Here is a 144,179-nt window from a genome sequence, read left to right on the forward strand (position 1 = left end):
GAGATGAGGATTTTCATGGTCGGTTTGGCATCATTTATTATTTCCAATGACAAACTGGTATTGTAAATGCTAAGAGTAACTTACATAGAAAAAAAGTACCGCACTTTTTTTTTTAAACATTTGCTTAAAGTGATAGTAAGATAATGCATACATCATTTTGGACATCACTGGTGAATTTCGACTTACAAACAGCTCAAAATGCCCCCCCCCCTCCCTCCACAATCCACCCAACTTTGAACATTAATATATTCACACAATGGTTACAAATGTCAGTCGTAAACTCTACACATGCCTTTGAAATTGCATTATATATACGAACGGAATGTGTAGAGAGATAAATAAATGACGAAAATAAATAAATAAATGAATGAAAAATAACCGATACATTCAAATAAACTCTATTAATTGTTGATATTCACATGAGCTAAGTTTTGGTTACAGCTTTGCCACTATGTGGAAATGTCAATTTTATTTTATGATTCATTTCCCTAATTACATATGAAATCCTTTATTTCGAAGATATCAAAAGTACTTTGATCGGAAAACAATATAAATATTTAGTATGAATAAACAGCAGCCCGTCTAAATGACTCATCGATACACGTACATTGATGACATGTTTACCTGTTCAATGATGGGATTTAAAACATTTCCGTGAGCTGAAATTATGTGCCATTTTCATCTAAGAAATGACACCACTATTTTTTTTTCAAAGTTTGTCAAAGTTATATCAATGTCTTGGAAAGTTACTATATTTGATAGCAAGAGGCAGACATTTGGAGATTTTTTCGTAATATTTTTTATTTCACATTAAATTTGTCAAAATAATAGTTTTGGTAAAAAATTGGTAAGACTGTGAAGGAGACTTCATGTGTAAGTTTCAACTAAAAATGACACAACTTATTTTCATCGATATATGAAAAATATATATATATGCAACGAAGGATGACCTATTTTGTGTGGATGAAAGGTTGTTTTTTCTGTTAGATACACATGTACACAAATAAAAAACCGAAAATAAATTCTGTTACGATAAGTTTAGGGTAAAAACATGCCACTTAACTACAACAATGTGTAGATGGCGACTCCTAGGCGAGATGGCAGATATCTTCTATTCGCAAAGACATAATAGAACAAATAGTCAGCTCGGTACCTCAATTATGGACAATGGTGTCAATATGATGAACGACTCTGCCCATGTCTACCACTATGAGTTTGATTCACTTAAGCACGAGTCAAAATTTGTCTTCCTTCGACTGTTGTGTTACCATATTAAAATATTAACAAAACGAATCATATACACAAAGTATGCTGATCTGAAGGTTTCAGATCTGAATTGCCTGTCGTCATTGTACCTGAGTATGATATATGTTCCTTGTATACACATGGCGATCTAGTTTCTATAAAGGATTTGAAGAGGAAAATATAACAAAGTGTAATATCTCATTAAGTGATTTCTTCGATCATTTTTCTGAATTAGGACAGTGGATACTTATGTCGATTTGAAATGAAAACGTTGCAGAATGTTTACGTGATTATGTTGTACGGGATGTTGTGTATGATGAACTTGATTTAGATATAAGTAATGAAGAAAAATTTCCGCTATTGATAGTCTCAATGGCAATAAGGTGTGTGACATGGATGGCGTATTAAATAAAAACAAAACTTAATTAATTGTAGGAGGTTTTAGCTCCGTGTCTACACACAGTTTTAAACAATGTCTTTAATTCTGGTCAGTTTTCATGAATCTGGTCAATTTTAAAATGTTTTGTCAGTCTATTAAAAGAGCAAAATAGATGAAATCATTAACAAGAGCGTCATTGGAACTGATGAATGCTCCCCGAATACGATATAAAATTTTACCAAAGGGCAATAATTCTGTAATCAAGGGTTTGCATGCCCTGAATTTGGTATACGAGTCATTCACTTCTTAGTATGACCAATGTACACACCAAGTTTCATACGTCCGTGAAGTTGATTCCTTATTCCTTATTCAATTACCTATTCGAAATTTTCATTCCTAATTCAATACCTATTATTTATTCATTTAAAAATTATGAAATAACACAATAAATGTTTCTAAATAATTAATAAACGTGCTCATTCTATTATTCCTCTTTTCTATTACAGTGTACATATTCAGTACACTTTTCTTAATCCATTCCCTCATTTGTTATTCGATATTCCTATTACTTATAAACGATAAAAAATAGTTTTAAATGAATGAATAAACGTTTTAATTGCACTTTCCACCTATACAACATATGTAAAGTGCTCATTACTTATTCCAATCCTTCATTACTTATTCGATTTTCTCATTACTTATTCGATTTATTATCATTTATAAACAATATACATAGCTTTAAATGAATGAATGAACGTTTTAATTCAATTTTCGACCAATAAGACACATGTAAAGTGCTCATTACTTATTCCAATCCTTCATTACTTATTCGATTTTCTCATTACTTAATCGATTTATTATCATTTATAAATAATGTAGATAGTATTAAATGAAGAATTAGACGATTTCATTCTATTTTCGACCTGTTTATTGGAGATACTGTACTCATTATGTATTAGAATCTGACATTTCTTTAGAATCTATTGTCAAAATGAACGGTGAAATACGTATCAATTATTATATCCATAACTTATTCATACTTTCATTTCTTATTAGTTTAAACAATATTTTATTCAATGTTTAACATTTAGATATACATATAATTCAAATCTTAACTAAGAGGATTTGGTAACAAGCTTAAAGCTTATGTAAAACCATCTCCTAAAATGTTATACCATTCACATATCGACAGAGTGGTCCAACTAGAAAGGAATGCTGGTGGCAGCTATAAAATTACAATCCGAGTACTGATCATGTGTTTGAAATGTAGTCGCGTGCAAATTAGATATGAATTGTTTTTAATTCCCTATATTACCTCTGAACTGAAGAGTGCAGAGAGTATAGAATATTATAACATATAACATAACATTTGGTATAATTAAGCATAGATACATAGTAAGTACAATAATAAAGTATATAGGTACATAATAAGATAGTTGTACATGCACATGGAGAAACCGACCTTATAATGTGGGAAGCATAATGATAAATTGGTATTAATACATTTGAGTAAGTAAAATATTGTGCAAGATATGCACTGTAATGATAATTTTGTAGGCCCACAGCACACAGGGGTTGGGGATACCCCTACCAGCAAGGTGTTGCAGGCTCTCAATTTTTTCACAAAAAATATAAATACATTATGCCATGCACATATATCATCATTTTAAAGCCCAATTGATGCATGCATTGGGTATAGTCATATTTGCAATTTGTAAGAATATAAGTGTAGTACACTATACAACATCATTATGCAATATAATGATAAGTTTGTAGGCTCACAGCACACAGGGGTTGGGGATAGCCCTACCAGCAAGGTGTTGCAGGCCCACAATTTTCACAAAAGATGTAAATACATTATGCCATGCACATATATCATAATTTAAAGCCTAGTTGACGCATACATTGGTTATAGTAATATTTGCCATTTGTAAGAATGTAAATATAGTACAATATGGCGACATAGCAATCATAAAAAATAATAGGTACAGTATTTGTAGTGAAGGTAAATCATTATAAGTATATAATATGTCCATACTAAGGGCAAGTATATTATATTAACTAGGGACTAAATTTCATATTACTGATACATGTAAGTACTTTGCGGATACCGTTAAAGTACGTATGTGTTACGTTGGTAAATAATGCGTGAATGGATATCTACATTCAACTAAAGACAAATATAGTATTTCTACGCAGTTTAGAGCGAGTATGGGTAAGTAATTTATGATTACATTGGTAAGAGGTACAAGATTTGCAATGAAAGTACATCGTGACCAAGTGATTGAGAACGAGATTGTTGTTAGAGTAAGCACAGTCAAGTTATTTTTACAAATGGAAATGGATACGATCATGCAAATCGTTCACTTTTCATTATATATTCTTGAACAGCTGATACGATTTCCTCGTTTTGCTGTATAGTTAAATCGGGATTTCCCCAGAGTAGACATTCAGTATTTAAATCATAATTGAGTGCCCAAATGTATTGTTCTCTTATGTTTGTGTATTTTTCACAAGCAAATAAATATTGAAAGTTGTCTTCAATATAACCGCATGTACAAAAAGGATCGTCGCTAATGTTTTTCTCAAAGAGGTGTGCTTTTAAGCTGCTACATAGTAGTCTAAGTCTCGAATGGTATATTTGGGCTGTTCTGTTTCCATAGGATCGGTAACTAGGCGCTTTACCTTTGTCTCTATAAAGATAATGTTTAAGGACAGACACAGAGGGGTTTTCTCGTATAGTGGTAGGTAGATTGTTCCACAAATGGACAGTAGAAGGAAGGAAGGAGTTTTTGTAGAAACTGGTATTAGTTTTAATGGTAGATAAATGATTCGATTGTCTAGTTCTCATATTATGTATTTCGGAATTTCTCCGTGGAAGTATATTAGAAAGAGAAGACGGAGTATGGTTATAGACCATGTTGTGGAGCTTGATAATCTTATGTTTTTTCCTGCGTTCTGCTAATGTGTCCCAACATGTATCTTTATATAACAATTCTATACTTACCAATTTTGTTGCTCCAGTAACAATCCGTGCTGATTCCTTGTGAATAGATTCTAGTTTATTAATAAAGACAATTGGCAAAGAATCCCAAACAACATCAGCATATTCAAGGATCGGCAAAATATATGAGAAATATATACGTTCTAACGTGCTACGGTCAAGAACAAATTTGAGCTTCCTTAGGGCAGATAACCTTTTGGACGCCTTCAAGATAATACCGTCAACATGATTAGTCCAACTTAAATCTTCATTGATATATACACCTAGATGTTTGTGTGTTATTACTTGATTGATATTTGTGTTATCCATACTAAGTTGTGGAAGCATAGATTTTGAAGATTTCCTACTGATTAGTAACGACTCTGTTTTATTTGCATTAAACGTAACTAGCCATTGATTAGCCCAAGCATGAATATTGCATAAGTCATTATTTAATACGTTGGCTGAGTTAATAGCGTTGTCTACTACGAGATAGAGGGTAGTGTCATCTGCAAATAATTTTATAATACTAGCAATGTCAGAAACTATATCATTGATAAAAATCAGAAACAATAAGGGTCCTAAAATAGAGCCCTGTGGAACTCCAGCTTTAATTGTACCATAGTTTGAAAATTCACCGTTTACCAAAACTCGCTGTTTCCTATCAGAAAGATAACTTTTGAACCACCCTAATAGCGTTCCCCTTATGCCTGCTTTGTTTAATTTATAAAGGAGACCCTTATGCCACACCCTATCAAAAGCTTTACTTATATCTAGGAAAATAACCTGCACCTCCTTCCCACAATCTAAAGCTTTACCAATATCATTTGTAATAGTCAATAGTTGATTTATAGCAGAATCACCTCTTCTAAAACCCGACTGGTGTTCGGTGAAAAAAGAAGAGTCTCGTAGAAAATTATACACATGTTTAAAAACACACCTTTCCATAACCTTTCCTATTATACTAATAAGGGAAATCGGTCTATAATTTGAAACTACACTAGGGTCGTCTTTTTGAATATAGGAATAACATTAGCCATTTTCCACATTTCGGGATATGATTGATTCGACAGTGATTTGTTAAAAAGACTACAAAGAGGCCCAATTAACTGACGTTTACCTTCTTTTAAAAATTTCCCACTTATTAAGTCAGGCCCAGGTGCTTTAGACGCGTCAAGTATACTAATAGCATCAGAGACGTCCTGCTGTGTAATAGTAATATTTTCTAGTATGATAGTAATATTGTCATGATCAACTGGAAGGGGTCGATGTAAGTCGTTAAGTTCGGTCTGTTGAATAAAGTAGTCATTAAGAATAGTGGCTTTTTCTTTATCATCAATGTACTCTTGACCATTATAAATGATCATAGGTACGTCAGTAGTTTTACATGAAAAGTTAGTTAATGAGTTCAAGACTTTCCACCAATTTTTAGAACAGCTAGGAGTGGTTTGAAGGTAAGATGATATTTTTTTGTAATAATTACTTTTCGCCTGCCGAATAGCATCAACACATGTATTTCTTACTTTTCTGAATGTTTCCCAATGAAGTGGGTTCTGTGTAGTCTTGGCTTTTGCCTGAATTCTTTTTCTAGTTCTGATCAATTTACGTATATTATTGTGCATCCAAGGCGGGTCAGCTTTTCTTATTGTGATACATTTGTTTGGTATTGTCTCTGAAGCTATTTGAGTAATTGTTTTTGTAACATAATCTGCATCGAGATCTGTAGATAATGCTTCTGTATCATTCCAGGTAATGTTATTTAATTTCTCACGATAATTGTTAAAATTGCAATCTTTGTATAACCATATACGACGTTTGGTGCATTTACAGTTCGGTGGGCGTTTGAATTTCAGATACGCATATATAGGACAGTGATACCTTATATTACTTTTCAGAAAAGGATCACCTACATGGGATTGTTCAATAATACCATCATTGCTAACGAGAAACACATCTAGTAAGGATCTTGAGGTTTCTGTGAAATGTGTTGGCTCATTTATTAACTGCTTTAAAGCGAATTGGTTCATAATATCTTTAATTACACTGTTATTCGTGGATAGAATATTGTCATTCAAATCACCAATAATAAGAATGTTTGTAATACCTGTACTAAATGCAAGTTCTATAGAGTAATGGATTAAATTCCAAGTTTGGTCGTTGATGTTTGGGGGGCGGTAAAAAGTGCCAAGTAGCAGTTTATGAGATTTCAAATGTAATTCTAGCCATACACTTTTAACATTCCTGACCTCGAGATCTTTACGCCGTTTGACAATGATGTTTTTCCGAACATAGACCGCGACACCGCCACCAATTCGCGTTTGTCTGCTTTGACAAAAAGGTGGATAAAAATGGCCGTGAATGAGATCATCAGACGACTCGTTTGAGGGGTTTAGCCATGTTTCGGTAAACGAAAGCACGTCAAAAGTATTCAGTTCAGTAAACAATACATCGATTTTATGAAGGATACTTTGTACGTTATAGTGAACAACACTTATGTGTTCGTCCGCTGTAGTTGGACCTGGATTGCTTTCTACATCTCCACATGGAACAAGAAGATCATATAAGACTACAAGAATGTCTAGTAGTAAAATGAAAGTAAGTAAGACATACCAATTCTGACTTACTTTATGTGGATGTACCTTTTTAGGACCTCTAGTGATTACACCTATACCGTATAGGAAGATACAAGTGATAATGGGTAAGGCTTTCCATCCAAAGTTAAGTACCAGGTTTACTGCCAGTACAGTAATTGGATCCAAGCGTTTGTGTAAGGGTAATGTTAGGGATTTGTCATAGAAGGCGCCGGTAAGAGTTCGGTGGCTTATTACGTCACTCGGCATCAGGTAATACCAGATACGTAGGAGATGTAAGTACTTTTAAACACAGCGCCTTCTACGCTTGAGAGTTCAAATATAATTTTCAGATGAATAATGAAAAGTTTCACAAAAATTGTATACATGATCAGTACTCGGATGTAATGCATTCCAATAACAAAAGCAATGAAAACAACAAAGTGTATATACATATAAAGAAACATATGGAGACATTTTGCACCATGGAGTTGAGATAAGGTAAGTATTCAATATGTACATGTGCAGCAAAGTTGGCTAGCAAACGTTCAGAGTAATAAGATTGGTTTCGGTATGTAATATCAATATTTAATTATTAGTTAAAGTTAGTTATAGATATAATGGTTCCTATATCCTACGTCTGGGTATAATAAGTACAACAACGCTGCCAGTATTCAGCGTTCAGTAGAAACTAGGTTGCAACTCTCTAAAAAAAGTCCACAGAGAGCTGGAACCGCGGGGCTTACATGAAACCCGGATACGTAGGGGTAGAGACACTTACGATCGGAATCAGATCGTGTACAAATACATATGGTTAATCTGAAATAGAGTCCGTCGATCCACCACCTGATTTGGGAGCCGAGTCACGATTCCTATCGACGACATGGCCGTAAGGTACGAGATCGCTCTCGCGTCGAATAGAGACTCTTTCACCCGCGAGGTTTTTAATGAAAATCTTGCCATCAATTGACCAGGTTTGCAATATTTTCTTGGTTTTCACTAAATTCCTTGCGTGGTAAGAGATGGAGTTTCTAATCTTGGTTAGATCCTCGTTAACCATTATGTGCTTATAACTTGGGATTTCTTTAAAGTGTTTCCTTGCCATCATGAGATTGCGTTTCGCTTCTCGACTAGATAACCTAGCAATGATCTGTCGTGGTTTATTACTCCTTCTGGGGCCAACACGGTGAGACCTTACAATGTCCTCTGGTCTGAGAACTACCCCTGGGAGTTTGGTAACCGCATCGAGGACCATTTCCGTTGTATTCTCGACACCATTGGACTCCTTGAATCCAGAGAATCTGACACATTCCCGGCGGCTGTATTGCTCGAGATCATCTAATTTATATTTAAGATCGTCATTTTCAGATTTGAGTGCATTTATTTCAGCTTTAAGAGGCACAATTTCATTATTCACGATAGCCTGTATATCAGGTATTATCATATTTCGGACGCTGAGGGCAATGCGCTGAATGTCAAGGTCAGACAGACTGCATGAGGAAGGCTGAGTGCCGGGGGTTGAAGTCAGATGAGGTTGGGCAAGACCTTGAGAGAGGGGCAACATTGGCGATCCTTGGAAGCTGAGTTGCTGAGGAATATAGTTCATAGCCATGATTGGATTATGGTGTTTACAGTCCGTAGATAGATAGCTTCCGTTCAGTATAGTGTCACAATGAGATAAAGAATTATCGAGCTTATTTTTTTTTTGGTGATCTCGACTTTAACGACGACGTGGATTGGTGTGAGCGTTCTCTTTTACCAGTGTTAATTATAATGCTCATATTACATAGATAGTACACAAATAGTTACGTACACATTCACTAGATTGCACAGTACGCGCACTTGGTGAACCAGGGCACAGGTGAGTTGTTTATCGATCTATTAATAGGCTTCCGAAATCGAACGTACAGGTATTGTGGACATAACTGAAAGTCAATGAACTGTGACCAGAGAGCCGGTATACAAAATCTTGTAGTGACTTATATTATTAAATACATTTTTACCAACTTTCCTCCGTCAGGAAGCTCCCTCTGTGACTCATAGTTCCCCAGACACTGAAACTGGTGCAGAAATGTTGGAGAATTTTACATTTTCATCGGAGCTCTGTTGAGAGTGACCACTCTCCTTACTGGTCACGTGACACCTTTCCTATTCTGAAACTGGTATTACTGAATTGAATTCTCACTTTTCTTACTCTTTACCCTTTGTCCACTTTCCTGTCCATACTTGGTTAAAACAAATCATTTGGTATTTCTATTACTTATTTGAGTTTTATATGTCGAAATCGATGTTCACTTCCTGCTATTATTTTAATATATCAGTTTGCTGTATCTTGTACGTTTATTTTAACTGTAATCCAAAGTTTATTTACCGACTGGCATTACTGACAATATAGATGAAAACGTTAATCAATTATTAGTAATCCTAACAATCCTATTAGTCTATGTTTCTATCATTTCGCAGCCATTTAGCTAAAAAAACATGATGGAAGATTAAATGGAAACTTTAGAAAATCTCGTCAGGTCATGTGAATGCGGTCCATACAAAATGACTGCAAGATGATTGGCAAATATATAATTGAATTATGAAATGTTTTAATGAGTAATGTCCTTCCGTATTGTCCGGTATGTAGAAAAAATATTGTTGTTTTCCCCCTCCACACGGGTGTACCAATTTAAAGAAGATTTCAAGTCGTTCTCACGACATTTGTAGGTGGAAAGAACGAAAGTTCTAGGTCGCTAATTTGTCGATTTTAATTTCGTTTTTTTTTCACTCTACTTTTGTCGTTTTTTCGTGGCAAAATAAAGAAATGGCACAAATCATAGAGGCATAAAAAGAAAGACCAATCAAATCCTAAGTAACGAGGAAATCGAATAAGTAATCAGCATTCTACATGTGTTGTATAGATCGAAGAAAATCTAATAAGTAATGAGAAAGTCGAATAAGTAATGAAGGTTTCAAATAAGTAATCAACACTCTACATGTGTTGTATATGTCGAATACAGGAATTAAAACGTTTATTCATTCGTTTAAACTACTATTATTGTGTGTAGGTAATGTAAAAATCGAATAATTAATGAGGAAATCGAATAAGTAATGAGGAAATCGAATAAGTAATAAAGGTTTCGATTAAGTAATCAGCATTCTATATGTGTTGTATAGGTCGAATAAAGGAATTAAAACGTTTATTCATTCATTTAAAAATACTTTTATTGTGTGTAGGTAATGTAAAAATCGAATAAGTAATGAAGAAATCGAAAAAGTGATGAATACTTTATATGTGTTTCACAAGTCGAAATGGGAATAAAAACGGTTTATTCTTTCATTTAAAACTATCTCATTGTTGATAAGTGATAATAATTCGAAAACGTAATGAGAAAATCGAATAAGTAATGAGAAAGTCGAATAAGTAATGAAGGTTTCGAATAAGTAATCAGCATTCTACATGTGTTGTATATGTCGAAGAAAGGAATTAAAACATTTATGCATTCATTTAAAATGATCTTTATTGTCTATAAGTAATGAGGGGAGGAATAACGAAAAGGAACTGAATACATAATAGAAAGGAGGAACAATAGAATGGGCACGTTTGATAATTATTCAGAAGCATTTATAGTGTTATTACATAATGATTACATGAATAAATAATAGGTACTGAATTAGGAATGAAAGTGTTGAATTGGTAATTGAACAAGGAATAAGGAATAAGTAATCAACTGCACCGTCGAATAAGTAATGGAATAAAGAATAGGGAATAGGGAATCAACTTCACGGAGGTAAGTTTCATGATGCTAATTCCAATGCAACCAAAGCTAAGCTCATGACATCTGTACTGAGGAGTCATGGACCCTGACTTTACTTCACTTCACATTGCTTTTCAAAACGGTATGACTCATGTGTACTTCTTGCTGCAAGATCCTAGTTTAAATGCAGGCAAAATAAGGCTCCAGATAAAAATATTAACAAAGGACAGTAACTCTGTAATTAAGGGGTTGCGGGTCCTAACATTGGTACACTGCACATTGTCTTCGTATGATTAATGTATACACCAAATTTCATTACCCTAAGTGTAAAGAAAACATATGCTCTGGACAAGATATTTCAAAAAAGGAGATCGAGGGTCCTGTATTTGGTACACTGCACATCCCCTTATTACAACCAATGTATATAGTAAGTTTCATGAGAAGAGGGGAAAAGTTTAATGTGATAGATATAATTCTGAAAAAGAAGATACACTTGGAAAATATGTTATCCTAAAAAACAAGTACGATTGCATTTTTTGGGATGTCAGAAAATTAGTTACCTCGTATAAACACTGCTAATATAGAGCAAGCGTATAGAGAAGATCATTCCGCGGCACTTGTATCTTTAAAATTTAATGAATTGAATAAAAATAATGCTTATTACATTATTTAGAGTGTCTTACAGTAATGAAAAACTCATCACAGACATAAAAAAACAATATGCTGTCTCCATATAAAGCTTAGATAATATCGATAATATTTCAGATGATTTTATACAGTTTACAATAGATGGTCATTCTTTTGGAAACCTTACTAATGGAAATTTCACATTCTTCTTACAGGAAAAAAGAGCAAAATAAGAAAGAAACTTGTCTGAGAGAACAGATACAGTTATTAGAAGACCAGGAAAATGTAGACTTTGGAAAAATTAGCAGAAAAAAACATGAATTAGAAAAGATAACACAAAATAAACGTAAAGAAAGTGTTATTAGATAAGTGCAAAATAGGTGTATGAGGGAGAAAAGCCAACAACTTAATTTCTAAATCTTGAAAATAGTAATTTTACTTCCAAAATGATTCCAAAAATATAAAAAAGAAAATGGATAGATTATTATAAAACAAGAGGAAATTCTGGAAGAAGTCAAAATTTTAAACAAATATATATTATTGATAGAAATATAGTCAAATTAAACAATACAAAATCTCAACAATTAGAAGTTTATATAAGATAACTTGAGGCATCAATAACTTATAAAAAAAGTGATGAGAGCCCTGGATCGGATGGTTTGACCGTAGAATTTTAAACATGTCTCTGGCAGCAATTAGGAATCTATACAGTAAGATACGTTAATTTTGGATGTAATAAAGAACAATTGTCAGTTTCATAGAGACAGGGAATATAAACATATGTAAAGGTGATAAACTAAAGCATTATCTAAAAAAAAATGGAGAACTATTTCCCTTTTGAATGTTAAGCATAAAAGTACTTTGGGCTAATAAACCAATAGAATTTGAACTATTTTAGACAAATTTACATCTACAGATAAGGCTTGATTTATTTCGGGGAAATACAATGGGTAAAACACCAGTTTCCTTTACGATACCATGCACTTTGCAGTAGAAAATGATGTGGTAATATTTCTTCATTTTTCTTAATATTGAAAGAGGATCTAGACAATGACATCCTATTGCACAGTACATCTTTATCCTATGTGCAGAAATACTATCAGTCAGAATGAAAAATAAAGTTTAAACGGAATAAGTATTGATAACTACTATTGTCACAATATGCAGACAATACTTCAATAATTCTTGATGCTCATAAAACTCACTGAAGGAAACAATTAATGAACTTACAGCATTTGCAAAAATCTCTGGACTTGAAAATAATGTAGGAAAAACACAATAATATAAACTGTCAGATTATAATGTACAGTGTCATATTGTGGAATAGATTATAATGTACAGTGTCAAAAAGAAATTAACAGTCCATTTTGGGCAGACGTCTTTAAAGCGAGGATCAAGCTAGGGAGAAAAAACAATTTGTACAGAACTTATGTTTAAAATGCCAACCTGGCATAACACGTATCTTTTATCAAGCATGGTACAATAAAAGAATTTTCATATAAACTATCTATTTCACTGTATTATGTAATTCATGCCATACTTTCATTTTCATTAAGGATGTATTATCTTGATTTTCTTGATTCTGGGAAATTTCCATCCAAACTTAGCTGTCCTTCTGTGTAAAGAATCTGATGACTGGCGTTTACGTATAAACAGTTCGTTAGAATTTCATAGATTCAAAATTCTTCATCCTGAGATGGTTCATACAGTAATTTGGTCATTTTCAAAATGCCATTCAAATTTTTCGATGTAAAGGCACTTTTGAAGACGCAGTCGCCCATTGTTTACTTGACTGCAAAGAGCCAATATTAAAGTCTCTGCGAGATAATTTCTTTACTAGTTTTGTGTACAAATATCCAGTTGATGTGTATGTATCAGGTGGACAGAGATGTCCAGATAGCGGCTCTGTTGGGTGCTCCCAGTGTGGACATTTATGAATCATTTTCAGACGATTCATCTTTGTTTACATTTTTTAGGGAAGATCGTCTCATGTTTTCTGAAAAGGCCTACAACATGACTTTTCAGTAAAGGCTATCTCGTATCTAATGTTTGATGTGTTCTGTTAGAAATCTTCATTACTGATGGATTGGTTATTCACATTCATTGTTCAATATTTATATACATATATTCTTGCACTTTTTTTCTTTAATTTACACTTAAATTTATCATATTTATCATTGTAATTACTCTTCAATTTTTGGAGGAAATAAAGAAATGATGACGATGAAAGGAATGAAGAATTAGAATTTGAGGTATACACATCACATAATAGACAATTAGCCACTATGATCATGTGGAGAATTTCCAACTGTCTTGTGATATTCTTTTGTGATAACTTCAAAACATCCTTTGTTAGGGATGTGGTGTGGTGGTGTAATGGTTAAGCAGTTGTAGAATTACTTGGCTAGGCGATTAGATGCTGTAGTAAGTCAAAAGTTATCTTCCTTCGTAAGTTGTGTTACACGCACGCACGCACGCACGCACGCACGCACGCACGCACGCACGCACGCACACACACACACACACGCACACACACACACACACACACACACACACACATTTTAACACAAATATTGAACTAAGTCATTTAGCTCTTCATGTTACGACTGACATAATGGAGGCACATTACTATTGTGTGCCCTATCAGCCAGTAGGTATCCTAGCGCTATATCTAAGATCATTATTCTATCATCACAGTTTCAAGGTGCACAAAACTTAGTCATCAGTTTATATCAGTATTTAATTTCATGTGTAATACTACATTGTAGCTAGGCTGCTGTTACTGTTTTTCCTTTCTCAGGGTTAAAGGTTTAAGCTGTTTCAAATTTCATTCTATGTCTAACATCATATAATTGTTTTATCGATATTTTAGAAATCCGAATATTATCAAAGTGGGGCAAGCAAGTTCTTCCTAGTTTCAAACAGACATGACAGATGTAGGTTGGTTTTCAGGACACTAAAGCAAATGTTTTATCACGATGGCTGAAAATCTTCCGATATAAATCTTTTTTTTTGTTGAACATGTCATTCCAGATGGATTTCATTGTAATTCCCTGCTCAATAAGGAAATCATTTGAAATTTCTAACTTCCTCTCGGAACTAAGATCTGTGTAATAAAATCCAGGATATCCTTCAAGCAACATCCAAACTACTTCACAATATTCCTTGGTTGTATCAGCATAAACACCAGGACTGCCAGATGCACCATGATCAAATCTACAATGAAATAGAATTTTTTTCTTGTCTTGGACCCCATTGTATCCATTTACACCATAATGTAATTCGCTCCACTGCTTTGCTTGATGAAACATTTCATCAGTAAGTTCATATAGTTTTATATTTGGGTCTAACACTTGTGGATTTCCACCTGGATGGCCAATCATGTGACCTTTCATAGATGGCTGCACGTCACTAAAGTGCTCAAAAGGATCGGGAAGGAAAGAACTCTTTCTTTCAATGTCTTCTTCACTACTTATCTTCAAGATGATAAAATCCATATCCAGATTTTCATATTCAATTTCAGGTGCTAGTTTGAACAAAGTGTCACGGTTTGCAATATCTGCTTGCTGCTGATAACTAAACTGTATAGATAGATCTTTAACCTTGGTAGGATTCCCATATTCTGAAACATAAAAGAGAAAAAAATACCATGTGGATTACGAATGTTTGGCACAAATATGTAATTTGCCAAAGAATAAATGTATATTTGCATATTTTTTCTATGACAACATTTATATTAGAACAATATAAAGAAAATTTAGCAAATGGATGTCTCAAGGTTTATTGGGTGTTTTACAACATAGGAATCGTATCCGAAGAGTGGAGAAAAAGCTATGCCATTTTCGTATATAATTTTACTGTTAACATCTTGTTAGGTATGTTGTGGTGGTGTAATGTTTAAGCAGTTGTAGATGTAGTCAAAAGTTATCTTCCTTCGTCAATTGTATTACAATTCCATACACACAGATAAATATATATACACGTACCCTAATTCAAGGTGGCCTAATGAAATTCTCATTTGTCAAAAATCTAAAAAATTTGAAGATGAAAGGTCCAATATTCAAAGTTGCGTTTCACTTTTAAGTTATTCCTCACAAGAGATATTCTATTGAACCGTAAAGTTGAGGTTGCGTTTCTTTTTCCTTTTAGTATAGAAATGCTTATGTGGCATTAATGAATTATCACAAATCTCTACCCTACCCGGTTGACTTTAGGAAATTCTATTTAAGAGTGTGGAATAGGTTATACTGTGTTGCTAAGAAATATCACTTATTTGTTTGTTAATCACTTTCCTAACTTGTTATAAATGATCAATATACATTGCATTTTATAAAGCATCAGCCCTACATCCAAAACCTATTATGTCTACTTGTCGCAGTTAATTCGATATTCAAGGGCTAATTCCAAGTGTCATGCTTTTCGAGCAAGACGTCGGCTAATGAAAGGGTTTCGAGAGATGCACGCTAATGAAAACTATAGGGAAGTTGAATGGTCATAATAATTCCTTGTGTAATATAAAGACACATGTGTTAGATGCTATTTAGTATGCCTGGTCAACCAGATGTTGTTTACCCTGTTCCTATTTTGGAACGTGGCATTACTTGGATTAAGCAGGATTTACACTCTTACTCCTCGAACTAGTGTGTGCTGACATGCTTTTGTTCTTGGGCAAAAGACTCTATGGTTTAAAATGGGCCCTTGTATATTGTCTGATGTTATACCAAGCAAGCAAACAAACAAACCTATTTCATTCAGAATTAAACTTTAAGGCAATCTTTACCTCACACAAGGTACACAGGATTGTATACTAGTTTCATGTTTAGTTATGAATACAAATAATAAACTGAAGTTGGAAAGCGAAGGCGTAACATAAATGCTGTTCATGAAACTGACGATTCGATTCCCTCATTGACATTTGAGCACAATGCGTTCTGAATACAACTGTGTGCCCAAATATCCTTGCCAAGAGAGATGACAATAGTAATTTCAAGAGATGAAGACAATGAAAGCAATAAAAAAAAAATTGTGAAAAGCTCACCGAACTTTTATTCATTTTTGTCAAATAGTGTCTAAAACTGGACTACGTTAATGTACTTTGAAAACATCTCAAACTGCATTAAATATTGGAGCAAATCAATGCACCTTGAAAACGTTTTTCAGAGTGACTCATTTTGTGCATTTTCATGTTTCCGATTCATGTCACGTTGAAAAATACGCATAGTCGACATATGTTACAACATTCTTTCAAAAAAGTTAGCACTTTGATTTACTTTTTTGAATTGCGTTAAATTCGGGACAAGCTCAACGCACTCTTAAAAAGAAGTCAAGATCGCCCCGAGTCAACATATTTTCAACGAGAAGTCAAAATTGAGTTAAAAAGGAAAAAAACACCCTACTTTGAAATAATGTTAAATGACAACTCTTTTATATTTCTTCTGACTTCTATTTGGTTTCCCAAAACGGATCCGACATTTGATGTTTCTTATAATTATTGAATACCTCTATTTGTTGCCGTAGATTCACTGAAATGCAAATATTGATCAATTCTGATGAAATTTGGTATGTATGTGCATTATTAGAAAACGGAGACTTACTTCATTTCCATTTCAACAAAATAACCATCTTATCATTCAAAGACCTTGTATTGGTTAACATCTAAATATTCTACGATTTCAATGAAAATGTTGGAATGTGTATCCTGATGCAATACAATAGACGTCACTTTCGGGCCGCTTATTAATCTCTTACTGGAAATAATGATGGTTACATTTGACTGGCTTTTCCTACAACGAAATCAACATGGACAGCTTTCCACCAAGTTGTATGATAAATGTGATTTCAATTTCCCTATTGAGAATTTTCCATTTCTGAATTGCAATATCCCTGCATCTCCAACCTTTGGTGTTTACATGTCACGGTTGATTCGATATTCAAGGGCCTGTTCCCATTATAACGATTTTCGTGCAAGAAGTCGTCAACTGACTGACAAACTCGTAACATAAGGGTTCAAAAGATGCAGGTTGATATAATTATGGTATAATTAAGTTTTATGGTCGCCATAGTGAACTCATTTAGAACTATTCTATTTCTTTGTGTGACATGAAGCTTTCGGAACACCTGGTCTTATTCTCTATCTATTTTGTTTAGTAGTATCCGTGTAAAACTTTCTTTTTTTTCATATCCTGCCCTAATTTTATGAAATTTGAGTTTAGATTATGATTCTGTTGCCATGTTGATATTTTCGTGATGTTTTTTTCTTTACCCCCTTGGCAGAAACTAAACATTACCAATAATACTGTTGAGGCCAGCCCAAAATCAAGAGGATCAACGGGTCTGCATCACTCACCTAGTACACTTCTCACATCAATAACCTTGTAAATAGGCTAAAATAACGCTAAAAACAAAATTTTCTCGGACTCGTATACGTACGTCTCTATCCGTCAATGACCAAATACAACCATCCTGCATATTTCTTTTGATATTCAGAAGTTGTTTTAGAATTGTCAGACATAGTTGATCTTTGCGTCCTTGGATATAGAAGAAAGTTATTCATTTGAACAAACTTTGTTTCCCTTTATCCCAGCATGCTATTAGTCAAATATGATCACCATAGGTCTTTTGGTTATTCAGACGAATTTGTTTAAAGATTGTAATATATTTATCATGTGTGACCTTAAAAATGGACGGAGGTCATTCTTTTGAACAAAGTTGTTAGTTCTTGTTCCAGAAGGAGAAATATAGTTAATTGTAAGAACAAAATGCATAGTTTCTTAAGTAACTTTATATCATTCAAGTTTACAAAATGTTTATGTTTTTGGGATAAAACCATTTAAAAAAAATAACTTCATATATAAGCTTATACACAGTGAAATACAGACATGGAACTACATATACATAGAGCACTACTGGCTTCGAATTTGTAATGTTGCCTTAAACATAAATTATTTTCTCATATTGCACAAGCAAAGGACGAAGGTTTGGTTAAAATACTAGAGATATAGATGTATGAAACAAGCATTTAACACTGACAAGTTATTAAACAAATGAGTCACAAAAACAAGAGATCTTAAAACCATATTTATAATATCAAATGTAAGAATCCCCTTCTTTAAAACAAGAGGTCCTATATAGCTTTTACTACTCACCTGGTTTTGTTTAATTCAAACTAAGGGTCAGAAAATTTGCTATATATCCCCTAAATGGTCCCATCCTTTCCGACAGAGGAGGCTAACACCAAACATTTCTTTAAACCCTATTCCTTTTTACCAAAGGATGCCTCATATCACATTGTTATAATAAATCTTTCCTGCAAACGTATAAGAATTTTCATGTAAGAATAATTTCCCTCTTTTGGGTCAAGCTCCCTTAAACAAATATTTCAACATGATGTTCCAATCAGCATCATCTTAAATATACACGAAAACAATAGCAGTTTACATACCAGTAAACGATAAAATGAAAAATTATCTTTAATTGTATGACATTGTTATAACTGTGTTGAGTTTGTTCAATTTTTAAGGCAATTTGAAATAATTTTTTAAAGTGCGTTGACAAGGTCAATATTTTGACGCAATTAGAAATAGAAATCTTAAGTGCTTTGAGCTTATTCGAAAGTTAACGCGTTAGTGCGTAATGATTTCAAAGAGCTTTGTAACAATGTATTGGTCACCTGAGATGATTGATATTTATATGATATAGATTGTGGCGGTAGTATAAAAGCATACAGAGAAAGAGCTGTGTGAAATAAGTATCCTATGCATCTTTATTTAGGAAATGGAACGTGAGGATATGTTAGTGTCCATTTCTTATATGAAGTGTGCTACATACTCCTACACACCCCTGGTATATACCTTTACACAAATGTTTATGTACACCAACATTCTCATTTGCAAAGCTATCATCACCCAATAATATCATCCATGCAAGAAATCAGCATTCTAAATCCAATATCAACTAAATGACAACGCACTATACAGAAATGCAAAAAATAAACGCTGAATAAAACGAAAAAAATTGTTTGGGGTAAACAAGTAAAAAAAAAGCAAAAACTATAAGTGAAATGGTACTGTCCAACGAAGGTGTTGACCAAACTGCATGTCTTCTAGATGCTCGGAAAATGGCAGTTTCTCCAAATATGAAAGTTATACCCCCTCCAACTTCATGGATGGGGTAAAAATATAAGCCACGAGTCATATCTGCTGGAGGTATGTACACGGTACTTACTGGCATCTTTGACCACGTGAGCTGCTGTCATCACTAGGTTTTCCTTTAGAAGGAAACCAGTACCCTGTAAATTTCCTGGCCCACGGATGATACCAACTGACTTTTGAGCTTTGGCCAACATATCAACAGCACGGGTTGGTAGATTGTCATCATCTGCTTTCCTGAATTTATCTCCACCTCCCAACTTCTGTACTCCTGTAATAATTCAGATTTCATTCACAAATCTTTAAATCAGGACCAATCATCTGTGTAGCAGTGCAACTGAATGGCACAGTACATACAACGCACATAAAAGGGAGAGAGCAGTTCATTATATTTACCAACATAAATAATTTCCAGTATTATTGAAACCCATATTGAAATAATGATCAAAATTGAAATATTATTTCAATAGTGAAAAACATTATTGCAATAGTGGTCGCAGATTCAATTGAAATACGGCTACATTTGAAATAATGTCAACTCTATTGAAGTATTTTTTTTCAATAGTCAACGTGGCATGCGACATCGCCGTTTTTGGTTCGACAACTGTAGAAGTAATTTCGTTCAAATACACCCGAGATTGTTGAAATAGCCTACAATTGTTCAGTTTCATTGCAAAATCCTGAGTATATTCTTGCCATTTAAAAAAAATAGGTATAACCAGGCCTGGAATCGAACCGGCACAAATCTGAGAACGTGAAACTGGGTTTTCTAATTGCTTGTTGTTGTAATGTTGCTTAACGTCACACTAGCAATTTTTCATCTATTCGCGATGAGAACTATTTTGTTATCCTGCTTGATCTCAGTTGTTTGTATTTAGTTGCAATGACATAAGAATGCAGAAAGCATTTTGATTCACACAACGGCGCGTTTTTTGTTCGTGTGTAGAAGCCCAACTGATTTTTATCAGTCAATTCCCTGCGCTCTTCAAAATAATTTGTCGCAAACTGTTCAAAACATATATGGTGACTAACACTTCTCAAGTAGGGATTCCCGCCCTTTGGGTGCGAAACTTGTCAGATACTATAGGAGAGCGGTTTACCCCTATTTCCTCCTTGAAAAAACGGCATGTCCATAGATAACTTTGTGTGTCGACATTAAATACCTATGCTCGGATTCAAAGGAGGTGTGTTCAGTATCACTATAATGGGGTAGTAGTGTCTAACTGCAGCACATTGCTCCAGTGAACTGGGACTCAAGAAGTCTGCAGGATTTTCGCTCCAGTACAAGCGGTCCATAAGCACCCATTACACACAGCATATATTATGCATTCCGTCCGCAAATGACAATAATTGTAACGTGTACATTAAGCCCGTTACCGCCACCTCGATCAGGTCACAATGGTACACTCCATTACAACCTGGGGTGTATTTGAATGAAAATTATTTCAACAGTGGTTGAACCAATACAGCGATATCGCATGCTGCGTTCACTATTTAAATAACATTTCAATACAGCTGACATTATTACAATAGTATCCATGATTGAATTGAATCTGCAACCACCAATGAAGTATTTTTTTTCAATAGTGAACATTATTTCAATAGAGGCATCAACACAGCATACAAATGTATATTTTGTTACATTAAGCAACTTCAATAACATACTTTGACATGCTTTTCGCAAATATGAATTATTTAAGTACATGTAAGCATCACCAATAATGCATACCTGACTTATCTTTGCGTTTAGGAGATGGTGGCTTCTTTGGCACTGGTACAGTGATGTTGTTGTATGTAGTCTTCCTATGATTATGTATGATGTTAATCGACTCTACATATTCTATCACTTGAACACCTATTAATATCAAAGTATACATAATTGCAGAATTATGTGTTATGTCTAATGAAATTCTGTGTTCAACAGAAGGGGGGTTAGAGTTGGAGGGTTGGTTAGTTGGAGGGGGGGGGGGGTGGTGCAGGAGGAGGAGGAGGACATCGTTAATGACGGTCATCTGGTGGCCTTAACCCTTATCAAACTTCAGAAAATTGTGTTCTCTTGGAGACATTTTCAATAACAAAATCACCAATGATCAACATAAAGATATACAAGAATAATGCCTACCTTTTGCGGAGATTTCTTGGTCACTAATAGCATCCTCCTGAAAAACGATGTTTTTATAAGCCATGAATTATGTATAACGGTAGTATAAAATAAATCATATACTAGTATTCAAAATGTCTTGTAAACTGATGTGGTAGATAATATGTACAAGGGGTAAAGACAGTTATTAGCAGCATTCAAGAACTATGTTTGTCCTGTAGTTAATTTCCATGTAACAAATGAATGTCCTGAGAATGAATTTTAAGTTGTTTTTTCACATAGTGAGAGTTCTGTACAAATGACATTCATATATTGTTTCTAAATATTGTTGACATTCACAAAATGCTTATAAACATAACTGACTTTCACAAATTGCTTCTAAACATAGTTGACATTCACATATTGATTCTAAACATAGTTGACATTCACATATTGTTTCTAAACATAGCTGAAATTCAAATACTGTTTGTAAACAATGCTGACATTCATACATTGCTTCTAAACGAAGTTGACATTCACATATAATTTAACCGAAGTTGACATGCACATATTGTTTCTAAACATAGTTGACATTCACAAATTGTTTTTCACCGAAGTTGACATTCATACATTGTTTCTAATCGAAGCTGACATTCACATATTGTTTCTTAACATAGCTGACATTCACATATTGCTTCTAAACGTAGTTGACATTCACATATTGTTTCTTAACTTAGCTGACATTCACATATTGCTTCTAAACGTAGTTGACATTCACATATCATTTCTAAACGAAGTTGACATTCATATATTGTTTTAACCGAAGTTGACATTCACATACCATTTCTAAACGAAGTTGACATTCACATTGTTTCTTAACGAAGTTGACATTCACATATTGTTTCTAAACATAGCTGACATTCACATATTGTTTCTAAACGAAATTGACATTCACATATTGCTTCTAAACATAGTTGACATTCATATATTGTTTCAAATTGTAGATGACATTCACATATTGTTTCTAAACGTAGTTGACATTCACATATTGTTTCTAAGCATAATTGACATTAACATTTGGTTCTTAACAATGCTGACATTCATACATTGTTTCTAAATGAAGTTGACATTCACATATCAATTCTAAACGAAGATGACATTCACATATTGCCTTTAAACGAAAATGGCATTCACATATTGCCTCTAAACGAAGTTGACATTCACATTGTTTCTTAACGAAGTTGACATTCACATATTGTTTCGAAACATAGCTGACATTCACATATTGTTTCTAAAGGAAGTTGACATTCACGTATTGTTTGTAAACGAAACTGACATTCATACATTGTTTCAAATTGTAGATGACATTCACATATTGTTTCTTAACATAGCTGACATTCACATATTGTTTCTAAACGAAGTTGACATTCACATACCATTTCTAAACGAAGTTGACATTCATATATTGTTTCTAAACAATGCTGACATTCATCCATTGATTCTAAACGAAGTTGACATTCACATATTTTTTTTAACCGAAGTTGACATGCACATATTGTTTCTAAACATAGTTGACATTCACATATTGTTTCTAAACGAAGTTGACATTCACATATTGTTTCTAAACGAAACTGACATTCATATATTGTTTCAAATTGTAGATGACATTCACATATTGTTTCTAAACGTAGTTGACATTCACATATTGTTTCTAAGCATAGTTGACATTCACATTTGGTTCTTAACAATGCTGACATTCATACATTGTTTCTAAATGAAGTTGACATTCACATATCAATTCTAAACGAAGATGACATTCACATATTGCCTTTAAACGAAAATGGCATTCACATATTGCCTCTAAACGAAGTTGACATTCATATTGTTTATTAACGAAGTTGACATTCACATATTGTTTCTAAACATAGCTGACATTCACATATTGTTTCTAAACGAAATTGACATTCACATATTGTTTCTAAACATAGTTGACATTTACATATTTTTATAAACGTAAATGACATTCACACATTGTTTCAAATTGTAGATGACATTCACATATTGTTTCTAAACATAGTTGACATTCACATATTGTTTCTAAGCATAGTTGACATTCACATATTGTTTCTAAACGAAGTTGACATTCATATATTGACATTCACATATTGTTTCTAAACATAGCTGACATTCACATATTGTCTTTAACCGAAGATGACATTCACATATCATTTCTAAACATAGTTGATATTCTCATATCGTTTGTAAACGAAACTGACATTCATACATTGTTTCAAATTGTAGATGACATTCACATATTGTTTCTAAACATAGTTGACATTCACATATTGTTTCTAAGCATAGTTGACATTCACATTTGGTTCTAAACAATGCTGACATTCATACATTGCCTCTAAACGAAGTTGACATTCATATATTGTTTCTTAACGAAGCTGACATTCACATATTGTTTCTAAACATAGCTGACATTCACATCTTGTTTCTTAACAAAGATGACATTCATACATTGTTTCTAAACGAAATTGACATTCACATATTGTTTCTAAACATAGTTGACATTTACATATTGTTTATAAACGAAACTGACATTAATACATTGTTTCAAATTGTAGATGACTTTCACATCTTGTTTCTTAACGAAGATGACATTCATACATTGTTTCTAAACGAAATTGACATTCACATATTGTTTCTAAACATTGCTGACATTCATATGTTTCTTCTAAAATAGTTAACATTCACATATTGCTTGGAAACGTAGCTGACATTCATATTTTGCCTCTAAACGTAGCTGACATTCATATTATGTCGTTTTAATGTAGCTTCTTGACATCCGGTATCTAGCACTTTGATATCAGTTATTTAGTTATTTTAAAATAAGTCTGTAGTTTTCCACATGTCTACTTTTAATTAACTAATTCCTCCTCTTACCTGTCTGTGCTTTTCTCTGGGATTTGTTACATCAGGACCTTATAAAAAATGTCAGAAGAAAATTGTTTACTAATCACCAAAGGGCTGCATAGGCATGAGGTATTGTTCTAGTATCTACACAGACAAAATGTGATATCACTACTTTTGTTGTTAATATATAGAGCTCACACTGTCAGTGTCTTAAAATATAAGCTGTATTAATTTAAATGTGATGGAAGAAAGAGATGGCGAATCTTTGACGAGTGGCTGGTCAGTTTTGTTTTTCTGTACCGAGCCATAATGAACATTATACTTAAAACAATGGCCTTGTAATTTATCAACAAACGAGCATTATGTATATGAATATTTTTTTTGTATTTTTATGTACCTTTTTACAAAATAAACTTAAAACAATTCTGTAACACTGTTTGAAAATTCAGACTATCAAAAACTTTAACAGTTTCAGGAACATCATCACCAATGTTGTCGTATTCATTCACGAGAAAGATGTTTGAAGTCTCCTACATGTACCTTTACACTACATCTTGCATGAAGTGATGTCATAACTGAATTACGTCTAATACCCTATTGTCATTCTGATGTACATAGATGTACTTAGAAATGAGTTTTTTATATGCAAATTTGACACAATATGAATTTTTGTATGCAATTTATGAGATAATAATTAATGTACAATAAAACGTTTGTTACCCCAGTATGTAGAAATCAATCTATCTCAGTCTGACATTATGTAACATCTCATATTTCCAATGATATTTTAAACAATGATGTCAGCCCTCGATGGAGATCAATTATTCTTTAGGACTAACAATTAAGCAAGCTTTTTAAAATGACGGCCATTTTAAATGCAGCTTTAGCATTTTATGTAGGACCACTCTTGATCAGGATCAACATGTTCCTATAGGCTTGTCTCTAAACAATAGAGCTAAAACAAACATCAACACCACATCAATACCAGATAATGTAGACTCTTCCACGGATGCTTTTCTTTGTCTAGCAGTGATTGCCAGCTCCCCAGACGAGGATGTTTGATCTTCATGAGGAATTGACTGTTTATATTTCTCCTCCTGTTTACTACAGCAAGAAAAACCACATGTGCGCATCTTGCTTCCACTCGTTCCCATGGTGTTGGCTATTTGAAGTATCCTCCCACTTTGGAGAGCAAACAAAATGTGTTGATTCTTGTTTAAAAAAGTCTGTGTTTTTCTGTTTTTGTAAATAATATTTTGCTTCTTTCATCACTCTGAAATGAAATTAAGAAAAGATGTTGTTAATGGTTGATAATACTAACACAACATATCAGTCTTTTGATGATAAATATGTTTCAGTTTTGTTATGATAGATGTCAATTATAATATTTACATATATATCATATCCATTTGGACTATGAAAGCAAGAAGACTTTGAATTATTTCAGGAAAATAATGTGACAGTATTCTCTTTGTTTTAGTTTATTAATTAGATGTAATTAGGAAATATTCTGGCCATGTCAGATATGTATATTTCATATTTACTGACAAGGGTCAGATTAATGTTATTCACCTAATAATATATTTTTTAATGTGTTCAATATTTATTAAATATTTATTTATGTGTTTTGATAATGATTATTTCTATAAATATAAAAAGGATCATGTTCATGTAGGGAAAACATTTTTAATAAAATTGTATTAATATAAAAGCACTGTACGACTTGGACATGAAACATTCACAGAAGACCTGACATGATGTGGACAGTTTTTATAGCTTAGATTCTATCTGGAGGGAAAATAGTGTTGGTGCTAGATCCTTTGTGAGCAGAGCAGAATTAGATTTTTAACGGTAAACATCAGGTTCTGAGACAAGAAGAATTTTTAGACCAAGGACTGATAATTTGGTAAATGTTATTTGATATTGTTAACATATATTTGTTATTTAGATATTGATAATCTATTGTTGCTGTAACAACTGTGAGAAAATATATCAATTTAATCGCCCCGGCCAATGTTTTGTATTGTTGTAGAAACAGGTCACACATACTCGTGGTCATTGTATATTGAATTTATTCAACTCTCGTTTGTTATTTTTCAAAAGTTACAAAAAACACCAGCTTTAGCGAGTTAAATAAATTCAATATACAATGACCACTCGTAACTATTTAGTATATATCAAGCAGATTAATATTCACTGTAAATATAGATGGGTGGGAAGTGATTTAGATCTGTTAATCAAAAAAGTTACCAAATAGTTATTCACTTTTGATCTATCTTATCTAAGAAATGTGGATTACTTTTATAAAGAGAAAATGCAGAAGAGAATAAAGGTAACATTAATCAAAATTTCCCTGTATAAGCATCTGAACAATATATACAATGGGTTTAATACATCATTTTTGTGTGTATTTCATATGTGTGAAAATATGTATTTAGTTGCATCAAAGTTCCATAGTTTGTATACAAGGTAGGAGGAATGTAAGTCTCTAATATTTTTGAACTATCTCTTTGTAAAATGTTTGATTCCTCTGTGACATGCATTTGAATCTGTTATGGTTTTATACAGATTCTTGGTAATTTTACTTTTGGATATATGTCTTCTAAATGGAGCGAAACGGATAGTAATCAAACGATAATGTTTGTTTTCGAAAATTGGAGAATCCGGGTATCGATCCCGGTACCTCTCACATGCTAAGCGAGCGCTCTGCCATTTGAGCTAATTCCCCTTAACCAACGTTTCAATGCCAAACCAAACAGTAGGTTATATCACAAGCATTCTCGCTACCCATCGTCTATCAAGCTTATACCATGTACTAATGGAGTGAAACGAAGGGCAGTAACTCTGGTAGATAAGAACGAACCACACTGGTCCACAGGATCTAACAAAGCTAATATGATGTTTCATTTTGTAAAACTTTAACAAAATGCTCGTTCAGCTGTAAGCAACTGGAGTGCTCGGCTGTAATCAACAGAACAGTTCTCCTGTGCACATTACTAAATGGATCTACACTTCTGTTCAATATACAGAAAATATCGTCCTGTTTCGATTTAAGTTCATTAGAAAATTGTGATGTCATCAACAGTTTGTTTCCTGATAACAATTGACGCTTTTGTCCTTTCACATAACATTGTATTTTTTCTCAAAGATATACTTAACTATGATATCACATTCTCGAGATATTGTATAAACACAAACATACTTACATATTTCTTGTAATGTAGTTTTCTGTTTAATGGTAAATGGGGATTTCCAATAACACTCACTAATTTAAACGTTGTCTCAAAACATTAAACATCTTGAATTTTCGTTCTCTTAAAGTTTATATTATCAACAATACCCAGTTTATTGTACAGTCATTTATGCATTACAGATAGATAGCACGAAAGCAATTAATGTAGTCATAAACATTACAATAGTTTTACAATCCGTGACTTTTCTCGTTATGACAAAACGAAGGGCGTAAACTTTTCATGTTTCTGCGGTTTTATTCAGTTTGAGTTATCTCCCTTCATGTAATATACCTTATTAATGTAATTAACAATGATTGAGTTATTTGTAAAGAAAACTGGTGTTTTCTATATATGTAATCATACTTTATAAGTGAATAAATATATACGTCTTACGTATTTTGGGTTATGAGATAGGTTTTGGTGCTTTGTTAATCTGCAAAATAATGACACCCAGAATGTTACAATAAATTTTATATAAAGGCTAATTGAAACCAGTATTGTGGGTTGAAAGTTCTGAAGAGACACAGAGTGTACAGCGTAAACGATAAGGTAAGCGTTGGCTGCATACTGTTACCAGAAGCTCCTGCATAAGGGGTTGCCTGCAAAGGCTGCTCTGGTACGCCTGGCTACTGATACAAAAACTGACACCTCACCTTAGTACTTCGTAACAGCAGGACACTGGCAGGCGACGTCGGAGCTGTACGGTGGTCAGCTCGGCAACGTGCCTGTAGTAGTGACAGTGTCGTGGTGCTGACAGGCTGTTGAGTGTTGATCTACGTCCAGGCGACGGTGTAGGGAGGACAGGGGTACTGTCCCTCCTATTGTAGTGTATATTGATATATTGTTTGTGTTGTTTTGTTCAACTGTTCGGCCAGGTAGCCGAGGCTCGCCTGTGGAGCAGGTGATAAATTGAGAGCCCGGCGTATCAGGGTGCACGTTATATTCGGCTATCAGTGTATATTGCTTTTTTTTTCTTTTTTGTGTGTGTTTTTTTTTAAAAAACATTTTCATCTCCAAAAGTAACGATTATATACGAAATTATCCGTCTCTATATAATGATTCCCTCCTTTTTATATAATAATTTATAATTAAAGTTTTGTTCAAACACAACAATGAAATACCAACATGTCAGCTGGTCCGAATTTATGTGACAGACATTTTTTTATATTGGTCTTGAGTGGATAAACGTCAGAACTCCGGCCCTATGTGATGAAACCACGTGACTCATGAGATCCAGCGATACCCAAGGTATTTCCTAAAAAAGTTATTACCAGTATTATTAAAAACAATTAGTTTAGTCGAATATAAACATATACTCCCAGCTTCATTTCATCTACGAAAACGAATTTTAAATAATTTATTTCATAGTCATAATGTTGACATTGGCTCCATCCTTTGTACAAATGATACAGACGTGAAGTGGAATTATCATAGTCTGAGCGTTTAAGCATGAGCAAGAAGTAGCGAGACTATAGACATGTAACTAGAGGAGTGTGCGCGTGGCTAACACAAATGTGGGGAAATTGTACGTTTAGTTAGTATGTTGGTATTATGAGACATATGTCCTGTTTGAAAATATTGTAAATACAGAACAGACCTTTCGATCTATGTTCGATGTGCATATGAAAAACAATTAATTTCCACAATTATCATTTGATTACCGACCCAGGCACAGGTCGTTTATTTCAGTCACTTTATGTGGGACCGGAATTCTGACAGTCATCGACTCCAGACCGATATAAAAATGTCGATAAAACGTCAGAATAATTCGAACTACATATCGACATAGTCATAATCCAAACTCAGAGTCATTATAACTAGGGCAAAATATGAACGGAAAAAAAAGAAAGACACGGAGATTTCTGAAAAAGTACAAGGAGAACAAGATCAGTGTTTCGGAAGAGTAATCATCTTCTTCTTCATCGACGACACCCGACTCGTATAGCTCTTTAACCAAGCCTTTGTGAAAACTGCTGACCACCATTCTTAGAACTATCGAATCTTGGTTACAGTCTTATTGTGATAACGTTTACTCAAGAAGTGGAATAAATACCATGCAGATTTTAAAGAACTCTAAGAACTTTTGTCAAATCTTCAAAACTCAAACACGTTTTTGCTACAAGAACATTTGATTTCCCCCTCCTTTGTACCACTATACACATCATGTGTTGGTTGATTGCTTTTGTTTTCATACAAGGCTGAACTTATTGAAGAACTTATAAAACAGATCACAAAACCTCGCAAACTCGTTTTTACTCTGAGATACTCTAATAACATCTTTAAAGAATTATTGACCACGTCCATTGTATATACCCATCAGAATTGAAATAACACGACATGCTCTTCTACATCTGCCGCTTTTCTCCACAACGAAACCAAAATGGACAGCTTTCTACAGCATACAGCTGTATGATAAGCACGATGAATGCAATTTCCGATTTGTGAACTTTCCGTCTCTGCTTAACAATATCCCAGCATCCATAACCTGTGGCTTTAACATGTCGCAGTTGATTCGATATTCAAGGGCCTATTTCCATTATCACGATTTTCATGCAAGAAGACTGACGGACAAACTAGTAATACAGGGTTTCAAAAGATACATGTTGCTGAAAATCATTGTCGTTAGTGATCTCATTAAGAAATATTTTATTTCTTTTTTATGTGATATGAGGCTGGACGCGTTCGATGCTCGTTAGTTTGCTTGCTGGTTACTTTGTTGTATACATTGTTCTCATTTGAGAATTTGACATTACTTGCATTTGATTGACCAAGGTTTATAGGGTGGATGTCGTCGATGAAGCATAAGACGCCTACTCTTCCGGAACACTTGGTTTTATTATCCTAGTTATTTTTTTAGAAGTCTTTATATTTTTCATTTTGTCCTGGTTTTATTGATTGTGAGTTTGGATTATGTTGACAGGTTATTATTTTCTTATTTTAAAATGACAGTTAAAAACCCTTGTTAATGTTCAAATAATCCCTTTGTAGGATAAGATTATCATTATTATCGTTACATATGGGTCCGGCGCTTATTACAACTCTTCTAAGGATTTTTGTATCGCAATTCTCCTTTAAAAATATTAGATGTTGTCAATTATGTTTGGCAATTGAGTGGAACATTAGCGTCCTTCACATATCTTGCGTAAGGAAGGCTGATGTGGGGAATCGCACACATTGTATAACCATGAAAATCACGATCTCTTTGTTACTACAACATTCGGGCAGTTGAAATTCTGTACCGCTCTTTAGATAGTAACAGGGCATATTGTGAATGTATAATGAACCTACATCAAGGTTTGTCGGGTCTGACGCTTATCACAACTCTTCTAAGGATTTTTGTGTCGCAATTCTCCTTTAAAAATACTAGATGTTGTCAAATCTGTTTGGCAATTGAGTGGAACATTAGCTTCCTTCACATATCTTGCGTAAGGAAGGCTGATATGGGGAATCGCACACAATGTATGACCATGAAAATCACGATCTCTTTGTTACTACAACATTCGGGCAGTTGAAATTCTGTACCGCTCTTTAAATAGGTACCGGGTATAATGTGAATGTATAATGAACCTACATTTAAATTTGTTACGTGATTTACTAGTGACAAATCTGCAGCTTAGACACGTTCACCACTAATCGATAAAGTTAAAGTAATTATTGATTACATAAGGTAAAAATTCACCACCAATAATTTTATCAAAAACAATAAGAATGCAAATATCAATTAGACAGAAAGAGATCTAGGACTTGTAAGTATTCTATCCAAAAATGAAGTCCATCGATATATCCCGCAATCACTAAGGAGATCTTACTCTATGATATGATTTCAAGTGCATTGTTACACAATACTGAATTAGGGAACAAACACCATTAGAGTCAGCAGAAATACCCGACTGAGTGTGAAGACCGCGTAAAAAGGTGGGTATGTAGAACGCAACACGCCTTATCACCCACAAAAGTAGGACGATTTTGGTGGAGACAAGTATTGCCAAGCAGCCAAGGTAAACAAAGATTTGGGCTACATGGTGCTATATATTCCCACCAAGTGGAACAAATAATCATATTCAGGATGGTGCGAAGGTCTCAAGTCGAGTAAGTTTTTCATTTTACACCTGGTTTTATTCTCCTTGTTCAGAAATCTCCATGTAAACGTTTCCTTTCTTCATATTTTGATCTGGTTTCATCGAATTTTAGTTTGGGTTATAGTTATGTACCGTAAGTACTTTTAATGGCATTTCACACCTTTGACTTAACATTACATATTTAAGGTTGCCAATTTGTGACTGTTTCCATCATGGCAATATCTGTTGAAGATAATTTATTAGTAATAATAAAACGGCAAATTTAAAATTTCAATATATTCATTGCAGTAATGATAACAAACACCATCAGAAAATTTTATTTTTAGATTGTTGTAAAGTGTCAATTATTCAGTTTTGGTTCTCATTGTTAAAATATACATGCTCTTAGATGAGTTTTCATTCAAATTTTATGAAACGGGACACAATTAAAAATTTGAAACGAGTTTTATAAAATTTCGTATGAAATGAAAAATAAATTTCAGACAGGTTTTAACACGGAGCTCAGAAAATTAAAATCTGACAGGTTTTAAGGTAAAGATATTGAGGACAGTGTAATATAAAAAAAATGATTCAGGGTATATCACACGAGTGACATATATTACATTAGCGAATGCACTGGATTACAGGCGGGTTATGTGATGAAAACGTCAAGAGGAATGCAGCCGGATGATTCATTACAATAAATTAAGGAAATTTCTCTCGGTAAATTGTAGGCACATGGTATAACTTTATCACACGATGGTGTCATAACATTTGTGGACGCATTCCAAAGGTGTTCATCACCAAGGATAACCAATGATACGCAACAGGCCATTAAGTTTGATAAGAGTATGTACAAAAAGTGTATTGTTCATCTTTACCTTTAAGTTTATATAGTGTATGAAATGCTACTACTATGAAAACAAAATATGGCACATAGTTAAAATCTCAGATCAAAACAAATTTATCTCCCATTAACGCACCTCCACTACAGTCTATCAGGGAATATATTTGATTTTGACACAAATTGGATGTGTATAGGAATGTGTGCATACATGTCTGATATGTATGATATTGTCTTGTACACAGGGAAGGAGGCGATGAACCCATGGTCACACTCTACCAGATAGGACGCGCTCCACATTCGCCAAGTTTAACGCCGTTTGCAATCAAATTGGAGACCTATCGTAGGATAGCTAAAATTCCATATAAAGTTGGTTCTAATGTAGTTTGGCCCAAAGTGACCATGACATTTGATGGACCGTATAACACCAATCAAAACATAAGTCTAATGTCGTTGTAGATATGATAAAAACATGAATAGTGAAATTATTTTCAAGACAGTAATATTACGAGGAATTACCATAAAATGTTATCTCGTAGTCTTCCATGTTAAAAACAGTTTTTGGCAATGTTGTTAAGGATTATCTGTAAATACTTCTGTCTCTGTCGTCCGTTTCAGAATGACCACAGAGGGAAGGCCAGTTCCAAGGGTAAAGTCCCGTGGATTTCATATAACGGGAAAGGCATTGCCGACTCGGAGTTCTCTATAGAGTTCCTGAACAAGGAACGCAACATAAATCTAAACAGTCACCTTAACGATGAACAGAAAGGAGCGTCCGCGCTTTTCAGAAGATGGTTGAAGAAAACACATACTGGTAAGTATTATCAGTATATGATAGATCTCAAGTATACATAATAGGTAAATGATGCAATGTCTATAAAACTGGTCTCTACACAGCATCTTTAGGTATCTGATACGTCTTAGAATACAGACATTGTGTTACTAATTGTAGAATTATTAAGGATGTGGTTGTCTTTGACTTATTTTGCATGGCGATGATTTAGTAAAATTTAATGATTTCTTCATAAGATTATTTTAAAGTTTTACGGTTGTGTTCCTTATGGGTACATGGTTAGTTCTCATTATGGAATGTGGTATCACTTACTTGGATTGACCAAGAGTCCCATGAAGACGCTTACTCTTCTGGGACATCTGGTCGTATTCTTTTCATTCTCCTTGTACTTTTTCCAGAGTCTATACGTAAATATTTAGTTCATATTTGACCATAGTTTTATCGCATTTGAATTTGAATTTCATGGTTGTTTTTGTAACATGCTGTCTTAAAGCTTTAGATTAATTTTCTTGATTCGATGACAAATTTACACTTTTATCATATGCTTGTCTTGTTAGAGAGCACTAACACCACCATGTAATATGATCTATTGTTACGAAATAGGATGATATTAAGTCACTAACTCGTCAAATGCCTGAAATCAACATCGAAATCAAAGAACCGAGATGACGCCAAAACAATACAAACGTTTTCGTTCGTGTGATAGAGGCATCTTAAATTCATGTTCAATTCACGTGAAATTCCTGATTTGTAATAAATTTGTATAAAATTTGGTAGTCAGCTGTAATTTTAAAATTTTCGTTTAATGTTTGTAACTTGCATGTCTCGATGTTGACCCGATAGCTTTGTATGTTTGTGTTTTGACCCAGGCAATTTTGCTTATATTGATGATGACCTTGATATCTTTTTTGTTTAGGTGTTGACACCGGTAATTAACTGTTTTGGTGTTGACTCAGATAACATCACATATTTAATTGTTGACGCTGCTAATTCTATATATGAGTGTGTGTGTGTGTGTGTGTGTGTGTGTGTGTGTGTGTGTGAGAGAGAGAGAGAGAGAGAGAGAGAGAGAGAGAGAGAGGGTGTGTTTGTTTGTGTGTGTGTGTATCGTTAACTTTGTGTTTTGATGCTGACCCTGATAATTTGGTATATTTGAGCGTCGAAGACATAAGAAAATAACTCTTTCCTCAATAGGTCGTTTTAGTTAAGTTCTGTTTTTTTGACAGTCTTGTTGTGTGTCCGTACATGAGATGCTTTTCTTTAATTCTTTAGTATTTTAGTGTTTCTCCAGCGTATTTTACTATAAACGTACCGTGTGCATAATATAGGTACTGCTTTCCTTTTTTAAGAAGAAAGTGTTATATACCAAACACCTGGTCAACATAATTAACATTATATTGTTATCTTAAATATGTCAGTTATGTGTTACTTTATGCTTTTATTAAATCTTTGACGAAGTGTCATTAAGTAGCTGTATATGTCAAATTAGTTCTTTCTTATGTAATATAGACACGTATTTCACTCATCCTTCCGCACAAATGCTTTATTTTAGTAAAAAGAAGAAACGAATTTCTATAAAATTATCTGTTTTGTGGTCATTAGCAGCTAGTATACAGCGGCTGGTTTAACACATTAGGTTTTGGATTAACGGTGTCATACCCCTTTTTTGTTTTTAACATAAAACACATCAGATATACCTAAGAACAGTTAAAATTCATATCATATTAATTTTATAAATATGAAACAACTTATCAGTGAGATCAACTTGATATGAATATTTCTTCTGACTTAAGGTTTTAGTTCTTGATCGCTGGTTGTATGACAAAATAAACGTTGCCGCCATTACCTTCGGAGTTCCTAGGTTTATGAGGTGGCTTCCGAGAAGAAGGTTCACGCGTATGGCCAAGAATCATGGAATTGGACGACATAGCCAAGTGGAAGTCGAACAAATTCTGCGACATGATGTCAACGCCATATCCGGTTATCTAGGTACAGAAATACTTAAAAAATACTGCATGGCTACAACTCACCTGATTACGTAGTTGTTGTTAGCATAAATATATCTTATATTACACAAAGAGATATGCAGCACATGTGATTGAAGCAGAAGGTAACCCCAGTAGAAATGTATAATATATTCACAATCCTGTTATAGATTTTATATTAGAATACCAAATAATAACCTGTTGTCCAGCAACCTCTATTGTGACTTCGTTTTACTAACTTATGTGTAAGTCCTGTTTGTTTTATACCATAATGACTCTTAACGTGTTTCAAGTTAAAGCAACGAAAATAGGCATCGGTTTGATATATGCATTACAGTTATAGAAACGATGTTTGCATTGCTTTGTTTTTTTTAAGTCAGGCTCAAAAAAGTTCCTGTTTGGAGATCAGATGTCCCAGTTTGATTGTGCTATCTTTGGTCAGCTAGCCGCGATGAGATATGAACCATTTGGTGGAATAGCTGGACCCATCGTTGAAGGTAAATGTTGTCTTTTGAGAAAAAAGCACGATGAAATTACAGTTTTAGATGGAGAAGGTAACTTGAAAGGGAAATAATGTGCATATGAAATTAACAACTGCAATTTTTGGTAGTGGTGTTTATTTATCTATTTATTTATTTATTTTTTTTGGGGGGGAGTGGGGGTGGTTAAAGGGATTTATGTTTTAAGACAAATATTGTTCTTTGATTTTGCTATATTTATCGACGCTTTGCGGGGTGTAAAATCTGTTCATATCATTAACATTCAAAAATATTTTGACGATACTCATGTATCGATATTCACATTCGTTGTTTCATTTTTTAATTTTAGAGTTCCCTGCTGTGTGTGCTTACCTTGACCGCATAAAGGTAGAATACTGGTCAGATTGGGACGAATGTACGACAGGTGGTGGAACCAGGAAGGCCACCAAATAAATCGTCATTATAACTAAGGCCTTCTTTACGACGGCTACCGGACATGTCGATAAAAAAAAGTCCGGAGACACTTTTTCCCTAGTATATCTCACCTACAACATACATTACCTTGATCACGTATTCGAAACACTCTCAGACTCATTTCTTAGTATAACTTACTATGTATTCTATAGATCTCCAGACTACACATCTCGTTAAGCATATGGTAACATATCTTTATATTGCAATCACCTTTGTTCGGCGACGTCCGTCTTGCGTCCGTAATTTTAAAAACGCTTTCGACTTCTCAAAATCGCCTGAACCGATTTGGATGAAATTTGGCAGAAATCTTCCATGTCCTAAGATGAACCAAATTACCGAAAGATATATGAAAGCTTATTTCATACACGTGTTGTCTTAAGTCCCTCTTCATTTTACAAATCCATTTACATTGTTTATTTATTTAATCTAAATTACATGAATTTCGACATAGTTGTATTTTCGCATACTTTCGCAAGAAATTCCTCATAACTAGTGTCGGTTAGTTTTGTAAAACGTAAGAAAAGATAATATTTTCACATACCTATAGATATGCCAGTGATTGGTAACTAGTAAGACGTCAGCCTTACAGCCGGTTTGACCACTTTTGCAACAGTTTCGATTTCTAGATGCGTTCTTCGGATTCATCTGTACAATGTATCCTATGCAATATCTCCGGTATTCCATTAATTTCATTATTTCATTAACGTCGGCAATACGTTTTCATAGATGTACATGTAAAGTAATTATAATATATATTATATAAGCCAGTACATTTTAATTAGTATCTTAACACTTGACTGCATGAATATTATTGTGAATAATTATTAACATTTTTCGTGCCGTTGAAATTTTTATAGAAACAATTACATTTGTCTTTACCTACCTGCATCAACGTCCATAGGCATTTATTCTGAAAACATTACTTCATGTTATCTGATCATTTGCAAGCGTCCTATAAAAACAGTAAATTATTCCTGTGTGGTATGGACTGAAAATGCCGCGTCAGATAAGAAAGTAAATTATTCCTGTGTGGTATGGACTGAAAATGCCGCGTCAGATAAGAAAGTAAATTATTCCTGTGTGGTATGGACTGAAAATGCCGCGTCAGATAAGAAAGTAAATTATTCCTGTGTGGTATGGACTGAAAATGCCGCGTCAGATAAGAATGTAAATTATTCCTGTGTGGTATGGACTGAAAATGCCGCGTCAGATAAGAAAGTAAATTATTCCTGTGTGGTATGGACTGGAAATATGCGTCGGATAAAAAGAATAAATTAATATTGTGTGGTATGGAGATTTCGTTGAATACTTATTCTTTTCTACCTCTTTAAAATGTCGTGCGCGATTTTAACAGGGGCCTATGAGAATGTCGGTCAGAATTGTATTGGAGTAAAAGTTATGATAACCCAAGCATGATTGGGTATATAGTGATAAGCTGTCTGTGATAATTTTATGATATTGTTTCAATCACCCTAATATTCTTTGTAAGGAAGGCTTGACTAATCCCTTTCTTTTTGTGATCGGACGAATTAAATGCCTGCTTTCTTGACGTGGTTGACACAAGTGTTGTTAATACTACCGCATGGCGTAATTCTAATTTGATATATTGTTGAAGAATGTCCTGATGAGGAAGTTTGACATATCAAGGTTTTCCTTGTCGAAATAGATTAGGCTTTGTCTCTGAACATTTTGAATTTTTGATGATTTCTGTCTAGTTGATTAAATTAGTTGGTTAAATTCTAAAGAATCACGTAAGTTACATACAAATTATTTAGTCAGTCCATCAAGACATTTTTCTGCTGTTACTTTTCCAAAAGATTAATATTACATAATGATAAAACTAAATGCGTTCGGCCGATTTAAGGTTCCATTCATACTACCATCAATTAAATCCATGAGCGGAGGTCGATACACGGTCTTATCTGGATTGGTTACAGCATAAAACTAATGAATGGCTACGATCTATTAGGATAGTATGATATGAGTGCACTTCAATATATTTTATTGATGAGTTTACCTTCATACTGCATTATCTAGTAACCTATATGTCCGTATACTTTTAGTAAGATAATATATTAATCTGATTTCTTGATATTATTTTAAGCAAATTTGATATAATTATTCATCTTTTAATTTGTTTTTATCAGAAGTGCCATTTTGTCAACTCGTTAAATTGAAACGCTTTTACATTAATGTAAATACCGAATATTAAAGAAAAACAATTACGCAACCTGTTCTTGTCTTTATTAAACTATTAAGGTTTGAATTTCATGTCGGTTCTGAATGAGTGTTTAAATTTATACTTATCATGATAAAAAAGGCTACTGTAGTTTACAAAATTTCACGTGTTTCGCTATTGATTAAAGGAAAAATTCATAAAAAATCACTTTGTTCATATAACTTTTTTTAGTATAATTTACATTTATTTTTGGATCGAAACTATCTGAACAAAATTATAGATTGCGTTTTTAATGTGTTTCCATACATACAACAAATATCAAGATTTCGGGGAAGACAAATGACATAATCACATGTATCCATTGTGTACAGTTGTTTATATTATAATAATTTATTATAGACGATTCAGATAGCTGTTGCACAGTCGTTTGCACATTTATATAGTCCAACTGGTGTTCCATTAAATTCCTGTTAATATTCTGGTTTGTGAGCCTTGACGGTTTTATCGATATCGGGATCCAGAAATTCTTTACCAGACAAGTCGAAGTAGTTGGTGCACTCTTTAATTGCCGAGTTTGGTACCTTTGATATGAAGCAATTAGAAATATATTGTCATGGATATATATACATATTTCACGTTGAAAAAAGACATTTCAAAATCGACAGCTTGGGCTCGTAACTTTGAAAACAATGAAAATGACAGATTTTTAAAAATAACATTAATTTGAACCTGTTTCTAAGTACATATTATTCATGTAATGATATGTGTACTATTTTATCATTGCCTTGTAAAGTTAAGATATCACCAGAGTTATCGCCCTTTACTCAATTTCATTTGTAATTATGCAAAAATCAAAGCAACGACTTTGGTGAGAAACGGTATATTCTTTCTACTTCTATTGAGCACACCGAGATGAAATGGCCGAGTATACATACCTTTTCCAGCGGCGTGTACTGTGGATGATGATGAGGGTACAATGCGTCGTTGGACTTGAGGTTGTACGAAAACAAGAGTACCCAACGGCGGGTATCACTATTGTTAACGTCGCTGGTGTGGAGCAAATTACAGCTGAAGAATATTGCGTCACCTGTAACAAAACAATGTCATATAAAACAAAAAACGACACATATCATGGAGTCTACTTGATATGACGAAAAGTCGTTTATGTTTATTTATGATGGAAAGATGTCATTAGAAAATGAATCTTAATGTTTGGAAAATCTCTAATTGTATGTTATTGTTTTCATTTATATACATATTTATATATTACAACCGTTTATATATTACAGCTGTTTATATATAACAATCGTTTATATATTACAACCGTTTATATATTCAGAAGAACGAAAATAAAATGCTGCGCGATTTGCCCACTTAAGATGGAAGATGAGGCATGGGCTGCGTTTTAGTATATGTGTTTACCAAATTAAGCTTAAATTGTTTATTGTATGGCAGTTACTATACAGAAGCCGATACATTTATTTTATGATGTATCGTCAAATATGTGCTTTGTAAAATGGAAACGGTTTTGAAATGATATCGTAGAAACAAAGAAATAAGCCAGATGCGAATCGAACTACACGGAAGATACCAGAAAATTTTATATAACACAAAATGTGAACCATTGACCAAAATGTGTTGTACCCGGGTTCATTTCTACATATTCCAAGGGACAGATTCGCTTGATGTCTTTAACTCTGTCTAGGTCGGCTTGGTGTTGTCCTCCCTGAGGTAAGTGATCGATACGACCACATTTGTGGGAACCTCGCAGGATCTGCAAATATATCAAAATTATGTGACAAATTTACATACTAGGTTAACGCACTAATCAACTAATGTTTGTTACAGTTAGGTATACTGTAAATATACTTGGTATGTGTTCACCGACCAACAGTGTTCAGCCCGAAATATTAAACTGGTAGGTATGTTGCCAAGCAGAAAAAAATCGCTGGTAGTTAAAAGAAACAATTTCGGATTTGCCCTTTCAATTGGAAATGATAAATAACCGTATTGGAATTTGTTGGCTTTACTTTTTTCCCCGTTAAATAATTAAACCTCTTACAAGTCCTTTATGCTTACATATGGTTTTATTTGTCATTCATAGAAAGTATGTGTGCTGTTATGCATCACGTGGTCAGTGGTTTACTTAAAGTGTACCCTGAGAGTAATTTTATATTTAGATATAATGTTAAGAATGCCGTAAAAATAATAATAATGAAAACCCCGTCAAAATCCGTTGCCCCAGTGTCGAGTTATTAAAGCTCAAAGTTGTCGATTTTCACCTGTCCGCCCAGACCTAATCAGCCGAATCGTCATTTCCGCGGAATCGAGGCTCTTCTACTCGTGACGTCATAAGTTCAACAGAAATGGCAGTCAACATGACTGACAGTGGCAACGACACCGCAACTGAGAGCGATTTGAGCATGAGTTTTGAGGAATCTGATTATGGTGTGAATGATATGTCTGAATTGATTGGTACGTACTTCACTGGGTCTCACCAGTAGTCGTGAAAGTAGTCGAACAGTGAATCGTCGTTTCAAAGAAACAAAATAAAATTGGGTGTGATTTTGGACTAATTTTACTATCTTCAAGTCTCGATTCACAATTTCTGACGTCGGGAAATCGCGTTTGTGCAAGACTATGCATACATTCACGAGGTGTCGGGAATTTTCTTACCGAAGAAGTTTCGTCCGAGGGGAATTTTTCTTTCCAGGGAATTTTCGTAGCACTATGGATATATATAGATAGGGTGTCAACAACCAATTATAACACCCTCCGCTGTGTTAATAATAAAAATTTGATGTTTTAGAAGTTTAAACAATTATTTGACTGGTTTTCACCCTGGCACTGGTACGCGTCTGTTGTTAGCCGATAGGCGTGTCGCCTCACAGGTGTCACAATTGTTTTTTCCAGCCACGGAGGTGCTAATTACCTAACCTGGCACAGGTGTGATTATGAGTTTAGATGACATCTCTACACTGTGAACTGTGTTTTCAAATCAAGATTGGTGATCTTATTGTTATTTTTACGATCGCAAAATTAATAACTAAACAACATCGTCTGCTGGAAGATCTAAAAACCAAATACACCTTATACAAACAACATACACACATAACCTATTCTATAAATTCTAATAATTCTATTCTATACTATATAATAGTAGTATGAAAATTCTCGGGGTGAAAATTCCCGTGACCCATTCACGACTAGGCCTTCTCCGAATATTAGGCGTTCACGATTACGAAGGAATAATATTCCTATGACCGCCCAAGTCATAGGCTAGCCTATCAATTTAAAATGTTTAGTTGTAGAATTAATAACAAAATATCAACCTAACAAATATACTTTTAATTAAACAAAAATCAGTTTTATTTATCGACGTCATGCATCGACACCCCATCCGTGTTAGTGTTAGGACAACCATACACACCGCTTCCCTCCTCGATAGGAAGCCATTTTAGCGGATTTAAGCGCTAATTCACCGACCCCTCGTTCACTACCTTAGATATTGCGAAGATGTGAAGTACTTTCACGTAAATAAACAAAGAAATTACCACGGAAAATTCCAAAATAGATCACAATCATATGTAGCACAGTAAAGACAATATGGCTGCATCAACAAAAGCGTTGAACTTAGGACGTCACAGGTTTGGGTGCCCGAAAACGAGGTCAACGCCTCTCAGCCAAAGGTGTGTTTTTCAGAAAAGTCGCAATTTCTCAGTAACGGAACATTCCACGGCATTCGCGTTTCGGCATAGTGTATTTTATGTGCAGAACTATTTTTCAAGGTCAACATAGCTGACCTCTCAGGGTACACTTTAAGTATACAAATTAAAATCATAATGGGAAAATATGTCATGGTGATGCACTTAAAGACAGCTATATGTAATGAATTGACTGGACGCGAAACAATACCTGTAGGCAACCATTAGCCTTGTCACACTTGTCCACAGCAATAAAGGCCGTCAACAGGTCAGGAAATAAAATGCTGTTCTGGTACCAATACCTACATATGTGAAATAATAACCTATACTAGTATTGTGTCGAGAAACTTATTCGTTTTTATCATATAGTCCTCAGACAAAATTTGTCTTAATTTCAAATAGATATTACAGAAGTGTGATTTACCCGTAGTCCTGATGCCATAATAAACCTCCCCCAGTACGTGCGTCCTTTTGTACAAACTTGGCATGATAGTGGTAAATCTCTCCTCCTCCTAATAACTGAAAAAGGGGCAGATTTTCTAGAATTCAATAACGCTTTTTTATGTCTGCAGAAACCGAATAAATCTTTCCACATTTTGAAGATATCATTATCTTTTATTGTCAAAAATTGTACAGAAAAAGAGAAAAAGGAAAATAAAATATGAAAAGTATACTGCTTTCAGTCATTATATTCTGGTAACGTCTTAGATACGTAAACAAATAAAAAGAGAAGAAAAGGCAAAACAGGTTGGAACTCTCCTCAGATGAATAACATTAAATCGTTTTACCTCTCAGCAAGCGCTCAGATATTGCCCATTACGTGATGAAAAAAATACCAGAAACCGGTATTTGTGGTTCATGTGTTAAAGATTGTTTTTTATGAAACTGAAGCGCATTATTAAGAAAACACGACTACTCACCTTTTCACTGGTATTTACGACTTTCTCACTTCTAGCAACCATTCCAGTGACGTCATTTCCGGGATGCCCCCAAATTACAAATTTGGGTTCTTTTCCAGTTCCGTCGGGTAACTATATAAATGAAAGCGTAATTTCGTGACAAGATGCCTAAACATTGTACTCTAGTTATACATATAAGATAAATTTCCAATGATAAAGATCCTAGTCCAATAGGTTTAAAAGTAAAAAGGATTAATTCGTAGTCGTAAATGCCTGCTAATAGCACGAATAAAATCATCAGCGTTTGAATATCAATTCAGTATTTCAGGGACCTCCATTATATCTTTCTTTTGATTATAACTTGCACTCATTTTATCGACTTTGAATTAAAATAATTCATTTTATTGACATGTAGGTTTTTTTTGGGTACTTTGGGCATATTTTGGCCAATATAGGTTTTGGGAAGCCCTCATCCAAGTCTATACATGACCATAAATAATATTTTACGTTGCCTGACAATGCAGTTCACAACTCAGTGAAGCATTGCTGACGAGTGTTTTTATGACATACCCCGTATCCATATTTGCTTCTCATTTCAGAATCTTCCAATACTTTCTTCACTTTGCTCATTTCTTCACTGTCAAGGAATCCGCTGACAATATACATCAAGATAATATTATCGTAGAAAGATTACATGCATGTTTCATAAAAATGTCATGATAGGGTATTTTTGAGTTTTCATTGGCTGCATGTTTGTTTGACAGAGGAAGTTAACAACAGAATATTGACAGATCGCACATTTATAACAAAAAGCGACATAAAAGTTATATTTAGTTCGTGTCAAATCCATACCATGTTAGATGTGCTTGTAAATCCAAGAATTCCCCAGGTAATGGGCAGAAGCCCAAGTTACCATCTGAGAGTTATCTAAGATTAACATATTTATAACGTAGATTTTGATGTCGTAGAAACTCACCGAATCATAATATATCCATGCTTGTTATAATCCGCTAGCATTTGCTCCGTCACCTCGAATTTATCAGGGTCATACTGATACTCTGAAATGTACGAATACCTAGACTAAAGAACACTAGTTCTACAAACCGAGGCGAACACAGGAGGACTTAATAATGAACCAAACTTCATCTTAATCTGTTTCTTCCTTTCAGTAATGCATTTTCATTTATCTGATAATTTTTTAAGAACATCAAGTATATATACGAATACAAACGTTGGGTGTACGTAACAGCGAACCTCTGGAACTTAATGTTTCCCAGCAGTGACTTCCACCCGCGATCTCGAAGACTGACCAAAAGACACACATTTAGCATTCGATACAGTATGATTTATTAAAGAATTAATTATTTTCATATTCCACTATGAATTAACTTATTACATTAAAATTTATAGAATTAATTATCTTTTTAATTATGTAACGGATGCACAACGCATCTACTGGTAAAACATATATATAGGTGTATCTGCTTGTGTGTGTGGGGAGGAGGAGAGTAAATGATTTGCACGATTTGGGAGTATATGAAAAGACCTTTTCAGAAAAAAATGCACCATATTACATCTCTATAGATATGAACAGTTACCGCGGACAAAAGTGTCATGTTATACTACAGGATCATTTATGATACTTGTAACAAAACATTACAATACTAGGTCTACTTTAATTGTAGACAGATACATAAATCAGAAAAATCTGTCTGTAAGCTTTCACACACTTGCTCTTCAAGAACCCTGTTCTTGTTTTTTCCCTTTCATATCCAATACTGGCAGAAAATGAATAATTTTGTGTTGATGATGGTGTCAGAGAGCCAGTGATGAATTCAAGCAAAGCTTTGGTAAATCATTAGCTTGAGATAAAAGTGTTTCATGAAAGGTTAATGAAAAAGGCCAAAATCCTGGATTATTATCCAAGGAACTGGATTTAGGCAGCCTTCCTCGCCTGAGGAGTGTTAGATTGACCCTGTATTACCAGTGCATTGACCTGATGGCAGTGATCTGGATAATATAACTAGATTTTTCTGGTTATATAACTTAAAGATAAATTTCAGCACACCTTATCTGAAGCAGAACGATAACTAACTGAAAAACAGTCTTCACGCCATTAAAACACAATCAAAGGTACTGAGACATTGTAATGTATATGACTTTGCCCTATCAAGGCAGCGAGCGCCCATGACCTCAGTGACAAGATTGTTACAGGTTGAATGTCGTGCTGTTACGTAACATACCACAACAGTAAACAAATCACTCCCGAGACGCTGCTTCAGTGGCATAATCTGACATAAGAGTTTACCGAGAAATAAAACATTTGTTTTTATTCATTGCTTGTAACATTGCAATAAACGTTTATTCAACAATAACCAAACGTTCCCGGCGTATAATATCGGTTCAACTGTTTATGTTGGAATTATCTTAAAAGCAAATACATTTAGAGAAGAGAGGTTTTAGTGATTCATTTACTCAAATTGGTTATAATTATCTTGTCATATAAAGTCACTAGCATTACATATTTACCTGCACTAGTCAATTCCATCATTTAAATTTTAACAGCGGACGATTGTACCTAAAACAAAGAATGTATATATAGTCCAGTCAATAAAACAGGACAAAATTGCAACCGTAATTATCTTTTGTTTTTCATCATGGCCGGAAATTATGTAATCACAAGAAAAATAGTTTACCGAAGCGTAATATCTACATGGATAATACAGGACATTGTGTTGATAACATTGCAAGACAGTACAAAATGAAATAGATAAATCAGTAGTACTTATTGCATAGAAAACATACTGCGCCATGAATATTGCTTTAAAAACATCCAAATTGTTCTATAATCTGGACATAATGTCATTATGAATACTAGCTAAGCATAAATGCATTATCTTATACTATGTGTCTTGCAATTTCTGAAATGAGGGATTTTGCTTTCATACATTAAAAGTTCAGAGTTGGCATGTTTGTATGATTGAGAGCTATTATCAGCCAAAATAAAGCGATATTCCAATTTATCCTGATTATATTTAAGCTGTGCTTAAGCAGAAATAACATTTTGTACAAGAAAATAAATGATGGAGTCGGGTTGTTGAAATCACTAACTATTGCAAATTTGAGCGCACCTTTAAAAGTAGCGACGTCCATCATTTTGAACAACATGAATGTGTATATTTGTTTTATCTAATTGTTAAATTTTTGGAATTTCCATGATAAAATTGCCCTTATGTTTATGATAAGTTATGGTTTATGTGATATTTTCTATTTAAAATCCCTTTTCTCTTTAAATACAGTACAGATACAGTGTGAGGTGTTATTATGTAATTTTGAATAAAATCAAACAAAATCACGGTTACAATTGCTTTTCTAGCAATATCATCATGGCATGACCTGCACGAAATATACATTTTTGTTATTCAGGTCCATTTGTACTGTTTGGGGCGAAATTGCATGTGATGAATCTTTCACCAGGAGGGCTATCTATGGGAGCCCATCTTACCATAATCATCATTTTCAATAAGTGGTTTACCTAAACAAATGGATATGTAATGCTTTTATGCATTTGCTTATTCTAATTCAAATTACAGGTTGCAAAAAAGTTATTTCGTTCGAGTTGAAAAAAAATCAACACTAAAATAGCACAGAGGGTATTTGATGGCCAATATTTTGTTTTCATCTGAATGTACCATTGGTCATGTATGGGAATTGAATTGAATGATATATAAAGAAGCTTGATAGACTCTCAAAATGTTGTTAAAATTAATAGTAGCTTTTTATATTAAAAAAAAAACACTGCAAAAGTGTCTCAGTCATATTTAGATTTATATGCAATACTACAAGCAAAATGTTTAATTATCAAAAGTTTATATGCTAGTTAATTAAATTATTAAAAAAAATTGTGCTAGACATAAGTCAGATGTTTCATCATAATGTATCTGCCAGAATTAATTTATTACTGACATCTACTGTGATCAATTTTGTATTGGCCAGTGGCCAGAGGCATTCTGTCATTGCTGATCTACTACACATGTTCATGTATTTAATTCGTTCCCTGGTCATTACCCGAGGCCTATCTTAGCAGTCTGTATGAAGGTCAGCCTTATCTTGTTGTAAACAGCAAAATCTATTGACATTTATGTGTCACAAACTCATATATTATTCAATCCTTGATAACCTGTGTAATGTGTAATATTACTTTATTAACAATTTTAGTATAAATACGACCACATTTCTAGCCAGTAGGTATCGGTTCCTAAAGGGAAGAGCGGAGGCCAGACAGGTGAAAGGCTAGTCTCCAATGGCGGGACGCCCGCTCGCTCGAGCTGTTGCCCGAGCAAGAACATCGGTAAATGATGATTATTGTAGGTAGTTTACATGTATATTGTATATAAATTCATGCAGAGATTATAATACATCCAACAAGAACTGGACTTTTTCATTACCAGCTCTACGATTTCTACATCGGATGAAACATTTCACAAGTTTTCATTATAATATTTTGTTCAATATGCATGTGCGGTCTTCATTTATAGTTGATTTTATAATATTGTTTGATACAATGAGAAAACGTCATACTCCAAATGTCGTTAAATAGGCATTTCCCCCTTTTACCTAAAGTTTGATTTCGATAGACATTTTTTTCTGCTTCAAATATTAAAAAAAGTCTGTTGCAAGTATTTTCTGTTTTGGTTGTAATGATATACAGTTTGTATGATTTGAAAGGGCTTGTACAAAGAGTCCACGAGAGCAGTGATTTGTGTGTCCATGCTAATGATAAACACCTGTAAGAGGTTTATCGGGGACAAACATTTGCTAAACAAACAATTTACTTTAACTTGCTTGAGCGTGATTTCTAAGCAAATATAACATATTCAATATTTAAGTGTTAGATTTAATTAAATACCTTTGAGTAATTCTATAATTCCTAGCAGACCTTAGCGATGCGTCCCAAGTCTTCAAATATTGATCACACCCACTTCGATCTCGTGTTCTGTAGGCTTGGATATAGCTGTGCAAATCGGAGTCACAGACATACTAGAGTGAAGTTATTACACCGATATCTGTGTATAACTGTATGCGCTGCTTCCTCACGTGGCTCGGGTGTATATATTTACCTACGTAGAACATGTTTAACATCGCCATAGCGATGATGAACAGTGACGAACACCTATTAGTGCTTTACGCAGAGTTCTGAATACTAACGACGGTGTTGACTGCGACCGCAGGCAAAATACCAAAACATCAATCTTCATCATTCGAGATTTTCCTCCCCATATTTTCATCAACCTGTATCTTTTGAAACAATGTGTTGTGAATTTGTCGGTCAGTTGAAAACATTTTGCATGAAAATCGTGATTTTGGGACCAGGTCCCGGATTTTCCTATTGTAAATATTCCATTCTAAAGAGCCATATTCATGTAGTCTCAATATATACTGTTTACATATTCAAAGGTATATTCTCAATATAACGATTTTCGTTCAAGATGTCGGCAAACTCACCGCGCATGGTTTCGATTGATGCAAGTTGATAAAAATGATGGAGAAGTTTTATACTCATCATAATAACTTCATTGGAAAATATTCCATTTCCTTATGTGAAATGGAATAGGCCATATTTGAAGCTCAATACGATTATGATTAAGATGAAAACCACAAAACGTCCCGATCATTTTCATCAATTTTAATCTCTCTAATCTACCAGGTCGTTATCGCTGTCTTTCTTGGAAATCGTTTTATCAGGAACATGAAAATAATTATGTTATTCATATGTTATTCATACGACTTCATGAGAAATGTCAGTTTTGGCTGCATTGTAGAAGAATGTTTTTGCTTGTTGGATTTAAGACCCTGTGAATAGTCAGAGTCATTTTAGGCGATGTCCGCATGTAGTATCTGGTTGCTACCTAATCGTTTCCTTCGTTTGCGTCTCTTCTAGGTATATCAGATGAACTCTTTCAAAGTTTCAAAAAAAATTACAAATATAATATAAATATTCGATAGAGTTGGCAAGGTAATTGTGACCCTTTCTTAATTAACTTAAATTAATAAATTAAGTGCCGTCTTTCCTAAAATGCCATAATGAAAATGTACATATCCTTGTCATTAAGATACCATATCCTAGTATATAATTTATTCTTAACAAATGAAAGTTAATCTATCAGTCAACCGTCTACTATATTATAGATAGCCATATTTGTTTTGCATTCGGATCTCTCTGATTCTATTGTGTATTAATTACATCCGACAAGTAAAATCCAGAGAAATTTACACTCGGTTACTTGTATTTGTGTCACGTATTTGATTGCTTGATTGCTATGATAAATAGTTAGAAACTGTGGAGCTTCAAGAAGAGCAATTTTACTTCTCCCACAAAACGGTTGTTCTCTTATAACCGGATATTCGACATGATTACGTGCAATTTCATTATGGAATCAGCTGCAGAGGTAACTATCTAATAACATTTTTATAAACAGATAATTACTCTTACTTAGATTTCATCACTACATTATAGTTCTAGTCCCCACTATTCGCCAATATTCTCCATTTGACATATATTTAGTCATATCTTAGGTAGATAGGATTTCAATATAAATTGTATTTGATGTTCTCACCCAAATTCGCCAATAAACCCCAACAATAGCTAATCCACAATGTAAAAGTTTAAATGCAAAAGTAAACATTAGATAATGTTAATCAATATCCATTAAAATGGCCATAGTATGGCAGCAATTCATCTCAAACATATCGGAGATTTTTTTTACATTTCAGCACTACTCTTGAAGGTGGAAGAACGTATAAACTCGCATGGTTAGCTCTTAATATCTAAGCTTTACACAAACCACAAAAGTTTTTACAGTATGCAACCGCTAGAGTATGAACAGAACAGATGTGGATTTCTGCCATGAACTCGCAACGAATCCCAGGTTTGTCACTACACGACTGCACGACACCTTAAAAAAAAATATCGTCATAGACAAAACTAATTTGATGACAACGCACAGTAAACGTAGAAATCTGTACCCAACAGGTTAATTTTAACCAATTTTGCATCACTGAAACGTGTATACCGTATAGATAGTAATTTCCAAGGGTCAAAATTATCACGATTTCCTTTAAAAACAATTCGAATTATAATTTAACCGAATGCGATCTGGACCATAAAGAACACGTTAATGCTCTGCCAAATGGCAAATTATAACCTGATATACGATATCTATAGGCTATCTAAACATTTTAATTTTTTAACACTTATTCCATGAAATCTTTGCTCAATTGATGAATATTTTGTTCTAGTTATTGAAAAATTATTGTCATAATCCTTAAATAGCCCTAGCTATGCGAAATGAACCATGGCGTTTAAAATTGACACATGCAGATTACATATGTATACATATATATATATACATACTCGGTGACATTCCTGATGGAGAAGTATATGTTACTGGTGCAGGCGTCGGCGAAGTAGGTCTGGAAGAAGTATTAATAATTGGACCTGGAGAAGGTGGAGTTGGTTTAGGTGTAGTTTTGGTAAATGGAGCTGGTGTTGGCGGAGTTGGTCTAGGAGTGGTATTGATAACTGGAGCTGGAGTTGGTGGAGTTGGTCTAGGAGTGGTATTGATAACTGGAGCTGGAGTAGGTGGATTTGGTCTAGGAGTGGTATTGATAACTGGAGCTGGAGTAGGCGGAGTTGGTCTAGGAGTGGTTTTGATAACTGGAGCTGGAGTTTGAGGAGTTGGTCTAGGAGTGGTATTGATGACTGGAGCTGGAGTAGGTGGAGTTGGTCTAGGAGTAGTTTTGGTGAATGGAGCTGGAGTAGGTGGAGTTGGTCTAGGAGTAGTTTTGGTGAATGGAGCTGGAGTTGGCGGAGTTGGTCTAGGAGTGGTATTGATAAAAGGAGCTGGAGTTGGCGGAGTTGGTCTAGGAGTGGTATTGATAACTGGAGCTGGCGTAGGCGGAGTTGGTCTAGGAGTGGTATTGATAACTGGAGCTGGAGTTGGCGGAGTTGGTCTAGGAGTGGTATTGATAACTGGAGCTGCAGTTGGCGGAGTTGGTCTAGGAGTGATATTGATAACTGGAGCTGGAGTTGGCGGAGTTGGTCTAGGAGTGGTATTGATAACTGGAGCCGGGGTTGGTCTAGGAGTGGTATTGATAACTGGAGCTGGAGTTGGCGGAGTTGGTCTGGGAGTGGTATTGATAACTGGAGCTTGAGTTGGCGGAGTTGGTCTAGGAGTGATATTGATAACTGGAGCTGGAGTAGGTGGAGTTGGTCTAGGAGTGGTATTGATAACTGGAGCTGGAGTAGGCGGAGTTGGTCTAGGAGTGGTATTGACAACTGGAGCTTGAGTTGGCGGAGTTGGTCTAGGAGTGGTATTGATAACTGGAGCTGGAGTAGGTGGAGTTGGTCTAGGAGTGGTATTGATAACTGAAGCTGGAGTAGGCGGAGTTGGTCTAGGAGTGTTATTGATAACTGGAGCTTGAGTTTGCGGAGTTGGTCTAGGAGTGGTATTGATAACTGGAGCTGGAGTTGGCGGAGTTGGTCTAGGAGTGGTATTGATAACTGGAGCTGCAGTTGGCGGAGTTGGTCTAGGAGTGGTATTGGTAACTGGAGGTGGAGCAGGTTTAGTTAGTCTAGAAACAATCGATGATAATGGTGCTGGAGATGGGGGAGTAGGTACAGGAATTCTGTCCACCTCAGCTCTTGGTGTTGGCGTTTTTGGCAAGGGTGGTGCACGCGAATGAGGAGTCGTCGTTGTTGGGACTGCTGTTGAAAATTTGAACATTTCTGTCTCCCGACATGTCTGTGGGTTTGCTGATGTAGCGGTGGCTAGATGAAATGAGAAAAATATTTGGTATCACTCGTTAAGCCCATGAAAACAACTACAATTATGTACAATACAACAATGCGAAATGAAATGGTATATTGTTTTGCGTACATGTTGTTATTAATACCCAAATGACATATCGATGGAGTGTTGTGCATCAAAATATTGTTATAGATTGTATTTAACTTGTACATTGAACATGTTTGATTACAACATATAAAAAATTCATGAAGACTGATTCAAGTTTTAAAAAGGATATTTCACCTGCAAACAGCAAACCTCATTTATCGTGATTTTAAGAGATATTAAATTACTACAAGGGATACTTCACCTGTACGTGGATTGCCGAATATATTGTTTCAAAAAATACTTTACCTGGAGGCGGTGTACCATACATATTCTGATTGTTACACAAAGGGCCCTTGCAACATCTTGTCATCAGGACATCACCGTTACGTAGTCGTTTCCTCCTACTTCCGCTGACGACGTCACACACCTTTTGAATGGGTGAACATTATTTGAATCACTAATTTACATATGCCTAATTCATATGTATGAGAATACAGACAGTTAATATAAGTTATTCTTGCGTAGAGATTAAGACATCTTGAACTATAGTGATATAATTACTGTTAGTAGATATTGGGTCTTGATCTTAATATTTGATGTCGAGATTTTAATCACTTAGCAACACCATACCTTTTTGGAGAGGCATTCTAATTTCATACTGGCATCAGGGTACAGTAGTGACGAAGAACACATCTGAAAATAAAAGAATATTATTGGTGTTGGAAACTTCAGCTTGGTACAATTATTTACATTATGAGCATATTTTTGTTTCAGCTTTGGAACTAACAAAATGTGTTTAATGAAGAATTATCTACCTGATCCTGACCGCATTGCTTGATCGTTGTGCAGTTTTCTACTGTGGCGGCATTGCTACATGTTAGGCAAAAACGGTTCCAGGGGTCACTCTCTAAATCACAGAAAATATTATCGACAATTTACCACTCTCAACGCATAATTTATTATCATTACATATGGAAGAAGAAGAAGAAGAAGAAGAAGAAGAAGAAGAAGAAGAAGAAGAAGATATGTTATTCCTCGCAGTAACATACATTAGTGAGATATATGTAAACAGATGATATATGATGCATAAGGTCGATAATGGTACGCACCTGTTGAATGGAAACCTTGTACATTACAAACGTGAGATGAACAGCAGTGATGGTAAGTACGAACGCCGTCATAACCATTGGCTACGGCTTGCATGACATCACCATTACAGTTCACCTCCGTGCAACGCTTCGGCAATGATAAAATACCAAATAGTGTTTATTAGATATTAATTTATTAGGTCTAACTGATCTCTTTCTGCAATTTTTCCTGTTTTATCATGCCTTATGATTTCTTTAGATCGCAAACCGTATTAATCTGTGCCGACTCAAAAACTCTGCTGACTCCTAAACACATATTTTGTTGAAGATTTACAGTACTTCATATACATATTATTATGTCTACTTTTTCATATTTGTATTTGGTATGTTGTATTCTAGAACTCAGCACTTATAACATTCATAATTTAATGTACTTAACTACATATGACACGCAGCACTTCTACAGAAAGAGGAAATAATATCAGTAATGTCATGAAGCCTTACCTCCGATTCCTTACAACCAGCACTGTAAAGGATAACCTCCGCTCTTTGCTGTCCTGAAGAATTATGATCTGTCCCATTTAGAACTGATAATCTTTCAACGAAGCAGACCTATTGAGGAAATCAAATAGCGACATCTTTATATTAGCCTGATGCCTTTCCTGTTTTCCCCTACCTTACTACAGAGTCTAAAGCAAAGAACCATATCTTCACCTCCATATCAGTATACAATAGAAAACGCTTGTATGCCTTCACCATTACTATCTTTAGCATTCAATTAGTCAATTTGTTTTCAGAATGTGATCAGAGTATTTTCTATTCACTGTAATATAATTAACAGTATTTCTATTGTCTTGGAATAGCACAACTCTGAGTGGCAAAAAAGGACTAGTGTCAGTCAAATAACGCACCTGGTTATTTCTACAAGTTACAGTCGCATTGCAGTTATCCAGGGACGTGACTTTATCACACTGTAGACATGTGACTGGATCGGTGGCTGGATACATCCAAAAGGACCACGCAAACATACAAGAAACAATAATGTTCAGTGACATTCTATTTTGGGAGTTAAATCTAAAATTTTAAAGATTTCTCTGCGAGCATTAACGTATGATTGACATTCAAAGAGTTGATAGGCATTCTCAAAGATAAATCCCTATCTAAGACAAATAAAACCTGAGCTAAGTTTATACAGAAAACATCATCAACGTGTTGAAATTGATAACTTATTTATTATTCAAGTGGATTAAAGTAGTACCGTTTGGTTAAGAATAAAATATAATGGTATAAGATTACTTGGAAAATAGTTTTTCATTATTATCATTCTTTCGGATACATTCTGATATTATGATAAGTGTGACAGGTATGAATGCTGTATCTACCTTGTAATACTTGTATCCAATAACAGGACAGTACCGCGACCAGTATAACTACAATAGAAGCAGAATCAATTAGATAATTAGCGTATGTACAACAGGCGTGATGTCATACGTAGTATATATATTATTAAAATATTTAAATATAATGATAAAGAGACATATTTTTTGTTTGTTAGTTATAGATTTTATATGAAATTGATTAGCAGGAGATGCAATGTAAATGTGTATTTTCTTGCTTTGCAAAATAAGCGTATTCACCAAGTTTAATAAACATTTTCAAGTGACAAATGAGAAAATCATGTTATTGTATTCTATTTCTGCAATGACCTAGGGAAAACAAAACCTATCACAGAAGATGATAATATTATTGGCACTTTTTTTCCAAGCGGTGTAGATATTTTGATATTTTCCAGATGTACATATCAACTCCTTATAAACACATGCAAAAAGTAAACACAACAAACTTGATGTCACATGTAGTCACTAGACTTCCGTGTGAATGTGCGTAACCAACAATAAACAATAGATAATAAATACGATTTTTTATAGCAATTATCTAAATCGGTCAATATGTTAGATAAACGATCAACAGACACTATGGTATTGTTCTCATAAAACCACCTGATATGCAATCGTGTACATACACGTTCATCTAATAGCAGATAACTAATACCGAGATCATCTGTAGGGTAATAACAATTCTGGTTGTTAAATCAATAAAGACTCACCCTTAACGTTTGAAAACACGCTTCCATTTTCGTTTGAACCGCGCGACACCATTCTGGAGTAATCTTAGTTCAAAGGTCGGTTACACGTTATGAAAAAGTCCCACCAGTTCCCTGGGCTTCTAATAGAACAACACAATTCGAAACACAAATTCTCAAACAGAAGGGAATGTGCAAACATAACAAGATATTATATCATAATAACAATTGATGTACATATTGTCAATTAATCTACGAAGATATCTTAACTAATGTTTTAACATTCTGGTGGTCTATATTAAACGGTCCAATCACTCATTTAAATGATCAAATTATCAAAATGTTAAATATCCGAATAAAGTTTGTCTCCAAGAAAACTAAAATGTTGACGTTTTCATGAATTAATTCCTCGATATGATAGTTTGTCTGTCAACCTTCAGAAGAGAACAAAATAGTGTTGAATATCGCATCCATCATTCATTTTAAATGCTAATGCTGGATTTGATTTCTCTTTCATTAGGAGGTTAATAATGAATGAAAATTAATTTGGTTGCCCATAAATAGTACACTGTGAAAGTATCGGTCAGTTCAAGTATAGCAATAGTCAAAGATCAGGTTGAGCGGGAAAAGACTGGACTTCAGTTTATCACTGATTTCACATCCGGGAATGACGTTCCATGTCTTAAAAACTATTAGATAATTACCGCATTTAATTGATAAATATACAATTCTAACTTTATTCATGTCATTATTTATTTCTAACAGACAACAAGATCTGTATAACATTATAAGTATATGAACAATCGCTGAGCCATTTTTTCAAGTTGTTTCTTTACAAACCTATTTTATTATTACTTACTCCTAACCGACTACAAAACACAGAACACTGAAATATGTAGTCATCTTCTCCAAACGGGAAATATTAAAAATGTTAGAAAACCATTCCTATTTTAGTCAGTCTATGGTATTTTGTTAGATGAAATACGGTAGTGAATAAGATTAGAAGAGTCAGAAGAAGGCAATGGAAAAGAGAGATTAATTCTTAATAAATCAGTGGTAAGTTAGGGTCTAAGCCATCGCGTGTGTTGGTATACTAGTGATGTTTTAATTGATATTAACGAAGGTACATTACCCATCAACATAACAAACAGCATTACGACACAGATCACATGTACGCCTATAGTTAAGATACTATCTATAAATATATTGTTGAACTTTTAACAGCTGTTTCCTTTATCATCTTATATGTGTGTCATGTCTACCACTGTCGAGTAACGAGGTCATATACCGGACATTTTGTACTTTAAAATTGAATCAAAGAAAAGGATGTACTATTACATAATTTACGGAAACGGTACTAATTGAAAGAGTTAATTCTATATGAAAATCATAGTAGATAGACATTGTACAACAATCCCAATTCAACTTATTTCAACTTTAAACTTATATCTTTGTTGCCAAAGTAAACACATCCGTTGCACAATTCCTGTGTATTAGTGTCGTTATTTATTGAAGGTTATCATTATTGTTCTTGTGGCGTCAACAATAACGCAAATTTTAATCTTGCGTCAGTTTATTAAAATATCGTTCTATGATAAACAGAAATTCATGAAACTTTCCACAAACAGTTCCTTTAACCTCGCTACCTGCACGGTAAATGAAAAATTCAAATACATGTTTCATCAATTTTCTATGATTGGAAACTCGCTGTCGGTCATTAAAACATGACAATGCCTGTTCACAGGTTAAACTTTAACTACTCCGATAAGACGAGAAAAACCAGCTGTTTTACTCACGATCTATTACAGAGGCTATGCTTGAACTTACTTAGTAACGGCTGGTATCGAACATTATTGTCTGGTTTTTTTTACGTCTATCAACATGGTTTACTATTCCGTTTATAGCTGTGTACCAATTCTAGCGACTATCATGATATGTACGTACCAACAATACCTAGAAATCTCTTTTACTTACCAATTTGAGTTATCTAACTTATTATTGTATATAAAACTCATCGGATTCTTAACAACTTAAACTGTTGCATTAATTTTTATACATTGCACAACGTTTCAATTTACAGCGGTATATGGCCTATCACCACCATTGTCAGAAGAGGCCCTAAAGTAAGTTCACTGAAGAAATGATAGTCACAGAGACGCGTGACCTTTTGTTTATGAAAATTGATTAATGATAATTGAATGTAACCCTGATACATAACACCTCTATATCTATACGCGTTTAAATAATAAAAAAACAACGATAATATATACTAATCAGTAATTAATACAAGCAAACTTACAGTCGTTCGAAACATGCATTACACTCGATATTGGTATTTGGCACGTGACTAGACCAGCAATACAGTTATAAAAGCTTACAAGTAACATATTTCAGATAACATGTACAATATATTTATTGATATAAGTATTCATTTTAAAACATTTTATATAAACACAATGTTTTCTCAGTTCATTGGACAAAGACGTTCGCTACTCTATATTTCATTCGAAGATCCATCACCATGGTAACCATTCTACGAAAACTTCATTCAAGAGTATGTACGTGGGTGAAGGAGGGAAAATTTACAGCACACCACAAATATTTGCGCAGACAATCAATGTCGACGCCACACAGGCAGTGTCTAGCGACATTTTATGGAAGGTGAAGACTGATATGTATATTTAATATTTTTATTTTGCCCATCATTTCAGAAAATAACTCAATATGTATTGATATAATAATCCTAATTTTCAAGTTATTGACCTGAACAACAATAAACCTGAATACACTATGACTGAAGTTGATGAATGAACAAGAAGGGGGACATTGTAGAAAGTTTACTTGCCGAAATATGCACCATTAAATTCCATTCTCTGCGGTCTATTCCTCAAAGCCCACCGTTTAGTTAACAGTAGGAGATATGCATGATTGAAAGAATCCGAATTACAATGTTTCTAAGCGATTAATTCCCCGACACTCCAGGGTTATGTCCACTATCACTCTCTTTGATTAAGTGCTTAGATCCTATATGTTACAACAAAAGTATTATTTATAAATAATTAACTGGATTAATTGTGCCTGAATATTGACACAACATGTTCCTCGTTACAATAGGCTACAGTAATCGTGGCCAACATGGTGAGGTACATGCCCGCGGACATCTTCGCCGGTGTAGCTAACAGCCATGGCGTAGGAATATTCACTGCCGCAGATGGTGCCACTGCTTTTCCAGAGAACGCACATCTAGCAGATACTCCTCAGTGTCATGGTATAAGTTATTTCATATTTCGTGTTTCTAAATTTATAAGTGATTTATTCCATCACGTACGTAACCTGTCCCGTTATTGGTGATTTATTTCATTCCAAATATGTTGTTTCAGTTCGTGTTTAGAATTGATGTACCCAGTCTGTTTATTTTAATCCTTCATATTTCCCATTATCGCTGCTTTTCTTTTAATAGGTATATGCTCTGGAGCATGTGCACATACATGTACAACTGACGGACGTAAGTATTCAACAATTGCCGGAATTACCAATTCCCGGTCTGTGGCACTCTCTGTCAATGTTGGCTGTCAGACTGGAGACCCTCAAGCGGGAAAGGAAAACATTCTGGTGCACGAGTTCGGACACCTTGTATTGATGTACATGCCACAGACATACAGAAGTCAGGTAGCATAAATTATTGCAGTCATTACAATACATTACCCAGGTACTTATAAGCATACGACTGATTAAAGTCTTACGTTGGTCATTGCGAGTATAACATTTAACATCTATTGCAAAAATATATATGGAATCTGATTATTTAAAACTCGTGCAAAAAGATATGTTTGGAGTAAGTTACATAATCATTTTCTGTAGGAATCGCGTTGTTCATCATTCAGTAGGTCATGATTTTGAAGATCCCAAGAAATACTGTTAAAAATAATATGTATATGACCATTTCGAAATTCATCAGGTACCAAGCCTAGGAATCCGGTCTCAACCACACACATGTATTGTGGCCGAGATTGATGTTTATATAAATATGTTTATCACCAACTAATGTATATTGGGTATAAAGATGTACAATTCTTCATTGTTTCATTACTAGTTGATCACCGCCTACAACTATGCATCCCAACATAATGTATGGTATCCAGGATACGAGCTTAGCAACAAGGATGAGTATTGGGCCGAGGCAACGGCTTCTTTCTTCAATGTCATAACAAGGGATGACGGACCAGCAGGTGGAATGAATAAGTACGTGTTGATATTTTTCACAGAAAAGGGAAACAGTTATAAAGAATAGCTAAATTGTGATATTTTCTTTAATTGATTTTCTAAAATAACGCGTTTTGGTATGGACAGAATTGACCTGTGCACAGAATGCTGGGGTAAGTAGTGATAACCTAAATTAGGCCAAACTAACCTACTATGGTCAAGTTCATTTGTTTTCCCAGCCTTATTCCGGCTGATTCCGAGGATTCATGATTCTAGACTTGTTTTATTTTTAAAACGTCGGTTGAAGATTTTAAGAAATTTGACCCATGTGACCTTGAATATAGGTCAAAGTCATATTCCGGGTCTTTTGGTTCATCATCACTGACGATTCCTTACAGAAAGAAACAGCATTATGTTGCGGTTCAATCCAATATCTGGTCCTATCTAATTGTATACCAGGGTTGTGGCGCTCGGGTCAAACTCCTTTCATTTTGGATGTACAATTGAATTTGGTTATCAATCGCCTTAAGCATAACAACATTGAGCGGGGAAACACTGACAAAATTGTCACATGCTCCATGTTCACACATTGTGTTATTTTGATTGAAGGTGTGAATTCACCCACATTTGCACTTCTGAGACGGAGAACAGAGCCTGGCTAAAAAAGCATGACCCATGGTTATTCAATGTCCTCAGCAAAGTCTACACCAACAACCATCCTGAGTACCCTAGTGGACTGCGGATATGTATGTAATTGATACAGAAATTCGTGTAATAAAATGGAAACCATTACAATTGCGTCGATAATCACACACTTTTGGAAACAGGAAATCGGGTTGATGACCACGCTGTAGCAAAGGAGAACTTAAAAACACACATAATGTGAGACAAGTACATAATTTAAGACCTATCCCAAGAATAACAAGACTAAACACGCATAGTTTGAAACTAGACTTAAGAATAACAAGACAAACTAAAGACTGCACCCTTAGCAATTATGACGTGGGCGAGTTTAAACACCGTGCAATACCATACGCACGGACTTTTGTGGTGGGACCCATGAACAAGTCTAGAGTCATGAACTTTGAAGTTAAACTAACGAACGAAAATACCAAACTCGGGTACTGGGAGACTAAACCAACGTACAAGACTATACACTCGGACTTTTTGGGATTAACCCCATGGACAGCAAGACTAGACGCACAGATTTTTTAGCCTTGACCCATAACAACAAAACTAGCCGTACGGACTCTTGTGGCTAGACCCACGATCGTCAAGACTAAACGCTTGAAATGACTAAAGGTTTTTATCGTCCTATAAAACTAGTTCAGCGTATTTCTATTTAATACAATACGAATTTGTTCTCGATAAAGACCTCTTTTCATCACATGATTCCTTCTGAGTTTCTTAATGGCGAGTTCACTCATCACACTTCTAGTTTATGGACAAATAGCAGACATTTAGTGTCCATCTTCTGAAGTTATCAACATAGCATTCATGGGTTGAAGTTCAGTTGGAGGCCCCTATGATGCTCAATTCACCGTTGCAAAAAGGTGACCCGGTCTACCCCCACATCTCTACTTAGCAGGTGAAACACCTCCTCAATGTTAACAAGAAAGTAAGAATCGGGACGAGGGTCACACTTCTATGGAAGTCCAGGAGCGCTACCTGTCGAGGGAACCGCTACCCGTGGCCTTCCAGAAGTAGCTTTATCCCTGGGCATCGTTTCCAACGTTGGGGTCGTGTTTTGCCCGACAGGAGCTGCCGGCGCATTTGGGGGGTGTTCCTGTGGCTACGCCTGTAGTGATCCCCTTGGTAATCCTGCCCTTGGAGCGGCCGTCTCGGTGCTTTGGCGTTCCGGATAGGAGTCTGTTTAATACCAGTTTTTTGCGCCCCTGTTCCAGTATGACCGGCTAGGAGAACGCCTCAACCCATCCGGACCTCCTCCTTTTTCTGCACTTCCGTTTGGTGGGCCAGGTTATCCTCCTGTCCCTGCAGGAACGACATGTTAAATGTGGAAGGCGGGACGGACACTTTATCTAATCGCAGTTTAAGGAATACGTAAACAAAAATGCAGATATAGATGGTGTACTATGACGATGCTGGATATCGAAGGTGATAACCTGAATACAGTGTTTAGATAACACTGTGGGTTTATCTATCCTAGTCTCCGATTACGCATGAACAGCTCAATTTTATGCAGAACAAAAGACAAGATGCCCAAGGGGCCTACATCGTTCACATGGCTATTCAGCCATCTAATGAAGAATTTCAAATGTGACAATTTCTGATTTAATTTCCGTATTGAGTCTCACCCCTGTAGTAAAACACAGGTCAGATTCACTATTAAATGAAAATTGCTTCAGAACAAACTTGGACAATATCCGTGTGGAAGGACTTTTAAGAACTTACATTTCCCCTATTGAGCCCACCCCTCCCGCTCTAGAGGCCCAGAATGTACCGTTTATATAGCACTTAGCACCCTCCACCCAAGAATACTCAAGACCAAATTTGGACAATATCCGTTTATTCTTAGAGGAAAATTTCCTCGTTTTGGCATCACCCCTGGCAACCAACTTTGTTTTCCCTTCACCCTAGAACACTTCTGACCAAATTTGGGCAATATCTAATCATTCCAAATGGAAAAGTAGGATTTTGCGAAATTTGCTCTATTTCCATAACAGGGCCCCACCTCTCCCACCCAAGTAGGCCAGAATCCACTGTCTATACACGACTGATTCCGCTTCATCCAAAAGTACTTCACACTAAATTTGGGAAATATCCATTCATTCCAACAAGAGAGGCAGGATTTTAAACATTTGCTCTATTTCTCAAATTGGGCCCCGCGCTTTCCTCCCCAGGAGGCTGCGATCCATCGTTTCAATAAAAATCGATTCCCTTTCATCCAAACATGATTCAGACCCAATTTGGACAAAAGCCAATCGTTTCTGCAGGAGGAGTAGGATTTTAAAGAATTTGCCCTCTTTCCCCTATTGGGCCCCACCCAGAGGGCCGTTTATACAAAATTGATTTCACTTCACCAAAAGATGCATCTGACCAAATTTGGCTGAAATCCAATCATTCCAACAGGAGTAAGGTTTTTAAAATAAAATGCTCTATTTCTCCAATTGGGCCCTGCCCCAGGAGGCTGAGATCCACCGTTTATACTAAATTAATTTCCTTTCACTTAAACATAATTTAGAGAATTTTGGAAAAAAATCCAGTCATTCTTACAGGAGGAGTCGGAATTTAGATATTTTCTCTACTCCAGCTATTTGGCCCCGCCCTCCAGTCGCAAGGTGCCAATATCCACTGTTTATACAAAACTAATTCCCGTTCAACCAAGATGCTTCACACAAAATCTGACAATACAATTCCATCACCAATGTGTCATTATGTGTTACGGTCATTCGTAAGTGTGTGAGGTTCGTAATATACATAATGTACTTTACGTTCTAAAATTACCAGATATATAAAATTTATGAAATTTATTAATGGAGGTGGAGGTTGCAAGTGGTAGATACTGCTGGAGGACTTTTAGTCCCCAGGAGTTACTGTAACCTGCATTGCACGCTTTAATTCAATGGAATGATGACACGGTTCAGAATATACACATGTACTTTACATTCTTCTAAAATTATCAGATATATGAAAATTACTGCAGTTATGGGGCTTGTGCACGTCCTATCTAGAAAATGACATTACTTCCAATCACTTTTGAATTTGGGATTTTCCTCAGTCCCCTCACTGAAAAGTACTAGAAAGAGGAATCTGATGCTTGATGCAGTTCATTGTTTGGTTCCACTGTATCGGACTCTAATTTTTCATTTCAAGGTGCTATTCACGTGTGTCTTTTGTCTTTGACCATTATCCAATAAGGAACGAGGACTGTCAATCAATATGTGTTTACAGTTTATTCCATGTATGGCATAAATGTTTGTAAATCTTTCAACAACTTATGTAATTGATGCCTTAATTAACACCTATCCATTATGGTAGAAATAGCCTTCCTCAACACATTACTTGCACAAGGTGTATATCAGCAACTGAGTCACACTAATTTAGTGGTTTCTCTTTGGTAGTTTCTCTATAATTGTTTCGTAAATGGAGATTGAAAGTCAAGAAATATGATTTACATGTAATATATCTACATTTATTTGCTTAATTTTCAAAGAGTCTCAATGATCACCATTTGAGAATCGCATAATTATTACAAATTTGAACAACCTTACCTTCATATGTAACAAACGCACGCATGATCTAAATAACAATATTTACAAGTAAAACGTATAAAATGAAAGAAGATACGGCGAAAACGTAAGAAAAAAACTATCATTAAATAGGTCTCTATCATATTCCTATGGTATGTCAAAATTGTTTGATTACATCCATTCTACATATTCCTAGCTGGTAATTTTAAGGTTCACCAAATAAGTTATAATTTGGCAAGCATAGTTACAGAGCTTTACGTTCTAAAATTACCAGATATATAAAATTTATGAAATTTATTAATGGAGGTGGAGGTTGCAAGTGGTAGATACTGCTGGAGGACTTTTAGTCCCCAGGAGTTACTGTAACCTGCATTGCACGCTTTAATTCAATGGAATGATGACACGGTTCAGAATATACACATGTACTTTACATTCTTCTAAAATTATCAGATATATGAAAATTACTGCAGTTATGGGGCTTGTGCACGTCCTATCTAGAAAATGACATTACTTCCAATCACTTTTGAATTTGGGATTTTCCTCAGTCCCCTCACTGAAAAGTACTAGAAAGAGGAATCTGATGCTTGATGCAGTTCATTGTTTGGTTCCACTGTATCGGACTCTAATTTTTCATTTCAAGGTGCTATTCACGTGTGTCTTTTGTCTTTGACCATTATCCAATAAGGAACGAGGACTGTCAATCAATATGTGTTTACAGTTTATTCCATGTATGGCATAAATGTTTGTAAATCTTTCAACAACTTATGTAATTGATGCCTTAATTAACACCTATCCATTATGGTAGAAATAGCCTTCCTCAACACATTACTTGCACAAGGTGTATATCAGCAACTGAGTCACACTAATTTAGTGGTTTCTCTTTGGTAGTTTCTCTATAATTGTTTCGTAAATGGAGATTGAAAGTCAAGAAATATGATTTACATGTAATATATCTACATTTATTTGCTTAATTTTCAAAGAGTCTCAATGATCACCATTTGAGAATCGCATAATTATTACAAATTTGAACAACCTTACCTTCATATGTAACAAACGCACGCATGATCTAAATAACAATATTTACAAGTAAAACGTATAAAATGAAAGAAGATACGGCGAAAACGTAAGAAAAAAACTATCATTAAATAGGTCTCTATCATATTCCTATGGTATGTCAAAATTGTTTGATTACATCCATTCTACATATTCCTAGCTGGTAATTTTAAGGTTCACCAAATAAGTTATAATTTGGCAAGCATAGTTACAGAGCTTTACGTTCTAAAATTACCAGATATATAAAATTTATGAAATTTATTAATGGAGGTGGAGGTTGCAAGTGGTAGATACTGCTGGAGGACTTTTAGTCCCCAGGAGTTACTGTAACCTGCATTGCACGCTTTAATTCAATGGAATGATGACACGGTTCAGAATATACACATGTACTTTACATTCTTCTAAAATTATCAGATATATGAAAATTACTGCAGTTATGGGGCTTGTGCACGTCCTATCTAGAAAATGACATTACTTCCAATCACTTTTGAATTTGGGATTTTCCTCAGTCCCCTCACTGAAAAGTACTAGAAAGAGGAATCTGATGCTTGATGCAGTTCATTGTTTGGTTCCACTGTATCGGACTCTAATTTTTCATTTCAAGGTGCTATTCACGTGTGTCTTTTGTCTTTGACCATTATCCAATAAGGAACGAGGACTGTCAATCAATATGTGTTTACAGTTTATTCCATGTATGGCATAAATGTTTGTAAATCTTTCAACAACTTATGTAATTGATGCCTTAATTAACACCTATCCATTATGGTAGAAATAGCCTTCCTCAACACATTACTTGCACAAGGTGTATATCAGCAACTGAGTCACACTAATTTAGTGGTTTCTCTTTGGTAGTTTCTCTATAATTGTTTCGTAAATGGAGATTGAAAGTCAAGAAATATGATTTACATGTAATATATCTACATTTATTTGCTTAATTTTCAAAGAGTCTCAATGATCACCATTTGAGAATCGCATAATTATTACAAATTTGAACAACCTTACCTTCATATGTAACAAACGCACGCATGATCTAAATAACAATATTTACAAGTAAAACGTATAAAATGAAAGAAGATACGGCGAAAACGTAAGAAAAAAACTATCATTAAATAGGTCTCTATCATATTCCTATGGTATGTCAAAATTGTTTGATTACATCCATTCTACATATTCCTAGCTGGTAATTTTAAGGTTCACCAAATAAGTTATAATTTGGCAAGCATAGTTACAGAGCTGTTTGTCGACCAGCATTTCTAATATGGAGATCAACAATATGGGAATAAGATATGAACACAACAGAATCTGCAACATGGCCTCAGCTCACTTCACCATTAAAACAATATCAAAAGGAAATGACAACAATAGAAAACAATGTCAGTGTTACAATAGAAATGTAATTTGAAATATATGTGTAAATATTCTAAAATGCATGAAAACAAAATTTATGATCAATTTATTTTTATTCTCTCAAATATAGGCTAGTCCATTGCACAAACTTGAACACCTTTGTAAAATAAGTACAGGTATAAAGTTAATCACCTGTATCGAGGACTAATGAAGCTAGAAGGTACTTTATAGAAGAAAAATAAGCCTTCCGACAATTAATACATCACTTAGAGACACTGCTTTCCCTTCAGCCATCTCACATGATTATTATCAAAAAGGTTGTAAGTGCTGTATGTTTCCATTTTGTATGAAGAATTACTTAATTTTATTTCCTTGATCAGTATTTCAACACCACTCATTAAATGTACGATCTCATTATCATGATATATTCATCAATATAATTGCATGTTATCAATAAGAGATGAACTACATCAACAGTTTTATCTACATAACAGATGTAGCTTCATCGAAGCATCTAATATTTCTGTTTCTATATCAACAGTATAATTGAAATTAATATTATACAATACAAATGAACAACTTGACTTGTCATTACCGCAATTTTCACAAATAAACTCCAAGGAATACATACAAGCACACATTAAAATGGTAAAATTTTCTTCAAATTCAAAAAGGAATCTCTCAATAAAACATACAAGAGCTAAAAACAAACATGTATGTAAGTGGAAATAAACAGAAATAAACAGAAATAAATGCTTACTAAATAAATTTTCGAGAGTCAACTATAAGAAAATACATGTAGCGGTACCATATAAAGAAAATTGTATTCACAAGGCCTGAACGTCCACTTTGGATTACAAGAACAGATTTTCTTTTTTAACAATGTATGTTTTAAAGAGATTCTACACTGAAATGGTATGATCTCAATTATTATGTTAGCCTTGTTATATTAGAAAACTATAATACAGAGAATCTTATTGACAATACACAAACAAATACAGTAGATGATAATTACATTTTGTGTGACAGCACATCCCTGATATCAAAAGAAAAAATGAACACGTTTCAGATCACTTTTATAAATATCTAACTTTAGTATATTGAGAAAAAATAAAGGTGCAATATTATTTATTACTACAACTCTGTATCACAATTTATGCTGCAAGTTTCTATATGAACAAAACCAAAAACAAGTTTGATCAGCATCATTAACACTATATGTTGCATGGTTTTGCTAGGGTTTGCATCCAGAACTTCTAACTTGCAAGTCTTGTGTAATATTCTACCTATTAAGCTGAAGAGAAATTCTCCCAATTTCAGTCAGTAGGAAACAACTATATGTAAGACTGTTTTATTTTTGCCAGAGTGAAATACTCCCATCCCAGAAAGAACTAGGTAAAACCGTCATCCCGAGGATAACTTATACCCTCCCCCCTTTAAACCAAATTTGGTCAAAAGTCAATGAAAAAGTCAATACGAGTTTAAAAACCAGGTTCTAAAATGAGCTAAAACATATCAACAATTATCTGTTTGTATTTTATCAAACGACTTCAGATCATGAGAATGAAATCATAAAAAGATCATGTACAGAATCAACATCCCATATCCAGCGATAAACAAATAAATAAATGCCCATTATTTTCAACGTAATTATATGTCACTGTCCCTTTCTAATTTGATGTGTGCTACATACTTCAACACACCCCTGGTTTATATCATCACATAACATTTTACATACATCAACATTCTCTTTCCAATTCTCAAACACATGTCATTATTAAAGGATGCTGCTAATTACTTTGTGTCCATAGTTAAGTTCAAAAACATGGCAAGAATTTGAAAAATACAAATCATATGTACGTTTTGACTTTATAGTATCAATACATCATCCTTTAATACTATTTATGAAAGAAATCAGCACTCTTAATCCATTACCAACTATTGCAAAAATTTAATAAAAAAAAAAAAAGAAAAAAAAATGTTAGAAAAAAACCCCTGAAAATTTGGAAAAATTCATTTGAAGTCAAAAAGAGGAAAAAACCCGTATTATATGTAAAATGGTATTTTTCAAGTGTGAACCAAATTTTTAGTTGAATGGGTACACGGAAAATGGCTATTTATAAAAATGCATACCCAGACAAAATTGTGTTCCTGTGGGGACACCTCAATGTAAAGTCACTTCAAGGGGCACATCTCCATAATGTACAGGCCATTCCAACAAAATTGAAAAAAAAGACCTGTCACAACTGAGTGAATGCATAGCCGGACAAAGTTTGTCTACAGATGGACAAACAGACAAGCTGATTCCAGTATTAACCCCTTCCCTCTCCTCAACTTAATTGCGGGGTGTGGGGTTGTTAACACTAGTCCTTGAGATCTCAACATTTAACTGCAATGCTTGTAAATTTCTACAAGGGTTCGAAGGTCAAATTGGGTATTATTACACCATGCATCCACTTGGGATAAATATGCAGTCTGTGGCTTACTAGTCATAAACTCTTCAACTTAATATTAAGAGAAATTTCTCCTGGTCAATTTGGCAAGAAGCAGATACATTTTCACCAGGGTTACAAACACATACATTTCATTAATATTGAATAGTTTCATAACATTTTTATTTATTCGATCTCAGTTGAAGGATGAAAGATGGGACAAAAAACTAGCAATAAAGTAAAAAATGTAAATGAAGGGCAGATAACCAGTGAATAGAATAATTCAGGTAAATAGCCAGCGGATGTAGAAGTATGGAAATGTATTGACCATATATCTATATATATATATACACCATATTTTGAGGCTTTCAAAGGATCATTAATCCTGTACATATTTTTTGTACATCATCAGAATAAATCTTATATATCTGAATAAGGGAGAAATAAAGAGAGGGATGATTTCTTCACACAAAACCATAGGATTATACAATATTCATACATACATGATATCTTTTTCAATAAATATAATCACGCAAAATTTACCCAAATGTAATAAAATGAATAACACCTTCAATATATTATAACACCTAGTATCTTAAACAATCCCTTGGGTTCTCATTGTAAACAACAAATTAATGCACCCTTAATTGTGGCATACTAACTCCACTTAAAGGATTATATCTCACAAATGCATTTAATATGACATGCTATAAAACACAACATTATCATAGAGGAGATAATTCTTATCTCTGTTGTAAAGTCAAAACATATGATAAGTGATAAATCCACATTTATGGGACCCCAGAAAGTTTTGGAAATACTCAAATTTTACATCATGGGACCCATAATTCTTAGCAATTATGTTGAAAAGGACTCGTGAAAATAAATTCTAGATTAATCACTGTATAAACATGGATAGCAAACTCTGAATTACAAATCATGCCCTTTACTGTGTACAAAACATATCAGATCATATTGGAACACATTCTATATTGTTTGTATATATCACAAAGTATATCAAATCATAGTGTAAAACATCTAAAGGAATTTCTTAAACTTAGATCACTGAAGCCACAACAAGTCTTTATTATACTGAAAGTTACTTATTGACCATAAAATTACAGTATGCCTTTTTGTTTCTCAGCAGTTATATTGCACACATGTATTTTGTGAAGCATCTATGTCTTTAATTAGTTTGTAGATGCTGCCACATAATAACCGAATTAACAAATAAGTCTATTGTAAAATGTTGTACAACAGAGACAAAATTGACAAGCAAGTTTAAAATGTAGCATCAAAGTGACTTGATTAACAGATAGGTTTAAAATCTGTAACAAAGAGACTAATTTCAAATCTGTACTGTACATATCTAATGTATTATGGCAGATATTTCAGTTATATGAATAGAGAATTAATGTCTTTAGTAATAACAAATATTTTTCACAAGTGTTTCTATTGTTTTAGTATCATTAACAAGTGGTCAACACGAGTGAAAGATACTAAAAATATTAGACGCCTGAGTGAAATGTATTAGTTATTACTGAAGACACTATTAGATATTTTATTCATTACGTTTTCACAAGCAAAATGTCCAAATTACTGACATATTTACAACAGATATAAGACGAGGAAGCTGACTAGCTTTTCCAAGACACTACTCGCTCATTATAAGTGTGCAGCAAAATATAGTCCGTCTTTAAAAAAAATCATTGAAAATATGTAAACACAAAAATAAATTTCAATGTACTATGTAAATCTATTTTTATATTTACACAAAAAATGTTACTTATTCATGTTACTAACAGACAAAATTTGCTGTAAAATGTTCAGACAGAGTCTACCTGTGACAAGTTACTATGCAGCTAAAAATATGATAGCGACCTACAGCTGTGGCTGTTGATGACACGAATCCCCTTGAAATGTCTAATGTGTTAGCTCCATATTCAATGAAGTGTTGGGGATTGCGTTTAATCTCTGATAAGGTAATTTGCATTGCATGGGTTGTTGACTTTCATAGAAATGAAAGTTTACCATGGAATTGAAAGTCATGAGTTAAAAACCCCTTCAGGTTTCTGGTTTTGTGTTTCTTGTACCAGGCTTTATGACTTGTCAATTTTATAAGATGATTGGTGTTTTCTCTCTCATCAATGAGATATATTCTATATTATACTGGCAAAAATGTAATAAAATAGTGTAGCAGCACAACATGATCAGCTATCTCCAGGTAATAGTACTGTATATGAAAGAATACCAACTTTGTGATCAAAGATCAAGCTAATCAGTACAGGGTATTTCAAACAGCAGCTGCTCAATGTGGTCGACCAACGAATGAGTCTGAATTATGCCTCAGTCTTTTCGCACTCTTATTACTTGGACGAAGCAGTTCTTGAATATGTTGAACAATTAAGTCAATCGCCACTACAAAAAGAAAAAGGGAAGATAACTCATCCAGATGATAATCATGACATACAAATGACTGATACCTATAGGAGTGTTGTCAAAGTAATTAAATCTGAGCAAAATAAAAACGTTCAAAGCAAAGAAATATCAATACACAAAGTTATTCTGGAATGTCTTATGTCTGTAAAATCATAGTAAAATCTGTCTTAACAGCAATGAGAACAGGCAGATCCAAAATCTTAGCATAGATGCACAACTTCAGTTTGTATGAAATCTAACTACATCTTCAGAGCTTCACAAAGTTTTGATGAGAACAGTTGGCGGAGTTATCTGGACAAGATGCCGTACACAGATAGACAGATGGATGGACAGTTAGACAATTTATGTTTATTGCTGCTCAAGTCTTATTACAGCTTAGGTCATTTTAGATCATGCCTGGTTTTGACAGTGGAGGAAAGTCAGTATTTCTGGAGAAAAACCACCAATCTGCAGCCAGTACCTTATGACTGTCCATGTTGGCCTTGAACCCATGACTCAGAGGTGGAGGGGTCAGATGCCTTAACCACTCAACCATTGCTGTCCAGACAGACAGACAAGACATATAGGGAGACAAACTGATTCCATTATACCCCCACCTTTGATGAAGAAGAGGTGTAATAAGGTCCCCCATTCCCCCTAAAGAGCAACTTTCACCCTCTGAACCTACATACCTGTATTATCAGCTCCTCGTGGTATTATCACATCAGCATATTTTTTAGTCTGAAAACATTGAATGTTAGCACAATAATATCTGTTTGTGACATAGTTCTGAATCAATGTAAAAAGCATTTTACAAAAGATGTAAATCTTGTTTTTCATCTATGTAGAGTTTTAAGGAACACAATGAGACATGGAAATCATTTTAAAATAACAAAATATAATCAATGATTTATATTAGACAATATTTTTTTGTCAAGTAAAAACTTTGCCATTTAAGCTTTTACTTAATTAGTGGGACAATTGTATCGAAATAGTATGCACAGTGAATCATCCATATCAATATACACTAGTGTTTTGTTATTCTGCACATTATTGGGATAATGCGTGGTAAAACATGGATTAAACAATCATACAATTACACAATACAAGTACAGGTATATATTGTCTTTTAGATATTCTGCATTTTAGTATATTACCGACTGTATGACTTATGTTGACAGTTGGATGTTAAGATAACTTGTCAAGAGTCAAATTTACTCCAAACACATCAGATCATATAGGTAATGTTATGACATTGTTCAGTTAATTACCGTCATATTTTTCAGCATGTGTCTTTTACACAAAGAACATTTAAAATCAAAGGAAATCTTAAAAGTGCCTAGTAAATTATAAAACCTATAACAAAGACTAAGAAAGTATCAAATTAAAACAGAAAACTTACAGGTAAACAGAATTCCTCAAATGCTGGCTTGACTAGAGTTGTGTATTGGTGAAGGATTTGTTCTATGTCTCTTCCTCTGTCACGTGTATCTCTTAACACTGTAAGAAATGTTTTATTTACAACTGAACAGTAGCATATGTTTCCAAAATTTGTATGTTATGATTTGTATATTTGAAGTAGCTGCTTGGACAAAAACTTGTATTCCATTAAATTATCTACAATCGAATACAACCAGCTGGATTCAGCATCTCTAATATGCCACAACCTGTAGTTGCCTCTTACTGACATAATATTATCTGAATGAGTCACTGTCAAGTACATGAAAGTAATTCAGCATTTAGCAGATGCATATTGACTTGTCCTGCCATCAATAAATAATAATTTGATTAATTGGTATTTGGCTAATTGATACTGGTAAATGCTGATGCTATGAAATCACTTAATGAAGACCAGATAGTCCTGAGATTATCAGACCTCACAAGAACAGTCTGGAGTCTAGATCAGTACCTCTCCTGGACAGTATGATGTCTAGACTAATACCTCTCCTGGACAGTATGGTGTCTAGACCAGTACCTCTCCTGGACAGTATGATGTCTAGACCAATACCTCTCCTGGACAGTATGGTGTCTATACCAGTACCTCTCCTGGACAGTATGGTGTCTAGACCAGTACCTCTCCTGGACAGTTTGATGTCTAGACCAATACCTCTCCTGGACAGTATGATGTCTAGACCAATACCTCTCCTGGACAGTATGGTGTCTAGACTAGTATCTCTCCTGGACAGTTTAGTGTCTAGACCAGTACCTCTCCTGGACAGTATAATGTCTAGACCATTACCTCTCCTGGACAGTCTAGTGTCTAGACCAGTATCTCTCCTGGACAGTCTGGTGTCTAGACCAGTATCTCTCCTGGACAGTTTGGTGTCTAGACCAGTACCTCTCCTGGACAGTATGGTGTCTATACCAGTACCTCTCCTGGACAGTCTAGTGTCTAGACCAGTATCTCTCCTGGACAGTTTGGTGTGTATCTCTCCTGGACAGTTTAGTGTTTATACTAGTTCCTCTCCTGGACAGTTTGGTGTCTAGACCAGTATCTCTCCTGGACAGTTTAGTGTTTATACTAGTTCCTCTCCTGGACAGTTTGGTGTCTAGACCAGTATCTCTCCTGGACAGTTTAGTGTTTATACTAGTTCCTCTCTGGACCTGGTGACAGTCTGGTGTCTAGACCAGTACCTTTCTGGACAGTCTGGTGTCTATACCAGTACCTCTCCTGGACAGTATGGTGTCTATACCAGTACCTCTCCTGGACAGTATGATGTCTAGACCAATACCTCTCCTGGACAGTATGGTGTCTATACCAGTACCTCTCCTGGACAGTATGGTGTCTAGACCAGTACCTCTCCTGGACAGTATGGTGTCTAGTACCTCTCCTGGACAGTATGGTGTCTAGACCAGTATCTCTCCTGGACAGTTAAGTGTTTATACCAGTTCCTCTCCTGGAGAGTATAATGTCTAGACCATTACCTCTCCTGGACAGTCTAGTGTCTAGACCAGTACCTCTCCTGGACAGTCTGGTGTCTAGACCAGTATCTCTCCTGGACAGTTTGGTGTCTAGACCAGTATCTCTCCTGGACAGTTTGGTGTCTAGACCAGTACCTCTCCTGGACAGTCTGGTGTCTAGACCAGTATCTCTCCTGGACAGTATGGTGTCTATACCAGTACCTCTCCTGGAGAGTTTGGTGTCTAGACCAGTACCTCTCCTGGACAGTATGGTGTCTATACCAGTACCTCTCCTGGACAGTTTGGTGTCTAGACCAGTATCTCTCCTGGACAGTTTAGTGTTTATACTAGTTCCTCTCCTGGACAGTTTGGTGTCTAGACCAGTACCTCTCCTGGACAGTCTGTTGTCTAGACCAGTACCTCTCCTGGACAGTTTGGTGTCTAGACCAGTACCTCTCCTGGACAGTCTGGTGTCTAGACCAGTACCTCTCCTGGACAGTTTGGTGTCTATACCAGTACCTCTCCTGGACAGTATGGTGTCTATACCAGTACCTCTCCTGGAGAGTATGATGTCCAGACCAATACCTCCACTAAACAATCTGGTGTCTAGACCAATACCTCTCTTGGGGATTATTTTAAGTACATCATACCTCTCCTGGACAGCCTTGTGTCTGGATCAGTATCAACAAAAAGCTTCATGTGGAACATGTCTCTGATTTCCTTTAAGTAGAACACAAGGATACCCTCAAATAGAACTACATCTGCAGGGTATATGGTCTGATAGTCTTCCTCTCTGCAAACAAAAGTTTCATTATTATACACTGAACTTAAATATATCAAATTTTATATACTGTGACTGTACTTAATTTTGTGCTACAAAAATAAGATCATCCCTAAAATATGTATGTAATGCAAAATGTAGATTTCGAGATAGCAGTAATACCAAATATTTCTATCTTCATAAATACAATAAAATTTGAAGATTTTATATTCAGAATTTCAAACATAAGTCTATCATATACTGTCATCAAATAAATCTATTAATAAAAATGTTAGGCTATAAGTAAGTTATAAAGTTTTTCAGTATGCATGTAAATAATTGCACATTGATAGTGTTACCTGCTATTTCTGACATAGTTGTAGTTTGGTATCTGTATTGTCCTTCCTTTCAAAACGTCTCTCACGGTTTTTAGCATGAATTCAAGATCAAATGCATCTGGAAAGAGAAACATCTAAAATATTACACCTACCAACAAATCCTAAAGCTTTTATAGAAATAATGACTGTCTTTATTGGTGCTTGGTCTCAGAGTTGTTCACTGCATTGAATGTCTAAAACTACAACAGCAGGTAGTAATTCATTCACAATTTTTCATGAATAATTTTAAGTAAAATGAGGTAAAATTACAACAATTTAAATGAAGCACATTTCCCCTAAATGAAGCACATTTCCCCAATTCCTGATTAGAAATGTAAGTGAACAGGTTGTACTGACAATCCTGATGGTCATATGTAATATCCTTGTAAATAGTAACAAATGCTTTTAAATGGCTGCTGAGTCTCTAAGGACAGTCTAGAGAATATGGTGCTCATGATGCAGATTTCAATAAATAATAATTAAGATAACTACAAAGTACAAGAAAATAGCTTTTATTAAAATGTACCTCATTGTAATGTATTACAAAGTGCAAGAGTGGCATGTTTACACAAAGAAATAATGAATTCATAGTTTACTTTAAATATGTGTACCTCTGGTAATTATAGATGAACCACTTATCTTAAAGTACACTCTTTAGCTTTCTGTAAATGTAATTGTGAAATCATAAACCTGCTTGATTTTTACTATGTACTTTCAAAACATGAATTTAAGAATTTTCATGAAGCATTCAAATGAATGATTTATGTACCATTTGAATCTGTGACATATAAAATTTCTTAATAATTTTCAGGTTTCAAGAAGCGTAGATGTTTATGGGCTATGATATCTTCAACCAAAAGATTACCTGGGTGATCAAAGTTGAACTCGCCACGGAGAGCCTTTTTCTTCTCATCCTCATTGAGGGTTCTGTAAAAGGCATCCTGACTTATAATAGCAACTTGTCTCTGATTATCATCCACCTCTGTCTGACCAAGCTGTTGCATTATCTTAGCACAAACTGATGACTGGAACACATAAGCACAAGTTTTTCAGGTCTAAAAGATTTCAACTGTATGTAAAGTTGTCTAGGCAGTAATCCAGACAAAATACTCTAATTTCTAAATAATAGTTAGGTTTGGGATTTCATAGATGTACATACTAACACAATCTTTACAAGCTATATGTACATGTATTACCGATCATGGCAAGTTACTTTATATAAAGATGTGATTTATTAAGTGTCTGTAAAAATCTTTCCATTGGTTATCAGATTGGATATATCTGATATTATCAACAAACTGGTTGCGAATATCTCCTCATTTGCATTTTTAAGATGAAACTTTATCTATCATTACAATACAATTAAAGCAACACCTTGCAACATTTTGTAGATCAGAACTACACATGAATTCTAACACATACCATATACAAAAGAAGAAATGGCATATGTTTCAATTGTGCACAAGATTTATATTGTACAAATGGTGCAAGTGAGGTTGAACATTTATGTGATACCACATGCAATATCTTATTTATTTCAGAGACCACATACAATATGGTTGAGAATGTCTTGAATGATGAAGTCCCAAAGCATAATATAAGCCCAACTAAAAGGATTCAAAATGGCAGATAAAATGTCTTTATTACAGTTAGCAACAATGATCACAACCTGTAAAACTTAACATAGCTAGGGAACAGCTTCAGTTTATATTTGCATGAGTAGGGCTTGAACTTTCCGCCCAAAACATACAATCCTATTTCAAAGCCATGCACAGGTTGGGAACACTACTGTATTTGCAATGACACTCTGGAACTCGAAGACATCCTCTCATTTCTGATAAAAAAATCCTCTGGACTCAGAAACATTCCATTACAGGCACAGGTCAAAATCTGTGATAAAGCTCTTTTCAAAATCATGAGGAAAAAAGAGCAAATTCTCTTTCACTGGTTAGAGATATGTGCATTAAGTAACAAAGGGAGGCAGAAATCCTCAAATGCGGCTTAGATTTTATACTAAATCATACCGCATGTTCCTCGGCCATTGATTTCAGTAAGAGAAAACTCTGTTTTAAGAGTGTGATTCAAGGGCCAGAAAAAAGTAAACACTTAAATATCACAGTGGGAAATAAGAAAATCAATGTATCTTGGAAAACGAGAGGATATTGTAAATCTGATATAAGTCAGCTTTTTATTGTAGTCATAGTGCTGAGCTGATAGTAAGTTCTGGGTACTGCCAGAACAACATTGCTGCTGTAGGCTTACAGTATTAACACAACTTTCTTAGTGTTATTCAAAACCACCCGAGCATGCCGTGGAATGTGACCTTGGGAAACAAAATGTATATCTAAATTAATGCTAATGTATTATGACACCTTTCCTGAGGCTGTTCCACCTGCTACGCCTATCATGAATGGCCTTGGTATTCTGTCCATTCCGTTTATCATCTGATGAATGGACGAATCGTTCCCACCACGCAGAGTCGCCATCACGAGTGCGTTTTTGTTTGTTGCGCACTTCTTGAAAATTCTGTGCAGTCTTCTGATCATCACGGAAAAAGGCCTATACAATCGCCTCTAAGATCTGTTGCTATATATTTCACTCACAGTTAGATTATAGATAACTACAAAAATCTCACGCAATCACTAAACACGTGGTTTTTGTGTACATTTTACGACAATAAGTTTTGATCTATTCTGCTTTGCGGTAACTGGCTTTGGACGGACGGATTAAAGTAGCTAGTGCACCGTTTTATTGGGTTGATTTATAGATCGTAATATTTATTTTCCAGTTAAAATTTTTAACTTAACACACCGTTCGCCACTGAGCGGTTCACATGTGCTCGCCTTATTTTGTCAAAAAGTTACCAAAAGCTTCCATTCCTTACGTTAGTTGCTAGATTAAATTAGTTAAATTATTATATGCAGCACTGAGGTGAACAACCCTCAATCCATGCGTAGGTTTGGTTATTAAGATTTAATAAGACCAGGGATGTGGCTATAAGAGATGGACATTACTTATATGTTCAGCATTGAGTGTCGTATCTGGAAATGGTTCAGGGGAATAGGTGTGCAGGGTATTTACAGGTGACATGCATGCCCTCACCCGTGCAGATCAGAACACTTTTTTCCCCACATTCCATACATACCACAGCAACAAGCAAGCGACTGGTCAACCCTGATCACAACTCACTAAATGTATGCAGTCCAGGCATGGATATATATATATTTACAGATAATATATATATATAGGCGTCATTACTAATATATATAGTGAAAATGTGATATATATATTCACTGGATTACATATATATGAGAGCATGTAAAACAATGCAGAGAGTTAACGAGCTAGTCATGACGTGAAGATCAGAAATGTTAACCAGGTTCGTGTTTTGTTTATTTTCATTTCTCCGTTTCCTTTCTCACCGCTCCCAAACAAGTGTATGTGTGTTGTGGTGTACCGTTGGTGGTGGCGGGAGGGGATAGCGGAGTAGGAGTGGGATTATCTTCTATCGACAAAGACTATAAGCACAACTCGATCCTCCTATATCGTGTAAAATAGATTTCATGGAAACTAGGTACAGAAAGATTTTTTAAAAATCAAACAGCATAGATGTGATGTTCTAGCACAGATTGTGATATTCAACACGATACACTTTTCATCACATACACGCGACACCTGTATTTAACTGCCACTTGGAAATAAACCATGTATTAATCCGATTATGCGGTATTTCAGGAGCCAATGCCAGAGCAAGCAAGCATAATTTCTAAAAAACTAAGAAAGTAATTGTACCCACTGACACTATTTTTAAAGGCAGAAACCGAAAACACAGATTTTTCTCCCCCATGTGGTCTTTTTTGATGATGCTGTTAGAGTTACCTCCCTTAAACCAGAGCTAATAACTGAAAAAAAGAAACCGCAGTTGAACAATGTTGATGTTGAATGAATATATGTACGTATGATGATTTCAGTTTTAATGTATCGGTTATATATACAATGTACCTATTTTAATACTAAACACAGGGACTGTATATGTATTATAGTAACAGTAATTCACTTATATGGACCATAGGTTGGGAATTCGTGCCAAATCCGTGTGGTACCGAGTATCTCGTTTTGGTAGACAAACTACACAAGGTAAATATATCCTACATTTTTCAGACTTTATACTTCATGACATGAGCAATACATTACGGATATCTGTTCTTAATTTTTTACAGCAGATAGCACGTAATGATTGAATGTAAAGCAGTGCATAAAGTACACTTATCATTTGATCTAATGAATGCGAATTAAGTCTGAGAAAACTATGGGTCGAAACGTTTGAACCCCTAGCATCCTCCGATTTTATTTCTATCCAATGCCACAAATGATAGTGTGTCTGTCAATTTCAATAAATCTGGAACGTAAGTTATATTCAGCCGATACACATGATATTGATTTTTAAGTAGATAGAAACACGTATGAATAATTTATTAGACATTTTGTAGGACAACTCCTCTGTAACATCCATTATACAGAACTGCGAAGGTACGCTGAAGAGATAGATAGTCTGATCGATATACAAATGTATTCACCTCTTGTCATTTTTTTTATAGAAAATGATTTAATCTTATAATAATCTATTTTAAGGCAACCAACAAAGTTTTATGCATCAAAGATAAAAAAAAAAAAAAAAAAACATTTATCAAATTTCACTACCATTCCTAGCACTATCAAATCAGAGTTTCTAGTGTTATTATGAAACCCTTTACTCGACAGGTAAAAGTTTTTGACCAATCTTGTAACAACTTTTTTCCGAAAACATTCCTTTCATAAAAAACCATTTGATTTTTCGACTTTGTATACTCCCTTACCCCATTCCAACCCGAAGGAATGCCTTCATTCTGTGGTTAAGAGAAATTTCACCTCAAAGTACATGCGTATGGTTGTGAACTATACTGGTGTGCCTTTCGTGAAAAAGTATATCTAGAGCCGCGAATCCAACAAGAACAACTTTCCAATAAGATCTATAGGAAGCTTGGTAATATTTGGTTTATTTCCCTATTGAGAGTTTTCTGTTGCGAGAAAGTAATCAAGATTTTCGTGTAAGATGTCGACAGTTCAACAACACAGGAGGCTGGGAGATGCAAGTTGATGAAGTCTAGTGGGAAATTTATGGTCTCATTGTGAAATATTTCATTTGAACGTGTGATATAAAATTTAATGTCAGATTTAGGAACGTGAAATTTTTCCTTCGATTAACAAAATTTACATGAAGGGTGTCTTTAATGTCGTCAAATATGTTTACCCTTCCGGAACACATGGATTTATTAACCTTTCATGGTTCTTTTGCCTTCGATTTATCGATTTCATGTTTGGACATGTTGACATGACTTCATCCTGTTGTTGGCACAGAACATGGACATGTTTGCTGGTCGTCTTCATTTCTTAAGGAAACATTTTATTGCCTTGTACGATTTGAAGTTCGAAGCGTTCAGTTCTCGTTAGCCTGTGTGATGACGTATTTTCCCAGTACGTTGTGTGAGAATGTAACAGTAACACGTACTAGGATTGATCTAGGTCTACATGTCGAATGTGATATATCATTATCTATCTGAAGCACTAGACACACTACGGTTAAAATAATACATATTTATATAACAATTCCTACTCAAGTAGGACTCCATGAAACTTAGATATACTGTTTGACCACCATCTAATCTAAAATGTCGGACAATATTCAATATTAACTGCTCGCAGTTCAAATTAAATTTGTCTCTAGAGTAACTTAATCCATCATCCCATGGAATAGACAAATACAAGATTCAATGCTTAGATAAAATGATTCTTCATTAATGTTTATCACGTAGTAATAACAACAGACCGAAGTTTTCAAATTAATTCATCGTTTTTGCTACGTCAGTCAGAAATTGATTTTGGTGTCATTGCATGGACAATGAAGTTAGGAATTTGACTTCAACCCCCTTCGTAACTAGACTCCGACCTGACCTTAATTTCAAGTTACATCATGACCGCCTAACCCCAAAGTATTCATAGACAAAAGTATAACCAATTGGAGATAGCCAGCTGAAGGCCAATGTTTGCACCCATCCTTTAATATCTTGCGTGGATATATATAGCTTGTTTAAGTAGTATATTAATAGCATTTGACACTGTCAAATTACAGCTTGGTAAAGTCTTCATTTCTCTAATAGTGTCTAAACTAGAAGGACCAAGCAAGAAAACCGATAAGTCTCCAGTCTGATAAAAATACGCGATTTATATGTAAACTGCATTCAACATGAACAAAATATCCCTTCAGAAGATAAAACTAAAATTGACTCTGTGGAATGTTTGATGTGGGTTGTTTTAGACAATTAGATATCGACAAATTTGGTAAACAATATAATGTAATATGTACATACACGTGTCAGTAATGCTTAGTTTTTCGACGATAACATCGAGTGTAGAATGTTTGTAGTTTGTGAACAGAGTAACCAGAAAACCACATACATGTACATCTATCGCAGTAAACAATGTCTGCCAGGATCATACGAGGACGAGTGTGAACAGGGTAACCAGAAAACCACATACATGTACATCTATCGTAGTAAACAATGTCTGCCAGGATCATACGAGGACGAGTGTGAACAGGGTAACCAGAAAACCACATACATGTACATCTATCGTAGTAAACAATGTCTGCCAGGATCATACGAGGACGAGTGTGAACAGGGGCAATATAAGTGGGAGGTAGGAATGAAAGAAAAAATACCTGTTAGCGACAGTTCTATATTATTAACCTAATGAAATTTAAAAATCTTCCTTCCAAATGAATAAGACAGTACCCTCAATCACCATTCTTTTTATTCTAATGGATTTTCAGTTTCTATGTACATGTGCACATAATTATTGAAGATTTGAAAGTGTCGACTCATTGTTGCCAATTTCTCAGGCTATGTTGTTACCAGTGGTGACTACGAATCATCAATGGGTGTCTTAGTTTATCATCATTGGGTGTCTTAGTTTATCATCATGGGGTGTCTTAGTTTATCATCATTGGGTGTCTTAGTTTATCATCATTGGGTGTCTTAGTTTATCATCATTGGGTGTCTTAGTTTATCATCATTGGGTGTCTTAGTTTATCATCATTGGGTGTCTTAGTTTATCATCATGGGGTGTCTTAGTTTATCATCATTGGGTGTCTTAGTTTATCATCATGGAGTGTCTTAGTTTATCATCATTGGGTGTCTTATTTTATCATCATGGGGTGTCTTAGTTTATCATCATGGGGTGTCTTAGTTTATCATCATTGGGTGTCTTAGTTTATCATCATAGGGTGTCTAAGTTTATCATCATGCGGTGTCTTAGTTTATCATCATAGGATGTCTTAGTTTATAATCAATGGGTGTCTTAGTTTATCATCATAGGGTGTCTTAGTTTATCATCATGGGATGTCTTAGTTTATCATCATTGGGTGAGTTTATCATCATTGGGTGTCTTAGTTTATCATCAATGGGAGTCTAAGGTTATCATAATGGGGTGTCTTAGTTTATCATCATTGGGTTTATCATCATTGGGGTGTCTTAGTATTATCATCATCATTGGGTGTCTTAGTTTATCATCATAGGGTGTCTAAGTTTATCATCATGGGGTGTCTAAGTTTATCATCATGCGGTGTCTTAGTTTATCATCATAGGATGTCTTAGTTTATCATCAATGGGTGTCTTAGTTTATCATCATAGGGTGTCTTAGTTTATCATCATGGGATGTCTTAGTTTATCATCATTGGGTGTCTTAGTTTATCATCATTGGGTGTCTAAGTTTATCATCATGGGGTGTCTTAGTTTATCATCATTGGGTGTCTTAGTTTATCGTCATTGGGTGTCTTAGTTTATCATCATTGGGTGTCTTAGTTTATCGTCATTGGGTGTCTTAGTTTATCATCATTGGGTGTCTTAGTTTATCATCATTGAGTGTCTTAGTTTTTAGTATACTTTTGTACTGTGCTGCCATCTTCTTCAACAATGAGGTTACCAAATAATGTAATTTTATATGTACATATTACAAAGGCGTATTACTTCTCCATTACGATAAAAACAAATAACACTAAATTCATTTTAAAGAACGAATTGAGATGTGTCTTTGTTTTGTAATACCGAATAACCATCATACCTCCACCTATTCAGCGATAAACCGATTATTGGTTACTTATGCATGAAATATTTCCTGAGAATAAAATTTTTAATATTCAATCTTTAAATAAATTTATGCTATAACTCAGTTCAATTTGTTAATTCAATTCGTTATTCTTCGAGAACTTTACAGCAGATGAAAGTCCAAGTATATAAATGTTTCGAGGTATAACAACTAGCTGTGTTGTCTTCTGTACATTTAATGGATCAGAAGTTTCAGTGTCAAGTTTTCCCATCGAAAACCTTCTCGTCAAGATAGAATCATTATTCTGATCATTATTCAATGTAAATGTTTTAATATATAGGCGTCTGGCCTTAGAGACTTGAAAATAAATTATTTCAATATACATAAAAATAGTCATAAACAATTGTTTCAGATAGAAAACACATATTGATTGAATTATGAACATGTTTATGTCGTCCAGAAGGTAGAGTATCATTGAATGTGAAGTATTGCATCGCTTGTAAAGTGTATCAGTCGCTTGTTCGTGACACAAATATTTTGCTTTAGGAAACGGTATTTTTTTTAATACGTGTTAATCACGTAGCTAAGGTACAGCCCCGTATCATGTTTGTCATCATGAAGAGTTTTTCGCCATCATCGAGATCAGGTGATCTGCAGAGAAGGAAAATAAATATATTTCGTTAAGATAATCACTATTATTACTAGGAATATCCGTTTCATATATTTGTTAATTCAAACATATTGTATTGATAATACATCAATCATTTATCTAGCAAGAAATATAAACGAGAAAAAGGCAACAAGATACATGTTATCTTCCTAAGTAATGCCTCGTACCGTTTAATCTCAAAACTGTTCCTAAATATTGGAAATCTGTTTACCTGCGATATGGTTCAGTCCAAGATGTTTCAAGCACTTGACAAGTTTACGGATGCCGTATCCATTTTGCTTTTGTTTCCAGAGAGACAACATCCCACGACATTTCAATACATCGTCAGTGTTTTCAGTGTTGATTGTCTGGATTTCTGAGTCATTCATGTCTAGCATACTAGCGATGTCCTTCCATCTGGACACCACATGGCCGCTCTTACAGACCGATAAGATTACTGTCTCCATCTTGTTATCTGGAATTCGATTGATAATGAATTAGTAATGTCTCTTCCCACATCAACATAATACACTATAATGTACATGAAAGAGAAAATTTCAAATCCAGAAATCATATTCGATAGGTATAAGTATTTACTAGGATTTAAGCCCAAAAGAATGGCAGTGTTTCATTTGCAATAGACATTGAACCTACCCAGAGGTCACGTTTAGTTCATTCCAATAGTGGCACGGTTCATAGTATATAGATATACACTTGCCATTTTTCTAAAATTTACAGATATGTGAATAATTGAATTATAGGGATAGTGCACATCCTCATTTAGATTTTGATATTTCTTCTCATCACTTTAATTTTTCTCTGTCACCTTCTAGGCTTCAAGCTTTAACACCAATGGTAAATCCTAGAGGGACGAAACAGCTGTATGGTGCAGCTTACTTTATTGCCTCTCCTGTTTCTACCTAAATTTGTATCAATAGGTGCTATTCACTTTTGTGCTTAAAAAAAAATTAAAAAAAAACAAAAAAAAAAAAAAAAAAAAAAAAAAACAAATTGTACTCAACCTCTTGCATTTCTGGCCTGTTCTCTTCTGTACCGTTTGCTGCTCTCCCTCAGGGCGTCTGCTAGATCATCTCTGCCACTGTTACGTAGGGCTAGGATTAAGGCGGATGTCTGGTGCATATGAGGTAAATAATTAATTTTGAGAAAATGACAACAATGTATCCTTCAAATAATTTAAAAAAAGAAATTAATCATGAGGTAAATTATTACACAGACATTGACCTAGACAAAACATCTTTGTTATACCCTCACTTTACAGACACGTTATCAATATATTATTAGTTAGATGTAGAAGACTGTTTTCTTAAGGTTAAAATATTCCCCAGGAGCGTACTGTACCTAATGGCCAAACAATAGAGACATATTTGGGAACACACACGGACAACGACAGCTCTATCTAAATATTTATTATTTCAATTATACCTTATTTTGCTTACACCTATTGAACGCACCAATCAAACAGGAGGTTGTGTTTTGAGCCGTTATTACACTCGGATATTTTACTGATTATGAAAAAAAAACCCAGATATCAGAGTAGAGCTTTCTATGTAAAAGCTATCTCCTCTAGTCTGATGTTAACCTTTCATTACATTGCGTTTACAATGCATGCTATGTCTCCAAACAGAAATAGTTTATTAACATGCAAAGCAAATTGTGACTGTTACATGTACTGGACAACATTGACAAACAGTACTGAAGAACTCTTTGATGATGGTGATTACATTTTTGCACGTTACCATGCCACATCATATTCCTAAGTCATGTATATGGTTTCTAATTGGTAAAAATTAGTAAATTAATATAAAATAAGCAGTACCTTTTCTTTTCCGAACAATGACCGTTTGAACCATGTCATAAGGATATCTCTCGCCAGCTCTTTGTGCTTTCCCTTATGCTGCTGTTTGATTGATTGTATTCGTGGATGGTCGATATCTAGACTGTTTGCCAGTCTCAGCCATCCTTCACCAATCGCCTGTGCAAGGTTTTCGAGAAATTCCGGCGTTATGGACCCTACATAATGAAAAACTAAGACTGAATACTAATTTAGTACCACATCAAGTATTGACAGGACTACATTCACCGAGTTTAGATAGTTTTGGTAACCATCACTGAATGGCTTAAAAGGTGGCATCATAATTCCTAAAGTTTGCGCTGTGAAGCCAATAGTAAAATTCTTATTGAACCAATTAGTTGATGAAGTGTTTGTGTTTTATTAATGTTGAGAGGAAATCAAATGTGTAATGGCACTGGGCCATGTCAGTAAATTTGAATGAAGGAGTGTATGGACCATATAACTCGTATCACAAGTCCTTATAAAACTAATCACTTATTTACATAGGTACAGAGATTAATGACACTGAAAATGCTCACGTGTATAACAGAATAATGCATGGCGTTGATCGTAAGGAGTTTTTGCAATCACTGAGTGTTAGACTTTGTATGTAATGATGAATATATATATATATTTCTTCTTTATTTCGGTAACATATACGCAAGTGCTATTCAATGTATTCACATTTTTATTGACTGATCAAAGGGAATTTTACAAACCAACGGTTTTACTGCTGATAGAACATTTGGCTGTAAATGTTAGTCGGTAGAGCGTAACCTCAGGTGAAAAGCCAATGACTCTCCCTAATCTTACCGGTTTGTGTTTCTCACGAAGCTGAGAACCGGACCGGTCTCTGCTGACAGTCGTGTCCTTGATCAAGACACTACACTTTACCCAAATCACTCTGGATGACAGGCGAGGGGCCCCGCGTATGTTGTTCAGAGAGGTAGTAACCAAACACTACAAGAAGACCCCACCCAAACATATCCTGACGATACACTCAATAATAGAAAAAAACAGACACTCATTCCCAATGAACAGATATATCTCACCTTCACATCTAACACTGACCGGAGCTCGAACTACTTTTGTGGAAAGCTTCAGTGCTGGCTTTGGCAGAGAGATAGGCATTTCAGTGACAAGATCCCAGAATGTTTTATTATCCACATCCAAGCGCTGACAGTCGAATGGAAGCTTCGCCTTCCATACAAATATTTGGAGAAAACCACAGAACGAAGAGAGTGACCTCTGAGAATACCGATCCACAATGTCGATCGTCCATGCTGTATGGATGCCATGAACACCATAGTAGCGGAATATAATGCGATGATTAGAAATAGACGAAATATTACCACGAAAACATAAACACAGTGTATCACCTTCCTTCAGTTTCACGGCCTTCGTTCTAATAATATTGTCTGTCTCTAGTCGCATCATTTGGCGGGAGTTAATGTTCGTTACCTGGTCACATGACAGGGCAAGTTCATTAAGGCACTTTTTGTTGTGAGCCACGCATATCTGTACATTTTGATATTCGATGTTGTTAAGAAGTCGAGGAACTATATCTTGTATCACTTTCGGCGGTAACTCTTCCGTAACTTCAAGGACAACCGAACTGAATGGATGTTATGAAAGAAACATAAGTGACAAGTGAATAAAACATATAGAAGAAGGATTCCAGTTTGGCTGTTCTGCGTCCATTCTATGATAAACGTAAATTTCTACTAGTATTAACATGAACATCATCTGCACATCTTTGATATAACATGAGAATCTAATTTTCGAGTTTAAAAGACTTTGCACATGAATAAATGCAGTTTTTATATCTATAGAATAGAACCTCTTATTACACAACACGTAGAAGTTTCCATGACTACACATCACCTGCATCATCGACAACCGTAAAGCATACTAGCACTGACGTATTTAGTGTAAATATGATACAAAAGGCACACAAGGTAATTAACGACGCCTTTTAATACAAGGTGTAATAAGTAATAAGGAATCTACGTTTTTGGCTGTACTATACTCCTATGTCTAGATGATAAAGACATTACAGGAGAAAGTGCACAAGATGTTAACAATGTACTGTAGCCTCGACTACGCTTTGTTGAACACACAAATGTATGAGAGTCTGTGGCCCCATCGTCCCTGTGTAGTACTGGTCCGCTTTGGTGTATCCAGATGGTCTTCTTGACCAGTCGGCTGAAGAGGTCATTTTCCATATTGTTTGGAATGATCTGTAAGTGCCGATTGACTGATCTGGCCATTTGTTTGATGAAGGTGACCTTGTAGTCATCGAAACTTCACACTCTAATCTTCTACTGGTTGTGGTATAAGAACTTTTATTCAATTAACATTAACACCCCAAAGAAAATGTTCTAAAATAGAATTTTTTCATGATTTCTTCTAATTCGTGTATGTTTTGTAGTTAGTATGACAGAAGTTTGAAATCTATAATATAAAACAAATGATGCTGACATTAACTCACAAAACCAAAATGTTTACGTGAACTGCACTGTACATTTGCTGAAACTATTCTTTCTAGATTTAAAGTATCTAAATCAAACTATATTCTATTTTATGAAAGACATATAAATGATTCAATGAACAATCAACATACGTGCTTGATTTCTCATGTACGGAAAATGCCACTTGATCATCAACTGTGACATCATCAGAGGTCAACATCTTGACCTTGGTGGCCATACCAGACGCAAATCGAACAAGTCGATATTCTTTTTCTTGACTGGGCTCTGTAAAACCATAAGCTGACATATCAACAGGCCAGTTTTTACTAGAAAACTTGCATATGACCAAAGGAGAGAAAATTCAAGGTGTAAACCATGAATGAACACGTGCCCAAATGAACTAAAGATTGGTGCCATTACGTCTTCAACCTATTACTTGTGAGTACCTGATTTACATTTAAGAAACATTTTGTCATGACAGGCACCCAGTTTTTTCTGAAATTACCTCGATGATAGGAAGCCACCTTTTCTAAAATGACGTAAACATGTTGTAAACTTGCATACCCACGAACTTGCCGAAAGTCGAGCCTTTCCTGCTAATCTGTGCTCCTCTAGACATTGACCTGTATCCAGAGTCAGGTGTACCAAGACACGAAGATGCACGCTTACTGCCAGTCGTAGGACGAGAGGAAACTGGAGGTCGGGTACACGGCAGGTGCATGTATATCGTCTGGGGATGGTCATCAAAGAACTTCAGAGTTACTATAGCACCGGCATTGTAAAGCTTCTGTCTGTCAGTGTCGAACATCATCTTTGTCTCTTCTAATATTCTGGGTAGTACAGGCATAACCTTACAAGTAAGAAACATATAATATCATATAGCAATTATGAGTTTATATTAAATCATTGTTCCTAGAATAGAATGTTCTCCGTAAATACTCGTACAAGTAGAATCTCAAGGCTTTTTGTCTGATTTCTTTGATGAAGTAGGTGGAGATTTGACAACATGCCAATCGTTAAGTTTTGTATTGATATTTGATAGTGAGTATAATCAAATGAGTGGGATGTGTGATTCATTTAAAAGGCACCAATTTGTTTAATCTGATTAATTAAGATATAAATGTCGTAAGACCATCGTGTTGAAAAAGATTGATTATAAACTATGTAACTTTATAAACTTATGTAATCTCGGATCTATATGGTTTTATTGCGGATGTGTAATATTGAGAACAGACATGTTATTATTGTACATGTATGTAGATAGCATCATTCAATACAAATTTCTTTCGAGAGAGAGAGAGAGAGAGAGAGAGAGAGAGAGAGAGAGAGAAATCGAAAAAAATGTTTTGGAACTCTGAGAGACGAAGACATGCAGGTGTATATCTGGAGTAGCATCGTCAAATTATTACCGAAGTTTAAAAAATGGCACATTTTTAGTTAAATCTGGTATGTCTGAATGCGCTACATAATTGTTACGCGAAAATACCTTGAGTTCAACGTGCACGTTTTTAGAGTTGATTCTTGCACTGACGGGACAGGTAAGGATAATGTCACTGTCTATGGTTGAATGGAACCTTGTCATCTTGTCTGTGAAAATAATGTCATCCACGATTGGCATGGCAACTACCACACATGTTGTTGGTCCAGTAAATTTTGCCATCAACACATACAGGTTCTGTAATAAACATAAAATCTAATTGATATTAGATCTATATCTGCCTCAATGAATTTGTAGTGTACAGAGACTCTATCTGGAGACTCTGTAGCTATATTTGTATTAGTATTATCATTATGATAATATTTTTGAATGGATGGATGATTATTTTTCTCATACACACTACCACCTTGTATACAATATTGTTGACGTGACGTTCTAGTTATGAAAGTCATCCCACATTTACTGGTTAACCGTAAGGCCAGATATAGAAATCTCACAAAGGAATGAATAATACCGTGCAGGTATTGTAACCTCTAATGTGAGATATCTTTATAAACAATGTATATACCAAAAGTTTGCGTCAGATTAAAAAGTTACAAAGTTTTCATTTCTCACTCACAAAAAGACGATGTTTAGACAAATAGTTTGTGGTGAGTACTACCGAATGGCTGAACTAAGAATTTGAGTATATGATATTGGCACAGTGTACATTGTATCATCAAAGTCAGAAACCATTCTTATATTGCAATAGCGGTGGAGTAAGGATACAATCATCACGAAATCTCCTTATTATGTTAATTTGTAAGGCTTAGTGTTTACATTACATACCAACTGAACCAATGAACGCCACCATCATGCTGTCTAATTCCTTACCGAATCATCGTCCCGATGATACAAAGTTTCTCGGCATGGAAAATCACTCCATCGGTCTTTTGAGTCTAACACGCGTAGTACGGGTTCTTGATAGTAGTACATCTCATCCTTCGTGAACGGTATTGCCACCGTGATTTCGTCCTTTAACAGAAACTATTGCGTTATATGTGACATACTAGTAGTTTGATTCTGTAGAAACAATAATGATCCTTAATTCTGATCAAATCAATCATCTTATCCAAACTTTGAAATATCCGCGATATCAATATACAATGTATATGTTTATCATGATTTTCTACAGATCCTAGTGCATTAAGTCACTGTATTTCATGTCAGAGCCCACACAATTATAGTTGATATACTTCTATGCTTTCAGTCTACATATGTGAAGATTTGCCGTAACCTGCATGCCATGTTTCAATTCATCCGAAATGTGACACGGTTCAGAATATATACATGTATTTGACGTTGTTCTAAAATTATCTGATATGTTTAAATAACGAAATTGATCTAATTATGGGGCTGTTGTACCTCCCCGTCAAGATTTTAAATTCTATTTCGATCAATATGGATTTCCCCCGGTCGCCTCCTAGGTTTCATAGGTTTCAAGAAAGTTTACCCTGATTGAGCATCTATTCCAGTTCATCGCCTTAGACGGTCTAAATAGGTGCATTCGGAGTCACCGTGTCTAAATATAGAACACGTACGTCAGGAAAGTAATGTGTTTACCGGGGGCGTCGCTGGCAATATCGATATTACTTTTTTATATTTGACTTTTACAATCCTGAAAATACACTGAACACTGAGATGATATTCTTCCTTGTCTTCAACACTATCAAGTAGGACTTTATGTCTCTAGCTGCATCGGCTGCATTCATAATCACCAAAGACATTTTGGCCAGTAATTGCGGAATGTATATGAACATGAAAAGTAAAATTAAAGAACATTCACGACTAAGTTTATTAGAAATATATTTTGAAATATGAAGAAATATCATGATGTCAGTAGCTGAGATCGAACTCAAGACCCAATAAAAATTCGACTAACGTGGGAGTAACGGATGTAGAACTCGTCGAATTTTATTTATAAAAGTTGTCAAAATTGCATTTTCAGTCGAGAAAACTCCCATGTTTTAGTGCATATTGTTTCATGTAGCAACTTTGGCGATCTGTAAAAATAACTCATGACACTTATCAAAGACATTTTTGTTCTGATAATTGGTATTTGGATATATCTAACTGAAATTGACTTTTCTAATTCAACAAAAAATAGAACATTATCTTTATAATTTTATTGTTGGTCATATTTTGGTAGAATCAGGTAGTCACACGCCCAACCTCTTTAGGCCCTTAGAATCACTGACGAGTCCTAGAAGGACGAAAAAGTAGTTTGATGCAGTTCAATTATTTTTATTGGCTCAACTGTATCTAACTCTAAATTTGTGTTAAAATGTGCTATTCACTTGTGTGTCTTTTGTACAATCTTCCTAACATCTTACTTCGTCTTCCTCGCCAGTTAGGATCTCGCTTGGAACTATATGGAGAATGTTACTGACGACATTTTCGTAGATATTGACCACTGACGGAACATCGGCTGGATAGACAAGACTGCAGTGTGCTGGGTCCGATGTGTCCATTTCCGTGTAGACAACACACCCCACCACCGACCTTCCATTAAAGTCCTCCACAAGTAAACTGTAACAGTAACAGTGATCTATGTAGGAAATGTTTACAGTTTTCGAACATATGCATACATAGATTTATGTATATCTGGTAAAATCGTTGTGAACATCAAATGTATTGATGTACAGCATCGAAAAGAGTTATCTTTCCCATAAACGCCAAACAGACCATAGGCGATATCTTGTATAAGCTGTTTTTAAAATGGCAGCAGATACTCTACTATACATACATGTATGTAGTTCCTAACACGTCATATCTGATTTAAGAAAATTAAGAAATAATGGAATACCCATTTTAATGACTCACGTTTACCTCAATACAGCAGTGTTACATGTACAAATGCGTATCAAGCAATATGTAATTCTTCAAATAAAAATAAAAACAAGTTCGGTATAACTACAGCATTAGGAAATAAAGAACAATCCATATACTGACATTTTATATCTACGGATTTGATTGACACCTTACACATATCGTTAGAACAGTAGCTAGATCAATTGAACTGTCATTTTAAACCGGAAGCAGTAGATGGCGCCAGTTGGATATTATTGACGACGTCTTGCCAACAAAATAGTTAAAGGAGACATATATATCTATATTGCTGCTTTTATTTTTACTGTTTAACAAATATACAATGTGATATTACATCTATGATATCTCACGTGTCTCGTTTAGGGATTTAGGGATTTTGGGATTTAAACAAACATCATGTATCTACAAGAAAGTGGTTAGTTAGCTTTTCCGAGGTCTTTGTTGGTTACTATTATATGTATGGCACCCTAAACACGCTAATACGTTTGTACGGATACTTACACCACATCATTCAGGTTAGAGTAGGTACTAGTCCAGTCCAGTGAACTGATACTGTCTGAAAATGACATTCAATAACACATTATTGGCAATAGGATAAATAAACAATGTGACGCCATGAAATAGAATTACATCGACATGACAATAGTCATTCTTTTTATAAAGTATATTGTTACACCTCTAAAGTGAAGTATGAAATTCCAGATGTTTGTTACAGAACAATGGTTACAGGTCAGCATCTCGATGTAGACTGCTTTTGTCACAGCTCATTGCTGTTTGGTACTTCCCGGTCATTGCACAACAATTTTCAGCATTAAACAAGTTGGCAGATTACATAAAAGTGAAACACTCCGCATTGCATTGATTTATTCCCAATAATGATGCCGTCCTATCATTTATATTTATCTATAATTTATTTGTTTAGACATCAGTCGTAGAAGGTATGACAAAACATTTGTAGACTGGATTTTCGGTCAACATGTGTTATGTTGAACCAGAAGACTAAACGTTTGCCCGAGGCCTTCTGTCTGTTTCGAAGGTTCAAAATAACACATGTTGACCTCAAATCCAGTCAACAAATGTATACTGTCTATCGGGTATATGTTATCTTCTTTTATAAAACACTCGTCCAATTCTGTTAACTAAAGGGAAGGAAACGTGGTGTTATCGAATGAGATTTGTAAGCTCGCTGTTTTTTAAGAGTGAAGGTGGTTTTAAATGTAATAGTGACAACTTTTTATATAATTTTCACTGACGAAACAGCAGTATGATGCAGTTTATTTCATTGTTTCGCGCTACCGTGTTAATTCAAAACATGCATTGAAAGTTGTCATTTACTGGTGTGGTTATTGCACAACCACCATAAACACTTTAGTCTTATTGTCTTCTATATTTTAGTTAAACACACTTAAGGTTTAACATATCGCAAGAAGGGTATTGGAATGAGTTAGTCATAGTGAAAAAATATTTACTTATACCCTGTAGACTGTAAACAATCATTGACTAACATGCATTGCATGGCGTCCTGTATGTTTCAAATTATAATAACTTTAACTGAGTTTCAAGAGAAAACATGAGCAGAAGTTAAATATATAAAAACAAAAAAATCCCTAATCTAGCATGGCAATGGTTAGGGAAGGTCAAACCGAGTAAATAAAGTGTTCTCTAATAATGCTTACACTGCTATTAAAGAATGATATGAAGGACAAGTTATGCACGAAATCATTAACGTTTGTTTTTTTTACTGGCGGACATATTGTGTTGTCTTTCAGAAAGTATTTTTTTTAGAAATAAAACTTTGCAGAGAAAGGGGACCATTGCTAAAATACTACATTTTCCTTATCAAATTTACCAAATGAATTTTTTTCTGTTTTTCATTCAATTGTACGACAAATACATCAAAATGAAACCTTGATTCGTTATAAGCTATATTTCTGTTTTAAAGTTCCAAAAGACTGGATATAGAGTACATCTGATATGTTGAGCCATAATTAGAAAGTTATTAGTAATTAGAAATCGAAGTTTTGAGAATTTTTCGCAATTTGATACTTTCTATACATGTACTTTCTATACCTTTCCTTGAGTACTTTTCCTCGTCAGGTGACTGATCGATGTTGCCACTCAGGCGTGATGGTATTTTGTCATTGACATCAGTTTGATGGTTGAGGACTAATGTCTCTTTAGTTGACTTTTCAGTTGATCTTTCATCGCTGTCATCATCATCATTTTCCTCGACTTTTCTGTCACATGAAACCTCATCGCCATCGAAATGCACACTATTCTCATTTTCTTCATTTGTACAAGACTCGTTTCTCTGTTCTGTTGCCATGTTACTGTGACTATCATCGTCTGAGTTTTGTTTTTCATCCTCTTGACCAATGTCCATACTTGATAACCGACGAATTGTTGCGATCTCCTCCTGTTCCTGAATACTGTTAGAGTCCTGGTTCTCTGTTTCTTCATTAGATTCAATGTTTTCCTCGGTTGATGTTGTCTCCGACTGACAATGGGGCGACTCATCATCTGCACTCATCTCAGCTGTGTGCTCTGTAGCAGTATCTGAATTGTCATGATCTTCTTTCTTTTCTTTGTCGTTTTCTGAATGTAATGCTCTTGACACACTTTTGTCTGGATGTTCTTTTGTGACGGAAGAGTCTACTCTTACACAGGCTGCCACTACCTGTCGCATTAGTCGTAATTCTTTGTACACGTCCTTCATGGTAAGTTTTTTCTGTCGATGGTTAAGTTCATCTTTGTTGTTTTCTTCCCTTTTCTCACTTTCCTTTATGGTATCGAATTTGGGTTCTTTTGATGACACAAGTTCAGACAAGTTTCTGTCAAGTTTTGTCCGTCGGATCAATCGATCCTTCATGGTACTGAGAGCTTCTGAGAACTGTTTTTCTCGTGCCATGTCGCCAATATTGTTGTAACTGTCGGTACAAAATATTGCTCGTCTACGATAACGCCTTGCCTTGGAATGCTTCCATGTTTCCTCAATATAATCTGATTCCTCTTTGATAGGGGTTTGCTCCGTTTCCGGCTCCAGTTTTGACTCCGGTTCTGGTTCCGGTTCCGGTTCCGGTTCCGGATCTATATATATCGTTGAATCTATGGTTGATAGTTGCCTTCTATCTAGCTGACCTGAGCTTGAACTAGGTTGTTGATCTGCAAGAATATTAAGAAATTCAAAATAATGATGAATATTCTTTTTATGTCTTATAGTGTATTCGGAAATCAATCTTGGTCTTGTTGCTGAATATATACAGCCTGTGTTGAAAAGCTAGTAAAAACCTAAACTTTGCTTACGACAGTTACTAGACACTTTATGCTGTTGCTTTTAATATTAGGTTTATAAATCAGTCAGAAAAACGCGAATTTGTGTGTCGCGCATATAATTTGAGATAAAATCACAGGAAATATTTCAATGTCCTAACGCATGTTGGTGGTAAATCAAAAAGGGTAATAGATATGTGATATAGATATGAATCACTTTATAGATCTTATTTTTGGAACGTTTTTTTTTTTAATTTTTTTAACGAGTAGTTGAAAACTAAAATATAACTTTTAAAGTAAATAGAGTAAAAGATAGTGTCTTAAAGTGTTGCTTGAGCGGAGGTCTCATTACTAGTATCGATAATATACTGAATTCTATGCTTCAATAAAACTGCCAGCACAACACTTTTATTAAAATGCATATCATGTTTGTTTAAAACAAACAGGAAACAATTCAATCAACTGATATAAATCGATTCTGTCGGATCAATTGTTGGAATGCAATGGTTTTTATATGGTTTAGGTGGGTGAACTGGTAATATTTGGTTACCGTCAGGATGGTTTTGTTCGCTCCCATGACTTGTTATATCCACTGTTTTAACGTGTGCATGGTGAATCGTGATATTTTCGGAATCAACCATTATAGATTTACATTCGATGTTCGGCATGTCACTGTAGTTTTGCATTCTCGATACTATGTTCCGGTCATGGTGAGCTTCACAATCCCCGTCACCCTTTCCGCTTAAGGAAGACGTAATCTGTCTGTCGCTTTCATTTGTTGAACACTCGTCGTTACCAGTTCCATTCCCGTGAATCATAACATTAACTTCTATGTTTTGTTGTTGTCCCTCATTGCTGTCATGGAATCTTTTTTGATCGTCCACTGGCTGTTGGTGATTCTCCAGGTCGGCCATTATAGTAGAGAATTATCGCGATTAATCACTGAAAAAGGGAAAGCATTGTTATATTGTAAAAATCTAATTCATTGTCAAGTATAAAAAACGACAAAAAAATCAATCACTATTCACAACCATAATCGAATCCCCGAAACACATGCGAATAACACTAATGGCGATATGTAGAGCAACATATGGGTACAAATCCAAAGCATCATCCCTATGGCAATTAAACAGTTAAAGGCAACGAACCTGATCTTTTGATCTTCAGTTAGTTAAAATGCGAATGACTTCAGAGATAAGCATTCCAATACAGATGCTATAATACATTTAAACATATTTACTTGAATCAATGCCATTAGGAATTATTCTATGCTCGAAAAGAAGGAACATTGGTTATTCTGGATGCCGTTAAGGCCGCATGGATCATTCGTTATTGGTGAATATGTTTGTTGTAGTGTATTGGTTAGCTATCGTTCAAATTAGAGTATGTGGAAGGCATGTTGTCAATGCCTGTTACTGCTTCATTTACCTGCTTTAAAACCACGTGGCTATTGTTAATATCAGAAAGAATAGATAAGAAACAAGGAGTGGTATTTTGTAATCTGTATCCTACCCCCTAACAGTCAAACGTATGAACGCAATATGTTACTGTTATGCTTTTCAAACCATTTATCATATGTAACGTCTCCAAGCCTTCCATTGTAAACTCAGCGGCTGTTACAAATAGACAAATATTTCGGACATAACACATGTCTGATATCATGTCGTATTCAGAGTGAATTTGTTGTGGTATTACGGTTCTTTCCATATGTAATCGTATGATTTTTATTTGAACTTTCGTCAGTGTACTTTGCCGACTATATACATGGGCGTTCACATACCAGTAAAAGCGAGCTTTCATTATCGTGGATCAATCATTCTAGACACTTCAGTATATGTACTTTGAAGACACATGAGTTGATCTTACATTTAACCGTTTCCGATGATATTGAATGTTCTCCATATTTTGGTAGCAGCAAACTTCTTTTTTAATGAAGGATGTCGCTTTACCTACACATTTAATTGAGGTACCCCCAAGGTTATGGTTTTATCCTGGGAAGGAGTAAGTTCAATGATGTTTTCAACAAAGCCGTTCAATTTCAAATTTTAATTTTCATTTTATTTTTTTTTAATTTGTCAACTGGTGTTTGCCGCAGATCATGCGTTTTAATGTTATATTGAAGAAGCTTTGTATAATCTCTTTTGTAGTTATTAGAGTGAACACACTTATGAACAATGTGAAAAGTTTTGACAAAAGACATGAATAATTAACAAAGGGAAAAAAGATATAATCAATGATTAATAACTATCTATTGTTTGGATTAAATACAGAATTATTTCCAACAGATTGTTAAAACATTTATAGATAAAGATAGAATAAACATGTATACATGGAACTTGATATTTCTATTTGAATTCGGCGCATTAGTAAATTTCCTATTTAACCTGACACTTTTTATTCCTCTCCACCTAACACCAGTAGATAACTTTATTGACATAAGCTCCTCAATTTGTCAGTTCCTTTTAGTACCACAATGATACCAGAACGTTAATATCAAAGTAAATATGTGAAATCGCTGGCATTGCAAACTAAGTGCCTGTCAAACACGAACAACAGTATTTAAATAACAAACATTAAGTTTAAATAACAGTTGGTAAACCCCCCAACACTAAATGAAGAAGAATGACAGTTACAAAACCCTCGGTCGTTGCTGGGAATGAATGTTTTCTCTCTGGACTGAAACACACTTAAAAAGAAATATATCGAATTTTCTGGTCATATTTATTTGGTTAATGACTATATAAAAGAAGATTGCATAAATGCTGCTCTCCAGTCCCTATGATATCGCACATGCTGTGTCCCAGTATGACTATAGGACACGGTGGTAAGTGAGCCAGGAGTTAGCTGGATTATGATACTTACACAGAAAATTGAACGTGAGTAGATATACTGTATAAGATTTGGATTCCAGTAGGATTGTAATAGTTATATACACATATAACCTAAGATAGATACATATACAATCATAACACCAGAGATACAATGTATATATATAGATATACATTGGAAACTAGAGTTATTGTCGACCGACACTTATTCAAATTATGGTTATGAAAATTTCAAATATACAAAAAGGTAAAAAGGGTTTATTTGTATATGTTTTAGTGGAAACAAGGTAATCAGCTAGATATATATATTTCCTATGAACTATACAGTATTGTATTCGATATAATCATTATATATGACTAAAACTGGACTTCTTTAATATTAGCTTGACTACAATGAAAAGATTTACTTCTTATTTACTGCACACCGAGTAGACAAAATCTGATTGTGTTTCACTGATGACATTATTAAATTATTATAATCAAACGTGTCTAAACAATGAATATATTTTGCTGAAATCTAACTTAAATTCAACATTTTATAAAAAGACCAACATCACAGCAATGTTGACGACAAGAATTGAGTAGTAATTCATAAAACAAACCTTTATTTATTTTACATCAATTGAGGGTGAAGTTTTTCCAACTTATATATATTTCTTGACGGCCCGTAATGGGGGCGGACGAGTGGTCTTACTGTAGGAGGAAACTTTAATAGCCGGGATAAACCCACGTGATCGGGCAGGTGACCCCCATACCTTTTCACGCTCATTCTGGGAATCGAACCACGGACGGTTAGGTGAAAGGCGAGTGCGTTATCACTGCGCAACCCGACTATCCCATTTTATCGAATGCATTATACACCCAAAGCAACGGGGATCAATTGATTCATTTGTTCAAGAAAAAATCCCAAGGAGTTAGATATAACATGTACACGATATTTGCTTTCCTCGTAACATATTGAATGTTGAATCCCTTTGAAAACCTCGCCGGGTTTTTTTTATATATGAAAGAATACGGACAACGTTCTGTGCACATAGAGTTTATAGGTAAACCTGTTCTAGTAGCTGCGTATGATTTGATATATAAAAAACTATTATAAATGTGTCCGAAGCATGAGGGTTCATTGTGTTAAATTTTAATTTCAATTTTCAAACGCAATCCAAACTTCATGCATATACGCATTATACATTTTCTAATTTAATCATCTTGCATTTCACTCTGCCAATTTAATGAAGAGAATTTGAATAGGCTTTGTTCTGTATGCAGTCTTGTCAATCAACTGTCACTGAAATGAAGTGCAAGCGATCAACATCTCAGTCAAACATAGGCTGTTCTATAGACAAGAAATAATAACACGCAAATAATTTTCTTCATCGAAAAAATAACCAGGTAATCTTATTATTCATAAAAGAAAAATTCATTGCCATTGTACCAACTCATTTGGTAGGTGACTCATACATCGGGGTATAATGGTATTTAATCGGTGAATATACATGGATCTAAGAACGAATGATATTGTAATATTTGTCATTGACATAAATCTATTGTTATGTCATTTCTTGATTTGACACCTTTTAAGAAATTGATTTTAATATATCACAGACAATCAAAACGTTCCTTCAATTATCACACATTATATTTATATTTATATCACACATTAAAAACCTCCATTACGTTTCAGAAACCAATATTGATGGGTTTATACATTTGGCACTAAACAGTTGTTGTATAGTGAAAGCATCCTGTTCTTTTCGCGTTTAATTATTTGTGATAAATTCCTCAGTATGTATTTCCTGAATATCAAATTGCAAATACAGTCTCTTGTTACTTCTCTGAATATCACGTGTTGAATCCGGTCCGTAAATACGGTATAGTATACCTACTAATGAAGTTTGTCAGCGTTCATTGGCGATAATACTCTGTATAGGTAAATTGAGCTTTTCCACTAACTATATAGATACTCGGTCTGCTGATCATTCTACGTAATACAGGTAGTAGTGAATTAGCAGAGGACAACAGCAAACACAATATCTACAGTCTGTAGTTAGTTTTCTCCATTATGATGAACAGTGCGTTTTACAATAGCGTATAGGGGGAGCATTATAACTGAATAGAATATACATAATACAGTCATTTACATTTTAATTAGTTTAGTGTAAAGACTAGTGATAAGAGCTCAGTGATCACTGAGTAAAACAGATCAATGTATGATAAACACATAATATTTATTTACACAAATATTTAACACGCGATGTGGTGTAAATCACATAAGATAACAAATTTGGTAAATCGAAAGTCCTTTCAACACTTTTGTTGTATGCACAACCATTAATATATTTTGAAACCACCAGCCGCGTGTTTCATATTTATACTTAAACATTTGCAGAAAGATCAGGTTAAGAGCACAGAGCTTTGTTCAGGCAGTTGTTGTTCAAAGGCTTTTACCGACCTATATCACTGTAAGTATATATACATGTAAACTTCATACATTACGAACAACGGCAAAGAAACCTAAGATTTTGACAACTGACTCTATATGATCACTATATATACATATACAACTCCAGGTTACCTATTTATGCAGCAAACAGAACGATAAACATTTGAGGATATCCCTGTGAAACCCCGGGAAGAATCTGTATATATTTCTTAATGAATTATAATTGCTAAGGTAAGTGGATGATTTCGCACGTGTCGTTTAATGTTTAAACACTTAATATACTGTTGTAGTGGGTATGTTCAAGTTATTTTAAATTCGTAAATGAGTGTTAATCTAGTCATGGGAAATTATACGAATATCTTGTTATAAAGATCATTCCGTTAACCTATGTCATGGCATGCTTCATATCACCTATATCGGAACTTGGCAGATATTAACATATCTGTGTAATGTTGACACACCTGTTGAATTCTAATCAGACAGGTAGAATTCTAATCTATGTATTGATCTATAATCTACATGTGGTATCATATCACATATAGTTATCTATACACAGTGACAATTACCGGTAGTGTAAACCAATGATAATAGCATCGAATGAATGTGAACTAATTATATAGTGTATGCCATCATTATTGCATGAGAGAGAAAAAAAGAAGATTACAAATCAGACATCGGCGGAAGCATCAGTAATTAAAATGTAACCCCTCTATATGCATGATCGATATATACACAGACGTGTAAGTATGTATGAAATGTATCTCGTCATAGATACGATATTAATTCAAAATCTTCATTGGTAACATTTCAATACTAATAAGAACTATTTAAAAATAATAATGGAATATATGAATATGTCCTCTTGTATGGAGGAGCATTTGTGCATTGGCGCATTAAAGTTAAGGTTGATACTGACGAAAGTGTCATATGAATTAGATTAATCATGGCTAAAATGAGATCTAGCGTATTCCTAAGAAGTCTTTAAATTAATCTTATTGTAAATTGATATCTAAATTCACAAGGGAAATGAACCTGACAAAGGCATTATTTTTACCTTAGCAACAAAGGCCTGACAATAACATTCCAAACAGTGCATGATGAGTCGTAAAATTTATTTCTAAATAAACTAGAAATGGAATTCTTTTATTGGTGATCTGTGTATTGACTGTTTGTATTGTGATTTAGCGGCACATTGTTGTTTTCATTATCTTATAGGATCTCGCTAGACATTGCATGGTTAGTTTAACGGCTCCATATTTCAATAATGTATGAACCATTTCATTTAAGTTTGGATTTATATAAGCTTTCAAAAGCTGAATAAGCTTCGTAAAAATAATTGGTCCAGGGAAAGTGTCAAGTAGAAACTCACTCATAAATAAGTTCATACCTGTGTTATTGATCGTTTGTATAACACTGAGTACGTTTAAAATCCTTTGTGACATTTCGTATTTCAAATATTTTCTTTTGTATTAAAACCGAACAAGGCCTTTAATTGTATTGGTACTTATGATAATCATCTTGACAGATAAAGGAGAAAAATATTTGTTTTTAACTGTTGGATGGCTTCAATTTTCCTTTTTTGAAATTATATTTGTAAATTTAAGCATGTCCTTAACGATACTAAACAGTGCATAGTTTTCTGAGTCATACAGGAACTATTTTTGTGTTAGCATGGTAACCCAGCTCAAAGACTGCAGCTTGTTTTTGTTGTACATATCAGATAAACAAAAAACAACAGAGAAAAGTAATGACACCCATATCAATTAATGTTGTTGTATAATATATAAATCTGAATGATATTAACTTCTGTCTATTTGTACAACAAAGGTGGGGTACAGATTTCTGAGTCATACAGGAACTATTTTGATACATGAAAATCGCTAGCCCCTCATGCTGAATTTTAATACATGAGAATGTTGGCACGTGCTCGTGCATTTGACGTTGTTCTGTATTGAAATTTTTAAGCTTAAAATAGTTACGGGATTAGTATACCTCTCTATTTCTTCCCTCAAAAAATGGTTTTGGCTAATATTGATTTTCCAAAGCCTCCCAAAATTTAGTCACTAGCGTCAATTACATTTTGTAAAAACAAAAAAGCCCAAAAATTCTAATTCTAAATTTACATTGAATGGTGCTATTCCCTTGTGTGTCCTCTGTAACTGTTTGTTTTTCCTTCCTCACAAAATGTTGAAATACAGACAGGTACATACAGATATTTCAGAATGAATAATTCATATAACATTTGATATGCCAGTGTTCATATTTAAATTGTAAGCATTATTTTCGTCAATATTCTAGTGAAAATTGATGCTGTACGTGTCGATAAAAATTCCAGTAAATCAGAATACAATTAGCTGGTGAGCTACATACACATCTGACCTTGCGAAAAGGTCACACTGTTAATATGATAAAAAAAGACAGATCTATATATTATTTAATGATCAAGGCCGTGTGACTGTCACTCACCACACAGTGGGTGTGGAAATCCAGTTTAATTAAGGTATGCTGACATAGATTCGCGTGACTGTTCTCGATAAAAAGAAATAGCCAAGTATCAACCTGCCAAGGTAGAAGTTATACCTGTATACAGCGCAACTATAATTATGTGAGAAAGTGAAACTAGATATGTGTGTTAATACGTACAAATTCTTCCCGAAGATTTACACAGGATCATGTAGGATCTATTTCTGGTTACCCCGAGTCCTTACAGAGTTAGTCATGTGGTAGTAGTGTGTTTATTCATCCTTTAGTCTTGTTGCCTCGTTATATGATTATTCACTTGATGTTACACTGATTTTGGATCGCTAATGACTTCAGCATTTGTAGCGTAATCCTTTACATTTATTGATTATTGTTATATATCTTAATTGAAGAACCAACAAATGAATAAAGAGCAAAATGAATAATTGAATTTTTTTATGCATTGAAGGGTTAAGTTTACACTGAACAGTCTTTATGAAAATGCAATTAATTGATGAGCCTATTCCGAAATATAACAAAAATAAAAACGACTCTCGAAATAGGCGGATTGGGAAGTCGATTCGTTGAATACATACTTTATATTTGAATCTTGTTTTTTTCCTTCCGAAATTACGATTTTTTGATGAATCATGTAAGAAGTTATTAGGATTTTTTTAAGTTCATTTATCATTTTAAGGCGTGTTATTGATATTAATTTTCGCTTTGATTTTCATAAGATTGCGCAAATCTTAGTGTATAGGGAAGAAACGACATTGATCATTCATCCCATGAAGGAAACACTTTGGGAATATTAGGGTTTGCTTGACAGGAAACACAACCTTTACTAGCTTTTGGATCAGCCTTACACGCACACACCTACTTTACTTCAAACACTAATGATAAAAAGAAATACTTGATATATCTGTAAATCCAAGCCATTTTCACATAAATATCATCCATACACATTTGATGCTTAATATTTTCGTTTATTTCAGATTGCAAAAGTATGACGTAGTAAGGCGGATAGACTTACACAGTGATATATCATTAGACATGGAGACTACTCAAATTAGAGGGTTTGAAATATCAGTCAGAACTAGGTATCTCATCTGATACCAGACTGTGTATATTATAACAATGGTACTAGAACAATGACTGGTTACGTTAATTCTCCGGCCAAGCCTATCACTATACAACATCGTCTTTACATCATCAACAAGGCGGGGACTGGGGAGGCTCACTACATAATCCTCACTCCGGACCATTCTGACATCCTGTCGTACAATGTCAAAACTGACCACTGGAAGGTCACTAAAGATATCTGTAACTTCGGTGTTGCCGAGGTTGACAACCTGCTTTATATATTCGGAGGGTACAACAAAAAATCTGCCAGACATCTCGATGCATGTTTCAGGTAAAGTCACATAAATATACCTATCCATCACATGATACAGTGTTACAACAACGCACAGAGTTTGTTGATTTTTAAGACAAATTTTTTTCATGAAAATATATATTACTGTATTTCACAGTTTAGATAAATGTCACAAATCTTAAAGTTTCTTTGCGAATATATATATTTTCCCCCCAGAAGCTTTATGATTTGTGTGATTTATCTAAACATTGAAAGACTGTAATATACTGTATATATATATATATATATATATATATACATATAAAAGATGTTATTCTCTTTTGAACAATCTTTGAGATTGCTGGGGTAGTCACTGCTGGTGGACTCTTCGTCCCCTAGGTTTGCTGTATGCAAACATTTTAATTCACTCGAATATTGGTATGGTTATGAATATACACATGAATTTGACGTATTCTAAAATTATCTGTTATATGAAAATTACGATTTTTTAAAAAAAAATATGGGGTATGTACACCTCTTTATCTATATATGTTTTGTCTTTCTTTTGATCACTTTGGATTTTGCTCTGTTGCCTCCTATTTTAAAATATAGACCCTCAGTACCACTTACCAGTCCTAGAAGGACGAAACAGCTGTATGATACAATTAGATTCATTGCTCTGCTCTATTGCATCTTATTTGTACAATCCTCATCAATTCATGAAATTAATATCGACAAAAGTATGATGTCTCCAAGCAAATCTATAAAACGGAATGTATTGATGTTGAAATCAATTCTATACATACGTGAAATTATACACGAGTAGTTCAATTTATAAAACTTAATTACATGAAAGTGTAGTTAATAATTAAATTTGGTACCAGGCAAAACGTTCGATACATCGAGAAACTATAATCATCGAATTTTGATTAATAGAAGTTTATATTTATATATAATTTGTTATTATGTAACTTTCCATATTTTAGAAAACTGGTTGCTTTGTAAATCATTTTAGGCTTTTAAGTATTATCCAGCTACAACTCTTATTAGATCAGAAATGTTCTATCATATGTCATCTATATTTCATGATTCGAGAGACTGAAGCCTGTCTTACATTTTATAAACAACCCAATTTTCTCACAATGTGTATCCATTGATAACATGGCTGTACTCTATTACATTACAGATACAACCCATTTGAGGGTATGTGGTCTGTATTACCCTCTATGCCAAGACCACGTGCGAAGTTTTCTACGAATGTACTTAAAGGAAAGATAATAGTTACAGGTACGTATGTACCAATTAAAGTATGTATAGTACACCACTATCATATCAACATTATTAAATAACATCATGAAGAATAACTTTAGGATATGTAACTGAAAACGAACGACGTCATGAAGTGTATATTTTGGAAATGTAACTGAAAACGAACGACGTCATGAAGTGTATATTTGGGAAATGTAACTGAAAACGAACGACGTCATGAAGTGTATATTTGGGAAATGTAACTGAAAACGAACGACGTCATGAAGTGTATATTTGGGAAATGTAACTGAAAACGAACGACGTCATGAAGTGTATATTTGGGAAATGTAACTGAAAACGAACGACGTCATGAAGTGTATATTTGGGAAATGTAACTGAAAACGAACGACGTCATGAAGTGTATATTTGGGAAATGTAACTGAAAACGAACGACGTCATGAAGTGTATATTTGGGAAATGTAACTGAAAACGAACGACGTCATGAAATGTATATTTGGGAAATGTAACTGAAAACGAACGACGTCATGAAGTGTATATTTGGGAAATGTAACTGAAAACGAACGACGTCATGAAGTGTATATTTGGGAAATGTAACTGAAAACGAACGACGTCATGAAATGTATATTTGGGAAATGTAACAGAAAACGAACGACGTCATGAAGTGTATATTTGGGAAATGTAACTGAAAACGAACGACGTCATGAAGTGTATATTTGGGAAATGTAACAGAAAACGAACGACGTCATGAAGTGTATATTTGGGAAATGTAACTGAAAACGAACGACGTCATGAAGTGTATATTTGGGAAATGTAACTGAAAACGAACGACGTCATGAAGTGTATATTTGGGAAATGTAACTGAAAACGAACGACGTCATGAAGTGTATATTTGGGAAATGTAACTGAAAACGAACGACGTCATGAAGTGTATATTTGGGAAATGTAACTGAAAACGAACGACGTCATGAAGTGTATATTTGGGAAATGTAACTGAAAACGAACGACGTCATGAAGTGTATATTTGGGAAATGTAACTGAAAACGAACGACGTCATGAAGTGTATATTTGGGAAATGTAACTGAAAACGAACGACGTCATGAAGTGTATATTTGGGAAATGTAACTGAAAACGAACGACGTCATGAAGTGTATATTTGGGAAATGTAACTGAAAACGAACGACGTCATGAAGTGTATATTTGGGAAATGTAACTGAAAACGAACGACGTCATGAAGTGTATATTTGGGAAATGTAACTGAAAACGAACGACGTCATGAAGTGTATATTTGGGAAATGTAACTGAAAACGAACGACGTCATGAAATGTATATTTGGGAAATGTAACAGAAAACGAACGACGTCATGAAGTGTATATTTGGGAAATGTAACTGAAAACGAACGACGTCATGAAGTGTATATTTGGGAAATGTAACTGAAAACGAACGACGTCATGAAGTGTATATTTGGGAAATGTAACTGAAAACGAACGACGTCATGAAGTGTATATTTGGGAAATGTAACCGAAAACGAACGACGTCATGAAGTGTATATTTGGGAAATGTAACTGAAAACGAACGACGTCATGAAGTGTATATTTGGGAAATGTAACTGAAAACGAACGACGTCATGAAGTGTATATTTGGGAAATGTAACTGAAAACGAACGACGTCATGAAGTGTATATTTGGGAAATGTAACAGAAAACGAACGACGTCATGAAATGTATATTTGGGATATGTAACTAAATTGGCATCATGAAGTGTACATTTGGGATATGTAACTGAACCCGAACGACATCGTGAAGAGTATATTTCGGTTATGTAACTGATATAAAGTGTATATATTTGAACTAGTGACTGACAACGACATTGTGAAACTAATACTTGTTTTTTAAAGCATGAATAACAACTTCAATGAATCGATATATGTTATGTTGACATGTATTGTTTGCTGTGTGACTGACATTAACTAATGCATTATTGGTTCCAGTTTTTAATCGATAGAGTCGTGGCTTGATTTTAAGGGCGATTTTTTGTTGAAACGCGTTAAATATTCCTGACCTTTTTCGCAAGCAAGATGTCAAAATGGTTCGTCGGACAGTAGTCGTTCTACATATAACAATATGATCCATTTTTCATTTTTGCTTTTGTTTTCTAATCAACACAACGGTTAATTAATTTGTTTATTACTTATAGTGTATTGAGGTGAAAATGTTATGATTGTAAAGCACCAGCGTGTCGGCAGCATTGCTAACTAAATTGTTATCATGGTATTGATTTTCTTTGATTCTATTCTAAACATAGAATAGAAGAAACAGCGTGGTTATTCCGGTTAAGTAAATAAACGTAAAACAGAGCAATGACATGTCTCATTTCCTGTGTCTTCAAATTTCTTGTTCGACGCCGTTATAAGTCACAAAATATTTCTGATACTACTAATTAGATCGTGCTCATTTTCCAATAAGACATAATGAAGTACCAATATCACGCACACTTGTATCATAAAACGGATGATAACAACAATGTAAATGTGGATCTGACTGATTATGTCCCTTATATATTGGGCGAATTACTTTGACAGTCATGCAACCATCCCACTTAACGACATCACAACATAAAGGGTTTTAACGGGGCACAAGTGTCTGGTAACTACAGGCTGGTATCGACTTCATCACAAACACATTATATATTGATGTATTTTAACGCGATAATATTGTTTCCGAGTATTCTCATAGGAGTAATTAATTATGGACTTAAATTTGACTCTTAAAAGGTCCATTCAAGGTAAATATTACACAATAATCCATTAAAACAACATGACAACATAAACTTATTCGATGTCATGTTATCATTCATTTTGTTCGCTTTTTTACCAAACTATTTTTTGTTCCATTTAATTGATTTGCTTTTGTTCTGCAACATAATAGAGTGTCAGTGACCTGACATGGAGCATTAACATGACCTGACCCGCGAGTTCATCACAGATGTCAATTGACATATGCTTTGTATTTACAAATTGTTTGTTTGTTTTGTTTTCGCTTTCTTTTGTTGTTAAATAGCAATATAAACCCAAACAAATTGTTGCTACTGAAGTCGGTCATTAGCACTATTCTTATTCAGGTCAGAATGATTTCTAGTTCGTTGTTTAGACCAGGCAATCAGGCTATAAAGCGGCCTAGCTGTTTGTATAAATATTTAATACATTGTGATTACCCTAATCAGTGTGTTTTCAAAATAAAAGGTGCCTGTTTATTGTGCTATTGTTAGTACAAGAATCTATATCCAGTTCATTAAGGTCAGATGTCTTGACTATTCAATAGATGAGAAAATGTCAAAAATCACATCCTATAAAATACACAAAGCAACATATAATAGTTAGTGTAGTTTAGTTTAGTCAGATATCCCGATCAATATTGTTTAGTTAGTACCGTCCTCGTAGACTTAATCACAAGAGACGATATCATCTAATTAAATTTGAATATCAAGTACAACAAGATGTGATAAAATCTATCTGCTTCTTTAAACGTGAAGATAAATTTGACAAAGACATATGAATAACATGAAATGCTTGATATATTCAAATAAAATATAAAATCGGTGAACACTAATTTAACATAATAACCTGCATTGTAATAGCTCGAGATAGTCCTAGAGGATGCAGATGGCGTCATTAAAGATAGTGACAATTTTAGTTTTTAATTAATAAAGTTTCTAAAATGCAGTCAATAAGTAAAAATGTAATTAATAGAATCTAGAAAAGCAATCAAGATGTAAAACATAGAATCTAGAAAAACCGATCCAGATGTAAAGCATAGAATCTAGAAAAACCGATCCAGATGTAAAGCATAGAATCTAGAATAACAATCAAGATGTAAAACAGAATCTAGAAAAGCAATCCAAACGTAAAGCATAGAATCAGGAAAATCATCAAGGTGTAAAACTAAACTCGAGAGAAGCTATTAAGATATAAAACATTTTATATAATAGGTTTCATTTTTACACTCTTTTTGGTATTTCCAAAACACAAGAAAGAAATGAATGAATATTGATGAGAATGAAAAAAACATAAATAGATAAACATGACAAAATAATTCAACATCCGAAAGTACTAATTTGTTTAAATGATCGTTAAGACATCATTTGATTAATTATATACATGTACAGATATGAAGTCAAATCACCTGTTATCCATTTCTGGTTGACACTGCCCGTCCCCTTTCAACGGAGAGGTTTAGAAATAGCAACAAATAGCAGATAACTACAATGTCTAAATATCATCTTAACCATTATGCTTTAAGAAAGATTCACACAAAAAAGTAACTCTAAACTTTTTTCATCATGATGTTGAAGGAGGCGAGCTACCAGACGGACGCCAGTCAGTTATGTGTGATATGTATGATCCTGTAAAAAATACTTGGACAGAGTTACGTCCCTTGATATCGCCACGTTCAAACCACGCATGTGCTGTATTCAATGGTGAGATATACTGTGCTGGAGGCTGTAATGGGAACCAGTTTCATAATAATTTATGGTAGGTGAAATAATTCATATTTCATTTCAATATTGCATGTATCTAGATAATTAATAACACACTGATGAACATTCGCTCTTGATTTGTTTGCATTTATCTCAGGAACCAAAATAAACCTACGAATAATTGTGAAAATGTGTGAAAAGCAAATATGTAATCTACGAAAAACATTTTAAGGAAAAAGTGTGAAATATAAATTTGTGAAATTCTTTCATGCGTTCGCGTCAAACGAAACCTATTTATAATAATCAATACGACAACTACTAGCTGGCTCCTGAGAAAAGAATACCAATATGTCAACAGAGTCAGAATTCAAAAACGCAAACAATGAGGCCCATAACAAGTACAAGAATAATAAGACCAGGTGTGTGTGGTGGGTAAGCGTCTTCTACAACATTCCCAATGTAAGCATCCAAATAATGTTACATCAAAATGGATATAAGCTTCATAAAAAAAACAAGAAAAAACAAAAACAAGAACCACCCCCCTCCCATCCACACACACACACACAAAACAAAAAAACAAAACAAAAAAAAAATAATAATAGATTTACCTATCATATTGAGCATTGTAAGTATCCATATCTATTTAGCACAAGGTAATACAAAATCCTTCTCAAACCTACTAGGTGATGTGCATTCGTAATTTTGTATTTTTATAACGGGAACCGTGAATACACCATCTACTGCACACATAATGGAAATACAATGAATTTGGGACAATAAACTTTACTCTCTAGAAATGGAAAATTCACAATAGCAATATGAATCACCTCTTTATCATAAAAGTAAATGGCAAACGATTATTTTTGCCAGATTTTTGTTACATTTAATTAAAGTTAGCAGCATGTATAGCAAAAATCTGTCGGTGCCTGAATGTCAAGGTGAAAGTATGATAATAATCAATAAATGTTTTGATTTGTAAAGAAATGAATCACCAAGCATTTTAACATGAGACTGAAGGTGTTTGTTACCTGTTCTGATAAGCTAATTGAAGTTTGCTGCCTTAGGTGCCAACCAACATCACTCTTATTATGGTGTCTTAATCTCAGTATAATCTTTAGGTAAAGGAGGCAGGTATATACCATGAAAACTTGGAAACAACATCTGTCATACTGTGATATTAATTTATCAACATACCTTTATATATCACTGATCTATCGACATTCATGTGACATTGTTTTGTCGATGTGTCTATAAGATAGCTATAAATAATAAACACAGATATATTACCATTCCTTAGTAATGAATAATTTGTCTTGGTGATGCAGACGTAGATATTGATATGAGAGCTTTATTTGATATGGCTAGATTATTGTTTATGTGATAGAATCCCCTAAGACTTAGACGTGTGCTTGGTTATCTTATTGAAGTTGGCGTCATGGTGTTTATCTAAATATACACAACCAACGAATTGACGCATAATAAAGTCATTACCTGAAACAGTGTCGTCAGCAGACCTTATTGTTTGATATTGATTATATTTGGTAGGAACGAGTAGGTTTTTGAAGTGAACCGCCATATCTGAGAAAATTAACAAGGACAGCAACGAAAGAAGAATAATTTTAATAAAATACCTCTCCAATTTAGCACAAGATAACTATATCAGCACCAAATATTTTACTTTGTTTTGTTGTCAGAAGAAATAATTAATTGATAAAAAAATACCGAATAACTGGTAGTATTGAAAAGGTATTTGATTTCGCTGCATTTATAGTCATTAACAACTGTTCGAAATCAGAATACGACAACATTTTCTCTTTAGCAATAGATTCTCAAGTGGGGCATTAAAACTGGACTCTATAATGTGTGTGCTAATTGCATGCACACTTTGTTAAACACTTATGTCTCCAATGTGCCAAAGTTAAGATCAATGTTTAAGTTTTTCAAATGTAGGTCAAAGGTCACAGTCAAGGTCACATGGTCTGGAGTCTCCAGAAGGATCTTGTCACAAGGAACACTTGCCAAATATGAAAGTAATACCTCTTATGGTGCAATAGTTATGGCAAATGTATTTTTTCAAATGTAAGTCAAAGGTCATGGTCAAAATATTTTGGTACCATCGGAAAGGTCTTGTCACAAGTAAAACACATGCCAAATATGAAAGCTCTACCTATGCCCCCGGTTTTTCGATCCGCCTAATTTCTTTAAACATAGTACTGATTTTAGCCACCAAATAGCCGGTGACCTTAAATCACCGACATATACTCGAGGAAGAAGATGTTCTTTCAAGCATAATGACTGCAACCAAATTAAATATACAACGCCTTCTGTAACTTATATCATGTCATATTGTATCATGAGAAGGACTATTCTAGACACTATGTAAAACATCAACAATTTCTAATTCAACATTTTTCAAATTCTTAAACATTTGCTGCATCCTGTAACTTAGAATCTATACGGAAGCTACTTTGTGGCGAGTATATCAACAAAATCCTGCCTTACCTGAATTAGGTGTCCATATCCACCGTTCACTTTTATATACTTCCACAGAGTTCAACGTCTGTTTAGTACCGATTCTGTCTTTCATTATACATCGTCATGGTTGCTACGGACAGGTTCTATTCCCTTTGCAAATAAAACCATGAAATATGTGCAGTGTAACAAATCAATAAACATACAGAGAATGATTTTGTTGTAGTACAACCTCCCAAATTAGGATTGTTCCTTGTTGAATGTATTCTAAAACCTCCCGGATAAGAACTGTTTCTAATTGAAATAATACATTTTGTTCACAAAATCAGAATAAACTGATTAATGATGTTATGTAAGCAACAGGTTAATGGGTATACAGCACCTTCCGTCGGTTAATGTGGCACGACCTCGCTTGTCCGATCGCACAAACTAAATAACACGAGATCATTGAGACCTTACTTGGATAACCCTTACATTCCATTGTTGTATCACGATTGGTTCATGGCTCAGCGACTGGGTCATTTTTTTCATTTTCAGTTGATTTCACAGTCATAGTAACCACTACCGCGATATCAACTTACCTGTTGTATTCATAGGAAGAACATTACGATTGTACACATCAATAACAGAAAATTACACGCTTGTATCAAATACATTGCTTAATGATTTACGTCGCATAAATAATTAGTTTACAAGAGGAAATCAACCACAGGAACTGACTGATAGAATGCTGATGACATTAATATGCAGTAGTCTATCTTGTCTGCGGAGACACACTCACATTTTAGGAACACATCATTGATTGTTAATTTTACAGTAGTATTATGTTGACCACACACAAATGGGAATATTTGCTTGACTGTCATTGTATGTTTTCATTGGATGTGATAAGTGAAGAATGATATTGCTTTACACAGTCTAAAGATTGATATACTCGTGTAGCTTCATGGAAATAAGATACATTATTGCTTTATTTTACATCACAACATTTACCCTCAACACATTATATACATTTATCGATTTTAACTTATATAATTGTTATCAACTTCAACAACGGTGCAACGTTCTGTTACAAATAGATCAATCACATTAGTATATTAGGAAAAAAGTAAAACAAAATACCTACCCAATAACAGAAATTTAATCACACTGAAAGGTGAGGACCTGATGCTCAGGAAGAGTAGGCGTATTCTGCTTAATCGACGACAACCGCCTTGTAAATTTTTGTCGAGCATTGTCACAGTCCCAAATGATAACTGTATACAAAGGAACCTTTTATAACATTACATGGAAATCAGATATTAATCTCCAGTAATATGCAGAAGGTTTAATCATTTGCACTTAACATAGACAAGCATGTGCATTAAATATGACAGAATCCAGGCGTTAATGATATATTTGTTTTTAAAAATGAATATACAATTAACACATTCTCTACGACGTTAATTGGAACCGGTTTGATATCCTACTGTCACAATCATATTCGCATCAAAAGTTAAAAAAAAAGATTAAAGCCAGACGAATTTTAATATCTCTTAAAAAAATTGTGTTAGGCTGTAAAAGATAAAAACAGTCGTACCAGTTGAAATAAAATATTGTACTTTGTACTTTAGGTTTAGTCTGTGATTTCCATGGGGATTTCGTTGACCTCGCTGATGGTAGTATACCGTGGTTCATCAGGAGAAATGACGCGCATTAACAATTGAGCCGTTTGTTTTTTAAAGCAGCCCATTGATTCCTTCATCCCCATTGGTTAATTTCCTTGAACGTGTCTTATTTATTTATAAACTTTTCCTATAAACAACACATGAATACCACCATAAATGCCATAAGTAAATTCCCTTATAAGCTATGAAACAAGACGAAAATAGGAAGATGTTTACAGCTATAATCAGCGTAGTCATCATCATATTTTTCACCTGTCAAACTATCGGTTGCTTTTGAAATCTATTATTTGTGTTGGGTGTCAAACAGGATCCATATACATATACACTTCGTCTCAATGTAATAAAATAAAATTTCAAAGGTATGAAGTGATACCCAAAGTACTGTATAGGGCCAGGCTAATTTAAGAGATATCCAAAGTGCAGCTTGGGCCAGGCTGATATAAGACATATCCAAAGTGAGCTTGGGCCAGGCTGATGTAAGAATTATCCAAAGAATAGTATGGCGCCAGACTGATGTTAGAAATACTAGAAATACCCAAAGAACAGTATGGGGCCAGACTGATGTTAGAAACATCCAAAGACCAGTATGGGGCCAGACTGATGTAAGAAATATCCAAAGACCAGTATGGGGCCAGACTGATGTAAGAAATACCCAAAGATCAGTATGGGGCCAGACTGATGTAAGAAATATCTAAAGACCAGTATGGGGCCAGACTGATGTAAGAAACATCCAAAGAACAGTATGGGGCCAGACTGATGTAAGAAATACCCAAAGACCAGTATGGGGCCAGACTGATGTAAGAAATATCCAAATAACAGTATGGGGCCAGACTGATGTAAGAAACATCCAAAGACCAGTATGGGGCCAGACTGATGTAAGAAACATCCAAAGACCAGTATGGGGCCAGACTGATGTAAGAAATATCCAAATAACAGTATGGGGCCAGACTGATGTAAGAAACATCCAAAGACCAGTATGGGGCCAGACTGAGTAGAAACATCCAAAGACCAGTATGGGGCCAGACTGATGTAAGAAATATCCAAATAGACAGTATCCAAAGACCAGTATGGGGCCAGACTGATGTAAGAAACATCCAAAGACCAGTATGGGGCCAGACTGATCCTAGAAACATCCAAAGACCAGTATGGGGCCAGACTGATGTAAGAAATATCCAAATAACAGTATGGGGCCAGTCTGATGTAAGAAGTATCCAAAGACCAGTATGGGGCCAGACTGATGTAAGAAACATCCAAAGACCAGTATGGGGCCAGACTGATCCTAGAAACATCCAAAGACCAGTATGGGGCCAGACTGATGTAAGAAACATCCAAAGACCAGTATGGGGCCAGACTGATGTAAGAAACATCCAAAGACCAGTATGGGGCCAGACTGATGTAAGAAATATCCAAATAACAGTATGGGGCCAGACTGATGTAAGAAGTATCCAAAGACCAGTATGGGGACAGACTGATGTAAGAAACATCCAAAGACCAGTATGGGGCCAGACTGATCCTAGAAACATCCAAAGACCAGTATGGGGCCAGACTGATCCTAGAAACATCCAAAGACCAGTATGGGGCCAGACTGATGTAAGAAATATCCAAAGACCAGTATGGGGCCAGACTGATGTAAGAAACATCCAAAGACCAGTATGGGGCCAGACTGATCCTAGAAACATCCAAAGACCAGTATGGGGCCAGACTGATCCTAGAAACATCCAAAGACCAGTATGGGGCCAGACTGATGTAAGAAATATCCAAATAACAGTATGGGGCCAGACTGATCCTAGAAACATCCAAAGACCAGTATGGGGCCAGACTGATGTAAGAAGTATCCAAAGACCAGTATGGGGCCAGACTGATGTAAGAAACATATAACATCCAAAGACCAGTATGGGGCCAGACTGATCCTAGAAACATCCAAAGACCAGTATGGGGCCAGACTGATGTAAGAAATATCCAAATAACAGTATGGGGCCAGACTGATGTAAGAAACATCCAAAGACCAGTATGGGGCCAGACTGATGTAAGAAACATCCAAAGACCAGTATGGGGCCAGACTGATGTAAGAAATATCCAAATAACAGTATGGGGCCAGACTGATCCTAGAAACATCCAAAGACCAGTATGGGGCCAGACTGATGTAAGAAATATCCAAATAACAGTATGGGGCCAGACTGATGTAAGAAACATCCAAAGACCAGTATGGGGCCAGACTGATGTAAGAAACATCCAAAGACCAGTATGGGGCCAGACTGATCCTAGAAACATCCAAAGACCAGTATGGGGCCAGACTGATGTAAGAAATATCCAAATAACAGTATGGGGCCAGACTGATGTAAGAAATATCCAAAGACCAGTATGGGGCCAGACTGATGTAAGAAACATCCAAAGACCAGTATGGGGCCAGACTGATGTAAGAAATATCCAAATAACAGTATGGGGCCAGACTGATGTAAGAAATATCCAAAGACCAGTATGGGGCCAGACTGATGTAAGAAACATCCAAAGACCAGTATGGGGCCAGACTGATGTAAGAAACATCCAAAGACCAGTATGGGGCCAGACTCCAAAGACCAGTATGTAAGAAACATCCAAAGACCAGTATGGGGCCAGACTGATGTAAGAAACATCCAAAGACCAGTATGGGGCCAGACTGATGTAAGAAACATCCAAAGACCAGTATGGGGCCAGACTGATGTAAGAAACATCCAAAGACCAGTATGGGGCCAGACTGATGTAAGAAACATCCAAAGACCAGTATGGGGCCAGACTGATGTAAGAAAACATCCAAAGACCAGTATGGGGCCAGACTGATGTAAGTACCCAAAGAAGTATACCCAAAGAACAGTATGGGGACAGACTGATGTAAGAAACATCCAAAGACCAGTATGGGGCCAGACTGATCCTAGAAACATCCAAAGACCAGTATGGGGCCAGACTGATGTAAGAAATACCCAAAGAACAGTATGGGGACAGACTGATGTAAGAAATATCCAAAGAACAGTATGGGGACAGACTGATGTAAGAAACATCCAAAGACCAGTATGGGGCCAGACTGATCCTAGAAACATCCAAAGACCAGTATGGGGCCAGACTGATGTAAGAAATATCCAAATCCAAAGAACAGTATGGGGACAGACTGATGTAAGAAATACCCAAAGAACAGTATGGGGACAGACTGATGTAAGAAATATCCAAAGAACAGTATGGGGACAGACCAGTGTAAGAGATACTCTGATAATTGATAGATTAAAGCTTGCAAAGTTTATATATATTGATCATGACACTGCCTATCCTGAAAAGATATGCTTTGTTTCTTGACATTGTAGGATTTTTATCTGTTTATCCTCTCCTCATATGTACCTTTAGGTCCTATGCTATCCACAATCCATCATTTGTAGTGCTCGGAATGATAACCGGCCATGCTGCCGATTATATACTCTCTACATCCTCCTCTACTTAAAACGTCATACCACATGTGTGAATGTGTTGGGTTTGCATAGCAACAATCTCAACACAAAATCAATTGCGTATTTATTATAGTAATTGACCGAGGTTCCATGTCTGTGTTGCTCGATGTAATTTCAGCCCCATTGTGTGTTCTTTATCTCATGTGACCTATATTGTTATTGTAATTACTACAGCCAGATTTTCTCCATAAACTACTTGTTGTCCACTGGTTAGCGAGACTGATTGATTGACTCATGTGATTAGCATTGTCTAATTTTCCTAGTACCGCTTTATATATATCAACTTAAAGTCTTGTCTCTTAAGTGATAATTCTGTGAGAAATTAACCGCCAGGTTGAACTTAATACAAACAAAGGTAGTTTATAACAATGACTTTACTTATTTTGTTATTTATCTTTTGAAGTCATAATCCAAACAAGATGATTTGACAGCCATGTTTTATTCTTACAAGTTGACGTACCTGGACGTGGTCTGGGTGATGGAGAGACGAAGTATGTGTGGTAATCTAGCAAAAGCAGGGTGACATCCGGTTATGCTGCTGCCGATGGCGTTATAATTAGTCAGAGCAGATTCCATCATTATACGCGAGCAACCACCGAACGGGACCACATACACGGTCCGCACTAATATGTACCTGATCTCTTCACTTAACAGCAACTTGGTTTTCTCGAAGTAAACAAACAGGAACAGCTTTCCACGAAGCTGTATGATAAGCGTAATAATTTTAGGCCCCTATGTAAATTGCCAATTTCTAGATAGCAACATAGCTGTATCCTAAATTCATGATGTTAAAATGTTGCAGATGATTCGATATTCTAGGGCATGTTTCCGATATCACGATATTTACACATGGTGTCGGCATAAACACACAAACTCACAATACAGGTTCGAAAGACAGAGGTTTATTATGATCCTGGAGATGTTTTACGGTTGTCGTAATGATCTTGAGATCTTGAGAAATATACTAATGTCGTTGCGCGATATAAAATTCTGCGTGTGTGATACTTGTCAGTATTTTGGGATTCCGTTATTTACCTTATTTGGAAACTTGTCTTAGTTTACGGAACCAAAATTTACATAGCAGGTGTCGTAAATAAAGAAAAGAGCGCTTTCTCTTCCAGAACACCTGAACCTATTCTGCCTGTTCGTTTTCAGTGGTCTCTATTCTTTGTTCATATGGGTTCAACTTCTGTCTGATTGTTCTCTTTGTATTGTATATGGGATATATTTTTAACGTGTAAACCTCCATACATAAAAACAGGATTACTTGGTGTCTACATATCTAATAATCAAATATTGATTAGCTACACGTAATCAACGATGCAAGTTATCAAGGTTTTCCATTAGACAATACAATTATATTTCCAAGGTCTTGTCTATGATATAAAAATATCTGTCAACAGGGCCTAAATGTACGACATTAATAAACATGGGGATGTATGTACTACATAATCAGTAGACTTACTTATATACTAAGATATCAACACCTAACACACCATGAACAAACCAAAACAAACTGTCAAGAAGTGAACAAGAACAAACACCTAATGTTCAATAGTGTTAGCAAGCAAGTATTAGATATATCACAGCGCCAAGAACAAAAAAATCAGTATCAAATTAAGCAAAAGGTCAAATGTCACTACGTCAGCCAATAACAATTATGCAGCACATTCTAGAAAAAGAACGACACTAGGAGACTTCTTTGTGCGATATGAAGCTGAATGTGTTTCATGCTCGTTAGTTTGCCTGTTGATTCCGTTGCTATATAACAACATTTTAAATTGTTTATGTAACGGTTAACAATCCACTCCATTCCTATTTCTCTAATTATAAAATTTAAGGTTTTCGCTTTCGATATTAAGTAAATCTTGGAATATGTCTTGATAAAAGCGATGGATTAAACAATCTGATCGGTTTTTAAAGTAAAACACTCGGCTAGCCGCAAGGCTGGTATTTGTCCTTTGAAAATAAGGTAAACAAATGCCACTGATTTCCCCTCGTTTTGTATCGAGAAAGCCCATGTATACAGGATTCTGAAGCAGTCTATTTGAACCATTTGTACACATCAGCATTCAGTCTTGTCATAGCCCATTCCTAAAGTGAACATTATACTGGAGACAATATCAGATAATTGTTCCATCCTTTCTCTGTACTGAAATTCGAACAATAGCGTACGATACATTTCATGTAAATCACATTTTTCTCTTTAGAATGAATACCATTAAATTAAAAAAACATGGAAATGTCTGAAATCTGTCATTTAATATTTCAAATAAGAAGGTGATCAACTACTACATTGAGTTCGAGGTGTTGACATTTTCTATGCCATTGATCTCTACATTTTATACGTTTACTACAGACTAATCAAGACCTAACTGAATATTGCAATTTATCAAAGAACTCCGATGTGGATTCTAGTCCTTTTTAGAGAGAAATCAATCGAATTAACACAGCCCTTTTCCTTTGATATCACATAAGGACACGGTTGATGACAGCCTCCAGGGGTAAATGTGATGTATATCTAATGGTTTTAGCGAATTTGTTTCTTCCTGTGTTATGTAACATATATATACTTTCATATTCTTGTTGTCCCTTAATTAGTCTAATTGTTTGTTAACTCCAACAATATGTAGAAGCTAAAAATGAGTAAGTACAATTTGTTGTATTTTTTAAGGATAGTATTGAATTAGTTGTTTATTACAGGGTATATGAAGGACAGAAATGGGTGGAGCTCGACAAGGAATACCCCCAGAAATTACCTGTCAATTTGGACCGATTCTCCATGGTAAAACAAGGGCGATCATTTTACTTTATTGGAGGTAAATTTGTGATATAGGGTTACTAGCTCCCTGTAGCGTAGTGGCCTTTTGTGTACAACGTAATTCTACTAATTCCATATCGTAGTGAATATTTCATTAGGTTCATCTGGACATTCCGCACTGAAACACGTCACTGTAGTTAAATAAATAAAAAAATGTTCTTTGTTTCAAAACAGTATGATAGGGAGTATTTCAAACAATGAATGGAATATAATACCACAATTAGTCAGCAAACCATAAACACAAGACCCTACAATTTATACATAGATTGATAAGAAGGGTTTAGTAAATAAAACATACTCTGGTTCCCTTTTTCCTTTAAGGATGTATGAAACTCATGTTTGACAGGAAATGAGACATAATTCAATATTAGATAAATAAAAGCGTAATGCCATATATTTTTAGCAGTTTGATATAGTATCTTACAAATATATTTTATATATTTATATTTATATATATTAAAACTTTATTCTATGACGGCATGTGACGCCGCTGTTCGATTTAAATGATATTTTGGCATCTAATTATCATCAGATCAAAAGTTAAATTTTCGAAAGTTTTTGGTGTTTGTGTTCCATACATCCATAAACGATACGCATAAAATAATTTCACGGTTAAGTCTATCATCACTAGATATTTTATCGATGGCTTGGAAAAAATTATTCTCATTGAATCTGACACAGAAGTTCGTTCCCTTATGGATGAAACACTCAATCTCTTACATTGTGCTATAATCATTTTAGGTGTGTCGTGTCGAAAGGATAAAGACTTTCCCGGAAGGTTCAAGTTTGTGACAGAGAGACGTATATTTTCCTACGCCACAAGTGTTTCTGCCTTAGAAGAGGCTCAAGGCGATGCCATGTCATCTCGCCTCGTGTCCCCATGGTGCAACAAGCTGCCTACAATGACATTTGCCCGCCACAGCGCAGGTGTAGCCGTCATTGGTATGTATAAAAATACAATGCAATTTCGTCATGAGTTCGGCACAACCTGGATCTAACGAGGTATAACACCTGGTAATTTGTATACTAATGATGAAATTGTGTTTTTCATTGGTGCCTCGACAACACATACAATGTATCCACTTAAACTAGACCAGTTGTCTGAGTATGACCTGCTATCTGCTGCTGTGATAATGCGACAGCGATTGTGAATGTGTCTTATACGTTATAAGAGAAGTAGATAAACCTGGCTTCATGTCATTTTCCGGTTCGTCAAATTATGTGCGCTACATCGCATGATTTACTTTAAAAAGCAAATGCTTAAATGAGTGGCTTTTTCAGATTCATCGGAGTGTCTCCATTGATAAGAATTTGTTACCGGTTTCTACATTTAGTAGATGCAAATGAATATAACCTTTATCTTAAAACAATTGCGAAATAAGTTATTTCAACTTATACTAATCATTCTTGTTGGCCCGGATGTAAGCATGCGAGAGGTCATGTTGTGGGAGGAAACAAGAGAACCCGGGGAAAATACGGGCAGGTCCCGGTCCGAGAATCGAACCGCGGACGGCTAGGTGGAAGGCAAGTGCGTCACTACCCTAGGAGAGAGTAATACACGGAGATCAAAAAGATTGTACAAAAGACACACAAATGAATGACACCTTTTCATAATTTATAGTGAGATACAGTAGAGCCAAACAATGGTTTAAACTGCATCATACAGCTGTTTCGTCCCTATAGGACTCGTCATTGATGCCAAGGGCTTGAATTTGAATCCTAGGAGGCGACTAAGGAAAATCCAAAGTGATCAAAAGAAAAGTCCAAGTTTTGACAGGGAGGTGCAGCAGCCCCCAAATTAAATAAATTTCGCAATTTCCATACATCAAATAATTTAGAATAGCGTCAAGTACATGGGTATTTTCTGAACATTGCCACTATTCGAGTGAATTAAAACGTGACAAGCTGGTTACTGCAAACCTCAGGGACTTAAAGTCCACCAGCAGTGTCTACCACTTGCAACCTTAAGATTAAATCAAATTAAAGATTAAATTGTTGTTTTACGAAGCTGTTTTGTTTGGTGATTTACATTTTATATATCGCTGCACATCCTTAAATGTGAGTATTATCAAAACCCCAATATCGTAGGTACCGAATGATGCACATGTAGCTGATTTTAATCAGAATTTTATAACATTTTGTTTTAATTATACTTGACAATTAAGTACAAATTACATCACAAGCTTGCGTATTCCTTTGATTTGATAACTTATGAAAACAAAGTGATTCATATACGTATACTTTATTTTTGTCAATTCTGAAACCAGATTTAAAATTTAGTTCTAAAAAGAAAGTGTTGATGTCAATATTAAGGAAAGTGTCTCACCGCTTGGAGTTCAACCTCCAGCGAAAACATATTTTTTATTTACAATTGGCAATAACAATAGTTAAAGGTCCAACGCATGGCTAAAGTGATCAACATATTGACGACTCAGAAACCGAATTAAAATATCAAATTTGAGAGGTGTCGTTTATATTTTGGCAATGTTCTTCAAAAACATTTGCTTTGTATTCTGAAAGTAGGCCAGTAACATATACAGTTTTTATATGGGTTTCAGAAAACTAACAATAATATCATTTACAAGTAAGTGTTTGGACATTGATGTTGTTTTGATGTAATTATTTAGCAATTCTAACAATGTGATATTTTTTCGATAGAATTTATCTGTAGAAAACATGTTTTCGGTACAATAATTGCAATACATGAAAGTAGTTATATCTCGTGGAAATCCCCACTACCTAAAGACCCCCTTGGGTTTTAAATAGGAAAACCAGTAGAACATTGTACGTAAGGTTGTTATTTTTATTTTTCCTTGGCAGGACACAAACTGTACGTTTTCGGAGGTTCTGTATTGGAAACAGGACAGCAGGTACGACTGGTGGAGTGCTTTGACACCGCAAAAGGAGAGTGGGAAGAGGACTTCCGGTTCAGAAAGGGTATCTATTAACATGTCACTTAACACATTATGTAAAATAATTCATGCAGTTATATATTTTTATTTCTTATAACTTATTTATAACTTAAATATAAATTCCTTGTGTTCAATTATATGTTTTATGTGTGTGATTGAGTATTGGAAAATATGACATAATCCAGCTGACGCTTATATGTTGTACACCTTTATATAAAGTTATTTTTGTCTACATTAGGTATTCAATCAATGTCTTTGAAATAAGACATATCTTACTCATGTTTTGTATGACCAGGTGATGTTTCCAATGTGACCTGTGTGGTTCTGGAAGTTCCGAACAAACAGGACGAGGACCAAGTCCACTACAAGTTAAAGTGGGTGTTGTGGTGACGTCGACAAATCCATTACGAATTAGAGTGGGTGTTGTGGTGACGTCACCAAGTCAATTACAAATTCAATTTGGTGTTCTGATGACTACATCAAGTCCATTGCAAAATAAAATTGGCATTTTTTTTGACAGCATCAATTTCATTGCAAGTTAACGTGGGTGTTGCGATGACAATATCAAATTTACCAATGCCTATTGATGTATTGTGTTCAGAACAGTTTCAGAGTAACAAAGCTTGGAGAGTTACTCCCACTAAAACAACGGATTTTCTATTAAAACCTATGTAAATGCATACAACAGAGAAACGACCAACACGGTCCATAGAGGATCAATTAGGCCGTCCGATATATTGATTGACATTCAAAGTAAATGTCTTTTCTATATTCTATCCGCTATATCTATTTTCTTATCTTATTTCACATTTCAAATGTAAAAATAGAACGATATTCGTTTAACCACAACTGTTATGAAACACAACTACAGAGCTCGGCAAAATAGACAGCATTAGTGTGTTCATTGTCTATTTGTGTTGTGTTGAAATCAATATGCAGATAATGTTTTATTAAAATAGTTCTGCCGACTCGAATAAAAAAAAAAACACTGTCGAAATGAATTTCAAAACCCTATTCCTTTGACGATGGAATGCCATACATTCTATTTTGAATGCAATGTCAAATCTTTTGATAACCTATTGTCGTGTTGACACCCGAGGGAGTAATTAAATGACGCAATATCACTATTTAACATGACGGCTTTTACCACTATTGAAAGTGATCAGAATGATAAATGAAGGGGGTGGAAACAACACACACAATGAACTTTATTCGATAAATTTTTTATAATCATTTTATAATCCAGAAGTCTTCCATACAGTATATGTAACGCTAGGTTTATTAAATAGGATTTGCTAGTATGTGTCAAACAAGGCAGCGCTAGCAGCTAGCTCAAGCTTGAATGTCGTGTTATTTATTTTTTTATGTTTCCATGTTTCCTGTAGTCATTGCCTTTGGGTTCTGATTTTGTCCAGTGGATCCACACTATAATTATCGATTGTTTACATGTCTTATTATTATACAAGTTCTCAAATGGACAGTAGCTACATGATCTACAAGAACTGAGATGCACGTGCACATGTGTCCTGGGTTCTATTATCTATAAATGTTGTGTCACTACAGTATCAAATTTCATTAACGACTTTTAAGTCGTTTTCTTGAGAGTCGAAATTCTGTTAATTTTCCATATTGGAAACTTGGAGTTATGTTAACTATAAATGGAAGGAGAACACATACATATATAATTCTAGGTACTATTTCTTATACAATCAACTGATTGACAACAGAATAATTCCCCAGAAACTAATTTCTACTCTGACAGGTTGTAACGGTCGACATAAGACTTTTAAATGCTGTGTTTAGCATGAAGAATGACTGACCTGTCTCTTAAAATCATACATGGTTTGGAAAATCACACCTTCCGGAATCTGTCTTGAGAGAAATTTTACATTTAGTGTGGCAAACACATTCTTGTTAATCGTCCTCTTACACCACATGTTTTTTTTCAATGATTTCATTTTATTATGTGAAATATTGATTTTAATGTAAGTTGTTTATAAATATCTTACCTCGCAACCTTTGATAAAAGTAGAAATTATGGCATTGTTAAAAGGTAGTTCAAACGTTGTTTGTGTGGGATGATATCGTGATCTCAGCATTAAACATCAAACCTTTTTTTTTTTGTTTTTGTTTTCAATATCACAGAGTCTGTGAATTTTAATACCTTGTTGATAGCGTACTGTTTTTATTATATCGTCCTTCTGTTTTAGCCTCGTACATGATTTATAACGCGTGATTTGATGGATATCAAGGAAATTATAGAAAATTTATAGCTGATTTCTGCACTTTTGTTTCATTATTGTTTTGTTTTATTGCTTGATAACTGGTATTTTGATATATGTCATTTATCAGTTTATCGATCTATCCTTGTGACTTACATGACATGCGATCTCGTTTTCCAGAATCATTTAATGGTTTACACTGCCAATACATTTTATGAGCACTGCTATGAATATTTAATATTTGCTATTTATTAGGAACTTGTCATGCATATCACGAATGAAACGTTTGCGATAGAATTTTTTCTATGAAATGAAAAAAATAATGATTTATGGAATCAGTAGTAGTGTATCAATATATGATTTCGGAGTTTACTGTCCTTATCATGGTATGTAATGGCGGTCGATACTGAAAAAAAGTGTTGGTAGTTCAAACTCGTATAATAGTGTAACATAAATGTGAAGGGATTTGTCACAATCATATGCACATGTGCGATGTCTGTGTATAAGGACAGGCACGTGCATACTTATAACAGTTCCTACCTGGTTGTGATTTATCGCATTAATGAACATGTGCGATGTCTGTCTATAAGGACAAGCGGGTGAAAACATATAACAGCTCCTATCTTGATTGTAATTGGTCATAATCATGCGCATGTGCGATGTCTGTCTATAAGAACAGGTAGGTGTCTATACACAACAGTTCCTATCTTGGTTGTGATTTGTCGTAATTATGGACACGTGCGATGTCTGTGTATAAGGACAGGCAAGTGTATACTTATAACAAGCCCGACCTCGATTGTGATTTGTCGCAAAAATGAACACGTGCGTTGTCTGTGTATAAGAACATTGCTTGTCTTGATAACAATTTTGCAGATTTCGTATTTTTTGGTTGTATAATATCCCGTATGAAGCAAACACGATATTTTTCATAAAAAAAAAAAACAAAAACAAAAACAAAAACAAAACAAAACAAAAACAAAAAAGAAGGGAAAATGTAACTCGTATGACATTGCCGTGTCCATCACATCTGTACATTGCTTAAAATAGCTTTTGTCTGTCTTATTATACACGTAACCGAATATGTCAGTTTTCTTTTATAAAATATTACTCACTTAAGAAGGGAAATAATAAACTTTCTATTTAGAATTTTAGATTAAAGGAGCATGCTGAATGATGTTAATTGATTGCAAATGTATCATCACTTGTATGATTATAATATCACTTTCATTAAATGACGTCAATTACAAATAACGATATTTCTTTATGAAAATGGATCAGCGTTTTTGAATAATCAACAATATTGTATCTAGGTATTAACGTTTTGATTAATTACTGACGGTTAGTTTCTAATAAGACAATACTGTCATAAAAGACACGTGCTGATTATTGCAGTAATTTGCTTCAAGCATTGAGAGTCAAGTCATCTGTGGTGAAATGGTTGTTATCAGCGTTTCAATGTAGAAATTTCGAAGTTTGGCTACAGTCTATCCGTATTCGCTATAACACTAAACGGACGTTTGGAAAGCATCCGAATCTTCTTTGTTTTTTACTACAAGTTGATCTTGATTTTATGTGTGATCCCACTTGCCGTGCTTAGTGAAATTGTCCACACTAACTCGGGAAATAAGCAAATTTTAGGAACGACTTTTAAGGTATTTAAAAAATACGGAATGGGAAATCAAGTATGTTAATACAATACTGCAAGAATTAAAATGCAGGAAATAAATATAATATACATCTATTGATTTTTTTTAAACGGTGATATTTAAACAGAAAAGAGAAAACGAGAGCTTCCTCTTATCGTTATCCAGTTTTGGTATTTCACAATTAGGGTCAGTATCGCCTGAAGATAAGGACAACCGTTGCACACACCTTCTGGACAACATGACAACACGGCACATGTCACTATTATTTATAACAGTGTGTTGTACACAACTTAGATATGTCGAAAGCGTTAGACCTATACTCTACATGCATGGAATCACAGCCACAGCCGGGGAAGTTGATCCACTGAGAGGGTTCGTCGAGGAGGTATATTAATTTGAGGGACACGAGACAGAGTTATGCAAATCTGAGGATGTTCAGGGAGAAATTATGTCATTATCTCTTGTTTCGTGTAGAAGATGTCGTATCTTAATGTATGGAATTTTACGGATAGTACAAATGAATCTTAAAGGATTCGTTTAAAACAACTATCACTGAAGATTTCATACTCTGAAAACGGGTTATTTGTCTTGTGGATTCATGAAATAAACTTAAGATAAAGCGATCTACGCGCATGTGAAATCAGCTTTGCGGTATGTTGATAATATTTTCGAAGTTGAAACATTGTTAACCTCTGCTTATATCTGAAAACTTTTCCGATTTACTAGGAAACAAGCTGAACAGATCACATGACTGATCACGTGACAAGGTCATATGGTACTTCCATGAATTACGTTGTAATGTGAAAAGACACGCGTGTTTTAGATACAGTTGTCACTCTCTAACTGCTAATTGGAAGTGACAATGTCTATGAGGGGCGAGTTTACAATGATGACGTCACAGCGAGCGCTGAAGAGCAGTTAGTTTGGTTCGGGGGGTACTTTTTCTATCCACCTCATTTACCTCATACATGTAGACGTGAACATTGAAATCAAACGCCGTCTTTGCAGTTTTCAGATGAATTCGTCACGAGTACGACAGTTCTCTTTGCATTTATAAACATTGGCATTCAATGTATGTTCATGTACGTGAAGTTCTTGTCAACCATGTTGTTTCTTTTCTATCCGAATCTTCAAGTGTCAAATTTGAGTAATAAAGAGGAGGTGTTAGTTTTGTAACATACTCATAGAAAATATAGTGTTTAGGACATGTTCTAATCCTTATAGTCGCTTAAAGAGGTACAAATATGCAAAGGGTGAAAATTCATATTCCGAATGGATATTGATAACAGAAAAATATGGGTCTGTGCAACAATTTCCCAGCGGACCAATGTCATTACAGAATTTGAAATTATCAATGTACTGGTTTTTCCTGGAAAATTTATTTATTTTCAAGCAACAAATGGTAAATTGAGGAAAGGGAAAGGAAGCTTGAGATACTTGCTGGGTGTATGCATTCCGTAGAAAATGGACAATTTCCCTTCATTAGGGATAATCTGTGATAACGCTTTATTGAAAAGTAATGCATGTTTATGTAATTTACCGCAAGCGAACAGAGAAGTCCGTCTGTAGCCAATGATAGAAAATTCTACAGACTTAGTGAAAGTTTTCATTGAGTTTCCAACACTATAAAAATTGGTAAAGACATAGAAATAAGAGATCAAATTGTTAGTAAAATTCCGATAGATATGCATGTGAATGTCTATCTCCTAAAAACGGCAGTATGATCTGATATCGATGTTTCCTGTATATTGTGTTATCAGCAGTATGATCTGATATCGATGTTTCCTATATATTGTGTTATCAGCAGTATGATCTGATATCGATGTTTCCTATATATTGTGTTATCACCAGTATGATCTGATATCGATGTTTCCTATATATTGTGTTATCACCAGTATGATCTGATATCGATGTTTCCTATATATTGTGTTATCACCAGTATGATCTGATATCGATGTTTCCTATATATTGTGTTATCAGCAGTATGATCTGATATCGATGTTTCCTATATATTGTGTTATCAGCAGTATGATCTGATATCGATGTTTCCTATATATTGTGTTATCACCAGTATGATCTGATATCGATGTTTCCTATATATTGTGTTATCAGCAGTATGATCTGATATCGATGTTTCCTATATATTGTGTTATCAGCAGTATGATCTGATATCGATGTTTCCTGTATATTGTGTTATCACCAGTATGATCTGATATCGATGTTTCCTATATATTGTGTTATCAGCAGTATGATCTGATATCGATGTTTCCTATATATTGTGTTATCAGCAGTATGATCTGATATCGATGTTTCCTATATATTGTGTTATCACCAGTATGATCTGATATCGATGTTTCCTATATATTGTGTTATCACCAGTATGATCTGATATCGATGTTTCCTATATATTGTGTTATCAGCAGTATGATCTGATATCTATATATTGTGATGTTTCCTATATATTGTGTTATCAGCAGTATGATCTGATATCGATGTTTCCTATATATTGTGTTATCAGCAGTATGTGATGATGTTTCCTATATATTGTGTTATCAGCAGTATGATCGATGTTTCCTATATATTGTGTTATCAGCAGTATGATCTGATATCGATGTTTCCTATATATTGTGTTACCAGTATGATCTGATATCGATGTTTCCTATATATTGTGTTATCAGCAGTATGATCTGATATCGATGTTTCCTATATATTGTGTTATCAGCAGTATGATCTGATATCGATGTTTCCTATATATTGTGTTATCAGCAGTATGATCTGATATCGATGTTTCCTGTATATTGATTGTTTGATATGTTTCATAACTAAAGGGGATTACGATGGTAAACATTTACAGGAAAAAACGTAATTCAAACTGAATCACTCGGAAATTAATGCAAAATATGAACAGACAAAATACCGAATCCCCTAAAAGCAAAATAGTGAGAACATCATTTGGTCCTTGAGTGCTGCAAGCAACGCCACATTACTAAGATAAAACCCTTTGAGTAACAATGGGAAGGGACGCAACCGAGTGTTATTCATATCCTAGGCATGGATGTAGAAACAACAGTGGCAGATAAGTAGTGATGTTAGGGGTGGTGCTACAGAAAGTAAAGTTCACAATAAAAATAAAAAACAAAAATGAAATCGGCTATACCGACTGGAGAAAGGCCGTTTCTGTCAAGTAGATACTGGTGAATGATAAGAAGTTGTCTCGATTTCATGCTGAAGGAGATGGAACTTTTATTAGACAAAGGCAACCTATCGTTAGAAGAGCTGAAAATTAATTTTACTTGTTAAAGAATTTATGACCTGTTCTGACAAATTCTGGTAAAATCGACGTCATATTGAAAGAAAGACAACCACACCATTATAACGATTGTTCCCCTTTGTATACTAATGACTTTGTTGGACATTACTACTTATAAATCTCTGAAAAGAAACTTTAACAAGATTTCTTCATTTCTTCAATTCTATTATTACATGTCATTTAATCTGTCGTTGCCGTGATATTAAGTTTTTAAAATCTTGCTTTTCAAACTATATCTTTATCAACTTTACACTACTCTAATTACAAACGAAATTCCTAACTTATACAGTGTTTAAAAAATTAAATCAGAATATCAGGGAAAAATTGTATCGATGTTATGATTTTCTAAATCACGTGTTCCTGATATACGTTTATCTGTAATTCATGATGACCGGGCAATTTATAAAATACAGCTAACAAGGTTAAACGAAAGGACGACTAACTATGTTTTAATCTACCAGTTAAAATATCAAATACGAATGAATATGTGTTAATTGGTTGTTTAAGTTAATGAATGCAACAATTTATCAACAGTATAAAAATTATAATCGTCAAGATTCCCACACGGTGTATACGGTCAGAATTACATGTGGGATGGTCTTGAATGACAAAATGACCTATATATCAAAAATGGTATTGGTAGCAGAACCTTCTTGTCACTATCTGGTTTTGGTATTGGGGTCAGAAACATTGTACGATAAGGTGACCGTTATACACAGCAGATTTTCAATATGGAGACACAGTTTTTATTATTTGTGTCAATATTTTGTACGTTAATTATTCATGCTGAAGGTATCAAGCCAATTGTGTTTATGCACGGGATCGTAGCTGCTGCTGATGAAGCTGACCCACTGAGAGGATTCGTGGAGGAGGTACATTGTATCTGGTTTGGTATACAATATACTTCTAGTTATTATCATGATACAAGGAAATGAAGCTGTAATGAGATTCTTGATTATGTTTCTTGCCAGATAGTGACATTATCTGATTAATATGAATCTCAAGGCCTAAGTTCTATATTACTTCAGTACAATTCACGTGAGGAAACTCATTTGATTAGCTAACCTAATATTATTCATATATCAATTGATATAAAAAAAACAATTGATATAAAAAAAACCTAGTTCTTTGTTCGTTTAACAAGGCTGCTATGAATGAAACTTATCGTATATTTATCATTCATCGGTTTTTAAAAGGAAATAAAACCTTAAAGTCGCTCAGTTAAATAATGATCCAAAACCTCACTACATAAACAGACAATGGAAAATGATAACCAGTAATATGTGGATGTTATGTTAGTTACAGATACATGGTGGAATGAGAGGGAAATTATAATGATTATGGCAGTTACCAGAATCCAAAGTCGTATCAAATATGCTTACCTTCCTCTGTTAGTATTGGGTTTTTATGGATGATTGATGTACCAAATCAGGCGATTAAGTTGTTTATTGGTTTTATCATCAATTGAATAGCAAAATTCATTCTGAAGCGGGTCCCCTTAAGGTAGCAAATGAATACCTCACTAAACAGTATACGGAGTCTTGTCACAGACACAGTCACGTCAGTACACAGACCGGCCATTTTCTCAGCTTTCCGTGACATAAACCGTAAACTTCGTCTGAGGTTATATAAGTCAATGATTTGACCACATGAGCTACCGTGGCCGCTTATTATCATTCTAATTACTACAATTGGAAATAAATGTCACCGATATAACACTGAGCTATCTCATATCTATAAGCCAGATTGTATGGCACTGAGTGCCCATTTTTGTGTTCATAAATAGAAGTCTCTATAAAGAAAGATACAAGATACAACATGTGTTTCGGACTTACCTGGTGGATTTTTATCTTTAAAATTCACTGATCATATTCATACAACTTAAACAGGAACAGACATATGAAAACATCTGCAATACCGAGCTTATGTGTTTAGGGATACATGTATTACTATGTAATTAGCCAAAACTTAATGTGCCAGCCATGTTTCATTTGTTACTTTGTAATATGACCTCTTGTTTCACGTTATACGCGTGACTGAGTAAAATGAATGAATCCGAATCTGTAATCAACGGTCACGGAACAATTATTAGAAATGACAACAAAGTATGTAGGGTATGTAGAATATTCTTTATACTAAATCAATAACAATATTTTATTGATGATTTCAATAATGGTCATATTAGCATATATATATATACATCCATGTATTTGTTTGTACTACTACCTAACCGATCAACACTACCAACTTTGTTATTTTTCTCACTAATTTCACTTTGATTCATTGGTCCATTGCAAAATTGTTGTTTTCTCATTCGTCTCAGTTGAAGATAACAAATTCACTGCCGATGTTTTAAAGTTTAATGACGTCACGAATGTCCTCGGATATTTTTCATTATATTCCTAAAATAATTAAATTCGAAATATTTATCAATCATCGAGCTGCCTTTTCATCGTTATATTAATCAGGGTCTAAATCAGGTCTAGAACTTTCATGATTTTGATTTAAACTTATTGTATTGCACGTACATGTAAGTAGCTATAACAAGTTGAGAGAGAGAGAGAGAGAGAGAGAGAGAGAGAGAGAGAGAGAGAGAGAGAGAGAGAGAGAGAGAGAGAGAGAGAGAGAGAGAGAGAGAGAGAGAGAGAGAGAGAGAGAGAGGGGGAGAGGGAGAGAGAGAGAGAGAGAGAGAGAGAGAGAGAGAGAGAGAGAGAGAGAGAGAGAGAGAGAGAGAGAGAGAGAGAGAGAGAGAGAGAGAGAGAGAGAGAGAGAGGAGAGAGAGAGAGAGAGAGAGAGAGAGAGAGAGAGAGAGAGAGAGAGAGAGAGAGAGAGAGAGAGAGAGAGAGAGAGAGAGAGAGAGAGAGAGAGAGAGAGAGAGAGAGAGAGAGAGAGAGAGAGAGAGAGAGAGAGAGAGAGAGAGAGAGAGAGAGAGAGAGAGAGAGAGAGAGAGAGAGAGAGAGAGAGAGAGAGAGAGAGAGACAGAGAGAGAGAGAGAGTGAGAGAGAGGGTGTATAATACGTATTGTGTATGTTAAGAATACTTTGTATATATGTAGAACATGCATCTGCTCCTTCTCCATGTAAGTAATACGGGTTATACACTGTCCTCATGCCTAAACTCCCAGCTTGTCAATTTCATGAGAAAAGTTGTCTGCTTGCAATATCTTAAGGAATCTTGAAGTGTGACATGTGCTTTTTTTTTTATGAAAGGCATTCCCAGGAACGAACGTCACGTCTATCAATGCCTTTAACCATCTACAAAGCGTGGTGCCCATGTGGACACAGATTAACACCATAAAGGAAATGGTCAGGGACAGCCTTGTAAATAGCCCAGATGGAGTTAACCTCATTTGTTTCTCACAAGGTTTTTTTTTTCTTCTTTATATCTTGTCTAGTATATACACTTTTATGACATGTAAAGCTAAATCAAACGAAAATTATCTCAAGTAGATGCAAACGTAAACTACATAGTTGTTCTATGAACATTTAGAGAAATAAACGATGTCTTAAGTCTACATATCTCCATGTGTATGTGAATGTTTCACTAGCAAAGGTATAATTGAGATATTAAAATTAGATAATGCAAAATAATATTCAGAATACAAATTAATATTTTGTATAAAAAAACATGAAAGCTACTTATTGCTAAATATGATATATTTATCCTGTGCTACTTTCTAAGGCGGATTGATATGCCGCGGACTACTTTCTGTTCTTCCTCACAACGTTAACAACTTCATCTCCGTTAGTTCACCACAAGCAGGACAATATGGAGGTATTTTACCAAAATATCATCAGTTATCTATGTAGTACTTATAAACTGTATATCCACATCTAAATGCCATCATGGTCATGTTTTAAGCTACTAGAACTGTTATCAAAACATTCATTGAAGTTCTGGCCTATCAATATTGAGATTAAATGGGTAAAACAAGTTCTTGTTTTCTGAAATACAGTTATCAATACAATTTGGTTGTAAAAGCAACCAATACTGTATACAAGAAATCGAAAAGATTTCCATGCCAAAAATTATATCGTTGAATGACGAATTGAGTAAAATCTTACTGTGTGTACAGATGTAATAAGACGACGGCATCTAGTAATTACTATACGTAATTCTTCACTGCATACATTGGAATGTGTGAAAGATGTAATGAAATGTTCATTGTATCTCATTATTCACTACTTGCAATGTAAATTCTAACATGTGGGCTACTTTTCCAGACACGATGTATCTGAAGTACTTTTTCCCAAACTACCTGAAACAGAACGTCTACAAGTTAGTACAATTTACTTATGTGAACCGAGTTTTTAAACATGTCGTGAACGTGTTTGTCGGAAACGACAGTTAGGTATTTGAATTAGATGGAAATTTTACATTTACTAACTTCTAGAAATACTAGTGAACGTTAACATGTTACTAATAATTTCCAATCATATGAAGTGTCCATTGTTGTTGACTACATTTAGCTATACATAAGGCAATCCTTGTGATCAGTTTTGAGTTATCATTGTAACAGAAATGGTCTGTCTATAACAGAAGGTTCTTGATCACAATTTTTTAAAAAGGAAAGAAAGCAAAAAATCGTATTGGCGTTGATATGATGTTGTTTATTGATTTAAATAAAACAGATTTTTCTACACGCAAGCGGGACAGCAGTGGTCTATTGCCAATTACTGGCATGGTAATGTATTAGGATTTTGTTGAATACATAATCTTCAGTATTCTTATACGTTTGTGTTTCAACTGAGGGGTTCAAATAATCGTACATTTTATCTATTTTCCCTCGAGTAATGTATCATCAGAGTTTCAAATGTTGGTTTATTAAAAAGGAACTAAAATTCCCCGCCGACTTCCCCGAGAAGTAAACTGACAGGAGTGTACAATAAGTACATGTTAAATCATTATCAACAAGGAAGCTTATACATATATTTGCAGTTATCACTAAATTTGCTGATTTCGAATTCGTTTCTTCAATGAATTATTTAATCTGTTATTATCAATTAATCATGGCATGCTTTAGGTCTTAATGAACAGACCCATTATCACATTATCACATGTAGATCCACACCAGGAGACACTTTACAAGCAACATAACAAGTTCCTAGCAGCGTTGGACAACGACACCGCCACGCCTAATGCAACAAGTACGTACAGATAGTGATACAAGGGAGCTAACTCGTGTGTATCTCGAAACAAAACTATTTTCTCTTAAGTTAGCTGGTTTATATGATGTAATGGTATCGCCTTACATAGTTTTGTATTACGTGTTGCGTGACGACATTTTTTATATTCTATGTCTAAAGTCTAACTACAGAATGAAGCCATTACTAGGACAATTAATATAGGTGAATTTGATCCCGTTCCACTGCGCATTGTTTATTTACAAGTCGCAATCATAATACTAATTAAATACGGTAATTAAAACACTTGGGCTATGCTGTGGCAGTTTGAAATTGACTTACGGCGATTCCGGTAATAGTGATTTCGTATATATTATAAGTTACGTGTAGATTATACATGTTTTCTCTCTTGAACAGTGTATAAAGACAATTTCCTACGGTTAAAGAAGCTGATAATGATTGGCGGTCCTGACGATGGTGTCATCACTCCATGGCAGTCAAGGTATTTACTACGAACTTATCTATAGATCTCATAAATACAATAATACCTTCTATACTAATCTTAACATCCATGTAGGGAGTAACATTATATCAATAACATATTTGTTATATTTTAAATTAAATGGATAAACATGCTGGTCACACTGGCTCAATGAATCTGTAGTCCATGTCTTTTACAATGAAAACTGTTACTTAGAAATGAAATGAAAATCTACTTAATTAAGTATTTTCTCTTCAAAAACCAAACAAACTCATTCAATTAATTTGGAAACGTTTCGAAAATAATAATAACACACACACACACACACACACCACACACACACACACACACACACACGCACGCACACATGTAATACATGCTAAGTGAACTTAATTTGACATCTTCAGCATAGTCGTCTTATAAACACCATGTTGACTGTGCATATAAGCTATCTTGAATTTTAAATTTATCATCCCTACCATTTTATTGTGTCGTTTTCATAATCATTTATAAAGAATTATGCTTAATTATGGAGTTGTTGACTATGTTTCCGATATGTAGCTCCTCGCTTCTAACATAACTAGCAATTTCCAGAGGGACGAAAGATTGAATAATGTAATTCAATCAATTAAACGACATGTACTGGATCAATCATTATATTAACAATGATGATCCTTTTGTTTCCACAGCCACTTTGGATTTTACGACGCTAATGATACAGTAGTGCCAATGGAAAAACAAAGGGTATGTAATGCTAAGTATGGTTCTATATCACAAGGTACAGGGACATAGCTCCTGTAGTACCACTGTGAGGAACAGAAGGTTTGTAATGTAAATAATACAACGTCACAGTAGTACCACTGTGAGGAACAGAAGGTTTGTAATGTAAATAATACAACGTCACAGTAGTACCACTGTGAGGAACAGAAGGTTTGTGGTGTAAATAATACAACGTCACAGTAGTACCACTGTGAGGAACAGAAGGTTTGTGGTGTAAATAATACAACATCACAGTAGTACCACTGTGAGGAACAGAAGGTTTGTAATGTAAATATTACAACGTCACAGTAGTACCACTGTGAGGAACAGAAGGTTTGTAATGTAAATAATACAACGTCACAGTAGTACCACTGTGAGGAACAGAAGGTTTGTAATGTAAATAATACACGTCACAGTAGTACCACTGTGAGGAACAGAAGGTTTGTGGTGTAAATAATACAACGTCACAGTAGTACCATTGTGAGGAACAGAAGGTTTGTAATGTAAATAATACAACGTCACAGTAGTACCATTGTGAGGAGCAGAAGGTTTGTAATGTAAATAATACAACATCACAGTAGTACCACTGTGAGGAACAGAAGGTTTGTAATGTAAATAATACAACGTCACAGTAGTACCACTGTGAGGAACAGAAGGTTTGTAATGTAAATAATACAACGTCACAGTAGTACCACTGTGAGGAACAGAAGGTTTGTAATGTAAATAATACAACGTCACAGTAGTACCACTGTGAGGAACAGAAGGTTTGTAATGTTAATGAAAAGATCCGTCACTGTATTAAGATTTTAAGAAATTTAAGATTTTTTTTGTAGACGTAAGAAACTTTGTGTAAAATTTAGGAACAGAAGGTTTGTGGTGTAAATAATACAACATCACAGTAGTACCACTGTGAGGAACAGAAGGTTTGTAATGTTAATGAAAAGATCCGTCACTGTATTAAGATTTTAAGAAATTTAAGAATTTTTTTGTAGATAATGAAACTCGTGAATTTATCTATCAATAACATGTCTCTCAAAATATTTGCGTATCGTTTCTAGAGAAGATAAAGGGAGACAACTCCTTCATCTCGCATAAGTGGTCTTGGTGATTTGGATATCGACTTTATCTTGAGTTTTAATTATAATGTTTACAGAAAAATCAAGTTTAGTTTTCAGAAAAACTGATATGATAGAATGAAACATATCTATATATAAACAAAATCAAACGCTGGGTGTTCCCTCAAAAATGATTTGATGTAGAGTAAGCTGTATATTAAAATTTTGTTTTTATTTTGATGAATGATGCTCCTGTTTTGCTGACACTTATTCAAACTTTATCCTTACACTGACACTGTATTTTATCCTGAAACACTGTTTAGTATAAGTCGCATAGCATTGATACACAATAGAAAATACCTGAACATATATAAAACACATTACATACAAATCCATTCATAACATTACATATGCACAACATGTTCTCACCCAATTGGAAACAACCCTTTCATGATTTACAAAGGATGACACATCAATAAACTTTCGGTTGAGTTTTAAACTCTACATCAACAACACTAATAAATAAATCTGACAGTGTATAGGATTTCAGGTGCAGAGAGAAAATCTGTTCAATAACATTTCACTATCCACCGTTAAATGGCGAAACATAGTGCATCAACATGAGGTATCTATTTCAGGTTTGGTGCATATATAATGTTCAGCTGTTCTCTTACATGTACAATAGTTATTTATTATTATTTCTATTATTATTAATTATATTTTTAATTTCCTTTAGTTATGATTTTGTAATATATGCAATTATCCTGTGTATACTTTTCCAGTTTTATGAGCAAGATTCGTTCGGATTGAAGACGTTGGATGCACGTGGGGACATCTATACCTACATCGTACCTGGTGTACAACACACAAACTGGATAAAGAACCGGATGGTGTTTGAAAAATTCATCAAACCATGGCTGACAGAGTAGTTTCGAGTAATTCATGTGTAGCCTGAGAATTTATAACAGCTCAATACCAAAATCGTAATATATAGTATTTGTTTTTGGTGTGCATAATAGACAGTATATCAGTAATATATAACGCTATACTCGTGATAGAAAAAAACAAATGACAAAAGACACACAAACCAATACCATCTTTATTTATATTTTTGATTAATTAAGTGAGATATAGTTCTTTACAGATGCTCGTTTATAATTATTCATTTCATTTCTTCTGCATGCTGATGCCTTAAAGATAGTGATATTAATGGAGATTAACATAACAATACCGGTGTACATTATCACAACCAGACGGAAACATGCTGCAATATGAAGACGATCACCAGTAACAATATGATACAATTAAGGAATAGTTTTTTTATAAAACATATGAAATTAATGACTTTGTGTTTTATGTACTTGTATTTTATAATGTTTGTCGAGTTGTTTTCCCAGACATTTAATTAACATTATTTTTATTAATTTTCATTCCAAAATAGTTTTTGATTTTGAGAAAGAAATACCAGTTACACCAACTTTTTAATTATCTGGCATAAATTTGTAAAGATTTCACTGAGTGTGTAGGCAGTTTTAGGATATTTATGGTATTCATTAAAGGTTTAATGTCTTTATGCAAAAAAAGCAACACTTAATATGAGTTAAAAAGGAATGAAACAGAAATAGATTTATTGCTTTAAACTCGCAAAAAATCACAACTTAATGATTCAAAACTTTTAGTTTAAATAAGTTTCATGAAAAGAAATGAAGTATGTTGTTCCGATCATTATTAATGATACACAAAGTATGATGCTTAATATCTCATAGTTTTGTTTTATATACTTTTCAGTGCCATTAATGCAGATTTTAAATCACCAAACAGTCTTGTTTATTTTGATATTGTTTTTACGTGAAATGATATCCCGGTGTTTCAAATTAATGTTATCTGTTTTAACACTGCCAAACAAATCATGGCTTTGATACAGGTTTTTTTACTATAAACTTCGATTTCGCTGCAAAATCAACGACATTTTTTAATGTGTATCCCAGCGGGTTTAAAAAAAATAATTATAATATTCCAAAATATATTAAGAAACTTATTGGTGTTTTGAATAAAATACACGGTATACAATAACACCTAAATTTTACCCTTTATGTTGCATACTACATGGGATTACTAATTACGGTCATTTTTCTTGTTTTCTATGCTTATTCTAAGGTAGTTGTTTTATCCAGAGTTCAGGCTTATATCGTACTTATAGAGCTCCGCGTTTCATTTACGCTTCTAATGAGAAAATATAGTAATCGTATTGTTATTAAAAACATAAACTAATTTTGGATGCTTTTAAGATAGCGATTTGAAAAATCACGGCATTATTTACGCAGAAAATTGCCGCTAGAGGGCTCTAACTCTTTTCGATATTTCAGCCAATGAGAAGGCCAGGATCGGTAAATTTTGTTTGAAAGGCCGTCGCAATAGGCTATGCGTACTAAGTACGTTTAGCCTAAAAACATGTTTCAGCGACAATAATGTAGTGTATATTTTTCACTTTATCAATAGGTGGGTGAACAAGTTACCACCTTACATACTGACTACTGGTATACAGGTTGATGACTTTATCAATAGGTGGGAGGACGAATTACCACCTTACATACTGACCGCTGTATACAGGTTCATGACTTATCAATAGGTGGGATAACAAGTTACCACCTTACATACTGACCTCTGTATACAGGTTGATGACTTTATCAATAGGTGGGAGGACGAATTACCACCTTACATACTGACTACTGGTATACAGGTTGATGACTTTATCAATAGGTGGAAGGACGAATTACCACCTTACATACTGACTACTGGTATACAGGTTGATGACTTTATCAATAGGTGGTAGGACGAATTAACACCTTACATACTGACCGCTGTATACAGGTTCATGACTTTATCAATAGGTGGGAGAACAAGTTACCACCTTACATACTGACTACTGGTATACAGGTTGATGACTTTATCAATAGGTGGGAGGACGAATTACCACCTTACATACTGACCTCTGTATACAGGTTGATGACTCTATCAATGGGTGGGAGGACGAATTACCACCTTACATACTGACCACTGTATACAGGTTCATGACTTTATCAATAGGTGAGAGGACGAATTACCACCTTACATACTGACCTCTGTATACAGGTTCATGACTTTATCAATAGGTGGGAGAACAAGTTACCACCTTACATACTGACTACTGGTATACAGGCTGATGACTTTATTAATAGGTGGGAGGACGAATTACCACCTTACATACTGACCTCTGTATACAGGTTGATGGCTTTTTCGATAGGTGGTAGGACGAATAACCACCTTACATACTGACTACTGTATACAGGTTGATGACTTTATCAATAGGTGGGAGGACGAATTACCACCTTACATACTGACCTCTGTATACAGGTTGATGACTTTATCAATAGGTGGGAGGACGAATTACCACCTTACATACTGACTACTGGTATACAGGTTGATAACTTTATCAATAGGTGGGAGGACGAATTACCATCTTACATACTGACTACTGGTATACAGGTTGATGACTTTATCAATAGGTGGGAGGACGAGTTACCACCTTATATACTGAACACTGTATACAGGTTGATGACTTTATCAATAGGTAGGAGGACGGATTACCACCTTACATACTGACCTCTGTATACAGGTTGATGACTTTATCAATAGGTGGGAGGACGAATTACCACCTTACATACTGACTACTGTATACAGGTTGATGACTCTATCAATAGGTAGGAGGACGAATCACCACCTTACAAACTGACCTCTGTATACAGGTTGATGATTTTATTAATAGGTGGGAGGACGAATTAACACCTTACATGCTGATTGTTGGTGAATTGTACACACATTTATCTGAGTGGGTAGCGATGTATATGAACCGTGAAATTATTATCATTCCTTTTACATGAAAATGTAAATGAATCTATTAAAGACAGAAAATATCATTAGGTTTTGTGATTCATGTTTCTGCAAAACAGAAATACTAACATGTGAATAAAGTCAATCAAACTCAAAACCTAGAGATATATGAACAAAAGAAACATTACCACGGTCATCCTTGAAAATAGCTACCAGATTGGACCAGTATGTATGAAACAAGCTCATTCTCAAGCATCAGATCTGTGCTAAACCAAATTCTCCTAAGTCTCGCTTAAATCAAGAAATAGCAATTTAAAAGTAAACTTTAAACTTTGAAAATAATATCAATTAAGATATTACAGCTATCATTAAAAGTATTTGAGCCAGGACACTATAAGTATATTTGAGCATGTGTCTTGTATCATGAGAATGAGCCATATTGTCATACTATCTTCAATATGACATATTTCTTGTAATCATCCTGATTAGTTATGTAAATAATTACCGATACTATAAATGAATGTAAAGTAAGAATTCCGTCAGAATGGGTCCTTCGATTATCATCATTACAGTAATTATCGTCATAATTACCGATATCATAAATGAACTACATTGTATCTGCCGATTGTGTTTTTTTTATACTCATAAATAAATGATATAGCACAGTTAGTTTTATGATTTCAATAAACGATGGTGTTTCGGACTATATTTATGGACAGGGTACAGGAAATAGGATCGTCTTTCTGTCGAGACTACTCTCAACGTAAATGTATGAGGACTCTATCAACATACCATAAATTCAGTACTCACTGCGTACCTCTGTGACTTAGTGTACTTTGAAACCAAGTGAAAATACCGTACAAAGATTTAATGGGTAGTGATACACCTAGCTATAAATTCTCTATAGACGTTCGTCTTTCCGTTCGGCCGTCGAGATTACCAGCCATACATACGTGTTAAATTACGTAAAATTCTAGTCACTTAATTTCAACTTTGAACGCTAATGAACATATATGAGGTCGAAAATTGATGGTAATGTGTTGTCATAATACTATTTGGGTCTTAAAGTTGAAATTGTTGAAAATATTTTAAACTTAATGACCGGAGAGTTGACAGTTAAAATTAAACCATATGGTTTCGGAATTAGAACTTCTACATCTTCCCATGTAGAAAACTTAAAAAGTCGTTAGAACGAGAATTCACTTCTTCGAAAAGCAATTGTTTCTGCTAAAGGCAAAAGACATTACATTACAGATTGGTAAGGATCCAGTAATTTCATTTTGTGTTTAAAATACACTTAAGTGAGGTTATAGAGTTAGAATGTGCAAATCCCCCCATCAGCTCCGACTGGCATTAGGTCATTACAACATTTAATCAAAGATGATGTTCCTTTCCAAGTTATGACACTAACTTTGTGGCAGATTAGAAACTGATCTTGGGCCAATATGATTACGGTTATAGCGGAGTGGAATAGTACCACCGAGTACTTTTAGATTACACGCGAGCGAAACTATTAGGTGTTCAACTTGAAATAGAAACATGGCATAACATTTGGCATCATATCATAATACAGGAAATTAATTTTCTTTGAATGTATAATTAAATATATTAATTGCTTTGTGTGAGTAGCAATACGTGACCATTTACACTTAATAGTGATTAACTTCCCGAAACTTTTAACTTGTGAATAATGAAAGAAGAAATATCTTGAGTAATAAAAATGCTTTGTGTCATTGCATTAGCA

General features: G+C 34.6%; 9 protein-coding genes across 11 annotated transcripts; 4 read left to right on the plus strand and 5 right to left on the minus strand.

Annotated features, from left to right (window-relative positions):
• Nucleotides 1–13,539: 13,539 nt before the first annotated feature.
• LOC132548224 (uncharacterized) lies at nt 13,540–27,951 on the minus strand. Of its 3 annotated transcripts, none has more exons than XM_060212056.1 (7): nt 27,900–27,951; nt 25,679–25,966; nt 24,724–24,761; nt 21,817–21,853; nt 21,424–21,549; nt 19,771–19,965; nt 13,540–15,169 (listed from the first exon to the last, which is right to left on the minus strand). In XM_060212056.1, exons 2-7 carry the CDS (start codon nt 25,845–25,847, stop codon nt 14,496–14,498), a joined length of 1,239 nt encoding a protein of 412 aa, XP_060068039.1. In that variant the 5' UTR covers nt 25,848–25,966; nt 27,900–27,951; the 3' UTR covers nt 13,540–14,495. The 3 variants fall into 3 exon arrangements, with proteins under 3 accessions (XP_060068039.1, XP_060068040.1, XP_060068041.1); XM_060212057.1 differs by lacking the exon at nt 27,900–27,951 and adding an exon at nt 27,279–27,361; XM_060212058.1 differs by lacking the exons at nt 24,724–24,761; nt 27,900–27,951 and having other exon boundaries at nt 25,679–25,849.
• Nucleotides 27,952–33,092: 5,141 nt separating this feature from the next.
• On the plus strand, nt 33,093–36,538 carry LOC132548276 (failed axon connections homolog). Its single transcript, XM_060212128.1, is given in 6 exon segments — nt 33,093–33,197; nt 33,447–33,600; nt 33,603–33,646; nt 35,415–35,610; nt 35,987–36,103; nt 36,435–36,538. Coding segments are annotated over 6 exon segments (720 nt in total).
• A 2,670-nt stretch (nt 36,539–39,208) lies between these two features.
• On the minus strand, nt 39,209–45,889 carry LOC132548253 (ectoine dioxygenase-like). The gene is made up of 9 exons (XM_060212099.1): nt 45,871–45,889; nt 44,318–44,399; nt 43,912–43,993; nt 43,359–43,473; nt 42,867–42,954; nt 42,654–42,744; nt 40,383–40,512; nt 39,674–39,825; nt 39,209–39,319 (listed from the first exon to the last, which is right to left on the minus strand). The coding sequence occupies exons 1-9, from the start codon at nt 45,887–45,889 to the stop codon at nt 39,209–39,211; spliced, it is 870 nt and encodes a 289-aa protein (XP_060068082.1).
• A 4,280-nt stretch (nt 45,890–50,169) lies between these two features.
• On the minus strand, nt 50,170–55,485 carry LOC132548174 (uncharacterized). The gene is made up of 12 exons (XM_060211995.1): nt 55,434–55,485; nt 54,709–54,756; nt 54,238–54,323; nt 53,831–53,938; nt 53,348–53,474; nt 53,054–53,145; nt 52,869–52,931; nt 52,545–52,665; nt 51,985–52,171; nt 51,517–51,804; nt 50,899–51,480; nt 50,170–50,299 (listed from the first exon to the last, which is right to left on the minus strand). The coding sequence occupies exons 1-12, from the start codon at nt 55,483–55,485 to the stop codon at nt 50,170–50,172; spliced, it is 1,884 nt and encodes a 627-aa protein (XP_060067978.1).
• Nucleotides 55,486–57,290: 1,805 nt separating this feature from the next.
• On the plus strand, nt 57,291–60,366 carry LOC132548175 (uncharacterized). Its single transcript, XM_060211996.1, has 7 exons — nt 57,291–57,345; nt 57,490–57,532; nt 57,878–58,070; nt 58,524–58,677; nt 58,870–59,078; nt 59,503–59,651; nt 60,222–60,366. The coding sequence occupies exons 1-7, from the start codon at nt 57,291–57,293 to the stop codon at nt 60,364–60,366; spliced, it is 948 nt and encodes a 315-aa protein (XP_060067979.1).
• Nucleotides 60,367–65,617: 5,251 nt separating this feature from the next.
• LOC132548226 (uridine-cytidine kinase 2-like) lies at nt 65,618–77,657 on the minus strand. Its single transcript, XM_060212061.1, has 7 exons — nt 77,484–77,657; nt 75,977–76,136; nt 75,094–75,190; nt 74,625–74,767; nt 72,476–72,573; nt 71,766–71,814; nt 65,618–71,073 (listed from the first exon to the last, which is right to left on the minus strand). The coding sequence occupies exons 1-7, from the start codon at nt 77,655–77,657 to the stop codon at nt 70,964–70,966; spliced, it is 831 nt and encodes a 276-aa protein (XP_060068044.1). The 3' UTR covers nt 65,618–70,963.
• Nucleotides 77,658–83,866: 6,209 nt separating this feature from the next.
• Nucleotides 83,867–96,715, minus strand: LOC132548176 (uncharacterized). The gene is made up of 13 exons (XM_060211997.1): nt 96,352–96,715; nt 94,602–95,693; nt 93,033–93,087; nt 92,036–92,231; nt 90,537–90,677; nt 89,712–89,900; nt 88,790–89,075; nt 88,378–88,510; nt 86,807–87,369; nt 85,740–85,933; nt 84,925–85,033; nt 84,135–84,377; nt 83,867–83,904 (listed from the first exon to the last, which is right to left on the minus strand). The coding sequence occupies exons 1-13, from the start codon at nt 96,713–96,715 to the stop codon at nt 83,867–83,869; spliced, it is 3,603 nt and encodes a 1,200-aa protein (XP_060067980.1).
• Nucleotides 96,716–104,680: 7,965 nt separating this feature from the next.
• On the plus strand, nt 104,681–124,359 carry LOC132548289 (influenza virus NS1A-binding protein homolog A-like). Its single transcript, XM_060212147.1, has 7 exons — nt 104,681–104,943; nt 106,070–106,170; nt 110,499–110,679; nt 120,940–121,055; nt 121,799–121,999; nt 123,878–123,994; nt 124,265–124,359. Exons 1-7 carry the CDS (start codon nt 104,681–104,683, stop codon nt 124,357–124,359), a joined length of 1,074 nt encoding a protein of 357 aa, XP_060068130.1.
• Nucleotides 124,360–131,878: 7,519 nt separating this feature from the next.
• LOC132548177 (lysosomal thioesterase PPT2-A-like) lies at nt 131,879–139,494 on the plus strand. Its single transcript, XM_060211999.1, has 9 exons — nt 131,879–132,019; nt 134,357–134,510; nt 134,829–134,921; nt 135,371–135,425; nt 135,779–135,831; nt 136,211–136,294; nt 136,688–136,772; nt 137,441–137,495; nt 139,348–139,494. Exons 1-9 carry the CDS (start codon nt 131,879–131,881, stop codon nt 139,492–139,494), a joined length of 867 nt encoding a protein of 288 aa, XP_060067982.1.
• Nucleotides 139,495–144,179: the final 4,685 nt, after the last annotated feature.

The sequence above is a fragment of the Ylistrum balloti genome, unplaced genomic scaffold (genome assembly GCF_031769215.1).
Source record: "Ylistrum balloti isolate Yb309-2 unplaced genomic scaffold, AGI_CSIRO_Ybal_v1 Utg370006, whole genome shotgun sequence".
In the NCBI taxonomy this organism is placed as follows: Eukaryota; Metazoa; Mollusca; class Bivalvia; order Pectinida; family Pectinidae; genus Ylistrum; species Ylistrum balloti.

What these genes read in the sequence shown, in the direction of transcription:
- LOC132548224 (XM_060212056.1), bottom strand. Translation starts at nt 25,847, where the DNA reads ATGGGAACGAGTGGAAGCAAGATGCGCACATGTGGTTTTTCTTGCTGT. An exon ending in CCAAGAAATCTCCGCAAAAG is followed by an intron (nt 21,550 to 21,816) that starts GTAGGCATTATT and finishes TGATATTAATAG; the next exon opens with GTGTTCAAGTGATAGAATAT. An exon ending in TAAACGCAAAGATAAGTCAG is followed by an intron (nt 19,966 to 21,423) that starts GTATGCATTATT and finishes GAATTATTACAG; the next exon opens with GAGTACAGAAGTTGGGAGGT.
- LOC132548253 (XM_060212099.1), bottom strand. An exon ending in ATATGTAGAAATGAACCCGG is followed by an intron (nt 39,826 to 40,382) that starts GTACAACACATT and finishes GTTTTGTTACAG; the next exon opens with GTGACGCAATATTCTTCAGC. An exon ending in AGTACACGCCGCTGGAAAAG is followed by an intron (nt 39,320 to 39,673) that starts GTATGTATACTC and finishes TTCATATCAAAG; the next exon opens with GTACCAAACTCGGCAATTAA.
- LOC132548174 (XM_060211995.1), bottom strand. Translation starts at nt 55,485, where the DNA reads ATGGTGTCGCGCGGTTCAAACGAAAATGGAAGCGTGTTTTCAAACGTT. An exon ending in TTGGATACAAGTATTACAAG is followed by an intron (nt 54,324 to 54,708) that starts GTAGATACAGCA and finishes GGATGTATCCAG; the next exon opens with CCACCGATCCAGTCACATGT. An exon ending in CTGGTTGTAAGGAATCGGAG is followed by an intron (nt 53,475 to 53,830) that starts GTAAGGCTTCAT and finishes TCATTGCCGAAG; the next exon opens with CGTTGCACGGAGGTGAACTG.
- LOC132548175 (XM_060211996.1), top strand. Translation starts at nt 57,291, where the DNA reads ATGGTTTACTATTCCGTTTATAGCTGTGTACCAATTCTAGCGACTATC. An exon ending in TCTAGCGACTATCATGATAT is followed by an intron (nt 57,346 to 57,489) that starts GTACGTACCAAC and finishes TTCAATTTACAG; the next exon opens with CGGTATATGGCCTATCACCA. An exon ending in CACAGACATACAGAAGTCAG is followed by an intron (nt 59,079 to 59,502) that starts GTAGCATAAATT and finishes TTTCATTACTAG; the next exon opens with TTGATCACCGCCTACAACTA.
- LOC132548226 (XM_060212061.1), bottom strand. Translation starts at nt 77,657, where the DNA reads ATGATCAGAAGACTGCACAGAATTTTCAAGAAGTGCGCAACAAACAAA. An exon ending in GTTCAACTTTGATCACCCAG is followed by an intron (nt 75,191 to 75,976) that starts GTAATCTTTTGG and finishes TTCTCTTTCCAG; the next exon opens with ATGCATTTGATCTTGAATTC. An exon ending in CACAAGGCTGTCCAGGAGAG is followed by an intron (nt 72,574 to 74,624) that starts GTATGATGTACT and finishes CATTTCTTACAG; the next exon opens with TGTTAAGAGATACACGTGAC.
- LOC132548176 (XM_060211997.1), bottom strand. Translation starts at nt 96,715, where the DNA reads ATGGCCGACCTGGAGAATCACCAACAGCCAGTGGACGATCAAAAAAGA. An exon ending in CATTGTTCGGAAAAGAAAAG is followed by an intron (nt 85,034 to 85,739) that starts GTACTGCTTATT and finishes CATATGCACCAG; the next exon opens with ACATCCGCCTTAATCCTAGC. An exon ending in TGGACTGAACCATATCGCAG is followed by an intron (nt 83,905 to 84,134) that starts GTAAACAGATTT and finishes CCTTCTCTGCAG; the next exon opens with ATCACCTGATCTCGATGATG.
- LOC132548289 (XM_060212147.1), top strand. Translation starts at nt 104,681, where the DNA reads ATGACTGGTTACGTTAATTCTCCGGCCAAGCCTATCACTATACAACAT. An exon ending in CGCAGGTGTAGCCGTCATTG is followed by an intron (nt 122,000 to 123,877) that starts GTATGTATAAAA and finishes TTTCCTTGGCAG; the next exon opens with GACACAAACTGTACGTTTTC. An exon ending in GGACTTCCGGTTCAGAAAGG is followed by an intron (nt 123,995 to 124,264) that starts GTATCTATTAAC and finishes TTGTATGACCAG; the next exon opens with GTGATGTTTCCAATGTGACC.
- LOC132548177 (XM_060211999.1), top strand. Translation starts at nt 131,879, where the DNA reads ATGGAGACACAGTTTTTATTATTTGTGTCAATATTTTGTACGTTAATT. An exon ending in CCTCATTTGTTTCTCACAAG is followed by an intron (nt 134,511 to 134,828) that starts GTTTTTTTTTTC and finishes CTACTTTCTAAG; the next exon opens with GCGGATTGATATGCCGCGGA. An exon ending in CTGAAACAGAACGTCTACAA is followed by an intron (nt 135,426 to 135,778) that starts GTTAGTACAATT and finishes TAAATAAAACAG; the next exon opens with ATTTTTCTACACGCAAGCGG.